The following is a 144,179-nucleotide window of genomic DNA, read 5'->3' as shown; positions in this document are numbered from 1 at the left end:
CACCACTGCGGAGACGGATCTGCGAATAGGTATCTCTGCAGGTACTGGAGGCGGAAAGTGTGTAACTGGGAGCGGACACACACCACTCCCTGTCCACCCTCCTCCAAAGGGAGACACGCAACTCCCGCAGAGACCCAATGCTTCCCCATCCAGAGGAAATCCATCAACCTCCTCTGGATCTTGTTGATAAATTCGGGAGTTGGACCCATGGCTATCAGCCGGTGCCAAAGCTGAATGGCCACCAGCTGGTTGATCACCAGGGTCCTTCCCCTAAGGGAAAGCATTCTCGACAGATACACCCATGACCCCAGACGAGCAATGACCCGTTCTTCAAGATCACTGAAGTTTTCTGGGGCCGGGTCCTCCGCAGCAGACAGGTAGACTCCCAGATACTTGAGAGTATCGCTCTCCCACGAGACATTCCGAAACGTGGGGGGCAAAGAGTCCACCTGTAAGGGACCCACCAATATGCCGGAGCACTTGGACCAGTTGATCCGAGCAGAAGAGGCCGCGGTGTAGACCTCTTGGCACGCTTGTGCCCGCTCTAGATCATCTAGGTCCTGGGCCACGAGGAGCACGTCATCGGCATAAGCCGACAGGACTACTCGCATGTCGGGCTCCCGCAGCACCAGCCCGGTGAGCCTCCTCCTCAGTAGGCAGAGGAAGGGCTCAATGGCCAGCGCGTACAGTTGCCCAGACAGGGGGCACCCTTGACGTACTCCCCGACCAAACACAAAAGGTGCCGTCAGGGACCAGTTGATCTTCACCAGACACTCTGCAGAGGCGTACAGCATCTGGAGAAAGCCCACAAATTGTGGGCCGAAGCCAAACACCCGCAGGGTCTCCATAAGGTAACGGTGATCCACTCTGTCAAACGCCTTCTCCTGATCTAGGGACAGGAAGGCGAGTGACAGACCAGTCCTCTGCGCGTAGTGCATCAGGTCCCGGACCAGAAAAATGTTGTCATGAATGCTCCGGCCTGGGACAGTATAGGACTGGTCGGGGTGAATCACCTCTGCCAGCACGGACTTGAGCCTCAGCGAAAGCGCTTTGGCTACGATCTTATAGTCCGTGCTGAGCAGTGAGACCGGTCGCCAATTAGAGATCTGACGGAGATCCCCCTTCTTCGGCAGCAAAGACAGTATTGCCCGCCGACACGAAAGTGGCATCTCACCGATCTCAAGGGCTTCAGCTAGGACCTCGGTGAAATCAGGTCCCAGCATCTCCCAGAAAAACTGGAAGAACTCCACAGTCAGCCCGTCTAGCCCCGGCGCTTTTCCGTGGGACATGAGACTGAGGGCTTCAGAGAGCTCGGCCAGAGTCAAAGGTAACTCAAGCGGCTCCTTTCCATCCTCACTGACCGTGGGAAGCCCCTCTAATAAGACCCTGCATTTATCTGGCTGGATGGACTCCGGAGAGAAAAGATCTACATAGAATCTCCGGGTTCTGTCCCGGATGCTCTCCGGGTCAGTCAGAGGGGTACCGTCCTCTGCCAACAGGCATGTGATATGTCTACGGTTTCCCCTCTTTTTCTCCAGCGCGTAGAAGAGGCGCGACCCGCGATCCATCTCTCGAAGGAAGTTAATGCGGGATCGCACATACGCCCCCCGAGCTCTCCGATCTTTCAAGTCCCGGAGAGTGCACTTCCTCTCCACGTACATACTCTGCAGGTACTGGTCTCCTGCCACAGACAGCCGCTTCTCGAGATCGAGCACCTCCTCCCTGAGGGCCTCGATCTCAGCATCGCGCCGCCTGCTGGCACCTTTTGTGTACTCCTGACACACGAGGCGCAGATGAACCTTGCCCACGTCCCACCACTGCTCTAACGTGGCAAAGTCTGACCTGCAACCTCTCCAGGCCATCCAAAAGTCTCGGACCGTCGTCGCAAACCCCTTGTCCTCCAACAACGTATTGTTGAAGTGCCAATATGCGGCCGAGGGTGCTGCAGGTAGCAGCGTCACCGTCACGGACGCACAATTGTGGTCTGAAAACGGCGCCAGCCTAATGGCACTGGACTGGGCTCGTGACAGGCTGTGGCTGGAAATATACAGCCTGTCGATCCGGGACCAGGACATCCGTTCACCCCTAAACACCCTAACATGGGTGAACTCAGTGGATGCCTCAGGATGTTGTTCTCGCCAGACGTCTACCAAGGAGTAGCGGGTGATGACCTCCCGCAAGGCCGACGCGGAACACGGGTGTGGCTCCGGACCATTCCGGTCTTTGCGAGCCTCGAGGGTACAGTTAAAATCACCCCCGAGCACCACGTATTCGTCTGCGTCGACTGTCTCCAGGTATTCAGACATTCTGACGAAGAACTGCCTTCTCAGGGGTCCGTTGGCAGGAGCATACACGTTCAGGAAATTAAACGTGTAGTCCTCGTGTCGGACCCTGATATGCAACAGGCGACCTGGAACAACAGCTTTGGCAAGCAGCAGCTCAGGTTGAAAGGATTCAGAGAACAGGGTCACCACCCCACAAGATGTCGAAGTGAGGTGGCTGAAAAAGACCTTGCCTCGCCACTCCAGATGCCAGCTGGCTTCAGCCTCTGGAGTGGTATGGGTTTCCTGCAGGAAACTCACAGAATACTTTCCCTTTTGTAAAAAGGAGAGTACCTGGAACCTGCGAAACCCGTCCTTACATCCATTTACGTTTAGCGTACCGATGCTCAAAGCCATTGGTAATCAAGAGTTTTGCTTCCCATAGGCGCTCAGGGTACTACACCCCGAGAAGCCTTTACGTGCTCTCGCAACACTTTGTTAAACTTTAGGACCCGAGTATGTTCGATAGTCCCGGAAAGTTTGGCCTTGTGGTTAGCCTTGATATATACTCTGAGAGAGTGGAGAATGACCGAAGCATCCTTCCACCTCTCAAGGGCCAACTGCACCTTCGTATGTCCGTGTCTGCAGAGGGTATCATCCAGGAAACTATCTAGCTCCCGGGCAGGGATAATGGTGATCGAGGAGTCCACCGACTCCATGGTGCCAGAGGACTCCCCTCTGAGCCCCAACTCCCCAGGCTCCTCTTGGCTGGAGAATTCAAGACCCCCTTCCTTCTCTGCGGGGGCCTCTCTCAGCCCTAAATTGGATCCCCTCCTCGGTGTTTCCACGAGGGGGTCCACTGTGCTCTCCACCTCCATCCCCAAGTCAGGATGTTCAGGGGCAGCTGGTGGCGACATGGCAGAGGCAGTGGTCTCCCGAGAGTCCTCGGGGGCCACAGAAGCACACGTGCCACGGGTGTTCGCATCACCCGCGGGAGGGCACTCGCCAACCGCGGGAGGGCCCTCACCATCCGCGGGAGGGCCCCCACCGTCCGCGGGAGGGCCCTCACCATCCGCGGGAGGGCCCCCACCATCTGCGAGAGGGCACCCACCATCCGCGGGAGGGCACCCACCATCCGCGGGAGGGCTCTCACCAACCATGGGGGGGCACTCCTTAGCAAGGGCTTCATTGGGAGGGTCTTTCCCAGCGTTCACTCCCAGCAAAGTGCCCGCCCAAAACTCTGCACCAAGAGGGTTCAGGTCAGACAACTCCCAGATGTAATCGGAAGTGCTCACCACAACACCCTCCAAACCCTCATCCACGGGGGTCAGCCCTAACCCATCTCCTTCCTCTGGTGACGCAAACCGGGGCTTTTTATCCCTATGTGCGTCACCCGAAGGCGGTACAGCCGAAGGGGGATCTTGGCTGGCTCTGAAGATAGGTGCACTCGGCATGTCAAATTTACCGAAGCACAATTCTCCAGGGGATGCTCTCCAACCGAGAGGGGCGCTGGGAGGCTCCCCAACGTCCCCAGAGGCGTCGGGTACCTCCAGCTGCATTCCCTCCAGAAATTCGAGGGGGGGGGGGCTGAACATTTGTGGGATCTGGCTTACACTGGTTAATCCCAACCAGTGGGCCAGGCAGGACCACCTTGTGCGGAACTGATTTTTCTTTCCGCTTCCGAGACTTCAGAGGGTAAACGTAATCTGGTTCACCCTCAACCTCCTCAATTACCCTCTTATTGGTTTTTGATTTGCTCTTCCTGGGGATTGATTTCCCAGGAGAGGGTGCCGCTGTCTCCATAGCAGGAGTTTCCTCCCGCTCCCCTTCCCCCTGTACGGTGCTTACAATGGGGTTAGGGGGTTCTTGGGGGGGGACAGCGACAGAGGGTGACTGTTTTGGGGTGACTTTGTTCTTCCCCCTCTTTTTTGAGAGGAGAGGTTCAGATGTCACTGTTTGAGTTGCGACAGTGACATCTTCTGTGGTCCCAGGGGGGACCTGGGCCCTCGAGCTCTTTTCCTTCTCCCTCTGTTCTTTGGGGAGAGGTTCAGATGTCACTGTTTGAGATGGGGCAGTGACATCTTCTGCGGTCCCAGAGGGGGCCTGGGCCTTCGAGGGCTTTTCCCTCTCTCTCCTTCTTTGGGGGAGAGATGTAGACGTCACTGTCCGAGATGGGGCATCAACATCTCCTGTGGTCCCAGCGGGGGCCTGGGCCCCCGAGGGTTCCGCTGCGGTGGGTGCAGCGGCACAGGGTGTTTCCTCCTGGGGGGAGACAGCGCTAACTGAGGCTGGCCGCTCCAGGGCGACCCCCTCTCCTTCCTTCCGCTCTCCAGGAAGAGGTGCAGAAGTCACTGTTCCGGATGGGACAGCGACATCTCCTGCGGTCTCAGGAGGGACCTGGGCCCTTGAAGGCCCCGCTGTGGTGGGCACAGCGGTACCGGGTGTCTTGGCCGAGGGAGGGGTGGGTGCAGGAGTTGGGATGGGTCCTCTGTTCCCTCTGAGGCAACTCCTACGAGTGTGCCCCAGCTCTTTGCACAGATAACATCTAACCCCCTCCGTGCCATAAAACACAGTGTATGCTATGCCCTCGTAGGGCACCCTAAACGAACCCTCCACAGATTCATTGCTCCCTGGCAGCAGCAGTTGTACCTGCCGCCTAAATGAGAGTACATGCCTCAGCGCCCTATCTCTGCAGCCCAAAGATAATTTTATTATGGGGGACTTAATGTCTCCCAGGGCTTGCAGGTACGGCTTCATGAGGCAATCTGGGATGAAGGGGGGCACATTTGACAGAATGACCTTTGTGCCTAACCCCTCCATGGGTTCCATAGGGATGTATTTCCCCCCTACACTGATGCCTTTCTGCACCAGGTAGTGAGTGGCAGCCAGCGTACGAAGGAAGAAAATGCCCCTCCCATACATTTTGCTGGCCGCCACCACAGCAGAGGGACCCACCACATCAGCCACAGCCCTCACATATATCTCCATGTTTAGGCCAGGTGACATTGGGCACCTCACCCCAAGCTTCCTGCTCAAACAGGGCGTGGCCCCAGCATTGTTGTTGCTGGGGTTAACGCCTGCAACTGCCACATGCGCCCATGTTGGAACTGGGACTGCAGGGGTTACGCTGCTAACAGGTGCTGGGGGAGGCATGGCCAGGGCACTGGAAGGACCAGGCCTAGGGCTGTCACTAAGAGTGTTGCTCCTAGGGGCCACAGTTTTTGGTGTTCTGTAACCGGGCGTCGCCCCCGTTGCCGCACTAGTCCTATTCCCCTTTCCAGGCATGATAACAAATAAGCCTCTAAGTCAGGGGAGGGTATTGCTTAGTGAGAGAGGTATTGAGAGAAAACTGTCCCTTTAAGAAGAGATCTCTCTGCAAGGGGAAAAAACAGCAGCTTTTAAAACCTGCTGCAGTTTTAAAACTTTTTCCCCTTATTGGTTACTCTCTCTCTGTTGTAATAAGCAAACACCACAATTTTACAAGTCTTTATAGAAAAGACACAGAGCTCTCAATAGCAAGTGAGAAAAGGAATCAGGCTTAAGAAAAACAAAAGAGTGAAATTGGAAGTTTAAACAACCAGTAAAAACCTCCAGTAGTGAGGGAGGAGAGAGGGGGGGAGACTGCAGTTTTCCAGCCAGCTAAACTGCAGCTATGCTGGGTTAAATCACTGCAGCCCCTGGGTGAAAACCAAAAACGGTTTTTAAACCTGAAAATGCACCCAAAACCCTCTATAAAACTCCCAGTATACTCACAGTATACTCCCCCACAGATCCAAGCCAAAATATAACAAATAAAGAAAGAATAAAGCTGATTCCTTACCAAATGCCTGGAGCTCTGTACATACACTTCTGAGTGATGCAGCAGCAGGTGATAGTGCTGAGGTGAGTGAAGCAGACGGACAGTGTGCGTTGTTTTAAATGTTCGATTGAGCAACCTAATTTCTCAATTTTTACATGGTGCTGCTATTTTCACTTCTCATTCGCCACACCTGTGGCTACATTGAAAAATAGTTTGCCCACCTCTGATATTGTGACGGTGCTCATCTCAAATCAGGAAGTGGGCCTGCACGGCTGAGGTAGGGATGCAAATAAACCGACCACAACCCAGGGACACAGTCCTGTAAGCGTATCCATAGTCGGTACGAAAGCAGGGGTCAGGGCTGGCGTAACAGCTGCAAAGTCCGGTGGAAAGGCAGAGGTCAGGGCTGGCAGCAGAGGTGCAAAGTCCAGGAGACAGGCGGAGGTCAGGGCAGACGGAAGGCAGCGAGGTCGGGGTCACGGTCCGGGGTCAGTAACAGGAATTCAAAACAAGCAAGAGGGTAAGGTGTCGGGAAAGACCGACAAGAGCTACAAACACACAGAACTTTGCTCAGCGACTCCCTATGGTAACTGCAGCCTTATAAAGCAGGCTGCCAGTACCCAAAATGGCCACAGAGAGCAGAAAGGGCAGGAGAGGCAGAAAACCCGAACCGCAGTGAAAACCCGGCACAGATCAAGCAGAATCCTTACAGATATAGATCATTTTTTATTTGAAACAGGTGAAGATAGAGGGTGTGGCAGCTGTGGCGGATATACCACAGCATCCAAAGCTCGTCAGCCCAGGCAATGGATCCGAGGCTCGGCGACCCAGGCACTGTATCTGAGGTTCGGCAGTACAGGCACTGGATCTGAGGCTCGGCAGTCCAGGCACTGGATCTGAGGCTCGGCAGCCCAGGCACTGGATCCGAGGCTCGGCAGCCCAGGCACTGGATCCGAGGCTCGGCAGCCCAGGCACTGGATCCGAGGCTCGACAGCCCAGGCACTGGATATGAGGCTCAGCAGCCCAGGCACTGGATCCGAGGCTCGGCAGCCCAGGCACTGGATATGAGGCTCAGCAGCCCAGGCACTGGATCCGAGGCTCGGCGACCCAGGCACTGTATCTGAGGTTCGGCAGTACAGGCACTGGATATGAGGCACGGCAGCCCAGGCACTGGATATGAGGCTCGGCAGCCCAGGCACTGGATCTGAGGCTCGGCAGCCCAGGCACTGGATATGAGGCTCGGCAGCCCAGGCACTGGATCTGAGGCTCGGCAGTCCAGGCACTGGATCCGAGGCCCGGCAGCCCAGGCAATGGATATGAGGCTCAGCAGCCCAGGCACTGGATATGGGGCTCAGCAGCCCTGGCACTGGATCCGAGGCTCGGCAGCCCAGGCACTGGATCTGAGGCTCGGCAGCCCAGGCACTGGATCCGAGGCTCGGCAGCCCAGGCACTGGATCCGAGGCTCGGCAGCCCAGGCACTGGATATGAGGCTCAGCAGCCCAGGCACTGGATCCGAGGCTCGGCAGCCCAGGCACTGGATATGAGGCTCAGCAGCCCAGGCACTGGATCCGAGGCTCGGCGACCCAGGCACTGTATCTGAGGTTCGGCAGTACAGGCACTGGATCTGAGGCTCGGCAGTCCAGGCACTGGATCTGAGGCTCGGCAGCCCAGGCACTGGATCCGAGGCTCGGCAGCCCAGGCACTGGATCCGAGGCTCGGCAGCCCAGGCACTGGATATGAGGCTCAGCAGCCCAGGCACTGGATCCGAGGCTCGGCAGCCCAGGCACTGGATATGAGGCTCAGCAGCCCAGGCACTGGATCCGAGGCTCGGCGACCCAGGCACTGTATCTGAGGTTCGGCAGTACAGGCACTGGATATGAGGCACGGCAGCCCAGGCACTGGATATGAGGCTCGGCAGCCCAGGCACTGGATCTGAGGCTCGGCAGCCCAGGCACTGGATATGAGGCTCGGCAGCCCAGGCACTGGATCTGAGGCTCGGCAGTCCAGGCACTGGATCCGAGGCCCGGCAGCCCAGGCAATGGATATGAGGCTCAGCAGCCCAGGCACTGGATATGGGGCTCAGCAGCCCTGGCACTGGATCCGAGGCTCGGCAGCCCAGGCACTGGATCTGAGGCTCGGCAGCCCAGGCACTGGATCCGAGGCTCGGCAGCCCACGCACTGGATCCGAGGCTCGGCAGCCCAGGCACTGGATATGAGGCTCAGCAGCCCAGGCACTGGATATGAGGCTCAGCAGCCCAGGCACTGGATATGAGGCTCAGCAGCCCAGGCACTAGATTCGGGGCTCGGCAGCCCAGGCACTGGATATGAGGCTCAGCAGCCCAGGCACTGGATCCGAGGCTCGGCAGCCCAGGCACTGTATCTGAGGATCGGCAGCCCAGGCACTGGATATGAGGCTCAGCAGCCCAGGCACTGGATATGAGGCTCATCAGCCCAGGCACTGGATTCGAGGCTCGGCAGCCCAGGCACTGGATATGAGGCTCAGCAGCCCAGGCACTGGACATCTCCTCAGTCCTACAGTAATTTCTCACGGAACCACCCCACCTCTGCTGTACCACCCTCATCCCTCTAAAATTTAACTGACGGCCCCTGACCTGGCCACGGGCCCCCAGTGTCTGAGCTCGCAAGTAGTCCTAGGACTTTCCTCCTATCCTGGAGCAGAATACCTCAGATTCACCTGTGCTGTAACAGTGTAACTTTGTAACCTGGTTATCTTGGTTCAATGCACCAATATTTAAAGGTATCACTGACTTTAGCTCGGAACTCTTGGACTCCCCCTTTTAATTATCCCCTTCCTTTGATCTCCGGCCCTCCCCCACCCCCTCGTAATCTCATTATTGTATGGCTATTGAATACTTGTAAAACCAATAAAATATGAGTAGTCAAACACAAATAAAAAACAGTGGACGATTATATTACTGTTAAAAGGTTAAACTAAGCAACAGTAAGGGGTAATAAAAGTTTATAGGCACATAAAACCGCAAACACGTAGAAACATTATAAATCAGATATTGAAAATATATGTAGGTTCCCATGATTACCTGAAACTCAAAAAACGTCTTTAATCTTTATCGGTGCTCTAATACTGGCCCAATAAAAGGCATCGCATATAGCTCATAGTGACACCTTCCTAATAATTAGTTTCACTGTAAATGCCGATATGAACAATAGAACAATCTGACATCTACAATACATTTTAGTAAGAGTAAGTTGCAGCAGAAAGTGAATTGAGTTGCATCTATATATCAAACAGTATACTTATAACTAAACTAGAAGAGACAAAAAACAAACTGCACTACTGTAGTTATAGTTACAGAGATATCCCGGAGTTTTCCATGCTGGAAGGACTTTACTCTTTCACCTCACTAGTAATCTTTGGCTCATGTATAATAATAATCATCTGATTTTAAGTACCTTAATAAAGTATATATATATATATATATATATATATGTGTTCGACAATCCTATACATCTGCACGCCCGGGGCGAGTGGATTTAACATCTAGGCGAGCTCCTATTGGCCCAAGCAGCACACGTGTTTGTTTTTTTTTAATTTTCCCTGCTCGCGCTGAATAAAAAAAAATCAGCAGCACACGTTTGGTACTAGGTGGAGAGTAGATTTTTTTTGTGTGGCGAGTAGATTTTTGGGTGATTTGTCAACCACTGTATATATATATATATATATATATATATATATATATATATATATATATATATATATATATATATATATATATATATATATATATATATATATATATATATATATATATATATATATATATATATATATATATATATATATATATATATATATATATATATATTACAGTGGTCGACAAATCACCCAAAAATCTACTCGCCAAACAAAAAATCTACTCGCCCCTAGCCCCGCCCCCAGCCCCTCGTCCCGCCCCCAGACCCGCTTTTAAAAAAAAAATTAATAAATTCCTAGTAAGAACAACATTCGTTTTTGACATTAGTTTATTTATTGTATTACATTATACTACAATAAGTCCTTGTTACGTGTGTGTGTGTGTGTGTGTGTGTGTGTGTGTGTGTGTGTGTGTGTGTGTGTGTGTGTGTGTGTGTGTGTGTGTGTGTAAATGTCGGATTTAGAAAAAAAAGCCAGATGTGAATGACTAGTTTCCTGAACCCCATAACTAGTGCCTGGACGCCCCCGCATCACAATATCTAAAGCAGCAATTCCGCCTGGGATCTTACCTGATCAGCAGTCCCTCAATGTCCAGGTATCTCATTCCTGCAATGTTATACATTGAAAGGGAGGTGTTCCCTACCTGTCTTCTTGTTTAGGGGGGATTCCGATGTCTCCCGTGTGAAGCTCGAGAGTTAGATCTGGAAGAAAGCAGTATAGGTAATTTCGGTGTAGGTACAGGGCAGTTAAGATATATAGGGTAAATAAGAGATCCAGAGTGTGGGAGAGAGAGTGTGGGTGAGAGAGAGACAGACAGAGAGAGAGAGGGTGAGAGACAGAGAGAGAGAGAGACAGAGAGAGAGAGACAGAGAGAGACACACACACAGAGAACAGCACACACACACAGAGAGAGAGACACACACACAGAGAGAGAGAGACACGAGAGAGAGATAGAGAGAGAGAGACACGCACACACAGAGAGAAAGATACACACACAGAGACACACACGCAGAGAGAGATACACGCAGAGAAAGAGAGAGAATGAGAGAGACACAGAGCGAGAGAACACACACAGAGAGAGAATGAGAGACAAAGACAGAGAGAGAGCAACAGAGAGAGAGCGACAGAGAGAGAGCAACAGAAAGAGAGCGACAGAGAGAAAGCAACAGAAAGAGAGTGACAGAGAGAGAGTGACAGAGAGAGAGTGACAGAGAGAGGGAGAGGGCGACAGAGAGAGGGAGAGGGCAACAGGAAAAGGGTGAGGGCGACAGGGAAAGGGTGAGGGCGACAGGGAAAGGGTGAGAGTGACAGGGAAAGGGTGAGGGCGACAGGGAAAGGGTGAGGGCGACAGGGAAAAGGTGAGGTCGACAGGGAAAGGGTGAAGGTGACACAGGGAGAGGGTGACACAGGGAGAGGGCGACACAGGGAGAAGGCGACACAGGGAGAGGGTGAGGTTGACACAGGGAGAGGGTGACAGGGAGAGGGTGACAGGGAGAGGGAGAGAGGGTGACACACACACAGACACACTCACAGACACACACACAGACACACACACAGACACACTCACAGACACACTCACAGACACACTCACAGACACACACACACAGACACTCACTCTCACAGACACTCACTCTCACAGACACTCACTCTCACAGACACTCACTCTCACAGACACTCACTCTCACAGACACTCACTCTCACAGACACTCACTCTCACAGACACTCACTCTCACAGACACTCACTCTCACAGACACTCACTCTCACAGACACTCACTCTCACAGACACTCACTCTCACAGACACTCACTCTCACAGACACTCACTCTCACAGACACTCACTCTCACAGACACTCACTCACAGACACTCACTCACAGACACACACTCACAGACACACACACTCACTCAAAGTCAGTCAGTCACACACACACACACACACAAACACACACACACACACACACACACACACACACACACACACACACACACACACACACACACACACACACACAGTCAGTCACACACACACACACAGTCACTCAGTCACACACAAACAGTCACTGTCTCACACTGTAACACACTCACACACTGTCACTCACACACACACACACTCACCCGCAAGGCGGGGGGTCGCACATGGCAGCAGTGGGGCCTTCGCACGGTAGTGGGCCCTTCACATGGCAGGAGGGCCTCTGCAAGGCAGGCCCCCCCCCCCTCCAGAGGCGCTCTCTCTCACACACACACACACTCCTCCCCCCCCCTCTCTGTCAATCTCCAGCCCCGCATGGGCAGCAGCCAAGGGAGCGCCGGGGACCGGGGGGGAAAGGAACACCCCCGCTACCACCTCCCATCCAGTGGGGGCAGCGAGGTGGGGGGACGGGGAAAAATTGCAGCCAGCCACAGGGGCCGGAGGAGAAACACCCCCGCTACCACCTCCCGTCCCGTGCGGGCAGCGGGGAGGATGGGGACATCGCTGCAGGCAGCAGAGGGAGTGCGATAGGCATGGGGAGGCAGCAGAGGGAGTGTGATAGGCATGGGGAGGCAGCAGAGGGAGTGTGATAGGCATGGGGAGGCAGCAGAGGGAGTGTGATAGGCATGAGGAGGCAGCAGAGGGAGTGCGAAAGGCATGGGGAGGCAGCAGAGGGAGTGCGATAGGCATGGGGAGGCAGCAGAGGGAGTGCGATAGGCATGGGGAGGCAGCAGAGGGAGTGCGATAGGCATGGGGAGGCAGCAGAGGGAGTGCGATAGGCATGGGGAGGCAGCAGAGGGAGTGCGATAGGCATGGGGAGGCAGCAGAGGGAGTGCGATAGGCATGGGGAGGCAGCAGAGGGAGTGCGATAGGCATGGGGAGGCAGCAGAGGGAGTGCGATAGGCATGGGGAGGCAGCAGAGGGAGTGCGATAGGCATGGGGAGGCAGCAGAGGGAGTGCGATAGGCATGGGGAGGCAGCAGAGGGAGTGCGATAGGCATGGGGAGGCAGCAGAGGGAGTGCGATAGGCATGGGGAGGCAGCAGAGGGAGTGCGATAGGCATGGGGAGGCAGCAGAGGGAGTGCGATAGGCATGGGGAGGCAGCAGAGGGAGTGCGATAGGCATGGGGAGGCAGCAGAGGGAGTGCGATAGGCATGGGGAGGCAGCAGAGGGGGTGCGATAGGCATGAGGAGGCAGCAGAGGGAGTGCGATAGGCATGGGGAGGCAGCAGAGGGGGTGCGATAGGCATGAGGAGGCAGCAGAGGGAGTGCGATAGGCATGAGGAGGCAACAGAGGGAGTGCGATAGGCATGAGGAGGCAGAAGAGGGAGTGCGATAGGCATGAGGAGGCAGCAGAGGGAGTGCGATAGGCATGAGGAGGCAACAGAGGGAGTGCGATAGGCATGGGGAGGCAGCAGAGGTAGTGTGATAGGCATGAGGAGGCAGCAGAGGGAGTGCGATAGGCATGAGGAGGCAGCAGAGGGAGTGTGATAGGCATGGGGAGGCAGCAGAGGGAGTGCGATAGGCATGGGGAGGCAGCAGAGGGAGTGCGATAGGCATGGGGAGGCAGCAGAGGGAGTGCGATAGGCATGGGGAGGCAGCAGAGGGAGTGTGATAGGCATGGGGAGGCAGCAGAGGGAGTGCGGGAGGCATGGGGAGGCAGCAGAGGGAGTGTGATAGGCATGGGGAGGCAGCAGAGGGAGTGTGATAGGCATGGGGAGGCAGCAGAGGGAGTGCGATAGGCATGGGGAGGCAGCAGAGGGAGTGCGGGAGGCATGGGGAGGCAGCAGAGGGAGTGTGATAGGCATGGGGAGGCAGCAGAGGGAGTGTGATAGGCATGGGGAGGCAGCAGAGGGAGTGCGATAGGCATGGGGAGGCAGCAGAGGGAGTGCGATAGGCATGGGGAGGCAGAAGAGGGAGTGCGATAGGCATGGGGAGGCAGCAGAGGGAGTGTGATTGGCATGGGGAGGCAGCAGAGGGAGTGCGGGAGGCATGGTCGAGCGTGATGCGCGAGCTCGTATAGAGCCTGGCCGCGCGCCCAGAAAGCCTGGGAGCACGTGCCAATCAGCAGTCAGGCAGGGGGAGGTTTTTTTTTTTATTCAGCGCGAGCAGGGAAAATTTAAAAAAAACAAACACGTGTGCTGCTTGGGCCAATAGGAGCTCGCCCAGATGTTAAATCCACTCGCCCCGGGCGTGCAGATGTATAGGATTGTCGAACACTATATATATATATATATATATATATATATATATATATATATATAATCAAAGGCTCCTTACCAGGCAGACCAGAGAATCCAGGGAATCCAAAGCAGGCACAGCAAGGAAGAGACAGCACACTTGTTAGCAAAAAGAATTGTATTAGTGAAGCAGGCACAAAACACCAACGTTTCGGTCCTAAAAACAGGACCTTTATCAAGGGAGTGCTTACCACAGATAGACCATAACCACCAATATATACCCATAACTAACTACCTTAATTAAAGACAAAATTGCACACACCTGTGTAACTGCAACCTCCTCCGGTGAGGAACAGATGACATCATCACCTGGCGTCTATCTCATGTGCTCACTGCAGTAAGGAGCATCATGGGTGATTAGGGAAACTATGGGAGACCCCCCTCAGTCACAGGAACGGGCTCTACTGTGCATGTGTAGTGCTCAAGTACTGGGTTGCCTAGCAATGACAGGCAACAGGAAGGAGGAAGGAATGAGCAGTGAAGGGAGGGGGGCGGGCCAGAGTGCTCCGTGACAGCAGCTGCAGAGCGCATGGAAGTAGAGGCTGCAGGCAGAAACACATGTATACAATAAAAATGCCACAAACACCACTAAAGTGTATACATACCAGCTGGGCAAAGGGACAGCAGGGAGAAGGGGAAAGGGGGGTGTGTGTAGGGAGGGGGGGGGGAAGGGGTGGGGATGGCAACAGGGGGAAAGGGGGAAGAGGGTGGTTGGAAGCAGGGATAGGAAGACATGGTTAGAAATAAGTAACATGTCAGAGATGCATCTAGGTCAAAGCCGTGTAGGTCCATAATGAGGACAGTGCCAAAAAGTCACAAGTCAGGGAAACTGAAATGAGCAAAAAGGCAGAAAGGAGGAGGGCTAATCATTCAGCATCATGATCATAACAGTGGGGGGAAGAGGGGGGGGGGGACACTGGAGATAGCATGTAGCAATAATGACATTATACAATACAGCCATTATTAAATAGAGCAATGAAAACATTATTAAATAAAGCATCCAAGTCTGAAGTCCTCGTTAAGACCAAACGGTGACATGGTTTTGAGGTCATGGATCGTCTTCGCCTCCAATTGCAGCAAAAGTTTATTGCGATCACCTCCTCGAGATGAAGTGTCGGCTTGTAAGATGGGCATACACCTTAATGTTGACAGACTGTGTTTTTCTTGTTTGAAATGTCTTGCGACCGGGAGCAGTTTGTAATCCTCCACTGTGCTCGTGTCCAACAGTGCTTTCCTGATAGTAGATCTATGAACAGCCATGCGTTCTTTCAACATACGGCTAGTCTTGCCTATGTAATAAAGCCCACACGGGCACCTGATGAAGTACACGACGAACCTTGTCTCACAGTTCATGGGTGTTTTGATGTGTATTGTTTTACCAGTGTGTGGATGGGCATAAGATTGGCCAATCTGTAAAAAGCCACAGTTAATGCATCCATGACATTTATATACACCAGGTTTTTTATGTAGCCATGTTGTAGTAGGTGCATATTTGTTAAAAGGATCAGCCTCCACTAGATAGTCCCTCAGGTTTCTACCCCGACGATAGCACATCCTAGGTGCTCCCTGACAAAAATCGCCTATTTTGGGGTCAGTGCTCAGGATGTTCCAATTTTTTCTAATACTCCGTTTGATCACATTAGAAGCGGTGGTAAAAGTACTGCTGATGTTGATGCGGCTGGTCTTAATTTCCGCAATGCATGGTGTGAGGAGAGAATTCCTATCCACGCCCCTAGCTTTAGTGAGGGCTATATCAATTTCAGATCTAGGATATCCCCTGTCAAGAAACCTATTTGCCATTTGGCATAAAGCACCCTCTACTAGATCTGGATCGCTAGTGATGCGCTTAACCCTCAGCAACTGTGAGTACGGTAGTCCCCGTTTGAGAGGCTCAGGGTGATGGCTCGTAGCACAGAGCAGGGTGTTTTTATCTGTAGGTTTCTGAAAGATTTTTGTTGCAGGTAATCCACCTTTTTTATAGACCACGGGATCCAGAAATGAAATACTGTCCAAGCTATGGTTCACCGTGAAGCGTATGGTAGATGGGATCGTGTTCAAGTATGAAATAAATTGTGCTAGTTCATCCTCATTGCCTCCCCATATCAAAAAGATATCGTCAATGTAGCGGGTATAATGGACAATGTTTACCGCAAACGGTGCATCATTTAGGATATGTAGTTGTTCATAACTGTCCATGAATAGGTTAGCATAAGCAGGTGCCATGTTGGAACCCATGGCTGTCCCTGTAAGTTGGAGGTAGAAGTCGCGTTCAAACCTAAAGAAGTTTTTATGAAGAATAACTTCAATCAACAGTAGGATGAATTCGGTAGGTGGACCATCATACTCCGAATAGTTGGAGAGATGTTCCCTTTTGTTGATATCTTTTTGATATGGGGAGGCAATGAGGATGAACTAGCACAATTTATTTCATACTTGAACACGATCCCATCTACCATACGCTTCACGGTGAACCATAGCTTGGACAGTATTTCATTTCTGGATACCGTGGTCTATAAAAAAGGTGGATTACCTGCAACAAAAATCTTTCAGAAACCTACAGATAAAAACACCCTGCTCTGTGCTACGAGCCATCACCCTGAGCCTCTCAAACGGGGACTACCGTACTCACAGTTGCTGAGGGTTAAGCGCATCACTAGCGATCCAGATCTAGTAGAGGGTGCTTTATGCCAAATGGCAAATAGGTTTCTTGACAGGGGATATCCTAGATCTGAAATTGATATAGCCCTCACTAAAGCTAGGGGCGTGGATAGGAATTCTCTCCTCACACCATGCATTGCGGAAATTAAGACCAGCCGCATCAACATCAGCAGTACTTTTACCACCGCTTCTAATGTGATCAAACGGAGTATTAGAAAAAATTGGAACATCCTGAGCACTGACCCCAAAATAGGCGATTTTTGTCAGGGAGCACCTAGGATGTGCTATCGTCGGGGTAGAAACCTGAGGGACTATCTAGTGGAGGCTGATCCTTTTAACAAATATGCACCTACTACAACATGGCTACATAAAAAACCTGGTGTATATAAATGTCATGGATGCATTAACTGTGGCTTTTTACAGATTGGCCAATCTTATGCCCATCCACACACTGGTAAAACAATACACATCAAAACACCCATGAACTGTGAGACAAGGTTCGTCGTGTACTTCATCAGGTGCCCGTGTGGGCTTTATTACATAGGCAAGACTAGCCGTATGTTGAAAGAACGCATGGCTGTTCATAAATCTACTATCAGGAAAGCACTGTTGGACACGAGCACAGTGGAGGATTACAAACTGCTCCCGGTCGCAAGACATTTCAAACAAGAAAAACACAGTCTGTCGACATTAAGGTGTATGCCCATCTTACAAGCCGACACTTCATCTCGAGGAGGTGATCGCAATAAACTTTTGCTGCAATTGGAGGCGAAGACGATCCATGACCTCAAAACCATGTCACCGTTTGGTCTTAACGAGGACTTCAGACTTGGATGCTTTATTTAATAATGTTTTCATTGCTCTATTTAATAATGGCTGTATTGTATAATGTCATTATTGCTACATGCTATCTCCAGTGTCCCCCCCCCCCCCCTCTTCCCCCACTGTTATGATCATGATGCTGGATGATTAGCCCTCCTCCTTTCTGCCTTTTTGCTCATTTCAGTTTCCCTGACTTGTGACTTTTTGGCACTGTCCTCATTATGGACCTACACGGCTTTGACCTAGATGCATCTCTGACATGTTACTTATTTCTAACCATGTCTTCCTATCCCTGCTTCCAACCACCCTCTTCCCCCTTTCCCCCTGTTGCCATCCCCACCCCTTCCCCCCCCCTCCCTACACACACCCCCCTTTCCCCTTCTCCCTGCTGTCCCTTTGCCCAGCTGGTATGTATACACTTTAGTGGTGTTTGTGGCATTTTTATTGTATACATGTGTTTCTGCCTGCAGCCTCTACTTCCATGCGCTCTGCAGCTGCTGTCACGGAGCACTCTGGCCCGCCCCCCTCCCTTCACTGCTCATTCCTTCCTCCTTCCTGTTGCCTGTCATTGCTAGGCAACCCAGTACTTGAGCACTACACATGCACAGTAGAGCCCGTTCCTGTGACTGAGGGGGGTCTCCCATAGTTTCCCTAATCACCCATGATGCTCCTTACTGCAGTGAGCACATGAGATAGACGCCAGGTGATGATGTCATCTGTTCCTCACCGGAGGAGGTTGCAGTTACACAGGTGTGTGCAATTTTGTCTTTAATTAAGGTAGTTAGTTATGGGTATATATTGGTGGTTATGGTCTATCTGTGGTAAGCACTCCCTTGATAAAGGTCCTGTTTTTAGGACCGAAACGTTGGTGTTTTGTGCCTGCTTCACTAATACAATTCTTTTTGCTAACAAGTGTGCTGTCTCTTCCTTGCTGTGCCTGCTTTGGATTCCCTGGATTCTCTGGTCTGCCTGGTAAGGAGCCTTTGATTGTATTCATCCATATGGGACTAAGCACCTGTCCTCATCTGTATTTGTGTGCCATCTGCTCTGTTACCTATATATATATATATATATATATATATATATATATATATATATATATATACAGTGTTCGACAAATCACCCAAAAATCTACTCGCCCAACCAAAAAATCTACTCGCCACCTAGTCCCGTCCCCAACTCCGCCCCTAGTCCCACCCCCAACTCCGCCCCTAGTCCCGCCCCCAACCCCGTTTTAAAATAAAATATATAAATAAAATACATTTAATAAATTCCTAGTCAGAACAACATTCGTTTTTGACATAAATGTATTTATTGTATTATATTATACTACAATTAGTCGTGTGTGTGTGTGTGTGTCAATGTCGGATCTAGAAATAAAAGCCAGATGTGAATGACTAGTTTCCTGAACCCCTTAACCAGTGTCTGGACGTCGGCGCTTCACAGAGAGAGACAGAGAGAGACAGACAGACAGACACCCACACACACACAGAGAGCGGCACACCCACAGAGAGAAAGAGAGACACACAGAGAAAGAGACACACAGAGAAAGAGAGAGAATGAGAGACACACACAGTGAGAGAATGAGAGACAAAGAGAGAGTACGACAGAGAGAGGGAGAAAGAGAGAGGGAGAGGGTGACAGAGAGAGGGAGAGGGTGACAGAGAGGGGGAGAGGGTGACAGAGAGAGGGTGACAGAGAGAGGGAGTGGGCGAGGGGAGAGGGAGGGTGACACAGGAAGAGGGAGGGTGACACAGGGAGAGGGAGACACAGGGAGGGAGGGAGAGGTTGACACAGGGAGAGGGAGGGTGACACAGGGAGAGGGAGGGTGACACGGAGAGGGTGACACGGAGAGGGTGACACAGGGAGAGGGTGACACAGGGAGAGGGAGAGGGTGGGTGACACAGGGAGAGGGAGGGTGACACAGGGAGAGGGAGGGTGACACAGGGAGAGGGAGGGTGACACAGGGAGAGGGAGGGTGACACAGGGAGAGGGAGGGTGACACAGGGAGAGGGAGGGTGACACAGGGAGAGGGAGGGTGACAGGGAGAGGGAGGGTGACAGGGAGGGTGACACGGAGAGGGAGAGGGGGACACAGAGACAGGGAGAGGGCGACACAAGGAGAGGGTGACACAGGGAGAGGGTGACACAGGGAGAGGGTGACACAGGGAGAGAGAGAGAGGGTGACACAGGGAGAGGGAGAGGGTGACACAGGGAGAGGGAGAGGGTGACACAGGGAGAGGGAGGGTGACACAGGGAGAGGGTGACACAGGGAGAGGGTGACACAGGGAGGGAGGGAGAGGGTGACACAGGGAGAGGGTGACACAGGGAGAGGGAGGGTGATACGGAGAGGGAGGGTGACACGGAGAGGGTGACACGGAGAGGGTGACACGGAGAGGGTGACACGGAGAGGGTGACACGGAGAGGGTGACACAGGGAGAGGGTGACACATGGAGAGGGTGACACATGGAGAGGGTGACACATGGAGAGGGTGACACAGGGAGAGGGAGGGAGAGAGAGGGTGACACAGGGAGAGGGAGACACAGGGAGAGGGTGACACAGGGAGAGGGAGAGGGTGACACAGGGTGAGGGTGACACAGGGAGAGGGTGACACAGGGAGAGGGTGACACAGGGAGAGGGAGAGAGGGTGACACACTCACAGACACAGACACCCACTCTCACTCAGACAAACTCACACACACACACACAGTCTGTCACTCACACACACAAACACTCACCCGCAAGGCAGGGGGTCGCACATGGCAGCGGGGGCCTCCGCACGGCAGGAGGGCCTCTGCAAGGGGCCGCGCCCCCTCCAGAGGGGGACGCCGACACCGCAGTATCCTGCTTAGACCGAGCAGGGTGAGGCTCCGGTGAGGGGATTTCCCCTGCTTAGAGCAGGCAGAGGCCCCGGTGAGGGGATTTCCCCTGCTTAGAGCAGGCAGAGGCCCCGGTGAGGGGATTTCCCCTGCTTAGAGCAGGGAGAGGCTCCGGTGAGGGGATTTCCCCTGCTTAGAGCAGGGAGAGGCACGCGTGGGGTGAGGGGGGGGGCACGGAGGCCGGGAGAGATTGGGGTGAGGGGGGGTGGATGGCCCGATGGGAGGGGGTGGTGGATGGCCCGATGGGAGGGGGTGGTGGATGGCCGATGCGAGGGGGGGGCGGATGGCCCGATGGGAGGGAGGGGGGGGGGCGGATGGCCCGATGGGAGGGAGGGGGGGGGCGGATGGCCCGATGGGAGGGAGGGGGGGTGACAGATGGCCCTGCAGGGGCCTGAGGGCAGACAGGCGTGGAAGGGGCTGGCTGGCGGAAGGGGGAGGAGTGGAAGAGCTGAGGAGGGAAAGTTGTTGAGAGGCGGGGGAGGAGCGAAGGCAGTGATCAGAGAGCTGGCTTTTTTTTTTTCCTCCAGCGCGAGCGCGGGAAAAACAGCAGCGCGAGCGCGGGAAATTTAAAAAAATACACGTGTGCTGCTTGTGCCAATATTTACTCGCCCGGGGGTTAAATCCACCCGCCCCGGGCGAGTAAATGTATACAATTGTCGAACACTGTATATATATACTGTATATATATGTATATATATATATACAGTGGTTGACAAATCACCAAAAAATCTACTCGCCACACAAAAAAATCTACTCGCCACCTAGTACCAAACGTGTGCTGCTTGGGCCAATATTTACTCGCCCGGGGGTTAAATCCACTTGCCCAGGGCGAGCAAATGTATAGGTTTGTCGAACACTGTATATATACATATTTACACATTGTGTGTGTGTGTGAATGTATATGTCCATACATATATATATATAAAATAATAATAATAATAGCATATTCTTGTATACAGAGACATTTTGCAGGCACTGGTCCCTGCTCGTGGAGCTTACAATCTATGTTTTTGGTGCCGGAGGCACAGAGAGATAAAGTGACTTGCCCAAGGTCAGAAGGAGCCGACACCAGGAATTGAACCAGGCTCCCCTGCTTCAAGCTCTCAGTGCCAGTCAGGGTCGTTACTTACTGAGCAGCTCATATATATATGTAACGGGTATTCCCCCCCCCAATCGCAGATCTGATGTGGGTGCAAGGAACATACGGTGTTACCATAGGTGTGGTGCTTTACCTGTTGGCTCGCAGGAGGGCTGAGCTTCCGCCACGGGGAACCTGGGGTTTATTCTAGGGGTGATCACTTACAACATCTTCTCGGTACAGCGCCTCCACCTGCGATGGCTCCCACCAGAGGGGGAGTGGTTCCTCGCAGGACAACCACAATAATAATCACGTAGACAGCATGTATATTAACTATATGACTTTACTAACATGCATGGAGAATATCATCACATTTACATAACATCATAACCTGTTAACCTTATCACCTCAGGCCCAATGTCTGGTATTCCCACCCAGTGTCCTGTACTCCTACGGAGGTCGTGGGTGACTGCGCAGTCACAGTTACACTAAGGGGCCCGTTGGTGCACTTACAGTATGACTGCCGAGCACTCCGGTACTCGGATCAGCAACTGGCTTCGCAAAGGGTCAGACGTGTGATGAATCCGTCTGATCCTCCAACCGAACTCCTTTGTACGCAGACCGCCAGGGCGGTCTCCCTCTGGAATAGTCTCTGCGGACCCCAACGTGGGTCCGAACCGCTTTACAGGAACCGCAGCGTCCGCTGAGTCCCTAACTAACACTTGGTACTAACGTGACAGGAACCCTAACCTAGGGCCTGTCCCTGTAGTACAGCAACCTGTAGTGGCTTGGGGAACTCCTATGGGCCTGCAGGGGTTATGGCCTGTCCCACTCCCCTAACTACCCAAGTCCCTTCAGCCTCACTACTTTCTGACTAGTCCCAGCGCCTACAGCAGCAAGCTGTAGCTCACTGGAGGCTGCAGCCAACGTGCTGCGCAACAAGGTGCCTGCCTGTCAGACCTCACAGCACTAACAGCCGTGACTCTGACAAGGCAGCACTCTACACTAAGGGCAGCGTCCCTATCTTGGGCCTCCCTAAGCACTTATCCACTAAACTAGTGGAGAGTTGGGGCCTACCTGGGGTGTAGGTACCTATATGGGGCAGGAGCTGCACTCGCTCCCCGCACCCTTCCTTCCCTACAGCTCCCTGACTCCAACTCTCTGTAACCTTACTTTCCCAGCTCCCACTAATGTAAGTGGCAGGGTCCCTAACCTGAGGGCTGTCCCTGGCAACACTCACCTTACTGGGGAGCTGAGCTATCTCGGGCCCTGGGGATACTGGCCTAGTACAGGGAGTCCCTGACTCCTGTACCCTACCTCCTTCACTGGGCTGCTCCGGTCTCTCACTGCCTAACGTGCTGCAACTGACAAAAACCCTGTCTGCACACAACATTGTTGCAACTCTGCAGCATGAGAATCTGCCAGCTCTATTGGCTTCAATGCTGCCTGTGACAAGGGTGAAAGTGCAGTCCCCAGAGGCTGCTGGGAATTGTAGTCCTTGGCAAAGCTCTTTTCTATGGGGACCGCGTGCGCGATCTTTACTGCGCATGGGCGAAGCTCGCGCCAAAACCAAGAGGGCGGTGCCCGCCGGGAGAAGTCGCCGTCCCCTTCCCCCACTGCCACAGGGGTAAGGCAGGGGGCAAAGGAAAATCAGGGGAACCGGGGGTGACCCCCTTACATATATATATGCACACACACACACAGTATATCTATATGTATATATATACTGTATATATATATATATATATATATATATATATATATATATATATATATATATATATATATATATATATACAGTGTTCGACAAACCTATACATTTGCTCGCCCCAGGCGAGTGGATTTAACCCCCGGGCGCGTAAATATTGGCCCAAGCAGCACACGTTTGGTACTAGGTGGCGAGTAGATTTTTTTGTGTGGCGAGTAGATTTTTTGGTGATTTGTCAACCACTGTATATATATATATATATATATATATATATTATACAATATAATACTATATAATATACTGTAATATAATACTATTCAATTGTGTCTGTGTGTGTATGAATTTGTGCTATTTTTACTATATGCACTGGTGGAAGTGTGATTGGTGTATGAAATATCACTGCCTTTCTATTTTTCCCACCGCCCATATTATCGCTAACTATTTTATTTACATAATCGGTGGTTTGGGGCATAAGTCCCAATCACAGTGCTCAATCCAAATCTGAACCTTTAGACAATAATAAGTATGAGTCCACATATCATGGTGACAGGAAACTGTATCAGCCAGCAGGTAGAGTAATGAGACCCAGTGCTATATGAATGCAGCAAAAGAGGACACTCAGTGTAATGGCAGTAGTCCATGTGTCATAATAAAATAAAGGTTAACATAACATTGTTGTATGGGACTCGGCCATACCAAACCCTTATGCTGCAGCACTATTCCAGATCATCCAGTATCCCTGTGAGGGAGAAATATACTCACAGCAGGCTTGTTCCAATACAGCGTGCAGCACGCTCAATATTCACATAGAAGTTGAAATCCAAAGATTCCTGCGGTGCACAGCAGAATAGGGTAGAGGACCAGCAAGGTGTAGTTTAAAAATATCCTTTATTGAAACAGCATGGTACAGGGGACACACACTCTGACGCGTTTCGGACTGGTATAGTCCTTAGTCATAGAGTCTATGACTAAGGACTATACCAGTCCGAAACGCGTCAGAGTGTGTGTCCCCTGTACCATGCTGTTTCAATAAAGGATATTTTTAAACTACACCTTGCTGGTCCTCTACCCTATTCTGCTGTGCACCGCAGGAATCTTTGGATTTCAACTTCTATTTTATTTACAAATGTCTAATTCCACTTTATTTTTTGAACGGGATTCATATTTAAAAGCTTATGCCGCTTTCTATTTCAGAGCATAAATATTACTTCATTCTTTCTGAGATTCAGGCCAATGTCGATAATTTTAAAATCAATTACAACATCGCTACTTTTTAAGCCACTTTGAGCACAGATTATAGAATATACTTCATGTCCTGGAACTAGATTCCATATTCCTCTGTCTCCCCTTTCAGTTTATGGTATTCATTTCTCCCTTGCTAAATTGCCTGTTATTTCCCCTGTTCCAGCAGCTTGCTGCATGTGAAAGGGCAACATTTTGCTACACTTGTTGTTTACTTAGACATTTCAGTGAGTTGCTATAGCAACCTCAGCCTTTCTGTCAGAATGGGTTAGTCTGCCTTCTCCCCCTCTGCCTTGCCTACAGATGGTCTGTCCCCAGGCTATCTTGCTACCCAGCATACCCTGGCACTTCCTTTTCCACCTTCACACTGGCTGAGTGAGTACCCTCCTGTAAATTGCTCTACTGGCAAGGACTTATCATTTTTCACCTTTCCCCACTATCAAGCGCACTCACCATAGAGACATTCTCTCCCAACACCATCATCCACAAGTGCCTTTGTAAATCCATGCTTTTTCTCAAGAAAGTAAAGAAAGATAAAGAACTTGTTGTGCTTGTAAAAGGAACATGTTGAACCTATCTGGGCTAATCATACTACACATGACCCTGGCCTCCAGAATACTTCATATTGCAAAATATGTTAGGTGACTGATACTGCTGGCCAGAGATACAGGCTAAGATTTTAAAGTTCCTTGCAGAGGGATTTGGAAGTAACCTGAGGGATCTTGCAATTAAAACTAATGTGCTTTGCAATAAAGGAAACTGTATCCAGCAGTCCAGTTACTTGTAAAAATAGAACATGTTATATATTTTTTCAGCTCCCAGGATGTGGCTGTTATAGTTAAAAAGATAAGTGGTGGGTCGTTGAGGAAATGAGTGGGTGAAAAATTAGAGCAATTTCATTCAAAGAGGGGGTTGGATAACCAAAAGTCAGACAGAGCGTGGGTATTCATGGAGGAAGAGGCAGAGAGAGTGGTGATGATGTCATTGAGGGGATTCTTAAAAAAATAATAATTTTAAAAAAGTCCATTCAAGCAAATATAGTAGATGAAACATGAGTAGCAAATGTCCCACATGTAGGCTGTGAATGTAGGCTTAATGTGTGTATGACTGGTAAATCTTTTGGACTTGAGTAAAGACTTGGAACGCATAATACACTTCACCACACACCAGAACAAAAATAGCCTAGTAACAGTACAGTACATGGTGCTTCATGCTTAAATGCTGATATCATATTTACTCTGCTGATGTGTGAGGGTATTTGTAAGCAGTTTTGTGTGTTTGTGTATAGATGTTTACATATGTGTATGCGTGTATACTGTACAAATGCGTGTGAATATTTATATATATATATATATATATGTGTGTGTGTGTGGGGTGATAATGGTGAAAGGCAGGGTTGCAGACTGCATACAGTAATATATCAATTTGCTATATATATATGCACGGCCCTGAGGAAGGTCTCCCTGAGAGACCGAAACGTTGGCTTTCGTGTATCTGTTCATTTCAATACAGATTATTTTGGATTACACCTCGCTGGTTGCTGTCTCTTTACTGGTCTTTGGGCTGGTTCGTATGATTTGTGGATTCCTATGGGACTAGCAACTGCCTTTTGCTTTACATTAGAGTGCTGACTGCTTTATTTATATATATATATATATAATATCTGGACTACAAAAAAATAGACTAGGTAGACCGGGAACTATATAAATGAAACCCATCTCTCAACAAAACTTCAAACCCCATTAAGAATAACTATCTCAGGGTCTGTCCTTCAGTCACGTAGTCACTTATATACAATAAATCATAGTTTCTGCTTAATGTTGAGCATTTTTTATACTCTATAGCCATTATATAGTATACAGTGGTTGATTTCTGGTGCTGGAGAAGATGGTAGCCCCATTTATGTGAATATAGCTAAACTTTTTTAGTAACACCTCTAAAATATCCTAATAACTGGAACATTCTGGGATGAATATCTATGGAGTTCTAACTGAAACAAAACAAAGCAAACCCCGTAATTACAAAAGCACAACCATACGACAATATACAGTAGCATTTCCATTTGAACATGTTGTGTTTGAACATTGCAGTTATATAAGTATTGGTTTTATTTGGGGACTGATAAAGCAGGCAGGTGTATAGTATATTATGGTGTTTAATTACTTTACGTTGATTTATATTGTTGCCTATGACGCTAGAAAGCTTAGGTATATTGAGATAATGATCATAAATCAGTCTGGCTCTGCCTATCTCTTCCTTTTTTCTTCACCCAATATTTGCTTTTCCAAACGATGTAACATTACTTGTAATAAACCGTAATCAGCGCGCTCCCCCACTCGGGAGTGTGAGAATGGGTCTCTCACATGCGTGATATTTGAGTTAGACCTCTCCCCACTTCAAGAGCAGAGAATGTCAGTGATATCAGTGATGTTTTTAAAGAGGAACAGAAAGCTATAGTAGGGAATGGCTATATTTGGAAGATACAGATCTAGTCTGCGGGAACCACCTGCAGGAAGGGGGGCATAAAACTTCAAAGTTCACCAACATTTTTTTGATATGTAAAATCCCCCGATGAACTCTTGTCTATGAATCTTTTTTTCCATTACCTGACAGGATAAGACCTTAGTGTTTTCAGACAGTGGGGTTCTCCTTTCATCCACTGTGCCCCTATGACAGCATCATTCACATGCTGGTTGGTTTCCATATTGCTTGATTACTATGTGCAGTTAAGTGCACACAGACCTTCCATTGTTGTAATAAAATATGTTTTGCTCATGATAAAAAGACAGTTTTTTTTTTTTTTACCATTGTATTCCCTAATCTTCTTTCTGTTTGGTGATATGTACTCATTAGTATACCATGTAAAGTTATGATAATCAAAAGATATTTGTTGCCCACTTTTTTGCTATGTTCAGGGGCCACATGATATTAAAAGTCATTTATTTGCTAAGAAATATTTTCCATTGTCATTAGATCTAAAGGCTTATGATACAAAGACATGTCTTAACGTGGCTAAGTAAAAGAAAAACAGATTTTAACAAATCAGCCGTTTTAAAGTGCCATGCCATGCAAAGAGTAATTTTTATTGATTTTATATGTTTCTTATTTTGAATAAACATAGTTGTAACAATGTGTGATTGTATACATTACAGAAGAAAACATACAGTATGGTAGAGTAGAGAGATTGATACACCTGTATTATAAAATAAATGGTGGCAAATTAATTACTGTAATAGCTAATGACACCAAAGCTAAAATAATTCAAAATAGCATTTTTGTATTTATTTCGTTTCAGCTCAAGATCCACCAACGTAAATCAATATAAAATAGTAAACATCATTTAGTCTACCAGTAACTTTAAATCAAGTATATGCAGCTCACCTTTGGTGGCTTTTTGGTTAATTTTAGGCTATTTCTTATATTACCTTCCTAAAAAATGTATCTCATAATCCAACTTTTTTTTATTATGTATTTCATGCATTCTATTAATAGAGAATCAATGTCTGGAGCCTTGGCAATTTTTTCAGTGTTTCTCTGTGTTTTTTTAACCACAGTTCCAGGTTAATTACATCTGGCTACATCTGTAATTCTTCTTCCACAAGGACCAGGGGAGCGTCGTAAGTACCATAAAAATAAAGAAACATCACATAGTGTAGTAATGTTAACAAAAATATATAAGCAATAAATGGGCTCACAAATGGCTACTCACAATAGAGTAGAGATATCAGGCAGTCATCCAACTTAAGGGGTGGCTGTTCCCATAGATGTGCAGCAATATTCAGCAGTCAGTCTCAAAAGAAAAAGAACAAACCAATTTGTAGAATGAAAAATCTATTAATACACGGTGAAATACAATTAACGGCTTACACTTAAGAAGATTTTCAAGCGCAGTATAGCATGTAGCAGGTGCACAGCGGGTCGCGATCTCCCCTGTGTACCGCACTGCTCTCCGAAATGCTTCCGCATCCACGCCGGGGGTCACACGTCACTTACTGTACGGTGTGGCTGGAACCTCCGGACTCGGTGGTGCAGATGGGCTCTTGGTGCTCTCTCTCACAGATCTCTTGCTGAAACACTCTACGCGTTTCGCCGTACGAAACACGTAGAGTGTTTCAGCAAGAGATCTGTGAGAGAGAGCACCAAGAGCGCATCTGCACCACCGAGTCTGGAGGTTCCAGCCACACCGGAAGTGACCTGTGACCCACCGGCGTGCATGCAGAAGCATTTCGGAGAGCAGTGCGGTACACAGGGGAGATCGCGACCCGCTGTGCACCTGCTACATGCTATACTGCGCGTGAAAATCTTAAGTGTAAGCCTTTAATTGTATTTCACCGTGTATTAATAGATTTTTCATTCTACACATTGGTTTGTTCTTTTTCTTTTGAGACTGACTGCTGAATATTGCTGCACATCTATGGGAACAGCCACCCCTTAAGTTTGATGACTGCCTGATACCTTTACTCTATTGTGAGTAGCCATTTGTGAGCCCATTTATTGCTTATGTATTTTTGTTAACATTACTACACTATGTGATGTTTCTTTATTTTTATGGCACTTACGACGCTCCCCTGGTCCTTGTGGAAGAAATTTGTGCAGAAGACTTTTGAAACAGTCTGCACTAAGGGTTGAGTGGGTTTTGTTCCTCTAAATCACTTATAGTTCACCATTAAGAGCTTAGTTTGTCACATTTGTGCACCATATATATTATTCATGCACTATTTATATATTTTTTAATGTACTATTAATTTTTATGTATTATTTTGTGCACTATTGTATGCACCATTATTATTTTGGGTTTGTGAGAGCGCTATTCAGCAATCGTGTGTTATATGATACATCTGTAATTCTATCTGGGGGGCCTTACAGGGCTGATCCAGTTGACAAGATACTTACAGGGTTAGTGGCTGGTGTTTCGGCTTCTACTCGGGAAATCAAAATGACTGCCAAATCCTACAGGTATTGCAGGCAAATGGGCTTTTTATTGCATGACTGTGGATGCCATATTTGAGAATCCAAGAAGTAAGGGTGGATTGGTCCTAAATATATCTGCTTTTGTTAGATTTTCGTGTTTTAGTTTTCGATTTTTTTTATTATTGAAAAAACTCAAAGATAATTTAAATTTTGTAATTTTATGAAACTTATTTTTTTTAAAAAAGGTTTGACCACTTCATCGTAAAAAGAGACACAAAAGGTTAAGCCTTTCTTGGGTTTTGGCTCGAATTACAGTCAGATAAAAAATTTAAATCTGAAGCTCAACACATAACATCAGAATTGATTGTCAAATTCTTGGAACTGCTTGATTTGTAATTCGAATGGAATGTTGAAACCACAAAGTTCAAATTTTGAGCAAACAAATGTGCTCATCCCTACCAGCAATCAACGAAACCAGTAAGTATCTAGGCAACCAGAGAATCCCCAGAGCTCAAAATACCATGGTTCAGCTCTGCAGGAGACCATTAGTTCAAATTCAATCATATTCAATCATTGAAAATTTTTAAAATAGACCAGATCCCAGATTTAAAAGTACAAAGGCATAGCTACTTTCAAATTTTTTAATTTCGCATATGCTAATTCACTGCAAACGGAGCCTGCGCAGCACTACACTCCAATTGCAAATGATTAAATTCACTGAAGAGAAAATAAAGGTGGGAGGGGGCAGCCTTGCCTAGTGCCTTCAAAACAAAGAAAATAGCCTGGATCTTATTTGTGTCAATCATAAAGATCAGTATTTAATAGTTTATTCAATAAATCATACTCTTGTCAAGCTAAAATCCTTGTTCCACAAAGATAAACCCATTTTTATTTTTAACTCAGCTTTTTATTCCACTTTTATTTTAATCTTCAACATTACTTTACTCTGATCTGGAAAAAAAGGAATGAAGGAATAATATTAGGATTGCCGTGGTCCTAGAGAATGTTAAGCAATGCCAACTACAGTATTTGACTTGTGCTATAAAGGGCTAATAGAGCAATCATGCCTGTCCCCAGAAGAAATTCCATTTACAGTGGAAAGAGCTCACAGAGTTGAGGCACAGAGAAGTAAAAGGGAACAGGCCAAAGCCAGTATTGGCAAGGATGCTACATTTTACTGACAAAACAAGACTTCCAAAAGCATTCAAAGTTTCATACACTTCGTACCTAGCTAGAGAGGAACTGGAAAATGCTTTTCAATGACTATTTAGTCTCCGTTACACAAAAACAAAAAGAGTTCAGCAAAATCTTTACATCATTGTGTAAGCAGAATAAAAGATTTGTGTTGGAATATCCAGCAAAGCTGAGGATATTCACAGACAAAAGAGTTGAACTCTTCACATTGCCGGAGCAGACAAAGAGGTTTCCTCAAGCATAAAATTCTGCCAGGGGTGATCATGATGCAGAGAGAGAATACAGATGCTGTAGAGCAGCACACCCCAAGTTCATCACCGGAGAACAGAAGATCCCTGCAGCGTTGAAATGCAGTCGCAAAATCCATATATATTTATTTATTTTATTATTATTTTGCTTCCTTGCAAAACTTTTTGCCAGGCCTCGAAGGGCTATTAATGTCACAAAATGTGTCTTAAATTGTACAATTTAGCCAGGCAGTGAGCCAAACGGCTTATGGGTCCTATTTACAGTCTCAGAATTAAGCAAATCTAATTAATTTTTGAGATGTTTGCAAATGTGCATATTAAACAAAACTGCAATTGCTTGGCAAATCGCTCGTGAACTCTGACAAGGTCATGATTTTTGTTATAGAAAATTTCTTGGCCAGCCCTTTATTATGTGTATTGTACAGTATGTAACCACTACCCGGCTGCAGGGATATACACTAAGGGAATAGGCCCCAGGAACTTAAAAAAAAAAATCAACTGACATTTATTTTAAAAAGTCGACAGAAAAAATAAAAAATACTTGACATCTTCAAACAGTAATATTGGTTGTTTCACTCACACAAAATGCGTCTGTGAAGAACAGGAGGTATACTGGCAAATTCCAAGAATATGTCTATATCTAAATAACAAGCAACAAAGACGTTCAATGTTACATCCAATATGACAAAAATACACAGTAATATACAGGCATACTCCGCATTAACGTACGCAATGGGACCGGAGCATGTATGTAAAGCGAAAATGTACTTAAAGTGAAGCACTACCTTTTTCCCACTTGTCGATGCATGTACTGCATTGCAATCGTCCTATATGTGCATAACTGATGTAAATAACACATGTGTAACAGGCTCTATAGTCTCCCCGCTTGCGCACAGCTTCGGTACAGGTAGGGAGCCGGTATTGCTGTTCAGGACGTGATGACGGGCGCATGCGCGAGCTGCCGTTTGCCTATTGGGCGATATGTACTTACTCGCGAGTGTACTTAAAGTGAGTGTACTTAAAGCGAGGTATGCCTGTACTTATATATTCTCTTGAAAAAGGGTCATTTAGTTTAACCCTTTAGCCACGACAAGGCAGACCCAGTTTTCTCTGTCGCTTGTTGTATACATTTGCCACGCTCAATAGCTCACCTTTTTGACACTTATATACATATATATTTTGTGGGGGCTCAGGGGTTCCTAAAATCAGCATGCTGGGGTTCTGTGTTGTTTATAGCTAAATTACTACATAAACATCTCTGTGGGGGTTGTTTGTACAGCTCAACCCTCTTATCACGCTGTGCTTGGGGTCCAAAGAATCACATCGCGCTATTAGCAGATCGCGTTAGAAATAATGTGCAATTGTATGCATTGTGCAATAAAGTATTTAACGATATTTTCTCAACCCAGGGGGAGCATGTAGGAGAAAACTCAACAGACAAAACACACACTAAGTGCAAATAATATGGTTCAGGTGTGAGATAATAATGATGCTTGGCCTCTGTGTGCTTGTCACTCACAGGATGTAGGTAGAATAAGTACAGTGGCGTGATCAGTGGATTCTGGGGGGTCACTCTAACCATACACGGGAAGCAGCCGGGACTGAGATATCAGTAGCAGGTGTACATGTAAAGATAAAGACAGACCTCCATGGTGCAGATCAATGGTATACAAATAAACTTTATGAAATAATATAAAATGTGCACTCACAATGTATAAAATCAAATTCAGCGGTTTTTCACTATAAAAGTGATAGGAAGGTAAGGGTGGTTGCCACAGCTCACCGCACCGCCGATATCCTGGACTGTTCACCTCCGCAGGCTCCCTGTGCTTCTCTCACAGCAGCATGACAGTATGGGGATCTGCTGCTGCAGTGTCTCCGGTGCGTCGCGTCACTTCCGGTGGGCACGATCAGCTCCGTCGCGTCACTTCCGGTTCGGTGGTTTGATTGACAGTTCACGGGCACCAATCCTCTCACCTCCTGGGCTGGTCCACTCTACGCGTTTCGCCAATAGAATGGCTGGCTTGTCAGGAGTATGGACCCTCCCCTTCTGGTGTTGACTTATATACCTTGTTCAATTACTGGTTTTGTTAACCCTTGCAGTGCTGGTCTGGGGTCTATGAGCATGATTGGATGTGTTCACAAATTCATTATAAAAAACAGGGTTAAGGTTGGGAGATATAAAGTACTTGTCCAATCAGATGTCTTGTTTATTTAATTTATTTAATTTAATTAGTTAGGCTATTTGAAGTCTGGGGAGAATACTATCTTTTTTCTCCCCATACTTCAAATAGCCTAACTAATTAAAGAGTGGACCAGCCCAGGAGGTGAGAGGATTGGTGCCCGTGAACTGTCAATCAAACCGCCGAACCGGAAGTGACGCGACGGAGCTGATCGTGCCCACCGGAAGTGACGCGACGCACCGGAGACACTGCAGCAGGAGATCCCCATACTGTCATGCTGCTGTGAGAGAAGCACAGGGAGCCTGCGGAGGTGAACAGTCCAGGATATCGGCGGTGCGGTGAGCTGTGGCAACCACCCTTACCTTCCTATCACTTTTATAGTGAAAAAACGCTGAATTTGATTTTATACATTGTGAGTGCACATTTTATATTATTTCATAAAGTTTATTTGTATACCATTGATCTGCACCATGGAGGTCTGTCTTTATCTTTACATGTACACCTGCTACTGATATCTCAGTCCCAGCTGCTTCCCGTGTATGGTTAGAGGGACCCACCAGAATCCACTGATCACGCCACTGTACTTATTCTACCTACATCCTGTGAGTGACAAGCACACAGAGGCCAAGTATCATTATTATCTCACACCTGAACCATATTATTTGCACTTAGTGTGTGTTTTGTCTGTTGTGTTTTCTCCTACATGCTCCCCCTGGGTTGAGAAAATATCGTTTGATCTTCTGGGACCAGCCAAGACAGTCCCTTCCAGAGGGTTTGAGCAGGGGGTTACAACATTTATTATATTTTTCACTATTACACTATTTTGAGTCACAATTCTATTTATATCACTATATATGTGTTACATTTATTCACTGTATTTTAAGTGATCACTAGCACTTAATTAGCGCCAGTTTCTTCACCAATCACATTGCTACAATAAAGTATTTAAGACACCAATAATCGTGTTGTAAAGTATTCATACATACGAAAATTGGGAGCCACGCTTGCATCGCGTTAAAAGCAGATTTGCGTTGTAGTGGATCGCGTTATAATGGGGTTGAGCTGTATTTACATCCCGGGGTATGATTTTGTCCAATATCATAATCAACAATCCCTGTGTGGGCTTATTATCTCCAAGTATACTTAAGCAATACCTCAGTGGTTCGCTACAAGGTACTGTATAATTAAAAATAAGGCCACAGTGGCTGGTATTCAATATACTTCTGTAGCTGGTTGTAGACACTCTTGGTCAGTTTCACTGTTACAGTTGAGCTCCTGCAGCATCTTGTATTTTGTCATATACTGTATGTAACGGGTGTTCCCTCTTGTCTGACCCACCCAATCTCACATTGGCCCGTGTGGTCTAACCGATCCCCATTACATGATAGTGTATGGTGGTGCACCTGCAGGTAACAGGACTCCTGAGTCTCCCGCTGGATGGTATTAGGGAATGTCATCAGGAACAGGTAGCTGAGGTAGTGGGTGTGAGTCCTACCTATATCATGTGCAGCGCCTCCACCTCAACAGGATCTATGATTCCGCAGGGAGATGGTCCTGGTGAGGAACTCCTTCTCGGTGGTGACTGCCACTGCAGAGTAATCTCACACAGTGGGGGTATCTTTGAACAGGGCATCTTTATTGATGTACTCGATGTAGTAGACTGCCCCATGCAGCTGTCAGCTCTAGCCGCACATTTCTCCATGCTGTCCCTTTGCCAGGTACTGCCCTCCTAATTGGAGTGGGATCCCCTCTCCCCGTGGGGAGATCACCCCTGTGCCAGGTCCCTGGACACAGTAGGGCCTTGACAGGCTTGATCTGGAAACCAGTGCCACTAGTTACAGCACTAGTGGGCACAAAGCTATCCTGCAATCCCTTTCACAGGAGCCAAACACTTTAGCAACAACCACTAACTTGACAGTGTTGTGCCTTATATACCTCAGGGGGCAGGCACATCTCTGATGTCACTAACCAGGGACTCAGAGCATGCATCCACTCCCATCCATACATAGGGCACCTCACCAGGGTGTGAGGGAAAACCTCCATAACTACTGCTGGCATTCCTGTACTTACCAGGGTTTACTGCCAACAGGGAAGATGTCTGCAGTCCATTATTATGCATGGCTACATACTCCCCCTGGTGAATCCCCACCGACCCGGCTCGGACCTAAATTTGGTGTACCTTGCGCCAGGAAACACTGCAAAAAAACACACAAATTACATTTTCAAAACATCATTGATTTTCATAATAATGCAATGTAGAGCACACTCTGACCAGCAGGGAACGCTAGATTAAACACAGACTCTATCTAGTTAGGCAACCTAATAATAGTGTCTAGGGTCTGGCTTCTTCACCTCCCTTCCCGCTGCATCAGTTACCGTAACGCTGTACTCTCGGGGCTGACCTCGCTCATTGCGGTACACTACTTTTTGCATGTAGATGCTGCGCCCGATCGTCCAAACCCTCATTAATTGAGAAACTCTCTGCTCAGCCTGAACTCCCGTAATGGCACCCCCCTTGTTGACAATATAATACTCAATGTCAGCCCGGAGCCACCTATCTCTATTCTCTTCGATCTCCTGCATAAGGGGTTCTGGGACATAAGGGCACTCAAGCCCATGAGACCTCTTATATTTAGCCGCAATAGCTCGCTCGGCACAGCAGGCCCGGGTCAATTTAGCATAGCCCGCCCTCCCCAGCAACACCCATGACAGGGGCTCGTCTGGTTCCACGGGATCCTCTAATCCCTCGGGACTCTTGGGTGTAATTACGCCTCGCTTAATTTTACTCCACCTTGCCTTCAGCTCCCTTAAGTAAGCCGCATCATCGAATTCACCTGTAGCCCACCAATGATCCACCACCCCATCTCTTTCCAGAATGAATCGGGTGCGGTCAAGCCACGCTACATACCCCTCATACAGGGGCGCCCACCATCTAGTCTCCCTGAGCTCTTCCTGACCTGACTCTAGGGATTCTTCCTCTTCGGGCCCCCCAGAACATACCCCCGAGGTACCCTAAGATGGTGCCGCAATTCCCCGGCGCTGTGACTTATTCCCAATTGTGACACTCATAGCACTAGGACAGTCACTAGACACCGACACTTGTCGGGAAATCCTCCCTCCTCCCACCGATCCATCATCGGACGTTCCCCAGTCCAGGCTTCCAGTCCGTTCCTCAGAAGTGACCCGGGAATCCCCTGACATCCCTAGACTAGAAGTTGACCCAAACGTGAAAACGACTGGGGCAGGAACTTTATCTAACTTTGGGAGTGGACGGGGTTTGGGGATAGGGCCGGACAGTAGGCATCGGCAAGGTTATGACCTGCTCCTCGGCAATGCCTGACTCCGCTCCACAACAAAGTCTCTCCTCTTCACCAGTGCTGGGGCTTTTTACTCTCCGGATCGATCGCCCATTCCTCCTCAACATAGGCGATCGGCTTCCGCTGCTTGACCGTAGAGGCGCGATCATTTCCCACTTGACCCCACTCTTGTCACCGGAAATCATCTCCGTGTACGCACGTGCCTCGCCGCCATCTTGGGTTGGGTCCCCAATCGAGACCTCTTCTTCCACCAGGACATCTGACAACGCCCTGCTCCGGCGCGATCCCATCTGGGCCTGGCTCCGCTCTTCCTTGACCACCACCACCCCCGGAGCCTGCGATAAACACTGCTTTGGCTTACTACTTCGTAGTGTTGGGGTGGATCGACCTCCTTCCGAACCACTAGTCACCACGCCAGTGGGACTCTGCTGCTTGGGTTGTCGCAGCACTGGTGACACTCGACTCCGTGTCTCCACACCACGAGGGATAGCATCTCGCCAAGGCATACCGATAGTATGGTACTCTGTCTTCAGATCCAGCGCATCCGACAGCCTTGCACACTCCTCGTCCGAGGACTCTCTTTTCGCATTTGGGCGGGGCATCCCGTTAGGTGATCGCCGGTGTGCCCCTCTCTTGTCACTCCACCGATGACTTGGTTTCTCTTTCTTGAGAACCGGGCCCGGTCCCTGTTCTTCGGGACCTGTGGTTTCTCGCCATAATGCACCCGGAAGCTCAGCGGCCAACACAGGGACATCCTCTTTTGCCTCCACAGCTTGCACCGGCACAAAGGTCGGCATGGGCCACAGATATTGCAGTCCACAATGAGAACATCGGGCAGCAGTGCCCACGGCTCCACCCGGCAGTCTGCACTGCAGGCAGAGACACGCCACAGTCTCTACACCCTCTACCCAGAGGATCAGGAAGCCTCCTGGAGCCGAGTAGGGATGTGTAGTAATCAAGGGACTCTGTTCAACTTGTTCAGAGACACCAGCCATGTTCACCAGTGGAGGTACTCGCTTTAAGGGTCTGTACTGCTCACTGGCTCTTCGCAACTGGAGTGCAGGGGCTTGTTTGGCAAACCCTCCTCCTACCTTCTCCATCTGCATCGGGTGGAACTGCAAACCACTCCCCCTGGTTGAAACTAGGGGGAGGTCTCGTAGACTTGTAGGCTGACCCAGCACAGGGGCGGAGTGAGTCATAGTCCATGAGGGCGCGGCTCCAGCTTTCGCACCATACTCCCCAACAGGGTGGGGTTTTATCGTTGGCGCCAATCCTGGCCAACAATCAGCAAACTGCAAAGTTGCAAGACTTTCTGCAGCTGGCCCACGCGGTGTCCCAGGAACGCGGGAACCGCCATCTTGGTTCGTACTATCTTTTTGCATCACATTTGAGGTAGCGTTTGGTTGTTTGTGTATCGAATGATAAGCAAGTCCATTTCGTTCCTCCCATCTGACAATAATGTCGTCCTCACTGTCGTCGGGGTTACTATCCCAAGAGCATAAGCAGGACAAACACGGCGCAGCCACGGCTCTCACGCCAGTCCACAACAGGCTCACAAGAGTCTCTTCTGTAGCTTGTTCTTCATACTCGCACAGAACAGGTGCGATCTCTTCCTCTGTCCGCCATTCTGGACCTTCTGCGCTTTGCAGATCCTTCATTCTTGCGGTTCTCTCTCGGTCACTGAATATAGGATCCCAGGTCGTCAGTGCGGTCTGCAGCTCCTGCAGCTCCCCGACTACCCCTGGCTCCGTCCCACACAGCACAAAGTGGCCGCAGACACTCTCCCTGTTTCCTAGTGTGTGCCTAGCAAAAGCCTGTCCTGTTGACAGGTCTCTCAGCAGCGCCTCCAAATGTAACGGGTGTTCCCTCCTGTCTGACCCACCCAATCTCACATTGGCCCATGTGGTCTAACCAATCCCCATTACATGATAGTGTATGGTGGTGCACCTGCAGGTAACAGGACTCCTGAGTCTCCCGCTGGATGGTATTAGGGAATGTCATCTGGAACAGGTAGCTGAGGTAGTGGGTGCGAGTCCTACCTATATCATGTGCAGCGACACCACCTCATCAGGATCTATGCTTCCGTAGGGAGATGGTCCTGGTGAGGAACTCCTTCTTGGTGGTGACTGCCACTGCAGAGTAATCTCACACTCACACAGTGGGGGTATCTTTGAACAGGGCATCTTTATTGATGTACTCGATTTAGTAGACTGCCCCATGCAGCTGTCAGCTCTAACCGCACATTTCTCCATGCTGTCCCTTTGCCAGGTACTGCCCTCCTAATTGGAGTGGGATCCCCTCTCCCCGTGGGGAGATCACCCCTGTGCCAGGTCCCTGGACAAAGTAGGGACTTGACAGGCTTGATCTGGAAACCAATGCCACTAGTTACAGCACTAGTTGGCACAAAGCTATCCTGCAATCCCTTTCACAGGAGCCAAACACTTTAGCAACAACCACTAACTTGACAGTGTTGTGCCTTATATACCTTAGGGGGCAGGCACATCTCTGATGTCACTAACCAGGGACTCAGAGCATGCAGCCACTCCCATCCATACATAGGGCACCTCACCAGGGTGTGAGGGAAAACCTCCATAACTACTGCTGGCATTCCTGTACTTACCAGGGTTTACTGCCAACAGGGAAGATGTCTGCAGTCCATTATTATGCATGGCTACATGTACAAGGCAGACACATCACTGCTGTAAAGAAAAAAAGACAGTGCACTACCTCTCATAGTGCAAAATAGTAAACATATAATTATGAATATTAAAGTGGCATGATATGCACATACAGCAAGGACAAATTAGTTGGACAGGGCATGTTCAGGGTACATGTTACCCCTCTGGTGGTAAAACGAATACGTCTGGTGAGTATCAGCTGTTCCCGCGGTTCTCCTGCTTCAGTCACTGCAAAGGTTCTTTAAACAGGCTGCACAGGGCTTCGGTGAGGACACTCGATCCAGGAACAAGTCTGCTTTCTTGAAGATTCACAAACGCACTGTCCGTTTAAAGCGGCAAACTGTGTACCAGTTCAGCGGTACACCGGAACAAATCAATGCCACCCCGATAGATTACCGTCTCTGGGGGAATCCCACAGTAAGAGCTCTGACTCCATGGCGCCACTTGCAGCACACTGACATCACAGGGTCGTCCTGTAATCACGAACGACCCGCGCTGGCTCAGTTTCAAAGTTGAAGGCTAACCGGATAAGTCACAGTAGTATGCAGGGGTATAATACTTGCCAATAAACTGTTCGTTTACACTCCTACGCGTTACGTTAGTATAACAGGGTATGTCCATCAGTACCTGTTTCTCTCCACATAGAGTATCTGCTATGTAAGTCCTGTTAAGTTCAAGGCATTAGCTGGTTAATCAATGGCTAGTGACCCCCCTTCTCCTTCTCTAGAAAGTGAAGGAAGGTAGGTGGTGCCTCATGGCCTGTGTACAGCCCTCTTGTAGGTGGGTACAGTCCATGAGCCCGCCCCTTCCAGACTTTTCTATGGGAGTAGCCAAAAGTTAGGAGAGAGTCTGCCTCTGCACCTCATGGTGTCAGGAGGTGTGAGTCTTGGCCCCCTGCTCCTTAGGGAGTGAGTCGGGAGAGATGGTCCTTGTCCTCTGCTCCCCAGTGAGAGAGGATGGAGCAGTAAGCCTTCCCCATGGCGGGGCAAGCTTGTTCACTTTAGGCCGGCTGCCCTAGAGACCAAAAGGATCAGAGCCCTATTGATGGTAATGCACCGTCTAGAAAGCCTGGGGCTAGTGGAGGATGTGATGTGCTGCAAAAGAAGAGCTGATGCAGAATGACCTGCAATAAAATCCGTTTAAAGATACCTCTGGTGTCAGTTCCTGGGTAGGAGGGATATGTTTGTGCAGTGATGGGGGCTAACACCTACACCCCGTGGGTTCCATCACCGTTGGAGGCGCTGACATCAACCCAGAAGAACCCAGAGACCTGTTCGAGCCTGGTCCTGTTCCTGTCTCCTTACCATCTGACAGACCACTCAGACCTCCTGCGAACCTACAGGTAGAGCACCATACACACGTGGTAATTCGCCTACTCCCAAACACTGGTCCTTAAGTGAGGTTCGGGGGGAGGAGGGGGACCGTGTTACATTAGTAAAACTAACTTCATCAGGAATAATTAATGCATGAATGTGAGGGCTATTTAAACCCTGCAGTCAGTTCCTGATTGGCTGTTCAGGGTGTCTCAATCAGCCAACCAGTACATCAACACGTATACTATACAGATGTATGCATAATTGAACTAGTACTACACAAATGCATGACTACTTTAACTAAAATTACATACAAGTTACTATGTTACCTTTAATTACATATAATATTTATTAAAACAAATACAACAGGATACAATGAATCTTCAAAAGATAAAAAACAGATATTAGCAGCACAAAATAGGCAATTTAAAAATACATTCATCTGACTGTGAGACAAGAATTAAGCAACTAAAAGTAAATGGAGCCACTTGGTTAAAAATATAAATAGTTACAAAATAGTAAAAACATTCAATAGTCGATCAATTTCAAGGACATAAAAATAAAATATTAAAAATAAATTATATATAAATGAACTCAAATTTGAGAAAAAACATATCTCTTTTTAATAAAGTGACCAAATGTCTATTTCCTCATTCAGACCCCTGGGGGCTAATTTTTTCATTTTGTATATCCAAAATGATTTCTGTTTGGAAAGGGACTTTAATCTATCCCCTCCTCGTCTAATGGGGTGTACCACCTGAATCTGCTTATGTCGTAACACTAGGGTCACTCTGATGATATAATTTAAAGTGACGTGGTACACTGTGTTTATCCAGTCCAATTTTAATATTCCTTACATGTTCCATTATTGTGTTTTTTAGGAAACGCTTTGTGCGTCCAAAATATTGGAGTCCACAAAGGCACTCCCACATATATACTGCGTAGGTGGTTTTACACGATATGCAGTCATCAACTGCAAATTGCTCTTAAGTGACATGAGATATAACATCCTTTCTGTCACTACAGTATGCAGATAACTTGCATTTGCCACAGCCAAAGTTGCCCACAGTTTTAGATGTTAACCATGACATTGCCACGGGTACATTTGGACCCATGGTGGTAGGTTACAGGTAGAAGAGTGCTCAAGTACAAGAGTAGAAGAGTAGTGCATGTCACAGGAGACCAGGACACATAACACCGGGATCGCATACACCAGACAGAGCAAGAGGTTAAATAAAACAAGTTAATCTCAACCGAGGTCGACAAGCACAACACTAAACACAGTTCGGTACAAATTCACCCAAAACAGGGAATATGGGAGAACCATAACTTAACCAGCTTCCATTCTCCATTCGTTTTGGTTACCACAGTAGTCGAGGGATGCTATTTGCACTATAGCAAGTTCAAATAGCCCACTCATTTCCACTACGAGCCTCACTTTGGTGTCTCCAGCACAAACCTTGGATGACACCTGCAACACTACGACCAGAATAGTCTGTGGAACTGAAGTCAGCAGTCACGGATAACGTGGTGCAACTTGATTGCCATTTACTGTAGTGGTAAGATTCTCTAAACCCCTCCCCCCCCCCACCAGGTCATGTGAGACATAATTGCTACATTTTCACTTGGTCCTTGACCATTATAACCATTATAACTATCTCACCAAGATAGGAATGAGACGGGCATGCCTTTTTTTTTAACCTCAACTGCTATGTTATTAAACAGTTGTATTTGAAACCTGTCTTTAACAAGGTACTGTACACTGACTGTAACAATCAGTTGGTTGTTTTACTTTCTCTAAAATTTCAGTGTCATATATTGACAGGGCCGCAGACAGATTTCCCTGGGCCCAGCACTAGAGTTATGACCGGCTCCCTCCCCCCCCACCGTGTCACCAGTCTAACACGCCTCGTTGCCCCCTCTATTTCCCCCCTCTTCCCATGTATTTATCTCCCCTCCATCTCACTCCCTCTCTTCCTCACTCACCGCCTCCATCAATTACCCACACTCATTCAATCCCTTCCACCCCACCTCACGTCACCCCCTCCCTTCTCTCTCTTACTCCCTCTTTTCCTTACTCACTCCCTACTCTCACTCTCCCCCCTCCTCCGTCAATTACCCCACTCTCACTTAATCCCCCTCCTCCCTCATTCCCCCCTCCAACAATGCCCCTCACAAAATACACACCAACAAAACCCACCACCCCCCCAAATACAAAAAACATCCCGCCCCCCAAATAGATATATATATATTTTTAAACCAAATACATATAAAACAAAAATCTCACCCTGCCCCCCCCCCCCAAATACATATAAAGTACAGACTTACCTTGGGGTTGGACTCAGGCCTCTGGCCGGATGGCTGCGGGGCGGCCGGCTCTCCCCTAGCTGTGGGCCTCTCTCCCTCACCGACTGTCCCACACCAGGCCTCCCTCATGCCAGTACGCCTAGAAGCTGAGCCCAGCTTGCTTTTAGTGCCTGCCAACGTCAGTGAAGCCCGGTGCGCACCCACGTCAGAGGCTCGGCGTAGGACAGTCAGTGAGGGAGAGAAATCCGCAGCTGGGGAAAAGCCAGTTCCGGCGGCAACACTGGCAGGCCCCGCCGCAGTCACCGGGCCTGGGACACTTGTCCCGGCTCTCCCCACCCTGCCGGCGGCCCTGTATATTGATATGATCTTGACATAGCTTTAGATACTGTATGTGTGCTGCTTTACTATGCTTGTCAGGTTCCCATGGGCTACAGTTACAGTACAACAACAAAAAAGAAAGAAACACATTACAGGCATACCCCGCTTTAAGGACACTCACTTTAAGTACACTCGCGAGTAAGTACATGTCGCCCAATAGGCAAACGGCAGCTCACGCATGCGCCTGTCAGCACGTCCTGAACAGCAATACCGGGTCCCTACCTGTACCGAAGCTGTGCGCAAGCGGGGAGACTATAGAGCCTGTTACACATGTGTTATTTACATCAGTTCTGCACATATATGACGATTGCAGTACAGTACATGCATCGATAAGTGGAAAAAGGTACTGCTTCACTTTAAGTACATTTTCGCTTTACATACATGCTCCGGTCCCATTGCGTATGTTAATACGGGGTATGCATGTACTTTCATATACCACTTGTCCTCAAAGTGTACCATTTGCATATTAAATAAGAAACACATAGTGCTGACAGTAAGATGAATTCATTTATGTACGAAGTACAGTTACCAAAACTACTTTGCATATTTCTGCCAAACTGAAAGTTTGTCACAAAGACAGGAAATTGAAATGATGTAAAAAAAAAAAAAAGGAATGCTTAATGTTCGATACCTCGTAGTCAGGTCAGAACTGTGCTTCAAAGGGAGACCGCAACCTGCATGGGTGAAAATGTCAGAGAAATCAACTTACAGCAATGAATATACAGGAATACCGGGAGTTTCCATTTAAAATAGTAAGCTAAAACATTTATCAGAGCCAAGTGAAACAAATGACATACAAATGTAGTGTGTAGTACACTTTAAATAAGTTATGGTGGATAAAAAAAGTGATACAAACCCTCCCCAACACAGCATACAGCAAATGAAAATATCACTGGTTAGCATATTCACATGTCGCATTATCTCCTAACATACAGTGCTTCTACTGCAGCAAGGGATCTGGGACAATTACATGCAAATGAGCACACAGTGTCACCTTTTGCTTCAAATCCATTTTGACATGGACCCCTATCAGCTTATGCCTGCAAAAGTGTGTACTACAAACACCATACAGTTGATCTTCGCCAAAATTCAGAGAAGCGTTGCATTGTATAGGGGGTAAAGTGTTTTTTTCAAGGTTGAGGTTATTTTTCATGGGAAATTTGGGGAGATCTTGCCTACATATGTAATTTTATCCACACTAGCCTGACTTTTTTGTTTTAATATATTCAGCATTTAATTACCTTTAAGGAATATTAGCTAAGCTGCCAATCAATTAGTTTTCCCATGATAAATCAGCAAAGATCCCGCTTCCTCCTGCGTTCACGTAATGGCTGCCTTTCCGTTTCAATCAATCATCCAGTCAGTGAAACTCAGCAGCTACAATGTATTGTCTATGTTATAGTTTGCAGCACAGTCTCCTGCTGGGAACCTTGCAACACTTTCCTGTTTGTCATAACTTGTTGCCAAAATTCTTGCACCGCTGGGGAGGTGTGCTAAAACCAAAGGATGCTCAGTATATGTAAACTCATTGAAAAAAGCATGGAGTTTTTTTTTAAATTTATTTTTTTATTATCTAATGCTACAGAACGGATTTATTTAAAACACACACACACACACACACACACACACACACACACACACACACACACACACACACACACACACACACACACACACACACACACACGAAGGATATTGAATGTTTTGATTGCTTGGCTTTCTCTGAACAGGATTTGTCTGGGAATCTGCACCATGGCAAACGACGGTCACAGAGAAGTCAGGCCGCATCTGTAAGTATGTGGTGTAGGACCTGCTAAGTTGGATCTGCCATGATGTGGTGGCAGACTTTATGCTTTTGGCCACAAATGCTAATTGACCCCGTTTTATCAGGAAAGCAGATGGAGGAAAACCGCAAACAACTTTATAATATACGTATTCAAATATGCTTATATTGCAGATGTGATAGGATATATAAATCGAGTTTTGATCATTGGCATGCTTTGCTATTCTCTATGCTCTTCTCACCTGTCCAATCCGTGTCTAGAAGGCTTTTTGTAGAAGCGGTATCACTCTGGCTCTGCCAATCCGATTGGTTTCTCAATAAACTGTGATTCTCATAGCTCCATTATGCAAACCGTTTCTAAAACCTGGTATTATTTTCATGCCACCTCAAGGGTGGCGAGATTGGTATTGCGAGTTACATCTAGACAGAATGAAGTTAGTTGTGGTGCACAGTAATCAGCCAAAGTTCCATTTACACAACATATGCAGCATAATGTCCTTGATAAAGTGCTGTTGCACGAAACGCGTAGGTGCGTTCATGTTGTCCATTTTTATTGTCTATTAGCCTGCAATAAATATGATCATTTGATTTACCTTTGGAGATTGCCTGGATATTTTTTCCTTCAGCAAATAGAGGTTGGATTCCCTTGGCTGTGCTCTATCGATATTGCTGCTTTCTGAGTTACATCGAGAGCCTGAAATATAGGTTTGGCCGAGAGAAAAACCCACATGTCAAACTGGGGATGAAGTTACAGTAGAACCACCTCAGGTCATTCCGCTTCTAAAGCAACTACAATCCGGGTGTTTGGGCTGTTAAACAATGCGGTTTGTAGCTTTTTATTGATGTGGTTTAGAAGATTGGATTTGCTATAGAGAATAGGGGTTTTTTCTGACATTTTATTCCGTGACTTGTGAACATGCTAAACCATGCGGTTTGTCACTGACATCTTTGGACCTACGAGAATAGGCCCCACAATCTCCTAAAATGAACGTCATTCTAACCACATTGGATTTTAAAGAGAATGAAAAACGTGCTAGAGAATTACAATCTTACTTAATGAACCAGCCCTCAAGGGAATTTCTTGTGGTTTACTCTTGGGAGCATAAGACTAAGACTTTGCAAGTGCTGTAATGTCCAAGATACATGTAAATGAAGCTGCAGACTAGGAAAGGGTAAACTGTTAAAACAAAAGGTTTTATTTACATAGGAGTGAGACATTTCTCAAGTTTCTGCGTGTTTTATGGAAAGGGGTTTTCCCAGACATTAGATATCCAGGCATTCATATGGATTTTCTATGGTTATAAAAATGAATTGATGTCCAATGTTAAAATTACCCAGTGACACTTTCCTGCTACTTGTCTTCAATTTGTGATATTTATGGGTATGTAGGATTAATTTAACAAAATCACTGTTGTGTCTGATCCCTGTACAGTATGTGCTAGGGTTATTTTACACAAATCTACAAATGTAAACTATGTAAATCTTCAGGGGATTTAAATTATATTCCCTTTCATTGACCCTTAGGGTGTCGTTATGAGCTTCCATGAATTTCCCACAAGCTAGCTCTCTAGGGACCCCTATGAACAGTGCACAGAAGAGCCACCACATTCATAAAGGGGGCGAATCATCTGATTTGTGAGAAGAGGCTAGCTAATTTAGATTTGTTTACATTAGAAAAGAGGCATAAAAGAGGGGATATGATAACTATATACAAAAATATTCTGGAGAATACAAGGAGTTTTCAAAAGAACTATTCATCCCACGGGCAGTACAAAGGACTCGGGGCCATCCCTTAAGGTTGGATGAAAGAATATTTTACCAGCAACAGCGAAAAAAGTTTTTTTTTTACAGTAAGGGAAATTCAAATATGGCATTCTTTACCCATGGAGACTGTGGTGGCAGATGCAATCAATATCTTCAAAAAAAGGTTGGACATCTTTATAGAAAGGAAAGGTATATAGGGATATACCAAATAAGTATACATGGGAAGGATGTTGATCCAGGGATTAATTCGATTGCCAATTATTGGAGTCAGGAAGGAATTTATTTTTCCCCTTATGAGATATCATTCGATGATATTTCACTGGGGTTTTTTTTCGGTGACTCAGCAAAGGCTAAGCTCCACCCATTTTCTGCCTGGAGATAGAGAATAGGATATAAATAGGAGGGTGGGAAAAGTCCACCCCCAGATCCCTGGAGGAGAGAAGTAGAGGGGTCTCACCTGTATATTTTAATGTAAATAGGTAGCACAGGGTAGGCAGCCCTTTCTTTCTTTTTATAGGTAGGCAAGTGCCCTTTGAAGTTGGGCTCTCTAGTTTGAGGGAAGCAGAGAAGCATAGGATCACAGAGGGGATGCCTGTGTCCCCTAGGGGTTACCCAAAGTCGCGTCCGGTGTGCAGGATCGTAGTAGTGGATAGCCGGGTCAGGGTAGAAGAATGTAGAATCGTAGGAGGCCGCCGAGGTCGAGGGTTGAAGAGCAGAATGGTCGAGAGTAAGCCGGGGTGCGGGATAAGAGATACTGTAACAGTGGTCTGATGCAAACGAAGCAAGGCAGGGTGCTTGCGACCAGAAAACGTCACAAGGTCTATGCTCAGCCAACTTCCTGGTCGAAGGGCTGAGCCTAAGTAGGAGGACCGACGAATCAGATGCCGGATTGCTGCTGCAGGCAGGAGAGAACCTGGAACCAATCAGGTGGCTAGACTTTGGCGGGGCAGAGTCTGTGATGGATCCTTACAAATAGTATCCTTGGGACCAGTCTAGAGAAGGTATAACTTGGAGCCCCTTGACTCATTGCTTTGGTGAGCACCCCCAAGAAATAATGAGTGGGGCACACTTAAGAGGATCCACCCCTTCCCACCCCAAGCACTGCATACAGTTATGTCAAGAAAGGAAAGCTCCTAATTTGATTTCAATATTGAGACCATAGGGAGTGAGAGTTTTTAATTTGTAAATCCAAAAAGTCTCCCTTTTGCTCAGTTAATATAATGCAAGGTGAATAAGTGAATTCCTCTTTATTTGCTGGTACTGTCCGAATGGGACATTGTCCATCCACCTTCTTCCCGTCTTCCCATTCCCCCATAAAGAGGTTGGTGTTGCTTGGCGCGAACTTGCACCCATGGCGGTACCACACTTTTCCAGGAAAAAATCTCCTCCAAACCAAAAGTAATTATGATCTAAAATAAACTTGATGTCGTTGATTATAAAGTCAATTTGAATATCAAGTAGGTCGTTACTTTTGAGTAGCACATACCGAACTGTTGCACAGCCCTGTTCGTGCTTTATTGAGGTGTCAAATGACGTTACATCGCATGTTGCCATGATATAGTCATCCTCCCAAATTACTTTTATGACTTTTGTGGTATCTCTAATGTGGGATTTTTATATAGTGGCTTATTTTTGGAGAAAAGAATCAATGTATTGAGACAGATTTGAAGTGAGTGAGTCAATCCCCAAAACAATAGGTCTGCCTGGGAGATTGACTATACTCTTATGAATATTCGGGAGGAAGTAGAATATTGGGAGTTTTTGTTGCTCCCTCGTCAAAAATGTGTATTCGTTCTCCTCCAGAATACCCTGATCTCTATCCTTATCCAATAGGTTCGTTAGTTCCACTGTGAACTCGTTGGTAGGGTTTTTGCCCAGTTTTGCATATGTATTTGTGTCACCCAGTAGCCAATAAGCTTCCTCATTGTATTTATCTCGGTCCATTATGACTGTTCCTCCCCCCTTATCTGCCTGTTTTATGACAATGTTTTAGTTGTCTATTAACTCTTTAAATGCTTCCTTTTCTTCTTTAATAAGGTTTTCTTTAGGTCTGTTTTTATTATTTGAAAGTTCCACAAATTCTTTTATAACATCTGGTAAAATACTTCCAGATGGTCCCCCTCGGTGTGTTGAGGGTAGAATGTAGATCTTGGTTTAAAGTCTGAATGGGCAATCATTTTTTCTTGTTGTACTGTGGATATTATGGGGGTAATTACTTCCACTCTAGGTTCTAAATTCCCACCTAGAAAAAACCCTTTTTACAGTAAGTTTCCTTAGGAATTTCTTTGCGTCCACGAAGAGGTCGAAATTGCTCAGTCCCCTCAACAGTCCCTTGGAGATAATCCTATTTTGGGGTTCACTGAGTGGTAATGAACTCAATTTAAATATGTTGTTAGTTACTTGGTTGACCTTTTTGTCCCTCGTTCTTTTCTTCTACCCTCTTTCCTCGGATGTTCTTTCCCCTTTTTGGTTTGTCTTTCTATATTGAGGTACTAACTACCGTTCTCTAAAATATAAGAACATACTCCCATGGTTTTGGATACACCCATATAATCCTAGCACACTGTGAGTAGGCAGCACATAAGAGCCAAGTTTTCTTGTAATTAACATTTTCAATACATCTACACTTAGATATTTCTTTGTGTTCTTTTTTGGATTGAATTTCTCCTATGCTCCCCTTGGATTTTGAAGAATACTTGCATTTTTCTGGGACCAGCAAAGACCGTCCCTACCAGAGGGTCAGAGCAGGGGGTTACTGTATATTTTCATTATAATGTTTTCTACACAACACGATGACTGTTCACTTATTCACCTTGCATTATATAAAGTCACGGATTTGTCACTTGATTCACTACACCTATCACATTGGTGTGTGAGAGCGCCTATTTTTTCACCTCATTGCTTGCACATTTTGTGTATCTAAAATGTTTCTAGTTAAAGTTAGTGTCGGCACTGACTCAGTTCTGGAAGATGTCAGAAGGTCACCTGCTATGGATTGACTTGATTATAATGTTTAGCCCACCTTTTCATCTGCCCAGCAACAGGGGTGGGTAGGTGGGTTATATAAGGCAGGGTTTACTCCCTTATTGCCATGGATTCCCAGGAGGCACCAGAAGAGTGGGGTTCCCTGGATCTCCTAGCCTGTAAGGAGGACATCATTAAATGTTTTTAGTATTAGGGCAGGGTTCCCAGTGTTAGGGCGGGGGGGGAGGGGGCTTAGACACTGGGATTCAAAGAAACTACACTACAGTAGAAAGTGGTTTCCTAACGCAGGGCTTAAAGAAGAAGTCCCGGAAGGCTCTGTCAGGAGTTTCAGGGAGGCAGGTTCCCTGATTTGTCCTGAGCAGGGCAAGAGGCTCTTAGGCCTCGGATATAGTGGGAGCGTGACTGAGCGTATGGCGTCACACGCGCCTGTCGGCCGAGCGATCTGTGGCCTGTGATCAACAGCGATGGGGAGGCGTGGCGAAGGTGTGGCCGTGACATCACGTGAGCGGTTCGCCCTCAGTGACTGAACCGCTCACGTGACCTGCCCGTCGCGTGACAAAATCAATTTTTTATTTGTTGGTTGAAAACGCAGTTGCACCGTCCCGCACACTATGGCCAGCCCCATAGATCCCCTGCATTTTGTTAGAGTCGCACACCATAGCTGTGGCCTCATAGAGAGATGAGCAGCTACAAGTCTCATAGTGGGAGGAATTGGATTCTAAAGTCTTCAAGTACTAAAAACCTGTCCTCTTGCTGCTACCAGTTTCTGTGTTCAATAAACAAATAAAAGTTCTTGGCGTCCTTTTTCTTTTATCCTACTCCTTGCCAAGAGCCAGCACAATCCTACCCAGCACCCTGAGAAGAACAAGGTAAGTGCGCAACACCCATACACCTTTAAGCAGAACTACTACTTAAAGAGACACTACTACAAGTTGGGACTGTTTATATGGTATATTTTTGCATGTTCACACTATATCCTTCATAGGGGGGGGGGGGGGGAGGGATAGATGTGTTACATATACTAACTCATTCAGTTTTGAAACGGATCTCCAATCAACAAAGAAAGGTACTGGAACACGGCAAACACATTAAATCCTGGAATATCAAGAACAAAAACATTATTTCCTTGTACAATAAGTTTTACATACTACACAATGAAATGCTAGGTATATATTTACAGATACTAGTTGTCACATTTATATTTCACAATACATATACTGTATTACCCAAGTATAGAATTGCTAATTCACTATGAAAGAATGTAAACCCTTTTGGGAAGGATAATCTCGTTTCTTTCAATGTTGCTTGAAATACATGGGATGGTTGGAGTATGAGACATAACTGGTTCTCTGACTCATATGGTGCCAATGGAGGGTAATTCCAATACAAAACTCTACCACAATTAGCACCAAATGTCTCGCCACGTGATAGACTCTAGTGAGGAAGTTGTGAGACAACTTCACTCACTGATGTTATACAGTACAAGCTGACAATATCAAAAGTCTGCTAAAGTGTACTCACAATGGCTCAAATATCAAGCTAAAGTTAATGTGGCTCAAAGGGAAATCAGGATGCTGGCAAAAATAATACTTAACCATTTCACTCCAGTTTTACTACACAACAACAGGGCCACCAAAAGAAATCATTGGGCCCAGGACAAATGAAAGGAGACCCCAATACATCTAAAAAAGAGAACAATCCATTAAAAAACAAACAAAAAAAACATATAAAAAAAACAACCCACCCCAATACATATAAAAAATACCCCAACCCATATAAAAATACCCCCAAGCCCCCCAATACATATAAAAAATACCCACAAGCCCCCCAATACATATAGAATTCCCTGAATACATATAAAAATACCCCCAAGCCCCTCAATACATATAAAAATACCCCACATATTCCCAGCATGCTTTAACTCCAACACCCCCCACATTATATATATATATAAATATATATATATATATAATGTAAAGTTTGGCAGCGCCTGTATGTGTACCAGCCTCCCAGCAGACTCTTAATAACACACAGATCGTCAAAAATGGTTAACACAGATGACCTGTATCAAATGTAATTATATATAATATATAGGGGCCTATTCAGTAAGCATTCATAAGCCACTTATCAAGCACTTATCACCCAAAATGCCAACTGCTATTCAGTAAGCGGTGATAAGTGGGTGATAAAAGACGGAATCGCTCAAAAAAAATTGGTCATAAAAAAAATCACAGAGGCAGCGGTGATAAGCCACTTATCACTACTTTTCGGCATGTTCATAAACTCGTGCAATTCTAGTAGCAGTGATCTGGCTATGAACGCCTATCACCGCTCTAGAATGGTGATTTTATCACAAAATCCTCACGCCAGAAAAAGTTGGCGTAAAGGTGTTGGAAATCTGCAGAGAAGCGGCATAGGATTGACACCGGGAATCTCTGGAGCTGATATCCATTAATATTAGCACCAGAGACCCCTGGCATGAACCCTATGCAATACAAATGCATTTACAGTAAACTTAATTACCATAACGGATAGCCTCAGGGACCCCCTTCTTCCCGAGATACAGGTCCCGTTATGGGGGACCAGTATCTCCTATGCATTTAAATGTCCGTGTCACGTGACCATGCGAATAAAATGCATAGGAGATACCGGCACCCCATAACGGGGCCTGTATCTCGGGAAGTAGGGGGTTCCTGAGGCTGAAACCAATGCGGTTCAGCTCAGTAGACCCCCTGCTCATCTAAACTATTAACAAAATTAAAATTTATACACATACATTTCGGGAGATATTTGCACAGGGAGAGACAGCTCTCTCAGAGCAGCTTTCTCTGCAGCAGATACAACTCACCGGGTAAGGCCTTTTCAGAGGGTCGTTCATCAGATCACCGGCTTATCACCCGTTTTGTGAATTTTGCTATGACAGCAAATGAAGGCTTTCTGAATACCGTGATAGCAACACCCAAAAAAACATAATTTTAAATGCCCTGGTGATAATTTTTATCAACCCTCTCTGAATGAGGCCCATAATGTGAACTCGGATGGTAGTTAAATATGGATGGTGAGTGTGAAAGTGTGAAAAAAATAAAGAAAAATATATAAAAAAAACATAAAAAATGATGAAAAAACACAAAAATGTATAAAAATCTATAAAAACCAAGACTATATGAAAAAATTATATATATAGAAAAATATAAAATTGTGTTCCTTCACTTGATGATGGATATTCTTTGTCAGGAAATTAAAACGTCCGGGCAGCTTCTTCTTTGGGGTCAACAACCTCCCAGCGAATTCTAGTAGAGAAAAAAAGAGAAGAAGCGCCCGATCCATGTGTAAAATCCAAATACAAAATTTTAATAAAAAATGACAAGACAAATGCACATTCACAATTTGTCAATGCAATATAAGCATTGTGTGGGTAAACCCATGCTCCAACATGTAGCCTGCTCGCCGACCGCTTGCTCCGTTATGTCAGACCTCACTGCTGCCGGTGTGTCACGATGAAATCCGTTACCGGAAGAAACACGTAGGCCACGTGGTTTCACGGAACTACGGTGGTGGACTAGCTCATACGTCTTTTGCCAGAAAGGGGAAGACTTACCCTGAGCCGCATGCAATACTCAACACAACCTGCCAGGAACCACAGGCTGTTCATCTGAGTTGCCGGAGGGACTGGGGATATATTAAGAGTTCCTGGTTACTCTGAAATAAAAGGAAGAATAGACAAAATATGGTGAAGTATGTTTTTGTAATGGTCAATGCGCAAAAGTAGATCACTACTTACAAAGTAGCAGATGTAAACAAGCATATAGGATATAAAATCCTCTCCGTCCTGCTGCCTGGAGCGATAATCCGCCTCCTCTCCACGTGGGACGCCGAGATTCTCTGTAGTGGATTTCCTCCGAATGCAGCTGCCCTCCTGAGCTTCCTGGTTCCTCCTCTGATGTCGCGAGACTGAACTGCTGACGTCACTCGGCCGGAATAACAGCCGCAACTTGAAGATAATGTCCAGGGGCGCTCAAATATGGGGGGATTATGATAGGTGTAGATATTGGATAGGGGATGCTGAGAGTTGTCTTAAAGCCTCCACCCTGAAGATGAAGTCCTAGTTACAGGACGAAATGCGTAGGGTGGAGGCTTTAAGACAACTCTCAGCATCCCCTATCCAATATCTACACCTATCATAATCCCCCCATATCCGAGCGCCTCTGGACATTATCTTCAAGTTGCGGCTGTTATTCCGGTCGAGTGACGTCAGCAGTGCAGTATCACGACATCAGAGGAGGATCCAGGAAGCTCAGGAGGGCAGCTGCAGTCGGAGGAAATCCACTACAGAGAATCTCGGCGTCCCACGTGGAGAGGAGGTGGATTATCACTCCAGGCAGCAGGACAGGGAGAGGATTTTATATCCTATATGCTTGTTTACATCTGCTATTTTGTAAGTAGTGATCTACTTTTGCGCATTGACCATTACAAAAACATACTTCACCATATTTTGTCTTTTCTTCATTTTATTTCAGAGCAACCAGGAACTCTTAATATATCCCCAGTCCATTCATGCTCATTTTTCATTGTTTAGTTAGCAGTGTGCGCCAATGTTCTCCCTTTCCCATATATATATATATATATATATATATATATATATATATATATATATATATGTGTGTATATATATATATATATATATATATATATATATATATAGATGTGTATATATATATATATATATATATATATATATATATATATATATATATATATATATATAAAAAAAACACAACGGAGCAAATATCATAAACAAAACGTCCTCAAACAAATAAAAATACTGAATTAAATAAAATGAAACAAATATACAAACTTGATAGTCCAAGGATATAATTAGTCCAATCTTCCAACAAAGGAGAACCTTCTAGCCAGAAATCCTAGCGGGGGGCAGCCGAATCCAAAAGGAAGAATCACTTCCATAGACTGAAATGAGATTAAAAAAAAAGAAAAAGTGCACCCCCTAGTGCATTATCTTCATGATAGAGAAGATAATAAATTTAATAAAATAGAAGTGGAAGACAATGCACACTTACAAAATATATAAAAACAACATTCACATAAAGGTTTCTTTAGGAGACTGAATTCACCAGCCGGTGATGGAATAAGGGGGCACACCCAACTCACTGCGACCTCATTCAGAAGATGGTATCTCCCACACAGTGTGGAGCTCGTGCTTGATTGTATAAGCACGGCCCAGGATACCAGCGGGGTCCTTCGCCTTCCGACAGGCAGTATATAGACACTCGTGTAGGGCTCGTGTTTGTTGGTAATAACACAGCTGGGTCAGCAGCGTGGTCCTTCACCAACTGGCAGGCATAAACCAGGCACCCAAAAGTAAAGTCTCTCAGGATTTGCGCGGAAATACCGCCAGAGTCTTTATATAATATATATATATGTATATAATGTGGTGGGTGTTGGAGTTAGAGCGTGCTGGGAATGTGTGTGTTAATTTAGTTCCTGACTGGCAACAGTTGTTTGGAGGTAAGTTTGCCCCTCCTCCCAGAGCTCACCCCTCCCCACCTTTTTAACTTGGGAGGTTCTAGCATTTTGCTGAATGGACAGGACTCACTGTGGTTGTTTCCCCTCATACAAAAGTAAATGGAAAGGTTCACAGTTTAGTGTTAGGACCTGCATTAATTTTGGTTATACCTTGATGTTGGTATGCAGGCTTATGAAGCTTTGGCCAAAGGGTTTAACTAAATAACCAAGTAAATATTATTATTATTGAAGTACTTACATTTTATACTTATTACTTTATGTTTTGTCAATTGGATGTAGCATTGGGCACCCCTGTCTTTTGTTTGTATATAAAAATACTCCCAAGCCCCTAATACATATAAAAATTCCCCCAGACCCCTTAATACATATAAAAATACCCCCAAGCCCCCCAATACATATAAAAATACCCTCAAGCCCCCCAATACATATCAATAATACCCCCAAACCCCCCAATACATATAAAAATACTCCCAGGCCCCTCAATACATATAAAAATACCCCAACCCCCTCAATACATATAAAAATACCCCCAGTCCCCTTAATGCATATACAAATACCCCCAAGCCCCCCAATACATATAAAAATACCCTCAAGCCACTCGATACATATAAAAATACCTCCAAGCCCCCCAATACATATAAAAATACCCTCAAGCCCCCCAATACATATAAATAATACCCCCAAACCCCCCAATACATATAAAAATACTCCCAGGCCCCTCAATACATATAAAAATACCCCAACCCCCTCAATACATATAAAAATACCCCCAGTCCCCTTAATGCATATACAAATACCCCCAAGCCCCCCAATACATATAAAAATACCCTCAAGCCACTCGATACATATAAAAATACCTCCAAACTCCCCAATACATATAAAAATACCCCAAGCCCCTCCATACATATACAAATACCCCCAAGCCCCTCAATACATATCAAAATACCCCCAAGCCCCCCAATACATATACAAATTCCTCCAAGCCCCCCAATCATATACAAATTCCCCCAAGCCCCTCAATACATATAAAAATACCTGCAAGCCCCCCACTACATATAAAAATACAGACTTATCTTGGGTCAGGCCATGCCCGGTGTCTGCGGGGTCCACTGGCTGGGGGGGCCCCGGCCGTCCGGCACTGCAAATTTCCCCCGACTTTTGGCCAGGCCGGGCCTCCCAGCCTGCGGGCCCGGGACAACAGCCCCGCCAGACCCCCCCTGTTGGTGGCCCTGCTTAACAATGTCTCATAGTGCATTCTAATGATCTTTTGCAACTATTACTGGCTAGCTATTGTAGTTATATTTGGAGACTGCATTTTAAAAGTGAAAACATATTCTCAATTGGCAGGTAAGCAAATACACCATTTAATTTAGGGTTGGGCACATGAATAAGATGAAGATAAGAATGGTACCCAATTGAATTACTATACAATAATATATACTACTATAATAGTTCACCGCTGTAACTTAAATACTAAAGCTTTTAGAGGTAATTAGTTGTAGGCAGAACACCACACAGTACAGATCTTTTTAGAATATAAATAGATGTAATTGTATCATGTTTATTGTGAGCTTTAACAAAAAATATACTGCACCGACACACTTTATTCGAGCAAATACCCGGTATGTACCTGGCAGATACCTGGAATGCGCCGCTCCTCACCTCTGACAAGCCCCGTTGCATTTGCCTTCCCAGCCTGGGTTCATGCCTGGCTGATGGGCGGCTGATCTGTTAAATGATAATGATTAGGATTTAATAGGCTGCAATGCTTCGCGTGTCTACCAGATGGCATAAATTCATGAATTGTAATGCAGTATATATATATGTACTGTGCAGTATTGCAGCCAACGGGAATAAAATGCTTCAATCCCTGCCGGAAAATAACTCAATGCACTCGGGCAGAAAACAGTCACAAACCTCAATACACCCGGGTATACCCGAATTCGTGGGACTAGCCGAGCTCGAATAAAGTGTGTCGCCAGTGTATGTGTTGAGTCAACTAAATTGTTAATTTTTCTTAATGTGTAGCCATGCTCCTTATTGACTATTTACTGTAGCATTAATGATGCCAAACAATAAAAACCCACCATAGTAGCCAAGAATATAAAACATGGAAAGCAGGGGAATTGTTTCTGTGTGCTGTGCTGTTATTTTGAGTATTTAATAACTACGACCTTTGTCCTAATGGAGTGTCAGGCAAAGTAATCTGGTTTCGGAACAGAATACTAGGGGTCATGTACCAGGACAAAACTGGTGCAAAAACACTACACCAGATTTATCATGCAAGAAAAACCTATTGGAATATTTTTTTTCTTGGTAAATTTAGTGTAGGTTTTTGCCCCAGGTTTTGCAGCCTTGCAACATTCATAAATGACCATCTAAATGGCATTCACGGAACAGGAAGTGAACCATACTGCATTTCAAGGAAATCCAAGGTGTTGTTTACTAAAGTCTCCCAATTTCAAACTGGGCTCAAACAGTACAAGAGAACAGCACCTAATTTAACAAAGGGGAAACCCAACTGCTTTCAGTAGGATTCCTTTCCTTGTATAAATATTGTGCTGTTTTTACATGTGTTTTGCTCCACTTTTTCAGCTCAGAGACTTTAGTAAATAAATCCTAATGTGATCTAATAGATTTCAAAGTCTTGCCTTTGGCAGATATTCCTATATGAGCCAAAATGATACTATATTAACACAATTTAAAATTCCTGTTTCCCTCCACTAAAATAAAGTATTTAAAGGCACCTGTGGGGAAATGGTCTATTAAGACCTTTCTCCCTCTATTACAGAGGTAAATGAGAAGTTTCACAGTTAGTAATAGGACCTGCAGAGAGGTCATGCCTTGGCGTGGCTTCAGGCTTATAACGCTTTGGCCAAAGAGTTTTACTAAATGACCCATGCTTATGAGAAGACAAACAGATACTGTAAGTATTTAACTATATACTGTGTCATTTGTATGTTGCATTGGGGCTTTTTGTTTTTTTTGCTGTATACTGTATATTTGGTCACACTCAATAGCACTCCTTTTGACATGTATATATATAGATACACAGAGGTATCTGTACCGTGTTAGCCTAGTTTAATAATCAAAAACATATAGTCGATACCGTTCTGTGGCTAACGAAATGCTTTTATTTGTGCGACCTTTCGAGATACACTGATCTCTTCTTCGGGCGATGTTACAATGGATAAAGCAAGAACATTTTTTACTTTCAAACAGGACAGCCTGCCAGCGATGTGATGCTTCTTTCACCGGAGTCATCGATACACCGCGGCTGAGCTCAGGGATGGAGTCATCTCTTAGCGCTTTGATCCACTCCTTCACATTGTGCGTTACGACGTGTTTTGTCACGTGAGTGACTTCCTCAGGGGTTGATTGGCTCACAGCAGTGATGGGCTTAAATAGTCAGTATTGCCGCGCAATAGAAAGCACAGAGTCTAAAAATCAGCTGTTGCCCATGATTGCTGTGAGTGAGCAAGGAAAACAGCACATAACACAGCGTTAGTGAGCTTTGCATCAGATATGAACAATCTAAATAGCTTTGGAAATTGCAAGAGGAGATCTGTTAAAATAATCTAAAATTGTAAATGCAAAAAAATGGGGATCAGCGTGGATTGCTGCATTAATATGCTGCTAAATGTCTTCTTCTTACTATTTATTATTTTTCTAAGTACTATAAATATTTTACGATTATTGTAGTTTATTATATTTATAGTGAATTACCTATGTTTAAAATAGTAAAAAAGAGGGGGGTATGACCCCAAAGAAGTACTGATGCTACCAATACTTGCTGTACAAGTTAAGCAGTCCTAAGTTTCCTGTGTGCAAAAACGGAGGTAACCAACACTAACAGCAGTAAATAAAGTCACAATAATGAACAGGAACGCACGTGTTAAAGACTAACCGGGGTGGGGGCTAATAAGCAGTGACTGATAGAAGTACAAGGTTACACATAGTGATTTATGCAGCAGAGTAAGTCACGAAGAAACAGAGACTGCTACCCTTACCAGACCCCGTGTCACACGGCGTGTGCCCGTCTCCACTGACTGGAATCCGTGAGTTCCTCCAAGAATGCTAGTGTAGGGCTCTCCTCCCTGCTGTAGTGCGGGCTGGGTGCTCCTGCCGATCCGGTAAGTAAATGAAGCAAAGAAGAATCAAGTATGAGTAATGAATTTGGATAATGTCATCAACCTTTCTGGAATTGAACTGTCCTTAGATCAATTGACGCTTCTTAATAAAGGTCTGGGGTTTGCCCCCTACACAGGACTTTCATCTGTTTCAGACTGTAATAGACCTGCAAAAATTTACCAGGAAGCTATCTTTGAAAAAATTATTTGGTTCTAAGAACTTATTTGAGGCTCCAGGAATTAACAATCCTTTATCTGATTTAGCATCTACGAGTTTAAGTGAAGATTTGCATACAGTATGACTAATGATAATGATATGTTTAGTTTCAAAGAATGTTGTGTACTATCTGATATGAATGCTTTACTGTACACACAGGGAGAACACACAAACACAGGTTCACAACCATTTTTTGGTAGCATAGACTCAGGCCTTCGTAAAAAATCTATCTTTTGTCCTAATTACAATAGAGGACCTGCTATAGTCACCTTTGAACGTCTAGTAGAGCGAGATCTACGTTTGTTGGCACGAGGATTTTCTTGTTCTCATATACAGTCCAATAATTTAACATATACAGAAATGTTACAATTAGATCAACTGAAAAAGAATCACAATATAATTTTGAAGAATGCTGATAAGGACGGGGCCCTGGTAATTTTGCCTCATGAGCAATATAAAAACGAAGCATTAAGACAACTGAGGGACCACCTCTTATCAGCATCTTAAAAGCGATCCTACTCCCAGGTTCATGAAAGAACTTGAGGAAGTTATTGAATTTGGTAGGATTTTGACCGTTTTTAATCAAAAAGAACGTGAGTACTTGACCTGTCCACATTCCGTGATACCGGTATTCCACCATCTCCCAAAGATCCATAAATCGCTAGTTGACCCTCCTGGTCGGCCAATAGTGGCGAGCATTGGATCTTTGGGAGATGGTTTATCGCGGTATGTGGAAAGCTTTCTACAACCATTTGTGTTTCAGTTGCCCTCTTTTGTTCAAGATTCAGCAGACCTCATTGTCAATCTGCAGAGTATCCAGTGGAAAAAAGAGTACAGGTGGGTCACACTTGATGTGATCTCACTGTACTCCATTATTAAACATTCACATGGTCTAACAACCATTAGTCATTATTTAGACTTGTCTGAATTATTACTTTCACATTGCACTTTTTTATTAGAATCTATTTTTTTCTACTTACTCACAATTATTTTTTAATCGATGCACAGTTTTATTTACAGTTATTAGGCACAGCTATGGGCACGAGTTTTGCACCATCATATGCAAATTTATTTATGGGTTATTGGGAAACACTTCATTTATCACATTAATAATCTTTTTAGGGATCATATTATTTTTTTATAAAAGATATATTGATGACCTTATTATGATTGGGGATGGTGATACACACACACTCACTTCTTTTATTCAACAATTGAACACTAATGATTTAAATATTCGGTTCACTTTTGAGCAGAATATGCACCATATTCATTATCTGGATATACTTTTGTACATTGACAATGACATGGTCATTCAAACTGAGATGTATAGAAAGCCTAATTCTCGGAATACGCTCCTATGTGCCCAAAGTAACCATCCACGCTCCTTAGTCAGGAGCATCCCTAAAGCACAGTTTTTGAGACTGAAGAAATTGTGTTCTGATAATGAGTCATTCCTTTCTCAGTCTAAAGATATGGCGGAAAGATTTATATCTAGAGGCTATAAGGAAATCGATGTTAAAATAGCATTTAATTATGTGGCCTCTATAGACAGAAACACACTTTTGATAAAAAAAGAGTCAAGAGTCAGGAAGAATTGGTCTCGGAAATTCTTTAATAATGAGAATAGGAGTCCTTACTTCATAGCGACTTATAGTCGCCAATCAAAAGCCATTCGTGACATTGTGTCAAAACACTGGCACCCTTTATTGTTAGATAAAGATATCTCACCTGTTATTCAAGGAGGACTTAAGTTCACTTATCGTAGAGCTAAAACATTAGCATCCCATTTATCCTCAAGTCTCTTTGACTCACGGTCTATTTTTCCCCAAGTAAGAGGTATATCTAAAAGGGTTTTTTACTTGTGGCAAATGCTCTTTTTGTAAATTTGCTGTACCTACTAAGGTAGTTCGTTATAACAATTCCAAAACATATTACATTCGGAATTTCTTGAATTGCAATACTATGTTTGTAATTTATGTTCTAAACTGTGGGTGCGGTTTAAAATACGTAGGCCGTACCATAAGACCTGTAAAAAATAGAATTGCCGAACATGTACGTCTCATTAGGAGGCGAGATTTGACCCACCCAGTGGCCAGACACTTTGCAGAATGTACTAGGCGTGGCATTGACAATTTCACTTTTTTTGCAATAGAACATATTCCTTGCCATCCTAGGGGTGGCAATAGGGAAAATACTCTTAATAATCAGGAAATGTACTGGATACATACTTTAAACACCTTGCACATCCATGGTATCAACTTGGACTGGGAACTCCAGCACTTTCTCACTGATTGATTTGTCTGGGGAACATGTTTTAAACAAATTGTTTATATGTTGCAATAATGTATATATTTATTTTGACATTTCTGCTACATTGTTCTGATTATGTTACCACCTTTGAACCATTGCTTATATATATGTAATTACACTGTCTTACTCTCCTTATCATTATGGTATATATTATTATTATTATAATAATTAATTTATCATTTAATAGTATTTCATATTATCTATATGAGTTTTTTTCTTATATCATTTATAAGAGGTTCTTAGTGATGAAAGTTGTTTTTATATTACTTTTACAGTATTTTTATACTTTATATACTTCATGTTTTTTCTTCCTTTTTTTCTTCTTTCCTCTGGTCATTTTTTCTTTTTTCTTTTTCTTTCCTTTTTCCTTTTTCTTTTCTCTCCCCCCCCCCCCCTCTTTTTTCTATCCTTCTTAGGTTTTTAATCATTGGTGTTTGTTATTTACTTACCGTGTTTTTATCTAGTATCTCTATTTAGATTAGTCTGGACCATGGTTTTGTGTTTACATTAATTAGTGCTATTATTCAGCATCTGCGCTAATTTAGTTTAGTCCAATAGGAGCATAGTACTATCTATACAGGTATACCTGTGAGTCTGGGAATCATCTCTTTGATAAAGTCCCTTCGCGGGACGAAACGCGTTAGAGGTTTTTTCCTGTTCACCATTTTGTACCAATAAAGTTTTTTCTATACTAACGCTTGGTTGAGCCCTATGGAGTTTTTACAGTGACCGTCGGAGTTTCTTCTTTGCTTCATTTATGTATAAAATATGCAACACATTTCAGACAATTCATTAAAGTGCAAGCAAATCTCTCTCAAATGGAAGACAATTTGACACAATGGCACAAATACCCGCATGGGGAACTGAGAGAAGGGAGACGCAGTGAGTGGCGCCAAGAAACACCAGGCAAAGAATGGAGAGGCGCCAGCTATTTGAGAGGCTCATATTGATCTTTACACGAGTGTAATGGCTTTATCTTTCTAGTAAATTAAGAAAGTTGTTGAATGCACTAGTGGAGGCCCTTTTTGCTCTCTCTTGTAGATAAGCTAGATACCAGTGCCGGATTAAGGGTTTCGTAGGGCCTAGGCACTAGGGCTTGTAAAGGCTTTTAACTACTAATATATATATATATATATATATATATATATTAGAAAGGGACAATTTTATAATATAAAAGACTAAAATCCTCAAAAAAAAGTGTAGTACAGTCAATAAACAATTATTTTATATATATATATATATATACATATATATATTTTATATATATATACATATATATATACATATATATACACACACATATATATATATATCTATATATATCTATATATATATATAGATATATATATATATATATACAGTGTTCGACAAACCTATACATTTGCTCGCCCCGGGCGAGTGGATTTAACATCGTGGCGAGCTCCTATTGGCTCAAGCAGCACACGTGTGGTACTAGGTGGCGAGTAGATTTTTTTGTCCGGCGAGTAGATTTTTGGGTGATTTGTCGACCACTGAATATATATATATATGCAAATATAGCTGTGTGCTCATCTGCATGACTTAGGCAGGTCTGCAACCCCGCCTTTCCCCATTATCACCCAGCATACAGCACTTCCACTGCAGCAAGGGATTCTGGGAAATGACATGCAAATGAGCACACAGTGTCACTTTTTGCCTCAATAACCATTTTTAACATGGTTCCCTATAGGCTTAAGCTTGCTGCATGGTCACAGCTTTTTATAATATATATATATATATACAAAACACAAAACCCCAGCAAGCTCTTTTTGGGAACCCCTGAGCCCCCACAAAATATATATATGTATATAAGTGTCAAAAAGGAGTGCTATTGAGCATGGCATATGTATACAACAGACGACAGAGAAGCCCAATGCTACATCCAACATGACAAAAATACACAGTAAAATACTTATATATTCTCTTGAAAAAGGGTAATTTACATTAACCCTTTGGCCAAAGCGTTGTAAGCTTGCGAGCCCCGACAAGGTAGACACCTGTTCGCAAGTCCTAATACTACCAGATAAAATACTAATATACCTCTATTAGGATTAAAATTCTCATTTACCTCTATTAGGAGGGAGAAAGACCAACATTGGATCTATATCCAGTAGAATGAAAGGACCTACTAACTTGGGAAGTGGGGAGGGACGGGCTTAAAACCTGGGAAGGATGAGCCACTAACCTCAGGAGTCCTGAGCACCGGACGTGGGGCAAAGGAAGACACTGCAGCGCGGCGCGGAAGTTTATTGCGTGTACCGGAGTGGTCTCTCATGTGAGTGTACTGCTGCTCACTTTTTACTTCAATAAATTACACCCGTATACATTGATGTGTGGTACATTTTGATACATTTGTGGTACAAATTACACCCTTGTATACGTATATACTACTGTGCGAGCCATGGAAGATTCTTATAAGGACGCAGATGAGTGTTTGGCGTCAGACTGTTGAGCGCCATAAAGGAAAGGTCTTTGATGACAGCTGGCATCTGTGAAAGATACCATCACCTCTGTCTAGTACCACACTTGGCCGTGTGAGTACACTGATATATATATATTTTTATTCCCTTCACTACTTCCTACATTGAGTGTTGTCAATTGTGTGACAGGGACATCTCTTGATTCCCTTTAACTTGCATTGCGCCCCCCTATTCTTCTTTTTACATATACATATACAGTGTTTGACAAATCACCCAAAAATCTACTCGCCCAACCAAAAAATCTACTCGCCACCTAGTCCCGCCCCCAACCCCGCCCCTAGTCCCGCCCCCAACCCCGCCCCTAGTCCCGCCCCCAACCCCACTTTAAAATAAAATATACAAATAAAATACATTTAATAAATTTCTAGTCAGAACAACATTCGTTTTTGACATAAATGTATTTATTGTATTACATTATACTACAGTGTGTGTGTGTGTGTGTGTGTGTGTGTGTGTGTGTGTGTGTGTGTGTGTGTGTGTGTGTGTGTGTGTGTGTGTGATCTAGAAATAAAAGCCAGGTGTGAATGACTAGTTTCCTGAACCCCTTAACCAGTGTCTGTACGTCCCCACTTCACAATATCTAAAGCAGCAATCCCGCCTGGGATCTTACCTGATCCGCAGTCCCTCAATGTCCAGGTACCCACATTCCCGCAATGTTATACATTGGAGGGGAGGTGTTCCCTACCTGTCTTCTGGGTTAGGGGGGATCCGATGTTTCCTGTGTGAAGCTTGAGTCAGATCTGGAAGAAAGCAGTATAGGTTATTTCGGTGTAGTATAGGACAGTTAAGATATACAGGGTAAATAAGATATCCAGATCCAGAGTGAGAGACAGACAGAGTGTGGGGGAGAGAGACAGAGAGAGTGTAGATGAGAGAGACAGGGAGAGTGTAGAGGAGAGAGACAGGGAGAGCGTAGAGGAGAGAGACAGGGAGAGTGTAGAGGAGAGAGACAGGGAGAGTGTAGAGGAGAGAGACAGGGAGAGTGTACACGAGAGAGACAGGGAGAGTGTAGAGGAGAGAGACAGGGAGAGTGTACAGGAGAGAGACAGGGAGAGTGTAGAGGAAAAAGACAGGGAGAATGTAGAGGAGAGAGACAGGGAGGGGAGAGAGACAGGGAGGGGAGAGAGACAGGGAGGGGAGAGACAGAGAGAGGAGAGAGAGAGAGAGAGAGAGAGGAGATAGGGGGGGGACTGACTGATGGGGGGGAACTGGGTGAGGAGATGGTGACTGACTGGGTGACTTTGACTGACTAGGTGGGGGGGGGTGACTGGGGGGTACCTCTGGTGTCACACACACACACACACACACACACACACACACACACACACACACACACACACACACACACACACACACACACACACACACTCCCATATAGACACACACACACACCCATATACACACACACACCCATATACACATATACACACACACACACACACACCCATATACACACACACACACACACACGCATATACACACACACGCATATACACACACACACACACATACACACACACACACCCATATACACACACACACACACACACCCATATACTGTACACACCCACACCCATATAATGTACACACACACCCACACCCATATACTGTACACACACACACACACCCATATACACACACACACACACACACACACACACACACACACACACACACACACACACACACACACACACTCCCAAATATACACACACACACACTCCCATATTCACACACACACTCCCATATACACACACACACACACACACACACACACTCCCATATACACACACACACACACACACTCCCTTATACACACACACACACACACACACACACACACACACACACACACACACACACTCCCATATATACACACACACACACACACACAAACACCCATATACACACAAACCCATATACACACACACCCATATACACACACACACACACACCCATATACACACACACTCCCCCATATACATACACACACACACACACTCTCTCTCACTCTCACTCTACACAGATGAGGGGGGGGTCGGAACAGAGGAAAGGCTGTGACCAGCACCACCACCTGCTCCCCCCCTCCTCCCACGCAGACAGCGGGAGCGCCGGGGACAGAGGTGGGGGGAAGAAACCCCCCGCTTCAACCTCCATGCAGGCAGCGGGAGCACCGGGCACGTGGGGGGGATAGGAGGGAAGCGGGAACCGGAGGGACATCCCCGCTCCCATCTCCTGCCCCGCGGGCTGTCACGCGGTGACAGGGGGAAGTGGGAACTGGAGGGACATCCCCGCTCCCATCTCCTGCCCCGCGGGCTGACATGCAGTGACAGGGGGAAGCGGGAACCGGAGGGACATCCCCGCTCCCATCTGCTGCCCCGCGGGCTGTCACGCGGTGACAGGGGGAAGCGGGAACCAGAGGGACATCCCCGCTCCCGTCTCCTGCCCCGCGGGCTGTCACGCGGTGACAGAGGGAAGCGGGAATCGGAGGGACATCCCCGCTCCCATCTCCTGCCCCGCGGGCTGTCACGCGGTGACAGGGGGAAGTGGGAACCGGAGGGACATCCCCGCTCCCATCTCCTGCCCCGCGGGCTGACATGCAGTGACAGGGGGAAGCGGGAACCGGAGGGACATCCACGCTCCCATCTGCTGCCCCGCGGGCTGTCACGCGGTGACAGGGGGAAGCGGGAACCAGAGGGACATCCCCGCTCCCGTCTCCTGCCCCGCGGGCTGTCACGCGGTGACTGAGGGAAGCGGGAATCGGAGGGACATCCCCGCTCCCATCTCCTGCCCCGCGGTGACAGGGGGAAGCGGGAACTGGAGGGACTGTGACGGGGGGAGCGCCGGGGACAGGAGAACACCCCCGCAACCACCTCCATAACTGCGGGCAGCGGGAGCGCCGGGGACAGGGGGTAAGGCACAGATTATACTTACTGTGTCCTCTATGGAAAAAAAAAAAAAGAATGGCCGCTTGTTGGGGGCGGGCTCATATAGAGCCTGGCCGTGCGCCCACAAAGCCTGGGAGCGCGCACCAATCAGCTGTCAGGTAGGGGGAGTTTTTTTTTTTTTTCACCGCGGGCAGGGAAATTTCAGTGCGAGCAGGGAACTTTAAAAAAACAAACACATGTGCTGCTTGGGCCAATATTTACTCGCCTGGAGGTTAAATCCACCCGCCCCGGGCGTGTAGATGTATAGGATTGTCGAACACTGTATATATATATTGTTACAAACGCCCCTCTTTTGTAGCGCTGAAGTCTGTCTGGGTTCTTCCCGACACAGTCTTCTAGGGTTATTTATACAAAAACAGGATAATGCAAATTATTACATTGCTTAACTCAGGCTTCTGCCTGCTTTATTTTCATCCAAATAAGGGACTGCAGCTTTAACATGTGTAGGTTAGAGGCACTCAGACATTTTCATTCAGCGGTTCACTTATATCAGTGTCATAGTATTTCCCACACTGTTATTTCAAGTAACAAGAAACCAAATTATATAAACAAAATCCTATCCCTTTCAGGGATCTAACTACACATCATAATCAGCCCCTAACTGCTGCTGGGCCAACTAACCTGGTTCCCCAGCTTAAAACAATGCCCTCTCATTTAGGGTCACTAGATACAGCATAGTCTTTTAGAAACAGCAATACATATTTGTTTGTCTTATATGTTCGTGGTGGGAACTCGGTCCCAATTGTCCAGGCAAATCCTCTAGTACCGTGATACTTGGAGGGGCCGTCCACCCCGAAACTGGATGCAGGGGAGCAGCGACACCCCCAGCCTCTAAGGAGAGAGACTGAAATGCAAACCTCTCTGCTCTAAATACCTGTGCAAGTGATTAGAAGAGCAGGTGAGGGAGAACTAGACCCATTGTAATCTGTGGTCTGGATTTTCCATCCAGCAGCCTGAGTTAATGTGAAGCTGTGGAATGGATCATTTTTAACTATTCCTGCACGTTCTGACCTAAAACCGGGCAGAAAGCTGCCTAACATCATTGGACTATGTCACAATATATATATATAATAGAAAAAAAGAAAGAGAAGCCCAAGCTCCAGAGCATGATACTGTATGAATAAATGTAATAAAACAAAATAGAAAAACTCTTTGACATCCACTCGCAAGAGAACAGATTAAAAGAGCATGTACGAGACACAATCTCTGTTGTTATGACGTTAACGGCAAGGGTATACAGCAGGTCAGGTAACCAGTAAAGCGGAAGTCCTCAGTTAAATGTGCTGTATAGTGAAAGATAGTTCTCACGCTGCCAGTGTCCCAATAGGCTTATAGGCACTCCGGAGCGCGACCCCAGGATGCCAGAAAATGCTGGCCGAATGCAAGATGGAGAGCGCCTGGCTTACAATGCGGGACAAACAGCCTGGAATTGCCGAGTAGTAGCAGGGGCTAGCGTGTATAGGCTTCCTCGTGGATATGCGACCGAACTCAGGTGACATCAGTACGTCCAATGTGGCGTCCCGACGCGTTTCGTCACGTGATGTGACTTTTATATATGTATAAACAAGAAAATGATCGGCGCTGAATCTATAGATAACTTTGTGTACCGTGTTGAAATAGATGTAATATATCCAAAGTGAAAATGGTGCAATCTATAAATGTGAAACTATAAAGGGAATTAATTAGAATCCTATTAAGGACTGAGACTCTATATGAATATATATGGCTATCAAAACGAAGACATAACCATAAACCGAGTCACAGCAGCTTCTAGTTGGATATAACCACAGCCAAAATTATTTATATAAGAAAAAACAAAGAAGCGCATGCTCAAAAAAAGCATTGAAATTTAGCAAACCGTATAAAAATGGAGAATGTTCTCCATTGAGAGTTAATGTCTCAATAGAATGGTGAATGTGTACATATTGAATTACCTAATACTTGTACAAGACAAAACATGTATTGTGCGCTGGACTGACCACAATTGCACAATAGTCCAATAATTAATGGCCAGTAGTGTCATGGAACAAGAACTACATTTCTGACTCACCCCCCTCTCTCCTTTGCAGCTTCTGCCTGTCAGATCTTATTCTCAGCTGCATTGAGTTTGCACACACATACAGGCATACCGCGGTTTAAGTACACTCACTTTAAGTACACTCGCGAGTAAGTACATTTAGCTCAATAGGCAAACAGCAGCTCACGCATGCGCCTGTCTGCACGTCCAGAACAGCAATACTGTCTCCCTACCTGTACCGAAGCTGTGCGCAAGCGGGGAGACTATAGAGTCTGTTACAAATGCGTTATTTACATCAGTTATGCATGTATATGACGATTGCAGTACAGTATATGCATCGATAAGTGTGAAAAAGGTAGTGCTTCACTTTAAGTACTTTTTCGCTTTACATACATGCTCCGGTCCCATTGCGTATGTTAATGCGGGGTATGCCTGTACTGTGCCTGTGTAACTTGCAACAATGTTGCATTTCTTGCCTCTGAGCATGAAAGCAGTGAGCTGCTACTGCAGCCCCTGTGATCCTCACCAGAATGGGCTAGTCTGCCCCCCCTCCTGTTTAGTATAGATAGTCTGTCCCAAGGCTATTCCCTTTACCCATACTGCACCTCACTTCCTTTTCCACCCTGGAGACAGTGAGTACAGGACCCTTCTCTGTTCATCTCCCATGGTGAGGCCATCTCTTTTTACCGGTTTCTAACTAATAATCACCACTACATACCATCCACAAGTATCTGTGTTCAGCTGCTTTTCCCAATAAAGTGGAGGAAATATTACAGGGCTTGGAGTGATTTAAAAGGGAACTGAGTTAATGCTATCGGGAGCCATTCACACATCAAACGTGACCCTGGCTTCAGAAAAGTAAAAAGAGGACCGTGTGCCTTGGGGACACACACAGAAGAGCTGCTACCCACAGCCCTTATGCTAAAGAAACAAGCAAGCAGCTTACACAGCAAATAAACAGCAGTCTCTCACCACACTGTACAAGCATACTGCTCCACGTTGCTACACAGAGCCACCAGCCTCTACACAGCAAACAACTACAGCTTTATGCAAAGACAAGTGAGCAGCCTTACTTTGCTAATAAGAACACAGAGCAGTCTCTGCAGACTGAAAAAGCAGCAAGTAGCTCCACCTGCACACAGTCTGCAGCCTTACAGACAAGCAGCAGCTTTACACTGGACACAGCCAGCAGCCTTGCAAAATAAGCAAGCAGATTCACACTGGGCACAGCCAGCTTCAACCTTGCACACAAGGCAACAGCTTTGCAAACTGACAGTACAGCTTACACACAAACCTAATTGCCTTTCTCTGTCTGAGTTCACCCCCTGCACAGCCCCATAGTGAGGAGCCACCATCTCACCTACCCCTGCGCACGTCCCCACGGCAAGCGCCATCAAGGGCCACGCTACTGGACACCTGCCAGGACACGGGTCAGAGCCACCGGACACTTGTGAGTACAGCTACCTCTACGCTGCACACTGCAGGACACCCCTCGGCATCATCTGAGGCAGACGCCCACCGCTGACACAGGTAAAAGACCGCACGCAACACGCACTAGCTAAAGGCCTACACACACCTACAGCATGGCAGAACTCAGAGCCTCACCAGACATTACGCAGGAAAGCGATCACTCAGACACAGAGACCGCTGCGCAACTGCAACAGGCGCAGGCAGAGGCAAGGCCCAAACGGACAGTCACACTGACACAAAAGGCCCGTGAAAAATACGTGTCTGACATTGAAGCGCACCGCGCTAAATTAGAGTTGGCCTGGAACACTACCACACTTGGGATACGCAATGTCACCGCCACCGGCAATTCTGTACAACAGCTCGAGCAGGCAATAACTCAATTAAAGATAGACCACTTATGCTACCAAGGGATGTCAGAGGCATACGTCACTTACCTGGCATGGGCTAATACTGGCGAAAGCCTGTATGAAAGGGACTTACAGCATAACCTTGACTTGACACGTGACAGCCGCGTGCGAACCTCTATCACGGAAGCTGAAAGTAAGAAGAAAGACCTTTTGCTGGAAACTGCATCGCAGCGCTCAAGCACATCCAGACACTCATCAAGGTCAGCAAGATCAGCGCAATCAAACGCGTCCAGCGCAAGCGCAAATGCTACCAAGGCGCAAGCCACCGCAGAGGTCGCACGTGCCAGGGCCGAATATGGTCAAAGAGAGGCAGCCGTAAGGGCAGAAAGAGCGCGCATAGAAGAGGAGGAGCAGAACGCCGCCGCTGCCAATGCCGCCGCCGCTGCTACTGCCGCCGCTGCCAATGCCGCAGCCGCTGCTACTGCCGCCACTGCCAATGCCGCCATCGCTGCTACTGCCGCCGCTGCCAATGCTACCGCCGCCGCCGCTGCGCTCAGAAAGGCCGAATTAGACGCGGATCTAGAAGCTCTAAGCAAAGAAGAGGACGCCGCTGCCGCCATGGCCCAAGCCAAAGTCCTAGAAGCAGCCGCGCAACAGGATGGCGGGGAGCAACCGTACAGACGGATTGCCTCAGAGGATCCAGTCCAACGCACTGAAGACTACGTAAGGAGCCTCTTCAGTGTAAATACCTGCGCACCATCTCAACACGGAGGGAGTGACTTTACAGAAACCCAAGACTTGCTAGGTCCACGAGGAGAAGACGCTGCTCCTTCAATGGTACGTGCTGCCTGGGATAGCCACGGCCGCAACAGTGATCCATACGCCAGCGCGCACACAGATGCACTAAAACAGGCTCGCCATCCAGATACACCCACATGGGAGAACACAGCCCCTCACACCGACCAGCAGTCATCACGCGCCCACATCAAAGAAGCGGCGAACGCACAAACCCTCCCAGCAACTACCTCAGAACGGGACAAACACGCCGATGCCTCAGGCCTGACAGACATAGTCAAGTACATGATCCGGCGTGACCTGGTACAAGCAGGACTCACCAGCTTCGACGACCGCCCTGAGAACTACCGGACGTGGAAGTTCACGTTCAAAGACGCAATCAACAGCGTGGACTTCTCAGCAAGGGAAGAGCTCAACCTGCTATTCAAGTTCCTGGGGAACGAATCCAGAGAGCACGCGAATAGACTGCGGGCGGAAAACGCGCACCAACCCCAAGTAGGTCTTGACCTAGTGTGGGAAAGGCTAGAAGAGTCCTACGGCAGCCCCGAAGCAGTCAAGGATTCGCTCTTCAAAAGAGTCGAAAGCTTCCCCAAGATCACAACCAAAGACTACTCGAAGTTACGAGAGCTCGGGGACCTGCTGCAAGAACTGGAGTTCGCAAGGAAAGACCATTCCTTAATAGGTCTCAACGTCCTAGACTCAGCTCGTGGAGTGAGACCCATCCTGGAGAAGCTACCCTTCAACCTCCAAGAAAAATGGATCTCACAAGGCTCCAAATACAAAAGGGAGAAGCAAGTCATCTACCCCCCATTCTCAGGACGAGGAACGACCCCAGTTTCATCTTGGGTGTGCAAACCACATACAGTGCAAGCAGCCTGAGGAACGAGAGACCAGCGACGAGATATGGTAACACCCAAATACCCATCTCGGCCCGCAGGACGGACGTGCCTCCCACGACCCAAACTACTCCCGATCAGTCGGTCGCCGGAGGCAAGGAACCAAGGGACCCAAACAGGGAAAGTCCCATACACAAGAAGCCACACCCACTCAACAAGTGCTTTGGGTTCAGGATGAAGTCCCTAGAGGAACGCAAGAGGTTACTTGGAGAATTCAGAGTTTGCTTCAGGTGCTGCGGTAAAGAAGAGATCAAATGCACAGTGTGCGAAAGTGACAAGCACGTGACATCGTTACACCCAGAGGCGCTGACACTCCACCAACTCAAGAACCCATCCTCCGTAGCGGAGCATGGTGGGGAGGAAGGAGAAGGAGAGCCAACATCCGTCACATCTCAGCGCACTGAGGTTTGCGGAAAAGGAGGTGACAAAATGTCCTGCTCCAAAATATGCCTTGTCGCAGTGCACCCCCAGGGACAACCTGAGAAGGCTATTCGGATGTATGCAATCCTCGACGACCAAAGCAACAGATCATTGGCGAAGACGGAGTTCTTCAACCTATTCAACTTACAGGACAATGCCTCACCCTACACCCTCAGAACCTGTGCAGGGTCAACTGAGTCAACAGGGAGAAGAGCAAGCGGTTACGTCATACGTTCGGTGGATAACAGAGTGAAGATAGCTCTCCCCACACTCATTGAGTGCAGCCACATGGCCACAAACAGGGACGAGATTCCCACACCGGACATGGCACGCCATTACCTGCACCTCAAGGGAATAGCCAACTACATCCTGCCGGTAGAACAAGGCGCCAAGATCTTGCTGCTGCTCGGCAGGGACATCATGAGGGTGCACAAAGTCCGCAAACAGCATAACGGACCCCACAACGCGCCATACGCCCAAAGACTTGACCTAGGATGGGTGATAGTGGGCAACGCGTGCACTGACAAAGAGCACGGACAAGACTATGTTGACGCCCGCAGAATGGTGGTAACAGAATGTGGACACACATCTCTCTCTGAACCATGTCTTGGCCATCTCCAAGTGATAGAAGGGCCAAGTGAAGAGAAAAGACAAGGTCATACCCCTGAGATCAACAAAAACATCATCACATCGGGGAGATGTGACAATGGCCTAGAATGCTTAGCGGTTCAGATAACCAAGGATGACGAGTCGACTCCACTGAAGGAAGAAAGTAACCTCCCAAAGGTGACCAACAAAGGGATCGTCCAAAGACAATAAACAATTGAGCGAGCAATGGCACAGCTAGGACGTTCAGTCATTCCTCTCCACAGAGTATCCAGCGATAAAGCAGCCAGCTGTCACGGCTGGCATAACCGCAAAAGATTGCGCCCTGCAGGTGAAGCCACAGTGTCAAAAAGACTGTCCTCTAACACGTCAAAAAAGAGACAGTCGCAGAGACATTTCCCAAAGGGATTTACAAGGACAAAAGAGACTATTTTTCATCATGTCCAAGGAGAGAACAACCTCCTGAGGGCAGTTACAAAGAGATACAAAGGCGTATCACCAAAATACGTGGAAACGTTCTCTTGCAAGAGAAATGCACCAATGACTTAGGTGTACAGCGTTCCAGACCACAAAGGACGACGACAAGCAAACACCATTGATGGGAGATAGAGAATTCCTGATGTCAACAGTCAAGGAGCTCGCCAGAAACGGACCTGGCAGTTGGGCGAACCTGCTACCATTCCGTTCACCAAGAAGGCGCTTCCCAAACAATGGAGAACATGCCATCTCTAGGTTCACTTCGCACCTCTGCGACCTACAAAGGGAACCAGAGACCAAAAACAACTTTGTGCCTTCATCCAGAAGATATTCTTTACCGGCCACACAAAGCAAGCACCTCTAATGAAGGAAGGTGAAGAATGCTGGTACCTCCAATCATCTGGGGCCTACCACCTTCAGGAACCCGATCAAATCCGGGTAGTGTTCAGCCCCAGCGCTCAGCTTCAGGGAGTCTCCCTGAACGACGCCCTCTTTACTGGACTAGATTCAACAACCAGTCTTCCGGGAGTGTTGTTCCGCTTCCGCAAGGAGCCAAAAGCCATCTCCTTCTGCCAAACGCCAGGTGATAGAGCGACAGGCTACCACGACTGGCATACCTACAAGGGGATGCATTCTGTGGGTAAAACTACAGAGACAAAAGACTGTTCTCTCACAAGGCTAAAAGGAAACAGTGCCAGAGACTTTTAACACAAAGACATTGTGGTGCAACCAGCAAACCTGGAGCTGTGTATCCACCCTGCAGCCTTTGCCAAAGAACCTTGACCAAGGGACCTTGATACCAGTGATACCAGCCGGTGTCACATCGCTATGTGGACATGGACTCTTGCATTGTTTGAGAATGTGATGTTATCTTTGTTAAGCATTGCACATATGTTCCACATAGTCTGTTATATAGTGGTATCTCCAGATACCAGACGGGGAGTGTCATAGAACAAGAACTACATTTCTGACTCACCCCCCTCTCTCCTTTGCAGCTTCTGCCTGTCAGATCTTATTCTCAGCTGCATGGAGTTTGCACACACATACTGTGCCTGTGTAACTTGCAACAATGTTGCATTTCTTGCCTCTGAGCATGAAAGCAGTGAGCTGCTACTGCAGCCCCTGTGATCCTCACCAGAATGGGCTTGTCTGCCCCCCTCCTGTTTGGTATAGATAGTCTGTCCCAAGGCTATTCCCTTTACCCATACTGCCCCTCACTTCCTTTTCCACCCTGGAGACAGTGAGTACAGGACCCTTCTCTGTTCATCCTCCATGGTGAGGCCATCTCTTTTTACCGGTTTCTAACTAATAATCACCACTACATACCATCCACAAGTATCTGTGTTCTGCTGCTTTTCCCAATAAAGTGGAGGAAATATTACAGGGCTTGGAGTGATTTAAAAGGGAACTGAGTTAATGCTATCAGGAGCCATTCACACATCAACCGTGACCTGGCTTCAGAAAATGTAGTGAAATGTCCATAGTTCACTATCGGAGAGATGTGTAGGGGAGTGTCTACAATCTACAAATGGCAGCACAACAGTTTTTGGTATAGGTACAAAACACGAGTTTGTCCTATAGTACATAGCACAACGAGGTAGTAGTCCAGTATCCAATGATGGATGTCCACAGTATGCTGCCAGGGGGAGATATTTAGGGAGTTTACCATGCATACTGCTGGTTTCTGTCCCAGTGTGGTCCTCTGGTGTGACCCGCGTTGATTCAGCGTCTTCTGGGTAAAAGGAGGAGGTAATCCCCAGATGTGTAGTCTCTTCTTGCTGGGTGAAATGTAAAGGGGTTTTCCCCTATGTTCTGATCAACTCATTCCGAGCATGCTGATTAAGCATCTTTCCGGTAGGAGAATGATGCCCGGATTGACTGGGCTACTGATTGAGCCACATGTGTTTAAGCAGTGATAGCCTGAAAACCTGACTTGTCGCTGGCCCTTGAGGACTGGTGGCCCTTGAGGAATGTTGGCCACCCCTGCTCTACAGCTATTTTCTCTACCTGTTTTGATGAATGGGACACACTTAGCAAGCTGCTAACCGCTAGTTCAGCTACCCATAGAAGCAGCAAAGGTATAATAATAACAACCTTATTTCATAGAAAACTTTTTTTCAAAGCAATTCACAATTACATTATAGTGCTCAGTACAGTCCTTGCCCTGATGAGCTTAAAAGCTATGTTAAGGTGCCTTAGGCACAGGAAGAAAGTGACTTGCCTAAGGTCAGGAGCTGCCACTGGGATTTATACAAGGCTCGTCCCTGCTTCAAGGTCAGTGTCATCGTTTTCAAAGTCAGTGCCTTTACCCGCTCGCCACTCCAGTAATTCAGCAAGTCAAACATACCTTTTAATGGTCAGTACGCAACCTGAAAAAGTACAATTCACCTTATAGTACAAACTGCATTTCTGGAATCCCAATGTCAAAGGGGATACACCAGAATAATTCAAGCACATTCTTAAACCTATTTTGTCAGGTTATTTTTTTTATTTGTGTAATGAAAAAAGACCCTGAACAAGGTTTTATACATTCTGACACAGAACCTCAAACGAGATCTTTGTTTCATTTTGTGACTCAAAATGTCTAAAGAATCTAGCCTTCTGAAACATAGGTTTTGAATATTTTGTGACAGTATTTATTTATATCTCAGGGACCAGCCATGTCCACTTCCATTTGCCTGACTTCCAAAAGAGAACTTCTGGTCACTATTTCTCATTTTTCGTCCCGTTCTGAAGTGTCAGTATGAGTATTGGACAGCCTCCTGACAGATATTTATTTTCGCTTATCAATTATTTTTTTTGGTGACATACTGTAGTTCCATTTCCCATTGAAATTAATGTCTTTTTAGTCACTTCTGGAGGCGTCAGTATGAGTCTCCAATGACCTCCTGACAGGTATTTTCCTCTAGAGAATTTGTGAGTTTTCCTTAAAATAAAAGAGAATTTAGTAACTTTTTTAAGTTTCTCTATGACCGTCCAATGACGTTGGCGGGGATGTTCATTTTCCTTTGTGAGGAGGGAATTGTTTGTATCCTCACAGAAGAAAAGAAGGAATCCACACTGAAGAGAGATTTACTTGTGTGCGGTATTCTCTGGGAGGCTCGCTACCATCCCCGCAGCTGTTGCTAGGTAGCAATCTTCCTGAATAACAAAATACAGTCTCAGTGGTAAAGGGGAACCCAGAACAACTGTTACCTTTACTTCAATGCTTCCCAACTTAGGCGGCTGCCCAGCTTATGGAGGCCTAGAATACTTACAAGGGGAACACAGTGGGATAGAGTGGACATACAGATGTAGGAGACATTATGAACCCTGTTAATGTGAAATAGCGCATGCGTTATCTCCTTAACCATTGTTTTCAACAGCGTTACTGTTAACTAACACGCCAGGGCTCACACATTGCATCACGTTAACAGGAGTGGTAGCATCTGCTACATCTTTAAAAACATCAGGATACCAAGAGTGGCAAAGAAAAAGGAGATTATAGAGTGACAAACAGATAGAGAAACATGGCCACAGTGATGGACAGAGAATGACAAGGAGAAAAAATACTGTGTACTGATGTAGCTAGACTTACTGTTTTCGGCACTGTTTTCGGCACTGTTCTGTGCACGCGCGTTCTAAGTCAAACTTCTTTGCATTTTGTCACTGAAATTGTATTTTGATTATGATTTACATTGAATGAAAGACTTTTGAGAGTAACGACATTTAGATACTTTACAATCCAAAACATATGCATCTTACTTTAGTTATCACTAGCTGAGAGACCCGGCGTTGCCCGGGATGTAATGTTCCCGTTCCTCTCTCTCCTCCCCCCTCTCTCTGTTTGTCCCCCATTCACATCAATCCAGTCCCCCCCCTCCCTCCCTCCCTCCCTCCTTTACAGCTTCATGTAGCGTGTGTGCGTCAGTCACTGTGTGTTTGCTCGCGCGTCAGTGAGTCTGAGGCAGAAACACAAACACACACAGACTGACTGACGCGCACACAGTCAGTGTGTGCCTCAGTCAGTGTGTGCGTGCGTCAGTCAGGCTTTGTGTGCGCGTCAGTCAGTGTGTGCGTGCGTGCGGCAGTCAGTCAGTGTGTGCGCGCGGGGCATCAAAGCCAGGGGGGGGCGTCAAAGGGAGGGGGGGGCGTCAAAGGGAGGGGGGGGCGTCAAAGGGAGGGGGGGGCGTCAAAGGGAGGGGGGGGGGGCGTCAAAGGGAGGGGGGGGGCGTCAAAGGGAGGGGGGGGGCGTCAAAGGGAGGGGGGGGGCGTCAAAGGGAGGGGGGGGGGGCGTCAAAGGGAGGGGGGGGGGCGTCAAAGGGAGGGGGGGGCATCAAAGGGAGGGGGGGGCGTCAAAGGGAGGGGGGGGCGTCAAAGGGAGGGGGGGGGGGCGTCAAAGGGAGGGGGGGGGCGTCAAAGGGAGGGGGGGGGCGTCAAAGGGAGGGGGGGGGCGTCAAAGGGAGGGGGGGGGCGTCAAAGGGAGGGGGGGGCGTCAAAGGGAGGGGGGGGCGTCAAAGGGAGGGGGGGGGCGTCAAAGGGAGAGGGGGGGGCGTCAAAGGGAGAGGGGGGGGGCGTCAAAGGGAGAGGGGGGGGGCGTCAAAGGGAGAGGGGGGGGGCGTCAAAGGGAGAGGGGGGGGGGGCGTCAAAGGGAGGGGGGGGGCGTCAAAGGGAGGGGGGGCGTCAAAGGGAGGGGGGGGGCGTCAAAGGGAGGGGGGGGGCGCCTCAAAGGCATGGATTCCTCCCCCTGCATTTCCTGCAGTGGACAGGAGGGGGGGGGGGCAGTGGACAGGAGGGGGGGGGGCAGTGGACAGGAGGGGGGGGGCAGTGGACAGGAGGGGGGGGCAGTGGACAGGAGGGGGGGGCAGTGGACAGGAGGGGGGGGCAGTGGACAGGAGGGGGGGGCAGTGGACAGGAGGGGGGGGGGCAGTGGACAGGAGGGGGGGGCAGTGGACAGGAGGGAGGGGGCAGTGGACAGGAGGGGGGGGGCAGTGGACAGGAGGGGGGGGCAGTGGACAGGAGGGGGGACAGGAGTGGGGACGCAGTGGACAGGAGGGGGGACGCAGTGGACAGGAGGGGGGGGCAGTGGACAGGAGGGGGGGCAGTGGACAGGAGGGGGGGGCAGTGGACAGGAGGGGGGGGCAGTGGACAGGAGGGGGGGGCAGTGGACAGGAGGGGGGGGCAGTGGACAGGAGGGGGGGCAGTGGACAGGAGGGGGGGGGGGCAGTGGACAGGAGGGGGGGGGGCAGTGGACAGGAGGGGGGGGCAGTGGACAGGAGGGGGGACAGGAGGGGGGACGCAGTGGACAGGAGGGGGGGGCAGTGGACAGGAGGGGGGGGGCAGTGGATAGGAGGGGGGGGCAGTGGGCAGTGGACAGTGACACACACACACACACACACACACACACACACACACACACACACACACACACACCTCAGTTGATGCGCCCTTTCTTTAGTTCCGTTTGGCGCCGGAGGTGGGGAGCGACACCTACCTGTACTTCCGGGCGCCGCCACCGTCTGACTCGGCGCCGCGAGGGAGGAAGGGGGTCCGCCATCTTACGCGCCGCGTGGCAGCTGCGGGAAGCGAGGTGATTTGGAGCGGGGAGGGGGGAGAGGTGATTTGGAGCGGGGAGGGGGGAGAGGTGATTTGGAGCGGGGAGAGGTGATTTGGAGCGGGGAGAGGTGATTTGGAGCGGGGAGAGGTGATGCCGCTGGGGAGGGGGGAGAGGTGATGCCGCTGGGGAGGGGGGAGAGGTGATGCCGCTGGGGAGGGGGGAGAGGTGATGCCGCTGGGGAGGGGGAAGAGGTGATGCCGCTGGGGAGGGGGAAGAGGTGATGCCGCTGGGGAGGGGGAAGAGGTGATGCCGCTGGGGAGGGGGAAGAGGTGATGCCGCTGGGGAGGGGGAAGAGGTGATGCCGCTGGGGAGGGGGAAGAGGTGATGCCGCTGGGGAGGGGGAAGAGGTGATGCCGCTGGGGAGGGGGAAGAGGTGATGCCGCTGGGGAGGGGGAAGAGGTGATTTGGAGAGGGGAGAGGTGTGTGTGTGTGTGTGTGTGTGTGTGTGTGTGTGTGTGTGTGTGTGTGTGTGTGATTTATTTTTTTGGACCTTTGGCCCGTCACTCCACCTCAGGCCAATGAGAGGTGTGGGGGGCGGGCCAAGGGGGTGGTGTGAGTGTGTGAGGCCAATGAGAGGTGTGCGGGGGCGGGCGGGCCAAGGGACCAATGAGATTGCCGCTAGGGACACCGGACATCCAGCAGGCAGGCATGCATGCATGCATGCAGGCAGGCAGGCAAACATACAGTGCTTTCACTAATATAGTATAAGATAAGTCAATTGTATCATGTATTCCAACTGATACTATGGAAATTTCCGCCGGAATGTAAAAAAAAAAAAAAATGATACTCTCAAAAGTCTTTCATTCAATCAAAATCATACAAATCAAAATACAATTTCAGTGACAAACCGCAAAGATGTTTCACTTAGAACGCGCATGCTCGACACACACCCTCTTTTTTTTTTGCTTAGGTTTTCTGCGTTGTTTTACGCACCTCCTTGAAGGTGATTTTTGCGCAATCATAGAGCAAAAATGCACCAAATTCTAGAACAGTGTAAATACCCTTCATACATATGGCATGAATCACACAAATAAAATATAATGCTTCTGAGCGGACCCACTTCTACATACAAGGGCCTACTGTATGTATTAAGCATTGCTAACAGCTTTTTTAGTGCAAAATGAGCACACTGAAATCTCATTTTAAATTGTGTTTGTGTGCGCCTATGTACTAACTAGAAATGTTAGTCTGTGCCGTCAGAAAATAGTTTAGTGTAGAGATGTTAATGGTATGTACTAAAAAATGATGTCTGTTCTGTCTGTCAAATTCTGTCTGTAAAGCAGGGGTGAGCTGCATGAAAAATTTCAAGGGTCGCATGTGTGATTCTTGAACCCTCAAAAGGGCAGCACATAACCTTATTCTCAGTAACAAGTGTCTGCAGGGGGCCCGGTGGCATGGTATGTATTTTGTGGGGAGGATTGTGTGAGGGGGGAGGGAATGAGTGTGAAGAGGGGGGATTGAGAAAGTGGGGGGATTGACGGGTGGGAGAGTGAGAGGAGCGAGGGAGGGAGTAAGAGTGAGACGCAGGGGAGAGAAATACAAGGCGGGGGGCAGGGATTGAGTGAGAGTGGGGCAATTGATGGTGGGGGGAGAGCGAGAGGTGAGAACGAGGAGAGAAAAAAAACATGCGAAGAGGGGGGGAAATAGAAAGGGCTTGTGAGGTGTGAAATGGGGGGGGGGGGCACAGAAGACCTCCGACATGGGGGGGCAGTCGTAACTCTAGTCCTGGGCCCTAGGAAATCTGTCTGCGGCCCTGGTGGCGTCTAGGACAATTAGCAATGTGACCATTTACTCTAAAAACTGTAACTCTAACCCCTTACCCTAAAGGGGGTGATGAGAGTACAGGGTAGCTTAATTGCCCCTCTCACTCAAACACACGCACACACACACACACGTCCTCCCAATACCCCTACAATTCTCCCCTCCAAACTAACTACACAACCCCCCACCCAATAATTAACACACACACACACACACACCTCCTAATACAAAATAACACTATCCCAGAAATACAGGCATCACTACTCCCCCCCCCTGCCCTCCAAATACAGACGCCACTACAGCCCCCCAGATACAATTACCACATCCCCCTCCCCCCGCAGATACAATTACAACTACACCACAGATATAACTGTATTTTTTCTTTCTATAGCAACTGTAGCCAGGCCTCCCTTAGGTGTCAGCACCCCCCTCACCTCGAGCGCGATCGCGGGTACCGCCGAGTCCCAGGGCGGCCCCGCGCGCCGATCGCAGGGGTGAGGGCGGTCAGACTCCGGCTCGGGGGTTGCCGGGGACGCGTGCGGCCGGTTGCCAAGGCCGCGATCGCGTCACCGGGCTCCCGGCGCCGGGCGTTGAGGGCGCCGCCATTGCATAGTGCCTCGCGCATGCGCAGTGATCGCGCATGCGCCGGTAGGGCCCCAGAGCCACGGAGAAGTCGCGCGACCGTGAGACTAGGCAGGGAAAGGTTGAGGCAGCCCCAGATAGCTTGCACAGGCGCAGGACAAGGGAGAGAAAGCCCGCGAAGCCCTAGCCTACCAGGGAAGGCTCTAGGTAGGGACTACGAGCCCCAGGAGCCTTTGCGCGGCCCACGTGATGCCAGGGAGCCAATAGGGCTTAGGATCTCCAGGCAGGCAAGTAGATACATTTTCGCGGGCTTGCAGCGTGATAGTGAGTTGGAGCCGGGGAGCTGTGAGGGAAGGAAGGGTGCGGGGAGCGAGTGCAGCTCCTGTGCCCAGATAGGTACCCACAACCCAGGTAGGCCCCAACTCCCCTAAAATACGTGAATGAGACCGCATTCACTATTGTAGATATATGCACAGGAGTGAATGACAGGTGCTAAAAGGGTATATATACAGTAGTAACAGTGTTGATCAAAAGATTGATCAGAAAGAATCCCCTTATATGGACCACTCAAATGTCATACATATTATTGAGAGTGGACATAAATGGTCCTGCAATAAAATACTGTAAGTCTGACAGGTTGCCCAGAATTGTAGATGTAGAATTAATAAAATTTTATTCTTTTTGATATCCGCGGTGATTCTGGGCAACCTGGCAGACTTACAGTATTTTACTGCAGGACCATTTATGTCCACTCTCAATAATATGTATGACATTTGAGTGCTCCATATAAGGGGATTCTTTCTGATCAATCTTTTGATCAACACTGTTACTACAGGCCCCAACTCCCCACCAGGTTAGTGGGTAATTGATCAGGGACGGCCCAAGAATAGGGACGCTGCCCTTAGTGTTAGGGTGCTGTCTTGTCAGGATCATGGCTGTCAGTGCCGTGAGGTCTGACTGGCAGGCACAGTGTTAGTGCAGTACGTTAGCTGCAGGTAGCGAGTAGGTTGTAGCGAGTTACTGTAAGTGCTGCGAGTGCTAGTAGTTAGTTAGTCAGGACCGGGAAGGGCTAGGGGGACGGGATAGGCCAGTTAACCCCTTAGGTCCCAGGTAGGTCCTCATTCCCCAGCTTGTGGTTCTACAGGGACAGGCCCTAGGTTAGGGACCGTGTCACGTAGTGCCAGTGATAGACAGGGACACAGCGGAAGCTGCACTCCACGAGAGACGACTTGGGCTCAAGTCGGTACCCAGATACCAGAGACTATCTCCAGGGTGGGATCGCCCCTGGGGGACCCCAAGCAAGGATGCACCGGACCGAATCAGACGGGATCCCAGAACGACTGATCCTTTGCGAAGCTGTTGCTGCTCTGAGCACCGGAGTGCTCGGCAGGTACTATACATATACAAGTGCACCAACGGGCCCTTAGTATAATAGTGACTGCGCAGTCACCCATTGCCTCTCTCTGCAAGAGTGCGGGACATTGAGTGGGGTTTCTATGGACACTGGATGGGATCACCTGGTGTTGGGAAAGCGTCCTGCGCGACGCAGTAGTTAGTGTCTCCTCTAGAGAGGGACACCGGTTATTGTGGTATTGATGTTACATGTTTGCTTTGCATGTTAGTAAAAGACATTGGTTAGTATACATACAGTGTATGTGATTATTGTATTTGTCCTGCGAGGAACTACTCCCCCTCTGGTGGGAGCCATCGCAGGTGGAGGCGCTGCATCGAATAAGTGGTTACTCATAGTATCATAATTGCCCCAGGTTCCCCGTGGCAGAAGCTCATCCCTCCTGCGAGCCAACAGGTAAAGCACCACATCTGGTAACATTGTATGTTCTCCGCACCCACACCAGATCTGCGATTGGGGGGGGGGGGGGAGAATACCCGTTAAACAACCATTTACAAAGTCACAGATACTGAGTCACTACTCCTCTGCAGACATTTAGTGACTCCCCCCCCCCCCCAGCCTAATCTTCACCGATCGATCACAGGAGAACAGATCCATCAGCAACTTAGCTAATTATTTATCATTTCGTAGATTGTATTGATGGACATATTAAAGGGGAGGGGGGGGGGAGAAATAAAATAGCAAACCAGAAGCTTGGACTGCTGCTTTAAATAAAGAAAAACACAATTCTGTTTTATCAATTTCAAACTACGTGTCATACTGTATGTATGAGTATTTGTCAAATGATTTGAAAAGGCGCCACAAATACCATAGATGAATAAAATAAACCGAATAATTAAACAGTATATGTAAAACACAAAAATGTAACCTGAAAAGATACTTCTCAACCTTTCCTGGAAATATGCGAGGATTTCCAACAGATGCAGTCTTGTTGTTGGGGTGGGAAGGGAGCGATCAAATCAGGTACAATACATGTGAATAAAGAAAATATAAAAAAATATATAAAAAAACAATAATTGTGCAGTATATTGGTACAATGCTGGCTAGATGAAAATCTTGGCTCTTGAGGATTTTCTACTTACAACAAAGTAGAAATAATCATGCAGTGTTCTGACAAATTGCAGAAAGTGTGGTGATGGGTTCCTTCTCTTAAGGTATTAATGGCCCCAGTAGATTATCTTGCAGTAGAATTGAATCAGCAGAAGTAGTGCTCACATCATACATGCAAAGAGACAAAAACAGCCCAATGGTGTAGATTGTAACTTAGCTTGTTTATGTCATATAAAGAAATGGTAGATGTACTCACAAAAGTACAAACGGATTGTACACATAAAAGTATCTTTCGACGGTCTGTGCCTGCAAATGTTCCCACACTCCTTTAGAATCTCCTGCCTCGCCGGCTGACAGTGGCGTCTGACGCATGCTCCTGAGGAAGCTGTATGAGTAAGCAGCGAAACGCGTAGAGCCTTCTTTGTGCTGCAGCCAACCAAGAGAGGAAGACGCCGGACGCCAGAGTTCCTTCACAGCCCCTCTCCTAGCGCATCGCTATCCCGATACCAGCGGATGCGGTCATCCGCGAGCAGGAAGTGACGTCAGACGCCACTGTCAGCCGGCGAGGCAGGAGATTCTAAAGGAGTGTGGGAACATTTGCAGGCACAGACCGTCGAAAGATACTTTTATGTGTACAATCCGTTTGTACTTTTGTGAGTACATCTACCATTTCTTTATATGACATAAACAAGCTAAGTTACAATCTACACCATTGGGCTGTTTTTGTCTCTTTGCATGTATGATGTGAGCACTACTTCTGCTGATTCAATTCTACTGCAAGATAATCTACTGGGGCCATTAATACCTTAAGAGAAGGAACCCATCACCACACTTTCTGCAATTTGTCAGAACACTGCATGATTATTTCTACTTTGTTGTAAGTAGAAAATCCTCAAGATACTGTATGTATGAGACATTCATACAACACACATTTTATAAAGGTTTACACTACTTTGAGGAACTATCATTGTGATGCACAAACAAAAAAATACATGTGATCTTTGTGCAGTGACCAGCGTTACAGGCTGTAGTTTGGTTGTGCTCCCCCTGGTGGCCGCCCGTGATGAGCTGCGAGCTTTGCCTCCTCCCTGTTATTGCTTGTGTGGCTGGGAAGTCCCCGTCTCGGAAATCCCCAAAGCGATTCAGCACAGAGACGGGGGGGAGGAGGAGGAGTGAGACCGATTAGATTTGAACCAAACAGGGTTAGTGCAGACTGATCCCCCTCCGGCAAAGCTTTGGAAGGTTGTGGTGAAGGGGGAGATCTGGACTTGCACCACCTACAGCAGCAGCAGTCCCTTCCATGGAGCCCAGTGCACTGACAACAGCTGCACAACCCCCCGCACAGCAGTAACACAAGTACAGCGCAGTGTCCCCCGCACAGCAGCAACACCAGCTCAGCGTGCACTGATACAACCTGGGATTTACCATTTACAGCACCTCCACTCTCCTTAAAGGTAAGAGAAATCCCTGTGGGCAATAGTGCGGGAAGTATTTTGGGGTGGGGGTGCTGTACATAGAAAACCAGCAACATACATTACCATAATGTATAAATATATAACCCATGTGTGTTTGGCATAGCTAGCGACCCTATACATACATGCATGGGGGTAACTGTATGACTGGCTATGTGACAGAGTGTAGTGAGTGTGCTCTGCAGACTGTGACCTCACAGAGGAGTACGGGGGCAATTACTGCGTCAGGAGGATGAGTATACATTACATTTCTTTATTATGCGGGTGAATCAAGGGCCATTCTCTCGCGTTATATATAAATGCCTAAATATTGGGGGGAGGGGGGTGTTTCCAACGTGAATCATGTTTTGTCTGGGCGCCAAAATCTGCCAGTTCCCCCGCTCTCTGCCTCTTGGTATGATCCGGTGCTAAGTGCTGCTGGGAGTTTCCTGTCACACTGTCAGGTCAAATCAGATATAACCTGAGTATCAGGCAGAGTTGAATATATGCATTGAAATACGGCAGCAAGTGTTTCATGTACACAGTATTACACATTAGGAGCATTGTGGTTTTTAACTGCTGTTCACTGAAATTAATAAATATAAATAAAAGAATGATACACTAATATAAGAAAAGCCAACAGGCAGATGTAGCTGCCGTTATTAACCCCATAAACGCCACGTCTGTTATCTCTTTAACCATGGTTTTCAATAGCACTACTTTTACGTAACGCGCCAGTGTTAACGCAACGCGTCAACGGATGACATAACGTCTGCTACATGATCAGCATGACTGGGTATTTTATGCTGTATTTTATCTCATTACTTGTCCCTAGTAATTACAGCGTTTGGTTACAGTATCATAGTATAGGGTGTATGTGACGAGCCTGCCTATAGTTTTACTGGTAATTCCTTGTGACAGACCATTTGTTATTAAAGGCTTACCATAGCATTGTAATTACATGTGACCAGTACCAAATACATCTGGTTCAAATCATAAACACAATATCAAAGTGAACACATTGAAAATGTGTCTACCCAACTGCTGCAAAGTGTGTGATCTTTATTTCACTACTTTAGCGATGTAACAATTCCAGACAGTCTCTCTGAGGCAATGTTTTCTCAGCTTTGTTTGACCTCCATTTTGCATCAGCCTTTGACCTTTAGCAAGAATGTTTCCATCCTGTTAGGCTGAGTCCCCGCTGGCGCCGAGGGGGGGGCATTGAGTGCCGTGCGCCGGTGAGCGTGTGTGCACGCGAGCGCACCGCGTGAGTGGGGACTTACATATATCTATATATGTAAGTAACCGCGGTAAGCGCTCAGCACTATCGGGGACGCAGCCTTACTTGTTTAACATATTTACATTCCTATTACTGTGAAAATATCTTGGGGGTCATTTAGCAATTTCTTCCATGGATGATAGGAAGTTTTGTGTATTATTTTTGCTGTGAGCAGACTTTAGTAAATAGGCTTTTTCACCCTGTTCCACCTTTATCCTTTTCTCACTTCTACATCCCAGAGTTTAAATGAAGTCTTGCATACTGTGAGCTGCAGCATCCTTACTTATCCTCCGCACATACCATAATCACCTGAATGGCCCACAATTGTAAATATGTAGTGAGACAAACTATTCCTTTAGGACAGGAGTGGCCAACTCCAGTCCTCAAGGGTCACCAACAGGTCAGGTTTTACGGATATCTCTGCTTCAGCGCAGGTGACTCAAACCAGAGGCTCAGTCATTGACTCAGCCACCTATGCTGAAGCAGGGATATCCTTAACACCTGACCTGTTGGTGGCCTTGAGGACTGGAGTTGGCCACTCCTGCTTTATAAGGCCCGGGCCATAGAGGGGGGGGAGCCGTGCTGAGGCGAGCGGACGCTGAGGCTCGCCTGCAGAAGCTGGGCGATTTCATGCCCATACAGGCGAGCCAGCGTCCGCGATCGGAGGTGGGGGGAGACTGTAGGGAGGCGCGGCAGTGACGTCGCTGGGCCAATCGCCCGCGACGCACTGACGTCGACGTCACGGCGCCGTGACGTTGACGCAGCCCCACTCTCATTGGAGGGTTTCAGCCGACAGCGCGCTGAAAAACAGCTTGGCGCTCGGCTGAAACCTCCAACTCTTCCGCACGCCTGCGGACGCTCGCGTGAGCCCCCTCTCAAGGCATCCTCATTGAGGATGCAGGGGCTCAGCGCGGAGCGTCCGCACGCCTCAGCACGGCCTGTCCATCTATGGACACGGCCTAAGGCAGGGGGGGGGGGGGGGGCGGCCAAGACGTCACAGAGCTGGTTCGCCCTCATTGGGCGTATCGCTCACGTGATGAGCGAGTGGCAGATTCTAATTAGCTTGCTTGGTAAGCGCCGCGCTTGCTCACGCTGGCCACACACATTGCCGCAATGTGTGTCATCGCGGCCAGCTGGACAAGGCCTTAGACTGACACTAGGCTCGACTTGCAATTGGAAATACTCAAGACATCTCATAACAATCCAGTCCACCTCATAACATACTGTACATTACAGTTGCAGAAATCAGAAATTCCATCTTATCTATAATTTGAATTGTTGTTTTTGATATGTATAATCTTGCAAACTACAAGTCTAGCTACAAAAAACACATTAACAGTGACTGCAGAATATAACAAATATACTGCTTTTCCCAGGACAGCATTGGGAGGTTACATCTGACTTGAGAAAGATGACTGCAGTGAATCGGAAAAAAGTAGTTCTTGCAATATTAAGAGACCAGCTAAGAAATGCTTTTACATTAAAAAAAAAAAAAAAACTGCCAGGAAGCATTTGTGAAAGTAAAGGAACGTTGTACCAATGAAAAGAACTGTATATTTGGGCCTCTTTAATGTTGGGGAATACAAGCTTTGAAGGTAAAATGCTATCCAGATTGAAATGTAAACACATCAAGTGCTACCCTGACTGTTTCATAAAATAAAATATCAGATCTGCTGATTTAAAATGAAAAAAATAACATTATCAATTTTTGTCCCAGAATCCTCTTGTGTTGTCCTAACTGTTCATTGGATGTCCTTCCTGTGTGAGAGCAGTGAGACCATCAGGCTGGAATTTCAGCTTCATCTGATTCAGCCTGACATGTTTTATCCCAGGCCGCAGGATTTTTCAGGGGGGAACTTTTTTTTTCTCCCAATTTACAATGGTTCAAGGACATTTTTGATAGGCCTGCAAGAAGGATTAGAGGGGAGAGAGTTGCAACTGCTCGCTGTGGAATATTTACCTTTTTCCTTTCTGTATCCTACCCTGGAAAGGATTATTGTATATATACATCTAAATAAAGCACGTAAATTCTAAAATTCAAAACTGATGCATCTGAGCACGTTTTCCATCGGAATCTGCACATGTACATGAGATGCAAATACACCCAAGCCATCTTTCACCTAGTTTTGGTTTTAGTTTACCTTGAACCGTTTTGTCAGCAGAGATCTAGTAGTCCCTGCAGAGTGTACTGATCAAGATTATGCATCCCTCCCACAGCTAACTGCCATAACAGCACAGCGGGGACATTTAAAGGCGCATTGTCACTCGCCCGCATATATAAAGTGTAAGCAGTAATTTACTTAACACCTGCTATATAACAGTTATGTATTTCCTATGTATTTCCTATCAAGATTAAAAGCAGCAACCTTTATGGTTCATGAGTGTCACCTATAGGGGAACCACGTTTCATTTTTGCAATCCCACCGCCCCCAATTCATCAAATATTACAAAAATCTAATATATCTGAAAAAAATGAAAAATCAGAACTGTCATGTGAGCCAATAAATAATGGCACCATCCTTATGACATGCCAAGGGGACACGCGTCATTACATAACATGTTTTTAGCTCAAACGTTCTCCAAAACAGGAAGCTGTTACATGATTTCAGTGATTACCACGATTGGTACATTTTTGTATTGACCGCACTATTGTAGAGAGCAGTTCCACATGTTTTTGTAGAGGTAAAGCTCATTAAGTGCATTTTTTGGCAAAAACTCACTAAATGCACTTCCGATTGAAAAAGTAATTAAAGACACCTAATCTTCTTCTAATCTTCAGAACGTGTTCTATCCAAATATCTTCCTTTTTAAATACAGAATTTTTCCTGTCAAAAAGAACATTTATTCGGCGTTTCCTCAGTACTCAAAGAATGTAGTTAATGACTTTTACCTCTACAACGACAATATAAACTTGAGTATGATTCGTAAATGCCTTAAAAGGGCCAATCCCTCCTAGCAGTTCTAAAAATGTTAATTATTTACCAGTGTAATTGGCTTCCTTACAAAGGATTTAATCAGCCTTACAGTGATTGGTTTACTTATTTACATCTTGTTAAAAATGAATATATTTTGGATTTGGTTAGGGATTGGATTGAAGCCTATCATGTTCAAGATTATCACCAAAAATACACTTTAGAAGAAGATTATAAAAACTCTGGCATTTTTAAAAGGTTAAAAAAAATGTTTAAACATACACGTGTAGATTATTTTTTTTAACTGAAATTTTTTATTGGGGTTTCATATAACATTACAGACAATATTCACATTTCATCACATGAGCTCCAAGGCCTTTAAGCTTCAAGTTGTTAATTACATACCCCACATGGATAAAAAACATATAACATATAACATCAGGTGGGGTGGGGGGGGTGTAGAGATCCTATCAAAGTCCACGGATGGACTTCTGAACTTCTCAATCCTGACCAGCTTCCTTCCAGAGTTCTGGCTGAGGTTCTCCTATGTCCTTTGCTTCCCCAGCTCTCTTCCCTAATCTGTCTCCCATGCCTGCTGGGCTCTTCCGCCCATCAAAGGAGAACGCACCCAACTCTCTCCCAGCCAAGTGGTAGCATTGGTTACCATACAGGTGTAGTTTTAATATAAAAAGCTATCCTTCAGCTCGTTAACCTATTAAAAATGCCACTCATTTGTACTAAGAGACACTACCCCTTTAAGTTATTGAGAGTATTCATTAAAGTTTGGTACATGTGATAGAGAGGCTGATGATGTGAGCAAATAACAATTATAACAACAATTGGGCATAAATAACATACATGTATGTTGATGTTTTTTGTTTGGAATGTTATTTATGCCCAATTGTTGTTATAATTGTTATTTGCTCATATCATTCATAGCATAGTGCAACAATGAGACAAAAGACCCGTATATTACATTATAAGGAAAAACTAGCAGTCATTAAAATGATTGTAACATCAGCATTCAATCTATTTTATTACTTCTGTTATTGGGATATCACATGGATGACCACTGCAACTACTATGTGGTTCATTGATGGAAATATTCAACAACATTTGGGTCTGGTAGTTCATCAAAAAGGCCAGGGATAGAATTGGAAGACTTTGTGATGTCATAGTAGTGGTTGCAGATTCTGCAACAAACATTTATTCACTGACCCTCAGCACTATAGATGGGGCAAATGTCCCTCTGATCCCCTGCTGAAAATACAGTGCTGGTTAGAGCAGCGCTTCCGACTCATCAGTGAGGGACTTGATATTTATCCTCCTAGTCCACCTGCTATTTTGCATCAAGGATAGAGATCACATATATAATATGTAGTATACTATAATAACCCTCAGATTTAAAGATTGGAATCATGTCTACAGATGATAAACAGTTCTTATCATGATGATCTCAGCAAAACTGCACAATTACATAACCAAAGTAACAGTTATCATATATTGCAATGTACTGTACAAGTACATCTTGTTGTGTACTGTAGATAAATAATTTGATTGGCCTCTGTACCAGCTGTAAATATTCAAGGTAACACAGCTGCGTGAGACACAAATATTGTTAATATAATCTCATTTTACTTCTGCTAAATTTGGTTTATGTTCTGTAACCCAGTCTGCGTAGACAAGTTAATATGTTTACACATGGGCGTATGTATAAGCAGGAATGCAAAAATGTTACTTACCTGCACGGGGCTACTGTGGGAGGCCTTTTTGTCCACAGCAGCTGCTGCAGAACCTCTTTGGAAGCAGAGCTGTCAAACACCGCCCTACTGCCCAAAGTCGCACCCCTTAATGCCTTGCATAGCACTATGTGATGCATTGTGGGACACGATTTTGGGAAGCAGAGTGGTTAGTGATAGCTCTGTTTCTGAAGCGCTTCACCTGTCACCCACAATTTTACACTCGTCCAAGCGAGTGAATGCGTTTTTTGGGAGGGATGGGGGGGAAGGTTAGACCTGTGTATTCATTGAATTAGTGTTCCTTTACCTCCCCATGAATACCTGTTTTCCCCTGTTGTATGTACCTATACAGGGTGTCCGTAATAGAAGTAAAGACTCGTCACACTGTAAGAAGTAGTTTGTTTGTGATGCTCCTTGTTCATGTGGAGAAATATACTTTTCCTTCTCACCCTACATCCACGTTTTTAGAAAGTTGGCTCAGTACAAATATTTGGGAGATTGGATAAAAAATAGTTATGCCCCTTTATTTCTCAATGATTATACTGTACTGTACATTCGAGCACAGCAACATTAGTTTTTGATCAATGACTAAACCCAAATACTCTCTGTATTATAATGTATGTTTTTTTCATCTCCATTCAATTAGATCCTGTTATACTAATTTAAATGCTCTGCTTCGTGGCATCTTTTATTGGTCCCAGTTAATACTTTAATGGTTGAGTATGTGCTTTTATGTCCAAATGTGACAGCAGAGTGTTTTGGATGACAGAGAAAGTAAAATAAGGAGGACGCTAAAAACCCTTAACCCTTGGTGTGGCTACAGCTAGCATCTTGCACATATATATATTGCAAGGGTTAAGTATCTCTACACAAATAGTGAATTGTGTAAAAGTGCTAGAGGTGGGAGGTTTTGAAATTGTAACCACATCATTTTGAGGATTTTGCTATTAATTATATTAAAGTTAATTTGCATTTCCATATTTGGGAGAAGGGCTGGTCTTATGGTATTGTCACGATCCTTTGAAATGAGTGATCCAATGTTTAATCCCAGTTACAGCTCCACGTGCCTTGTGAACCATACCGGGCAAAAACTCTTTGCATAGTGTGGTGTATAAATCAGAGCTATATATCAAAGAAAAGCTATTTCTCTCTTCAGTGCCAGGATATTGGGTTGTTAAGAAAGGGATTAATACCATAGGATAGTAATAGAAACCCAACACCCAGACTGTCTTGTTGAAATTGCATAATGAATAGCCCACAATTGTACACAATAGTATTCAAAGATGACTCTACATGCAGTTAGTCACTGGGGAATTAATATTCTTCCTGATGATTCCCATATTGACATCACTGCAGCATCTCTTTTGTTTTGAGACGTGTATTTTTCCATGTACTCAACATTTCTTGGAGTGTGCTGTCTAAATGGCATTAACAGTATGTATATTTTGATACAGTAAAAACTGAGTGACAGACATTCTCCTTTTGTTCTTTGGTCTTTTAGTACTGCTCTATTTCAGTATGTTTAATATTCGGAAGTTAACTCGAAAAGGTTAAGTTGTCCTTTCCATAAAAGAGGCGTATTCTATATCGGCAGAAGTGCAATTCGAGCCGTTTTTCAACAAAATTCTCGATTGAAGTTAATGGGAAATTTCATCCGAAAATGACCGGATCGAACTCTTTGATGTAGAATAAGCCCTTAAGTGTATTAATGTTGTAGTCCAGTTACAGGATTTTTCGCTACAGCATTTGCCCTAATGTATCGTTTTTAAAATTGGACTAACTTCCACATAGAAAATAACCTGTTGGTTAATTCTTTTTGTCTGACCTTAGATTTTGCAAGTGGGTAGAGAAGTAATTCCCTCACAGCCATGTAGGTTGAAATAATCACGAGGTATCCTGTGAACACGTGCATGTATATTTTTATACATATTGTGCAAATCATGCACACAGAGGACATGTACCATTTCATTACCAATGTCTGCTTTACTGTTAGGAACACTTAAAAGATGATGGCGTAATTTCACATTGTCCAGTGTGACTATTGCTACAGTACACTGTACCATTCTCTATGATGGCATTAGTGGCCAACGCCAGTCCTCAAGGGCCACCAACAGGTGTGGTTTTAAGGATATCCCTGTCTCAGTACTGGTGGCTTAGTCTTTGACTGAGCCACTGATTGAGCCACCTGTGCTGATGCAGGGATATTCTTAAAACCTGACCTGTTGATGGCCAGTTGAGAACCCCTTGTTTAGAGGTTCAGTAAGTCAGGGGGAAAAAAGAAAATAATAAATACACTGACGTTTTAACCTTGTTCAAATATTGTTTTGGGGAAATATTTAATGTTCGTCGGTACGGAATATTTAAATTGTGCTTCTAAAAATGTACAGTAAGTAATAGATGACATTATGTATAGGAAGCTGGCTAGCATAGCATCCTGGTGAATTTCATGTGCAAATTTATGCAGTATTTCCCCTCTACATTTATTTCTTATCTTGAAGACATAAATTACATCAGACCTGAATGACTAATTGTTTTCTTTTTTTTTTTTTTTTTTTTAAATTTGTGAAATCTCGGAAACTTGTATTAGCCATTTTGTAATTGTAGGGGATTTCTTGGCTCTACTTTATGAAGTTTACAGCCTTTAGACAGATGATCATGGTACAAATATCAATTGACTTTTTTTTTCCCCCCTTCACTCTTTTATAGCAAGATGACAAGCGAGCAAGTTCTTCCTCAGGCTCTGTACATGAGCAACATGCTAAAGGCAGTGAAAATAAGAGAGAGAACGCCACAGGATATTGTCAGACCCAGCAATGGGATCATTCACCATTTTAAAACAATGCACAAACACACTCTTGAAATGTTCAGGATTTTCCACTTTTGCTTACAATTTCGGGAGATACTACAGAAGGCTCTGATTGATAGAGCCATGCAGGTTGCATTGGAATGCCCGAAGAAACTGAACTGGTGCAGAGAAGTTAGGAAACTGGTTCCTCTAAAGACCAATGGTAAGTGAAGTTTTATTTTGGGGTTACTTTCCTTTCATCTGAACAGCATTTTAAACCCTTTTTGTTTCTTATTATTTCTGGAGGGTTTATGTAACACATTTGTGATGCTACATACAGTACCTCTCATTCGACCTCTACTTTCTTATCTAAGATACTTGGGACCAATTTCTATGCTATTTTATACACTAAAAATAGTGCAAATTGCCATGGCACTATACCCATAGAGAAGCATTAATGCTGATATATAACAAGTTTGCTTTTGTAAGTAAAATGTGTGATTATCTCAAAAATATGACAAAACGTTTAAGCTCGAGTTCCAATATGCAACTTACCGGGGACACTGCAAATTGTTCTTGGAGTGTAAAACATTGTTGATTTGTGTCTTTCTTTTACAATATGGAAACGTATGAAAGGATAAACTTGATACTGTAATAACTAGTGATAACTGAATGTTCGTGGCAGCGGGAGAAAGCGCGATAAAGGTCCAGACCCATAGAGGGCAAGAGTGAGTTAATGACAGTGATATGTTTAGTGGTTTATATCTTGGTGGTTAATGCCTTTCTTAAAACAAATGTGTTTATACGTTTTTTGAAACCAATAATGTTTATAACACTCGAGAAACATTTTTGAAAAGAGCAGGAGATGCTCGGGGGGGGTGAAGATAGGAAGATTATATGACTTAAATTCATGTAGGCTTCTGGAGAGGATTTCTGCCTTAAGCTATTCAACTTGTCATTAGTTCATGTATAATAGTATAGTATAAATATAGTATAATTCATGCTATAGTGATTCTATGGAACCTACTTTGGGAGTAGGGGAATGTGTCAGTTCTGTGCCATCAAACAGATTGAATACCAATTTACTTACTGTATTAGTCCTGATTGACAAGGATCTACCTGTCACATTTCCTTAATAACCCCCTCCATTGCATTAGGGTATTGCAACACATTGCCGTAGAGCAAAAGGGTTATTAACAGCCGATTGTGTGATTGAATAGCTTTGTAGAAAAGTTTTTTTTTTTTGTTTTTTTTTGAGTGATTCACCCCACATGCGATTGAGGATATGAGAATGAAGGAAATGAGGAAGACAATTGGTAATATAAAAATTGAAACTTCATATGAGAGAGAGAAAAAAAAAATTCCGGCTTCTATTGGCTGCAGGGATTTCACGTGCCTGACGAATAAATACATTCCAGCCAGGCCTCGCCCCGCCCTTGTTGGAAAGTCCAGTGTGTGCTTCAGTGTTGAAAGAACAGAGAGCGAGAGAGAGAGAGAAAAAAACTACAATAGATCTTAGCAAATGGCTAGTCACATACCTAAGCACTGGGAAATTCCAAATGTCAGGGAATTTCATAGCGATCATTCTCTGTGAGCACACGAAATGCGGAGGCACAACAAATCTCATCTTTGTTCTAGATTTTACAATAGGTGTGGAGGGGGGAATTTACCTGCCTGCTTTGTGAATTGCATGAAAGGGTGGTGCTGCGTTCCTGAGCCTCCACAGCGTTAAAAGTGAAAGGGTCACGAGATAAGTGTGTGTGTTTTTTATTTATTTATTTATTTATTTTTATCATCATCGACTCTAATATAAGTTGCAAACGTGATGACTATCTCCATAAGCTTAACTACTTGGTTGCCAAAGCTCTGGCAGCCATGGGGTTCACAGGCCCTGGAGCAGACAGGGGTGGCCAACTCCAGTTCTCAAGGGCCAGGTTTTCAGGATAGCCCTGCTTCAGCACAGGCGGCTCAGTCTTTTGACTGAACTGCCCGTGCTAATGCAGGGGTATCCTTAAAGCCTGACCTGTCGGTGGACTGGAGTTGGCCACCCATGCACTAGCGGAGTTAAGAAAAGACCCTGCACACCCTGCACACCCTGCACACGTACAGAACGTGGTTAAAGTGATTACAATGTCATATTTTTTTTTTGAAGTGAAACTTCTTTAGTGGCACCTCTGATGGGATAAAACTGGATAGATGGGGGGCGAAATGTGAAACGGAAGTGACGTCACGTAATGGACGCCGCTCCTCTCACACGCCCCCTGTCACATGTCCCTCCTAATCGCCGCCGGCGCCGCTCCTAGTCGCCGCCGCACCCCTCACCCTCCCACACACCCACACCCAGTTGCTCACATGCGGCGGCGATAGCCGCCGCTCCTAACTGCCACGGCGCCGCTGTTCCGCCGCCCGCTGCCATGCCGCGCGCCACGCATGCGCAGAAGCGGCTGGCAGCGGCGCCGTTCCCCGCCCACTGCCATGCCACGCATGCGCACAAGCGGCTGGCAGCGGCGCCGTTCCCCGCCCGCTGCCATGCCGATGGACAGGAGGAGGGAGGCCGGCGCCGCTCCTAACAGCCTGGGAATAGGGTGGTTTGAGAGCGCCGCCGGGGGGTGGGGAAGGGGGGAGCTTGAGCGCGCCGCCGGGGGGTGGGGGGGGGTATCTGCTCAGAAGACTCAGACTGAGCCCCCCGGGTCCGCAGCTCCGTTGGGGGTGGGGAGAGTCAGGAGAGAGGGGGCAGAACACAGACAGAGAGACATACGGTACACACAGAGAGATACACATACACTGACAGACACACACACACTGACAGACACGCACACACTGACATACACACGTTGACTGACACATACACACATTGACTGACACATACACACAATGACACACACACACTTACTCTGACGCACACACACACTCTGACGCACGCGCACACACTCTGACGCACGCGCACCCACTCTGACGCACGCGCACACACTGACGCACGCGCACACACTGACGCACGCATGCGCACACTCTGACACACACTGACACACGCACGCACGCACACCCCAGTGATGTACCGAACACTGCCCCTGAATGATGTGCCTATTCCTTCCCCCCCACTGTGAGCTCCCCCACCCGCTCAACATTCATGATGCTGGTACCACTGCCAATAAACACATACACACACACACTGACGCATGCACACTTTGACGCACGCACACTTTGACGCACGCGCACGCACACTGACTGTCACACATACGCACGCACACTGACTGACACACATACGCACGCACACTGACTGACACCCATACACTCACTGACCGACACAGAGAGACATTCACACAACACAGAGAGAGAGAGACATACACTGACACACACACACAATGACTGACACAAATACACACACTGACCGGTACAGATACATACACTGACCGGCACAGATACATACACTGACTGACACACACACAAACAAACACATACATACTCACTGACTGACACACTGACACATGTGTGCCGAGCACGCGCGTTATAAGTCAATTTCTGTGACAAAAGTCAAAGAAGTTTCACTTACTATGCGCGTGCACAGCACACACAGCTTTTTTTTTTTTAGCACGTACGTTGCATTGTGGTTAGTTTACTACTTGTGTTTGTGCGGGTGCCATAGAGACAGCCGGAGGGTAATTATTGTACACGCACTATGACTATCATCTGTTAAATCTCCAGCACACTCCTTTCATGCCACACGCTATCTCTATTCTGTGCTATAGGAACATTTCACAGCAAGTCAAACCAACAAATGTTTTGTTGTTGTTGTTGCAGAAGTGGGCAAGTAATTAGTGCTGCCTGCGGTGTCCAGGGTTTCCAAACTTATCAAACTGGGACCTTCCGGGCATGGTGTGTGTAACGGGTATTCCCTGTGAATACAGACGCTACTACAATGCTGTGTAACCTGTGTGGCTCTCAGGAGCCTAAGCCTCCGCTTGGGGAGCCTGGGGTACATACATATAATACAATCTCGTGGTGCAACGCCTCCACCTGAGAGGGATCCCAACGGAGTGGGAGGAGGCCCTCACAGGAAACAATCACATTAAGCAAACAGTGGTGAAACAGAACTGACTTTACTGCATAGCATGTACTTATTCATATATCAACAGGTGTCCCTCTCTAGAGGAGACACTGACTACAGCGTCTCGCAGGACGCCCCCACCTACACCGGGTGATCCCACCCCGTGTCCAATAACCCCACAAAACATGTCCCGCACCCTCAAAGGGAGAGGATTTGTGTGACTGCGCAGCCACTAGTCCCGTAATAATATTATGTGTATGAACGTTGGTGCACTTGTTGATGGTTACCTGCCGAGCACTCCAGTGCCCGGGCCTGCCAAGGAGCTTCGCAAAGGATCCGATGACGGAGGAACACAGGAACTACCGTCCGGGGCGATCCCACCCGGATGGCCTCTGCAGCGGTTGCGGAGGTATGAGCCCAAACCTCTGGATGGACGCGCAGCGTCCGCTGTGTCCCTAACTGACTCTGGGTAGTAAGGGGCAGGGTCCCTAACCTGGGGCCTGTCCCTACAACACTCAACTACTGGTGACTCGGGGCTATCTGGGGCCTAGGGGCTGCTGGCCTAGTGCAGGGAGTCACTGACTCCTGCACCCTACCTCCTTCCCCTAGCTGCTCCTGGCGCCGACTGCCTAGCGTGCTCAGAGCCCGCGAAATGTATCAATCCCTCTGTGCAGGGATATACTCTAGCCCTATTGGCTCCCTGGCGTCACGTGGGGCGCTCAGAGGCTCATGGGACTTGTAGTCCCTTCCAAGAGCCTTCCCTGGTAGGCTAGCGTTCGCGCGCTTATCACTGCGCATGCGCAACGCAATTGCCATGACGGCGTCCTGCACCGCGAGCCGCCGGGACCCTCGCAACGCGACCGCAGCCTTAGCAACGGCCCGCACGCGTCCCCGGCAACCGGCCGCATCCCTGCGATAGCGCGCTGCTCGCTCACATGCCCCCACACCACTCCGCGAACGGCGGTGAGTACAAGGAGGGGGTGGGTCCGCAACGGAAGGGGGGAACCTGGCTAAATGTGAAAAATGACCAAATATTTCAGACCTGGCAACAAGAGGCTGCAAAGCTCCCGTCTCACCACCAGCCTGCAGATATTTAAACTGGGGTTAGGCAGATAGTCCCCTCGAACATCAGTCCCCTCGAACACTTATCTCAGAATGGATAAGTGACACTGCCACTTAAATTCTGAGAATTTTTGAGAGTTTAACTTGTAATCCTTTAAATTTATAGTTTATAAAACAAATTTTTAGTTACTATTGCTTTTACAGTTATATTATACGGTTATAGTTAAATATTTTAGCGTTTTACAAATAAATGATCATAATAATAAAACTGTAATTATATCTATCTATATATAGGGAGAGGGAGTGGCTAAGTGAGTAAAAGACACTGATTGGCACTGAGAGTTTGAAGCAGGGGGGCCTGGTTCAATTCCCGGTCTCCTTGTGACCTTGGGCAAGTCACTTTATCTCCCTGTGCCTCAGGCACCATAACATAGATTGTAAGCTCCACGGGGCAGGGACCTGTGCCTGCAAAATGTCTCTTAAAGCGCTATGTAAAACTAGCAGCGCTATACAAGAACATGCTATTATTATTATCTATTTATGGGACAAGCACCAGACCTTTTGCCCAATTCTATCGGAGTGACGGCTACCCGCTTCACTATATATATATACACACACACACACACACAGGATACTGCATAAATCCGGAAATCAAGAGATAGCACGCAACGTGTTGAAGTATAAAAGGTATATTAGGCTGCGCTTATAGTGTCGGCAACAGCGAAACCGCGTCAAAACAAATGCATTGCCGCCGTCGCGTGCGCTTATAGTAGACGCGACGGCTTGGTCGCGATCGCCAGAAGTCATCTCAATTTGATTTTTCCAGCGACAGCAGCCTGGCGTCACCATCACCAGGACTATAAGCATAGCCCTAGTGAAAATAGTACATCAAAAAGACCAACGTTTCTCCTGCTGGTGTGGGTGAGAGGCCTTTAGCTTTGAGAGCCGTAAAAATACCAACCTGACCATCACCACAACAGATCAGCAAACAAGATAGGAACGGGCTGATCATATGAAATGCAAGCAGCAGAGATATACACAGAGGCTCAAGTTATTTTTTATTCACCTTATTTTCTTGGTGTCAGAAGTGAAAGTGGGGTTAGTGTTGGAGTCTGCAAGGGAATGCAGGGAGAGTTAATCTTTAGTGATTGTGAGTGTGTGTGTCCATTAGCAATAAAGCATTGCATTGAGGGGGGGGGGGGGGAAGCCATTTGCAAAGGTGTATATATATATATATATTATATATTTAGCCAAATATTATATATTTAGCCAAATATATTATATATTTAGCCAAAATATTTAACTGCACGGTACAGTGGGTGTACAGAGTGATATCCATTACATAAATAGAATGACATGGAGATAAAGAAGCGCGACAGATTGACTGCTTATTGAGGGTCAGAGTATACCTCCGGATGTAGTATTGTCCAGCGGCACAGCTGGTCCATTAAGGTTTGGGAGTCGGGGGTGTTGGATAACGTGGAGTTTGGTCCAGCCACACAGCTGGTACAATAGGGTTGCAAGTGAGGAGGGAGTTGAATGTTAGAGGTGTGCCAGATAGGCTTATTTAAAAAGGAGAGTTTTCAGATGTCTGAAAGCTGGGGAAGAGTCTGATGGTGCATGGTAGGGAATTCTAGAGAGGGAGCAGCGTAGGAGATGTCTTGTAGGCGGGAGTGAGAGGAGGTAATGAGAAGGGGCAGTAGGACTGGCCTGGCCAAACAATTGTGCACATTTGTCAGCACGTCTGAAAAAAAGGTTGGCCACCGCATGTCTAACTTTTTCTTCTTTCTGCGCTATCATTACATTGCTGATCAGAATGCTGTTTTATTTTCATGACTCCTTTTTACCATCTGATAATAAAACTAATTGTTGGTGAAGTGGAAGTTTGAGTAATTGAACCATAATGTACTGTATTTCCTTTTGGTCCTATGACTGTGACTCAATGGCATCTTTATTAAGTGAGTTAAGTTTTAATATTGCATTCTTCTTTACAATGACATCAAAATAACTGTCACAGATATTGATAGAAATAACATTTAAAGTTTTCCATTACCTAATTGGCTATATTACCTATTTTGTCCTATGTGCCACTTTTTTTCTTTTTTTGCCCTGCACTTTTGTGGGGTTTTGTTTTTTGGTTTGCAACGCACACAATATTCGGAACACCTTCTGTGCATGAGCAAAAAAATGCATTGCAAAGAACACCGTCTTATAACAGGCAAACTGGTAAATATTATGTGCTGTAGAGAATCAGAAGTGTTAGAGTGAACAGGAAAAAAATGGTCTGCTATGTGGGTAAATATTCCTTAACCAATGTGTTCATCAGGTTCAATATTTCTGTATATATCCTCTGCTTAGGTGATGGGAACTGCCTGCTGCACGCCACATCCATGTACATGTGGGGTGTTCAAGACACTGACCTGGTGCTGAGAAAGACCTTGTTCGGCGCACTGAGGGAAACAGATACCCGCAACTTCATGTTCCGCTGGCAGCTGGAATCTGTCAAGTCTGTGGAGTTTATCGAAACAGGACTTCGTTTCAACACAAGGGTAAGACACCAGACAAACCAGTGTTTCACCATCTATGAAGTTAGCTACTTAAAATTAACTGGTGCTTGGCATGAGAAGAAGAGCCCGAAACCTTCCGTAGAGTGCCAAAAGGAATCCCAAAAGCGGCCATATCCATATAAAATATGTATGTGTGTGTGTGTATGTATATATATATATATATACATATATATATATATATATGTGTGTGTGTATATATATATATATGTGTATATATATATATATATGTGTGTGTATATATATATATATATATATGTGTGTATATATACACATACACATATACATATACATGCACATACACAGATATAGCAGGCATTGTTACAGCTGCTGGCAATAATGTGTGAGCCTTGTCCCTTTTTCGCACGCGACTAATTGTTTCACAATGGTATCTGCTACCGCTTGCACATTATGTGTATCCCGTTACAATGCGCCAGCAGGAGCAATAACGGCTGCTATATTGTGTGTGTGTGTGTGTGTGTGTGTGTTTTTAATAATTCATTTTTACACAGTCTTGCCAGCATGTGGTAACACTTAAACGTACTCAACCTTAAAAAAAAAAAAAACACTTGGATTTTGTGGTAATTACAGATGTAGCCGGACTTACTATGCGCACGAGCACGTATGGCCCGGAAGGATGAATGCTGTGGGAGGTCCCATTGAAAAGAGAGGACACCCGCGGCACCATCGCGGCAGCCACCTCCCCCAGCCCCTCGGCTTTTTAGCATTTCACCCATTGCCATGAGAACCGTAAATGTGGCTACATCTGTAAATGGCCTACACAAATCCACTCAGAGCTGCCACTATATCTAGAACAAGGGTGTACCATGTGCTTCCTTAGCATAATATTGACTGTTACACATCTATGACCTCTTTCTGTCTTTCTTTGCTGTATTTCTGTGAAGAAGCCCTAACAGAAATTATCGTTGCCTAATGGCTTCAATTCAAGACGGAATGCCAGGAATCATGGCTTCCGTGACAATGCCCACATGGAAATTTCTTTAGAACTATAGCTATTCGCTCTTTAAAGTTAATGTAATCTTTATGTCGTAGTCATCAGCTGCGTTGTAACACCATTGTACTTTGCAATGTAGTTCGTGTCGGACACAAAATGGATTTACAGTACGTTAATTAACTTTGGTTTTATCCACAGAACTGGGATGACGAATGGGAACATCTTGTCAAAATGGCATCCACTGAAACATTAGTGGGCCAAAGTGGGCTCCAATATAATTGCCTGGAGGAAATACATATATTTGTCCTAGCTAACATCCTTCGGAGGCCAGTTATCATTCTTGCAGGTAAATATGTTAGATGCTGAAGAGACTGCTAAATAACAAGTACATAGTGTGAAGGGATATGCTATTCTGTTAATAGACAAATGCCATACCGTACCATTGTGCCCACACCTTCAAAAGCTATGCACATGCCCGTAATTCAGTCACATCATTAAAATACTCTTATTTCCTATATTATTGCATGTGGGTGATTTTTCTTTTTTTGTTGTTGTTTTATAATCAGATCAGAAAGTGCACCCATTAGAAGTCCAGCTGATTTGCATAGTATTTTTAATTTTCTTACATTTCATAGTTCATCTTTGGTTTATTGTCATTCAAAATGACCAGTACAATAGCAGTAAGCACTGTACTTATGCAGCATATTGGGAACATTTGCTTCCTTTGTTACCAAAAATGTATATTGAGTAATACGTTGTGTTTTTTTCTCTTAACAGATAAAGTTGTGCGAAGCTTACAATCTGGCTCCAGTTTTTCACCGCTCAGCGTTGGTGGAATTTACCTGCCTCTTCATTGGCCTGCACAAGAATGCTACAAATACCCCATAGTTCTTGGCTACGACAGTCAGCACTTTGCACCTCTCGTCACGCTAAAAGACAGCGGTCCAGGTGCGAAAAACATTTTGTTGTAAGAGCCGTACAATGCTGCAGCTGTATTGTATGTTTGGGCAAGTTACTTAAAAATACAGGGTCATGATTACTAAGAAGTGTTGCTACATAAGACATCTTTTGTGCTGGAAGACACCTTACAACCTATTTGAGACTGGGCGATAACGTGCCATATTTACGAAGGAATGTTTCTCCATAAAACCCCTTCATGGCCAGAAGACATCTTACACCCCGTTCACATGAATGGGCTGCAAAGGACCATAAGATGTGCTGCAGGCGTCTTGTGGAGTAGCACTCCTGAATAAATATAGCCCACAGTCCACCCTACGTTTGTCTCTGTAAAGGCCTGAGTTGGGATATACTGTATAACTTTGGGACAACATTACCTTACAGTATACATATACTGTATTCGGTATTTGCTTTATATTTACTCTTTGAAGAAGAAAAAAAATTCTCGGTTCTGTTTTGAAGAGCACAAAAGCATTTCTGTTTTTGGTGGGGATATAACTGGTGAAAGATACCAAAAATATTCCTCTTCGTTTTCTAGTTCGATATTGCAGATATTTATTCATATAATATTAATAGAATTGAAGCGGCAGACATATATTGTATAAAAATACACAGCATGTCAATCCTTAGCACCTTTTTGAGAATGTTTATTTCTGTTGACTTCTTACCACTGATTGTCCAGACGGGAAACGAATGAAATGTTCTGTTGTTTTGGCAATCTGACCAAATAACTGATGTCATGTCTTCTTTCGGAAACAGAAATTCGGGCTATTCCACTGGTCATCGGTGAGAGAGAAAAGTTTGAAGATCTGAAAGTTCATTTTTTGACTGAAGTTGAAGAGAAAGTAAAAGAGAAGCTGCTAAAAGAGTATTTAACTGTGATGGAAATCCCCATACAAGGCTGGGACCGTGGAACAACACACATAATAAATGCAGCCAAGTAAGTCTCACAGATATAAATATATGTAGAGTCCCAGCAATTGCCAGGCTTACAAGGTAGAACACTGAGCTACGATTCGGAAATACACTGCTGGACTTTTTCCAAGTCTCTTAATTTTCATATAGTTCTGTGAATTCACTTTCTTACGAATAAAACAGCACAATAAAGGCCCAGTGAACGCAGGGCTTACACTTGAACTGATGTCCTCTTAGGACACGAGGAGATAAAGTAGGTGGCCAAAATCTCTTGGAGTTAGTACTGGCCCTTGAATTAGGATAATTCATGACATACTGTCTAATCACTCCCTACCACTTTTAATGTAACTACATAACAACAAATAATGTAATTATTTATCTTAAAAAATTGAGATTTTTGAACATACTTTTTCTTAATAAATAGATTTTCCAAAGGTGTGTTTATTTTTATTTTTTTTGCATTTGTTTTTTTGTAAATCACAGATTTTGAAACCTTCCTATAACTTCTGATGGGGTGAATTGCTGTCTCCTTGAGCAAAAATTAAACACTTCCTGATTTAGTATTATACTATGTAAAAACTGTATTGAGTACAGTAGTGATTTGATGGATAATCAAACTAAACTATATAAATACTTTGTGTGTGTAAATGGATTATTAATGCATTTATAAATACTATAGAAACGATACAACAATCTCTGCTTTATTCTTCACAGGTTGGGTGAAGGCAATTTACCAAAAGAAATAAATTTGGTGGAAGATTACTTTCAGCTAGTACAACATGAGTACAAGAGGTGGCAAAAAGATAATTCAGAGCAAACCAATAGGGGAACTGGTATTAGAAGCAGACTTGAGATGTCCCTGTCTCAGCTCTCTCTTGTTGAGGTGAAATGTGAAACCCCCAACTGCCCTTTCTACATGTCTGTAAGCACCCAGCCTTTCTGCCATGAATGTTTCGAACAGAGACAACGGGAAACCAGGCCTAAGAAGCAAACACAAAAGACCGAATCTGTTGCATGCAAAGCTGAATATCTTGAACCTTCAGGACAAATGGAGTCGGTTGCAGGTGCTCTGTCTATACTTCCCAGTGCACCCAGTGGCTTCCTTTACAGTGAAACTACTGCAATGAAATGTAAAACACCTGACTGTCCGTTTACATTAAATGTGGAGCTCAATGGACTGTGTGAACACTGTCACAATGCTAAAAAACCTCCTCCCTACAATGATGTGGAGAGGGTGAGGAATGCAGACATTATAAGGTGTAATGTCTGTTTTCAGGATACCACCAGGACTTTTAATGGCACTTGCAGTTCTTGCTTCAAAAGGACTACAGAACGTTCAATCAGCTCAAGTTTCCCACCTATGATCCTTCAGAGGTCCATCTCTGATCCTGATCATTTATCAAGGAGTTTAGTTATATTGTCAGGCCTTGAGGAATCCAACAGTGAGACCCAGGAGTCACCTGCTGTTTCACAATCCATGGTTGTTTACAATGTGAAGGCGAGAACAGCTAACCAACAGTGTAGAAAATCTGGTTGCACATTTTTTGGGACTCCGCAGAATGAAGGATTTTGCACATTATGCTTTTTTGAGTTTCGGGAGAACAATAGTAAGTTGTTTTATACCAATAAATGTATTGGAAAGTTTATTATGGTATAGATGAAAAATGGAGACATATCACGAGTTTTCATTATATATTTTTGATGCCCTTTCAGTCTCCATAAACTAGATCCCTGAATGCGGTGCTTTGGCTTAAAATTTCGGGTTCAGTATGTAATTATACATATTATTAGGGTGTTTTTATGTGTCTCATTGCTGTCACTAAAAAGATTGTACATCTCTGCAGTACACAACCTTGATACCTTTATATTGTTTACTCATTAGATATAGAATATTTAGGTCAACACATTGGTAACTTGATGTTGCAACAGATTCGAGTCATGTATATTCCAATGGGTGGCTTGCTTACAACTCCATGCAATGCAAGATGGATGTGTAATGACATGTACAGTATTTTATAATTAAAGAAGAAAATGCTTTTCTGTCCAGTAGTTGCAGCTGTTTGTTGCTTATTGAGATAGTAACGTCCCATTAACATATTCACACTTTCTGTTTGCAGTTATTGCTTTGCAAAGCGGTTCAAGACGATCCCAGAAGACTTCTCAAGGCCAAGGCAATATAAGTGTTGCTACCTTTAGGAATATGACTCGTTGCTTAGGACGGGAGTGCAGCACCCTCGGGAGTAGACTGTTTGAAGGTTACTGTCAAAAATGCTTCATTGAAGCACAGAACCACAGATATCAAGAAGCAAGACAGACAGAAGAGCAGCTACTCGGACAAACTGAGGTATGTGTGAAGTCTTGCAGATTATAGAATCGACTTTTCGGTGTACCACATACGCATTCTATATAAGCCCTTGTTCGTGTTCCGTTAAGCAGCAGTAAACAAGCAGATATTCAGGCACTCCAGGATTCTGATTTAAATAAACACATTTTATATTTCACTTAGGCCGCTGGAGTGCCTGGATGTCTTCTCGCTTACTGTACAGGAGTTCTCTCTGACTTACTGGATTCATGAGCACCTGTGGCAGCTCAACAGTACTGTTTGTGCAGCTTTTCTAGTACTTGACTGTTAAGCAGCAGCCCATGTTCTAAAAGGAAACAATATATTTTTTTTCTTCCAGAGAGCAGGACCACATAGGACTACGAAGCAAAGTAACTCTGACTCTCAGCTGAAGACATGCGCCAGGAATCTCTGCAGCAACACGGTAGCATGCAGAAACGATGAACTGTGTGAACAGTGCAAGCACAGAGCCGGCGGGCATCACAAACCAGCTGGAGAAGACGCTCCCAAGCAGTATTGCCGGGCAACAGGCTGTGATCACTACGGCAACAACAGATGCAATGGGTTTTGCAACGAGTGCTACCAGTTCAAACAACTGTATGGGTAGTAGAGCACAAAAGACTGCTAAAAGATTGAGGATTATAAAAGCAAGTTCACAGAAAATGGTGCTACCTTCAAAACACTTTATTCCTTCCCTTGGAAGATGTCAATGGAAATTGCTCTGTAAATGGTGAATGTGCTTTTATTTGATATAGGTTGGAATGATTGAATATTTATCTAATATATATATTTATATATATATATATTAGTAAACGTGCTGAAAAGTGATTTATATTTTGCTTGAAAAGACAAAATGTATATGTATACCATGTTGTGCTGTACAAATTTTTTTTTTTTTTAGATTTAAAAATACTTGGATCTTATGTGGCTATGTTATCTGATTTGTATGTGGTTTTTAGTTGCTATTTTACGCTGCTAATGTAACCCTTTCCCTGCCAGCACGACTGCACAATGACAGCAGGAGTGTTTAAATAGGGAATTGCCCAGCAGAATTGTTACGAAACTGAAAGCTAAGAAGAACATGTTCCAGCCACATGCGTGATAACCTGCCGATGTCCCATCTTGGTACATGACCATATGTTAATATTAGGGCAGCACATCCAGACAGAGAAATAATCCAAGTCCAGAAGTGTCAGGAATGTGTTTTTAGAGCCATCTTTTTGAAACCACTATGAAAATCTATAACCGTGATGATTGAAGGTGTCTTTAATCAACCAGATAATCTCTGGTACAATCTTTGCATTTTTAACATGAAAGTCCTGTCCTAATTGATGGTCTCATCGTATCGCTTTACAATACTTTGTTCAAAGTCCTAGAAGCCACGTTGGTCTGTACATTTGGTTGTGATATATTTCTTGCTACCAACAAGAGAGCTCTTGAAGGACACTACTATAATGTAGAGAGCTTTTAAAACCTCATAGGTCTCCATCATTTGTACTGTAACAAAACTGTACTGTTGAAGAGACCTGTAAGGTTTTCTCTGTACTATTAAACATTGCTAGAACGTGTTTCTTTTGTTCAAATATCTGCCTGTGACCTTGAGACACTTCTTATCTGGAAAAATAAGCAGGATGGTAGTTTGAAAACAGAACACGAATAGTCTTGCTCTGTTGACTGTCTCGGTCTGATCACTACTTGGCCACAAGGATAATAAAGTCTCCGTACAAGTCAGATCTACAATTGTTTTTATTAAGTTGGTTTCATATGACTTCTTGGAATGCAGCTTTTACAATGTTTCTTTCGGATAGGGGGTGTGCTCATCAGCACCCGGTGCATGATTCTATATTAAGGGACGGACGGGCGGGCTGGTCAGGGGGGAAATTGTCATCCGGGCCAGTCAGAGTGCAAATATTTGGGCCGCTAGCAGAGCGGAGCAGAGGAGCAGGGTCTGTGTTCAGCTCACCGACTCAAGTCATTATGGGCTGGCTCCTCTCTGCGGTCTGCTGGTAATGGTGTGTGTGTATATGGTGCATGTATTGTGTGTGTGCAATGTATTACTTGGAGTGTTAACACTGGGAGGCGCGAGATTATCTGCAGGGGGCGCAGCGGTTACAGAGGCTCCGCGCTCTTCCCGGGGGAGCGGCGAAGGCCTCTGTAACTTCACCTACCTTGGCTCAGATGGCTTCTGGCAACGTGGCATCAAATGATGCCGCGGGATAACGTGACGCCGCGTTGCCATGGCAACGTAATGTCAGAACGCCAGAGCGAAGGTAAGGAGGGGGGCGCGAGGAGGGAGAGCCGGCAGGGGGAAAAGATTGTTAATGTATAATCGCACTCGTTGTAATGCACGAGCTGGTGCAAAAAAGTGTTACATCGGTATATGTACGGGGCAGGTGTGTGTATGTGTATAAAATGCTTGCATAGTATGTTTGGTGCACGTGTGATTGGGAAATATACATAACGTGTTTGCTTTATGCTGCGTGCATCTGGTGTGTGGTATGTGTGTCTGTTTATGGTGTGTGTATCTGGTGAGTGTGATTAGTGTGCATTTTGTATGTATATAGAGCTTGCTTATTGTATGATGTGTGTATCTGTATGGTGCATGTGGGCCGCCTGAACCTTGTCCTTCTACCTTCACCCCCCCCCCCCATCCCCCCGGATTGTTGCTAATTTTCTACCCATACATGTCATACCTAATGTGAAAAACAAATGTCCTCTTAAAATTATTTATCTGTCCAGAACACATATTGTAATTTTATATTTGCACATTGTAATATTCTAACAATAAGGCAACAATGATTAAATAATAAATTATTTAAGAACATTGGTAATCTGGAAGTTATTCACATTGAGATTTTTTTTTTGAAGTGAAACTTCTTTAGTGGCACATATTCTGATGGGGCAAAACTGGAGAGATGGAGACGAAATGTGAAACGGAAGTGACGTGACGTCACGGCTCCCCCTCCCCCCCCCCCACACGCTGCTGCCGCCGCCGCCGTTACCCCCACACGTCCGCTGCCATGGGTATACCAAGATGGCTGGCGCAGAGCTTCCGGTGCTGCGGGTGTGGGTGTAGTAAGATGGCGGAAGCCCCGCAAGTCCTCCGGTTGTGAGAGGAGGGGCCACTGCTCAGCCTCTCTCCTCCCTCTTCTCTACCTCCGCTTTCCCTTCCCTGTGTCCCGCTGATTATGGAGGGTAACCGGGACGATATCGCCGCTGGCGCCGGTCCTAGCAGCCGTCAATTCCCCCCACGCCCGCTGCGCTGTCAGCATATGCCAGCAACGTGCCCTGTCGCCTCTCACGGCTCCTGCTACCGTAACGCGGGAAGCGGGGGGTTTAAGCGTGCCGCTTCCCACGCAGCACTGCCGGAGGGGGGGCCCTCTTAAGCACAGTATCTGCCCCTCACATACACCCGGCCTGTACAAAATGAATGCCCCTTATACATTAGTAACTACTATACACGTGTCAGCTAATTACAACCATTGCCCATTCACCCGCATTACTTCCCTACCAGCATCCTCAATTTGCCCCTTTATAGTTTCTGACCCCTCAACATGCACCTCACACACAATAATTGCCCCCCTAATTAATGATTCTCAGTAATATGCCGCATTTGCCTTCTCTCCTCCCCTCGTATTCTGTATCTGCCCCTTCACACACAGCAATTGCCCCCTTCCCATTACACTGCCTTGCATGCACCCATCTATTGCCCTATGCCATTGATATCAGGTTTCCTTTACACAACAATTTCCCCCTGACACGCATTAATCACCCCCTGACAAACATTAATTACCCCCTGGCACTCATTAATTGCCCGGGTACTCACAGTTCCTGATATCCGATATGAAAACGGCCAGGCCCCGCATCCCGTCCCCATTGGACACGGCCGACACCTTCCTCACACCCGAGGACAACCTGTACAGCCCAGCAGCAGCCGCCGAGTCCGGGGTCCTGCGTGCACGCAACCCAGGCGTTTGTCTCCCCGGCTGTGTGTATGTGTGTAACGTATCAATGTGTGTGTCTCCGGGCCCGGTGCGGCCGCGTCTCCCGAGGGGGGGCGGGAGGGAGTCATGGAGAGAGGGGGCAGGACACAGAAAAAGAGACACATACACACACACACTGACTGACACAAATACACACACTGACTGACACACATACACACACACACTGACTTACACACATACACACACACTGACTGACACACATACACACACACACTGACTGACACACACTGACTGACACACATACACACTGACTGACACACACACACACACACACACACACTGACTGACACACACACACACACTGACTGACACACACACACTGACTGACACACATACACACACACTGACTGACACACACCGACTGACACACATACACACTGACTGACACACACACACACACACACACACTGACTGACACACATACACACACACACTGACTGACACACATACACTTACTGACACACATACACACACTGACTGACACACATACACGCACACTGACACACATACACGCACACTGACACACACACGCATGCACACTGACTGACGCACGCACGCACTGACTGACACACACACACACTGACTGACACACACACACACACACACACTGACTGATACATACACACACACACACTGACACACGCACGCACACACACTGACTGACACACACACCCCAGTGATGCGCCGAACACCGCCCAATAAACATTACCCCGCCAATCAAATTTACTCATGCTCTAAGCAGTAATAATATTATTGTTACTTTATATGTTGCTGACAACACACAAATAAGTTTCACTTACTATGCGCGTGCACAGCACACACAGCTTTTTTTTTTTTTTTTTGGAGAGCAAGAAAGGAAAAAATAAATGGGAACACAATGAGCAGGAAATAAAATAAAAAACGTTGAAACCAAAATGCTTCATTCAACATGGCTTTTAAGTAGTCACGGTGGACCATATTTACTAAAAATGTCTACTTTGTAAGGTGTCTTCCAGAACAGAAGGTGTCTTACAATCTATTCAAATGACTATAAAGGACCATATTTGCCATCTCGGCTGCATTTGATCACTGTTCTTAATATGCTAAACTCCCTTGGTATTTGCAACAACGCTGCATACTGGGTCTCATCTTACCTCTCCCATCGCACATTTTTTGGTCTCTGTTGCTAACATGTCTTCATCTCCTGTTGATCTGACTATTGGTGTACCTCAGGGCTCTTTTCTGGGACCTCTCCTTTTCTCTACACTTGGTGAGCTCATCAACTCTTTTGGCGTTAGATATCATGTCTATACAGATGATACTAGATATCTATCCACCCCTACCTTGACACCTGCAATTCTGTCCCTAGTCTCTGATTTGCCTCCTGGCTATATCCTCATGGATGGCTACTCCACAGCCTTAAACTTAATATGGCTAAAACTAAGCTCCGCATATTTCCCCTTAAACCTGGCTCAATATCCCTTTTTTCCTATTACCGTAAATGGTTGTACCATCTAGTCTGTAGCCAAAGCACGCTGCCTAGGAGTGACATTTGACTCCTCCTTTTCCATCTCTATTCACATTCACTGCATGGCTAAAACTTGTCGCTTCTTCCTCCGTAATATTGCCAAGATCCACTCCCTTTCCTCTGTCACGACACTGCTAAAACTTTAATGCATGCTCTTATCGACTCCCGTCTGGATTAATGTAACATACTGCTAACAGGCCTCCCTGTGTCACAACTTTCTCCTTTGCAATCTATCTGAAATTATTCTAGCAACAGAATTTTGCTTTCTCCCAAAACAGTCTCTCCTGGTTTCGGATCATTCACAAAGTTGTCTTCCTTACCTTCAAGGCTCTACACTCATCTGCTCCTCCCTACATATCGGCTGTGCCCCTGCTCGTCTCCTGCTTTCTACCCATAACTCTCCTTTCCACCACTGCTCTCTCACCTTAAACCTTTTTCTGCCCCTTATCTGTGGTACTCCCGCACGCTCAGCCAGTGCCGGACTTTGACCTTCTGAGGCCCTAACATAAGCTAGAAATATACAGTATGTATTAGTCTGACTGAAGGGACCATTGAAAATATAAACATGATACTGAAATGAATGATAATAAAAAATGCACAAATGCGCACCAGGGATTAGTGGAAGGTAATTTATTAAAAATACACAAAAACTGAGGGAATCCAACCCCACCTCAGAACAGCTGTGCAGCTGGACGGCTAAGTACTACCAAGGAGAACACCTGATGGTGACTAAACCCTAAGCTGCACAGTATACAAATACAGTAACATTTATATAAAAAACATGAAAGAAAAAAACAAACATGAAAACAACCTATCAACAGATTTGTATAGAAACCGCCATAGGGTTGGGCACTGGCAAGGGGAAACGGACACTCACACTGAGACAGTCAGCAGACTCGCGGTGGCTGCACAGGATCCTGACGAAGTACTTGGTACGAAACGCGTAGAGGTCACGACAGGTCATCCTGCGCGTGTATGCTGGTAAGCTGAGACGGAGCCTGCAGGAGACAGCAGCGGTTTTATCCATCTCCGCGGTGCCGAGATCCGGATCCTGTGCAGCCACCGCGAGTCTGCTGACTGTCTCAGTGTGAGTGTCCGTTTCCCCTTGCCAGTGCCCAACCCTATGGCGGTTTCTATACAAATCTGTTGATAGGTTGTTTTCATGTTTGTTTTTTTCTTTCATGTTTTTTATATAAATGTAACGGGTATTCCACCCCACCCAATCTCATATATAGTGTGGGTGAGTAGAACCTGTGGTATTACCGGTGTGGTGCGTATACCTGCAGGCTCACAGGAGGTCTGAGCCTCCGCTAGTGAGAGCCTGGGGTGAATCCTCTGGAACGTTTCTTGGTTCAGCGCCTCCACCTATGTAGGATTCTATGGACGTGTAGAATGACCCTAACATAGGAACCCAATCAGAAACCACACACACAGTGATTATAATAACTAAGGGCTTTACTTATGAACATCGATCATCACATTTTACATAACCTCATAACCTGTGTCCCTCTCACGAGGAGACACTACCCGTGACGTCTCGCAGGACGTTTCCCCAACACTAGGTGATCCCACCCAGTGTCCAGTGAAACCCCCACACCCAATGTCCCGTACTCCTACGGAGATAGTCAATGGGTGACTGCGCAGTCACTAAAACCTCTAGGCCTGTTGGTGCAGATGTGTTGGTATAATACCTGCCGAGCACTCCGGTGCTCGGGTCCGCAACAGTCTTCTCAAAGGGTCAATCGGCGATGACTCCTCCAACCGAACTCCTGCACTTGTGGACCGCTAGGACGGTCCCCTCGGGAACACAGTCTCTGTGGACCCCAACGTGGGTCCAACCGCTTTCCGGGAATAGCAACCGCCGCTCTTTCCCTAGTTATCTAACGGGCAGTAGCGTGACAGGAACCCTAACCTAGGGCCTGTCCCTGATGTACCGCAACCTGAGGTGACTTGGGGAAAACTCCTAGGGCCTGCGGGGTAATAACCTGCCCCACTCTCCTAGCTACCCAAGTCCCTAATCCTCCCTATAACTAGCTACTCGCTACTCCTAACAGCCTGCAGCAGACACACAGCTCTCACCGTCCACCTGCAGACATTCACACACGCTGCACACACTGCGCCCAGCACATGCAACGTCAACACTCAACACCCTGGAACCCGCAGTAAATACCCACTGCTCACACTGTGCCTATTTGCCAGTGCGCACAGCACTACCCGCTGTGGCACTGCCAAACCTGCACCTTACACACACTAAGGGTGACCTCCCTATCTAGGGCCGTCCCTTATCAGTTACCCACTAATCTGGTGGGGAGTTGGGGCCTACCTGGAGGGTGAGGGTACCTATCGGGATGCAGGAGCTGCACTCACTCCCTGCATCCTTCCTTCCCCTTCAGCTCCGCTGCTCCAACTGACGTGACCAAAGCCCGGGAAATGTATCTATTCTCCCGGGCTGAGAATCCTCCAGCCCTATTGGCCGCTATGAGGCACCTGGTGCCTGTCTCCCTATGCCTCCTGGGAGTTGTAGTTCCCAGGAGGCTGCTACAGCATTGGGGCCGCGTGCGCACTTGCCCTGCGCATGCGCGAACTCTCAATGGCCGCCGCACTGTTTCCTACTCCTTCTCTACCCTCGCGCGACTCTTCCCTGCCTCTCGCAGCCTCCCTGCGCATGCGCGAGCTAACTGGGCCGCCGGGGACCTACTGCGCATGCGCGAGTCTCTCCGCAATGGCGGCGCCCTGCTCTGCGGCCGCCGGGACCTTAGAGATGCGATCGCGGCCTTAGCAACGGCCCGATCGCGTCCCCGGCAACCGGCCGCAAGCAGGAGAAGCCGCGCTGCTCCCTGCTCCAGCCCCCACCCTTGGAAGCAGCCGTCGGGTCGTTCGGCACCCCCGCTCGAGCTGCTCCAGGGGAATGGGGTCTCAAGGAGCTGCTGGAGACCAGGGTTAAACTCTCCCCCTGGTGGAACTCCAACGTCCTCGCTTGGATAGCAAGTATAATCAGGCACAAAAATTATGTAACGAAAATGCAGTACACAGAATATACAACACATGTCGAATTTACATCTCAGGTTACATTGCACTTCAGACCAATTAACCGAAGCGTGCTGAGACCATTTGTGGGGTGCCCCTAATTGAACATGTGGGGGTACCTCACTTTTGCGTCCGTGAGCCTCCCTGGGGTGAATCTCTCGGAGAGCACACACTAAGGCGACAGTTTCTGGCTCTTCGCTACTTCCTCCCCCTGGTGGAAGGAGTAGCACAGCGTCTCTGAAGCAGACCTTTACCCGGTCATCCGCGGCAGGGATGCGGTAGACCAGGAGGCCAGGACTTTTCCCGCGGTCCACCACCTGGCGAATGGCACGCTCGTTTTTGGGCTTAAAGGAGGCCAGTCTCCCTGGATCTTCCTTTACACAGTCCTTGTCCCTACGGACTTGCGAGGCTTCCACTGAGAAGCGAGCACTGGACAATGTCTCGGTTTCACCTGGCAGGGGGGAAAGAGTAGACACCTTACCCCTGCGGTGATTCACGGTGGCCAACAGGTCCTCGGGGACGCTGTCAGTTCCCACCTTGGTGGTATCGGGACCTGTCCCCAACTTTTCTGGGACAGTCCACTCACTGACTCGAACTTCGGGAGCGTTGGATCCCAGTCCTGGGACCACTTGCGTCGGAGCACACGGGCTCACACTCCGCTCAGGAACCGTAGCTTTGGCCTTCTTCACGGCCACCTCCATCGGAGTCTGTGGGGAACAAGGGGGTTCCTTACCACTCGGCTCGCTGACGAGGGGCGTCTCTTCTTCCTGAAGGATCGGCGGTAGACACTGGTCCACTCTCTTCTCTGGACAGCTACCTTCTAATGAGGACACCTCCACCAGGACGCGATGCAGAGGGGAGCCCTTCACCCTGGTGACCAGACTTAAGGAGCCATCGTGCTCCGCGGTCACCTGGAGGCTCACCCCCAACACCCCTGGGGCAGTCGACTCACCCTTGTCGTCTGTAGGTACTGGTCCCAAGCCTAGGACCGATGGTACCTCTGCAGTAGGTCTGACTGACCATCGTAGGGCACACGGGCCCACAGCAGGGTCCGCAACATCGGAATACACCTCTTCCAGGGTACACGGACCCTCAGCAGACTCTGTATCCTCTGCATCACCGCTGGGGTGGTTCGCCGGTAGGCGCATCGCCACCGATGGGACTTCCACCTTTTCCCCGGAAGATATCATGATCGAATCCTCCGCAAGGTAGTCACCAGATTCTCCTGAAATGCAGCCAGTGGTTGTGGGTACGAAGCTGGCGTGCTCCGGTACCTCCACTGCAGTCGCGTTCTTCTCCGCCAAGGGTTCACTTGGCTCCTTAGCCGGCTCTGTAGGCTGGGGTACAATAGGCATCAAGAAAATTGCACCGCAGCAATCACATTTAGGCTCCCACGCCAGTGCTCCCTTAGAACAGTCACAGGTGGGGCTAAAGCATTGTGTACACGGCTCCCCATCTACCTCGGTGATCCTGAAGTCTAGTGGCACTTGGGACATGACGGCTCCCTCGTCATAGGCTTCTTGCAAGCAGGGGCACAGTAGCATAAGGAGATCTATTCCTGGCGCTCGCCAGGGCACATACACATTAGGGTGTATCCCCTGACAGTCTATCTCATCCTCATGCATCATCTCATCCTCAGAGATCAGAGTGTCTATCACAGCGTCCACGTATGGTTGAAGATAACCGTGCTTGCTCCCCCTGGTAGAATCTAAAGGAAGGGCACTTTTCACAAGGGATTGGTTTTCGCTCTGCCCTGAGTCACTCACATCACAGGGGAGGGGCTCTGATTTTCGCGCCAAACCCGGACAGAATGTTGCGACATCTTTCTGTGCAGGCTTGCAGTCAGCAGCACGTGCGCTCTCTTGATTTGGCGGGAGACGCCATTTTGCTGGGTCGGCATAGACTAGGGGGTACCCTTCTGAGGGGCCCCCGGGCATGAACAGTGCGGACGGTGCCTCTGCCAGGCATATATCCTCAGTGTGAGTTACAACAAAAAGTATGGTTTTCCATGTGGACGTGGGATCTTGTTCTTCCTCTAAGACACATGCCCACGGCCACCCAGGAATATTACACATATACTCCCGGACTTTAACCGCGGGTATAAGAGCGGGAACGCCTCCTACCGCCACTACCTGGCCAGGTTCCATATACTGCCTCAAAGCCCAGGCAAGAACCTCGTCTCCGGACTTTACAAACATAGCAACAAAAATAGGAACGGGACAATTTAGAAAAAAAATGGACAGGGCACCCCAGGTGTATCTCAGCAGCGCCTCCAAATGTAACGGGTATTCCACCCCACCCAATCTCATATATAGTGTGGGTGAGTAGAACCTGTGGTGTTACCGGTGTGGTGCGTATACCTGCAGGCTCACAGGAGGTCTGAGCCTCCGCTAGTGAGAGCCTGGGGTGAATCCTCTGGAACGTTTCTTGGTTCAGCGCCTCCACCTATGTAGGATTCTATGGACGTGTAGAATGACCCTAACATAGGAACCCAATCAGAAACCACACACACAGTGATTATAATAACTAAGGGCTTTACTTATGAACATCGATCATCACATTTTACATAACCTCATAACCTGTGTCCCTCTCACGAGGAGACACTACCCGTGACGTCTCGCAGGACGTTTCCCCAACACTAGGTGATCCCACCCAGTGTCCAGTGAAACCCCCACACCCAATGTCCCGTACTCCTACGGAGATAGTCAATGGGTGACTGCGCAGTCACTAAAACCTCTAGGCCTGTTGGTGCAGATGTGTTGGTATAATACCTGCCGAGCACTCCGGTGCTCGGGTCCGCAACAGTCTTCTCAAAGGGTCAATCGGCGATGACTCCTCCAACCGAACTCCTGCACTTGTGGACCGCTAGGACGGTCCCCTCGGGAACACAGTCTCTGTGGACCCCAACGTGGGTCCAACCGCTTTCCGGGAACAGCAACCGCCGCTCTTTCCCTAGTTATCTAACGGGCAGTAGCGTGACAGGAACCCTAACCTAGGGCCTGTCCCTGATGTACCGCAACCTGAGGTGACTTGGGGAAAACTCCTAGGGCCTGCGGGGTAATAACCTGCCCCACTCTCCTAGCTACCCAAGTCCCTAATCCTCCCTATAACTAGCTACTCGCTACTCCTAACAGCCTGCAGCAGACACACAGCTCTCACCGTCCGCCTGCAGACATTCACACACGCTGCACACACTGCGCCCAGCACATGCAACGTCAACACTCAACACCCTGGAACCCGCAGTAAATACCCACTGCTCACACTGTGCCTATTTGCCAGTGCGCACAGCACTACCCGCTGTGGCACTGCCAAACCTGGCAGGCCTACCTGGAGGGTGAGGGTACCTATCGGGATGCAGGAGCTGCACTCACTCCCTGCATCCTTCCTTCCCCTTCAGCTCCGCTGCTCCAACTGACGTGACCAAAGCCCGGGAAATGTATCTATTCTCCCGGGCTGAGAATCCTCCAGCCCTATTGGCCGCTATGAGGCACCTGGTGCCTGTCTCCCTATGCCTCCTGGGAGTTGTAGTTCCCAGGAGGCTGCTACAGCATTGGGGCCGCGTGCGCACTTGCCCTGCGCATGCGCGAACTCTCAATGGCCGCCGCACTGTTTCCTGCTCCTTCTCTACCCTCGCGCGACTCTTCCCTGCCTCTCGCAGCCTCCCTGCGCATGCGCGAGCTAACTGGGTCGCCGGGGACCTACTGCGCATGCGCGAGTCTCTCCGCAATGGCGGCGCCCTGCTCTGCGGCCGCCGGTACCTTAGAGATGCGATCGCTGCCTTAGCAACGGCCCGATCGCGTCCCCGGCAACCGGCCGCAAGCAGGAGAAGCCGCGCTGCTCCCTGCTCCAGCCCCCACCCTTGGAAGCAGCCGTCGGGTCGTTCGGCACCCGCGCTCGAGCTGCTCCAGGGGAGGGGGGTCTCAAGGAGCTGCTGGAGACCAGGGTTACATAAATTTTACTGTATTTGTATACTGTGCAGCTTAGGGTTTAGTCACCATCAGGTGTTCTCCTTGGTAGTACTTAGCTGTCCAGCTGCACAGCTGTTCTGAGGTGGGGTTGGATCCCCTCAGTTTTTGTGTATTTTTAATAAATTACCTTCCACTAATCCCTGGTGCGCATTTGTGCATTTTTTATTATCTTGTATTTCAGGGTGCCTTCCCCCCTTTTTAAGGGGGGTTCACCTAGATTTGAGAGTTTCTGGGGAGACGCTTTATGTACATGCTGCAAAGGGATCATCCACACCATCACACAGCACGAGCGCTGAATATCCTGTTTTTTCTACCTTCATGATACTGAAATGAATTAAAGCATTATACTAGCACTGTGATATACCAAGATGATGATGTAAAGCTAAAATGAACAGCGTTTGCACATCACATTCATTTAAATATTAAAAACATTTCTTTCGTAATTTTTGGTGAGCAAAGTCATTGATGTCTTCAAATGATAAGTTATGAAGTTTGTCACTTTCGAGGCACATGATAGTCACATTTGAACGAAAAATTCCATATGTATAGAGAATCTTCTTTTTCCCATATCTTCTTAATCATCCGATTTTAAAACTTGAAATGCATGTATTTTTTTTCTATTTTTGAGGCCCCTCATATGTGTAATTCTGGCACTGCCCTCCGCATACGCCAAGCACCTTCCTTCCCTCACCTTTTAAAGCAAACCTTAAAACTCCCCCTTAAATGAAGCGCTCCAATAGCCTAGACCCAGGGTGGGCAACCCTGTCGCCATTCGCCACATGTGGCGAATTGGCAGTGAAACTGTGGCGAATAGAGCCGCTGGGACTCTCTGTACGGCCCCCTCAATCCCCCTCCCTCCCTCTTCCCTTGGTAGGGAAGGAGCGCTCTCCAGAGGTGTGACACTCTCCCCCTCCCTCCTTACTGCACCGGCAGCCACAGGGAAGGAGAAGCAGCAGCCGTAGCACGGAGAGGAAGCTCTCTCTCCTCCTCTCAACACCCCCTCCTTCTTACTGCACGGGCAGACTCAGACACAGACACAGGAGAAGCAGCACAGAAAGGAAGCTCTCCTCCTCTTCCCCCCACCCCCACCCCCCCTGCTTAAAGCACCGGCAGACAGACACAGGAGAAGCAGCTCTCCTCCTCTTCCCCCCACCCCCCCTGCTTCAAGCACCACTCTCCTCCTCTTCCCCCCACCCCCACCCCCCCTGCTTAAAGCACCGGCAGACAGACACAGGAGAAGCAGCTCTCCTTCTCTTCCCCCCACCCCCCTGCTTAAAGCACCGGCAGACAGACACAGGAGAAGCAGCTCTCCTTCTCTTCCCCCCACCCCCCCTGCTTAAAGCACCGGCAGACAGACACAGGAGAAGCAGCACTGAGAGGAAGCTCTCTCTCCTCTCTCCCCCCCTGCTTCTTACTGCATTGGCAGCCACAGGGACAGAAGAAGCAGCACTGAGAAGCATGCTCCCAGACAACCCCTCACAGGATGCCCAGATCCCCCCCACCCCCAGGCTGCCCTGACCCTCCGTTCTCGCGCTGCCCTGACCCTCCCTTCTCGCGCTGCCCTGACCCTCCCTCCTCGCTCTGCCCTGACCCTCCCTTCTCGCTCTGCCCTGACCCTCCCTCCTCGCTCTGCCCTGACCCTCCCTTCTCGCTCTGCCCTGACCCTCCCTTCTCGCTCTGCCCTGACCCTCCCTTCTCGCTCTGCCCTGACCCACCCCTCTCGCTCTGCCCTGACCCTCCATTCGCGCTCTGCCCTGACCCTCCCTTCTCGTTCTGCCCTGACCCTCCCTTCTCGCTCTGCCCTGACCCTCCCTTCTCGCTCTGCCCTGACCCTCCCTTCTCGCTCTGCCCTGACCCTCCCTCCTCGCTCTGCCCTGACCCTCCCTTCTCGTGCTGCCCTGACCCTCCCTTCTCGCTCTGCCCTGACCCTCCCTTCTCGCTCTGCCCTGACCCTCCCTTCTCGCTCTGCCCTGACCCTCCCTTCTCGCTCTGCCCTGACCCTCCCTTCTCGCGCTGCCCTGACCCTCCCTTCTCGCGCTGCCCTGATCCTCCCTTCTCGCGCTGCCCTGACCCTCCCTTCTCGCGCTGCCCTGACCCTCCCTTCTCGCGCTGCCCTGACCCACCCCTCTCGCGCTGCCCGGACCCTGTCTTCTCGCGCTGCCCTGACCCACCCCTCTCGCGCTGCCCTGACCCTCCCTTCTCGCGCTGCCCTGACCCACCCCTCTCGCGCTGCCCTGACCCTCCCTTCTCGCGCTGCCCTGACCCTCCCTTCTCGCGCTGCCCTGACCCTCCCTTCTCGCTCTGCCCTGCCACCCCCCCCCCACAGCTGCACCAAGCCTGCCGACACCGGCACCCACCCTGCCCCCCACTGCTGCTGCAGAGTTACCCCCTCCCGTCGCCACAGTTCCCCTGCCCAAGCCCTGCGTTACGCACCCTCCTATGCGCCCTAGGCATAGGACGGGGGGGGAGGGTGCTTGATGATGAGGGGGACTGCTGAAAGGGACTGAGGGAGATCAAGGGTGCTGGGGGGGAGATGATGATGATGATGGGGGGTTAAATGAGATGGTGATGAGGGGGGGTAAATGAGATGATGATGGGGTGAGGTGATGATGATTAGGGTAGTGGTGGTGTCATGAGAGGAGGATGAAGAGGGGGGTGAGTGGAGGAGGGGGACAAGGGGGGTGAGAGGATGAGCGGGGTTGCGGTCGGAGAATTTATAAACTTGTTCAAACAGTGTGTGGTTTTTAAAATTTTCGCATGTGCAACATAATACCTCAATTTCTACATGGTGTTGCTATTTTCACTTCTAATTCGCCACACCTGTGGCTACATTGAAAAATAGGTTGCCCACCCCTGGCCTAGACTCATGGCTACTGTCCCATACCCACAGTCACTCCTATCAACCATTGTGGTCAAACACTGCCATCTACTGCACTTATTCCCTCACCTGCTGTCTCTAATCCCTTCATACCCCTTAGTGTAAGTTCTCCAGGGCAGGGATTTCCTTTCCTGTTGTCTGATCTTATTTGTTGCACTTATTATCCTATAATTCCCTGTACTGTATTGTCTCTCTTGTAAACCACCAAGTACAGCTGTGATGGCTATATATATGAAGATATACATACATACATGCATACAGTACAGTACATACAAGGGGAGTTAAGCCCATAAGACCCCTGTGTCCGAATGTACCTTACATCTCTTTCACCCACATACTGTATGTTGGAAAGTGTTTTATGAAGTAGCTCTGCCTAAATATGGGCCAGAATCCCATATCCAAAAGTATTGATGACAACATTGGACTAATAAAAATGTACTCTTGGGTGCTTGGGATGTGTATACAAAAGACGAAAACACAGCGCACAAGTCATAGTGAAATCAATATATTAAAAAACTGATTAAGTGAAGGTGGTAAAATATGCACGTACAAAAAATCAATATAGTCAGGCAATACATGAATTTTGGCACATGTTACCAGCACGAATCCACATCTGGCCAAACTGCAAAGATATGGAGAGTTCACCGACAGCTTGGGTGATGTATTATAATCCCAGGTGTCCTCTATCTTGTTCATGAAGCATGGAAAAAGCAGGCACTGATTCTCAGGAAAACCAAAAAGAGGGGGTTAAATGAAATCCAGGAGAGCGTGTGCCCATGAAAAGAATGATTTAATGGAAACCAGCAAAAAATATAGCTACATTACGGGGTACACAGACCCCCACCAACGCGTTTCGAGCGTGAGCTTTTTCTCAAGGTGACTAACTAAAGTACTCACCAGTCTGCTTAAGTACCCCTGAGAAGCGCTGTCATCCATTCGTTGTTCACTTCCTGAAACTCTCAGGAGTGACGCATACGTAATGACGTCAGCACGTGTCGTGGGCAATACAAAACAATCACAACTTTATTGACAAAAAACATTTATGAGTTAAAACACTATCTATATGAAAACAAACATGCAAATACTGGGTATAACTCCCAACGCTGAAGAAACATTAGAAAAAATGTATACAAACTTAAAAAGAAATATCATGATTATATGAAAATCTCTGTTAAAAGAAAGAAAATACCTATCAAGTGGATAGACTAATAGCAATATATATAAACATGTATCAGTATGTTTTTGATGATGATGATTAACATATATACATATAAAGCGTCAGCATCCACTTGAAAAAAAGGGAGAATTGTATAATAAGTCAGGAATGAAAACTGGAATTGATTGATCCATATAGAATAATAGGAACAAATAAATAAATATAATAGTAATTAATATAAGTTGATAATACAATGATATAAATCAATCAATACATTTTTGAAAAAACCCTAAGCAAAAGAATAATTTTAAGCAAAAGAATAATTTAAACATTAATAAATTAAATGAAAAAAACTGATGAATGAAAAAATGATAAATAATGATAACACACCTAAATTAAATGAAAATAGGGACGATGTACAAGATAGGGAATATAAGTATAGAATTTAGATAAAATCTAAACATCCATAAAATATGGATATAAGTATGTTGATACCATAAAAAAATATATATAATCCATGATCATAAACCATCCCTCTCAGGATACCACCTGCATAATGCAGGACATTTCCCGGAAGCATAAGGAATTAGGGCAATAGTATAAATCAATTTGACCAATACAAAAAGAATAAAAATAACTATAAACTAACACAGTTCAATATAATTCAATTTCATTCATTTTGAGATATTGGCTAACGTAGATAAGGTGCCAGAACCCAGTCAGAGTTAAGGCCATGTGGTATTTTGGTTTTAAGTGTGAAAATCCAGTAAAGTTCTCGTTTATCTAGAAGTTCCATCCTATTGCCCTCTCTGACTGGATCCGGCACCTGCTCTATCCCCATATATGAAAACGTATCAATACTTCCTAATCTGCAGTTAGTGAAGTGTTGTGCTACTGGGTGAGATCTCCATTTTTTATGAGTCTCATATGTTCCCTAATACGTGCCTTCAGGGCACGGGTGGTACGGCCCACATACTGTTTACCACATCTTGTTCAGTCACTGATCTTACGATTTGCCAGCCGTCTGAAGCACCGTGGCTATCCCTGCTCCGAATCCCTCATAGACTCACTTCCTGGTGTGACGTCACTCGAGTCGCGTCATCGGGGTTCTACAGAGGCACCAAGGTTCAAACCGGCATAAAGAAGTATTGCCTGACTATATTGATTTTTTGTACGTGCATATTTTACCACCTTCACTTAATCAGTTTTTTAATATATTGATTTCACTATGAGTTGTGCGCTGTGTTTTCTGCTTTTTGTATACTAGTTCCAGAGGGTGCTGAGCCATCCGACTATACACAGCAGCAGACTCTTTTTGGTTAAAGGTTTTTTTATATTATTGATATTCACTAAATTTATCACTTGATTGCCATTAGCAATCTTTTTCACTTTTTGGTGGGTTGTAGGTTACATATACACATAAAAACATATTGTATTCACTTAACAATTGGTAGCGCGAATTATCACTCCTTTTTCACGCTTGGGATGTGTGTAAGAAACTCTTAGGCCCCTGTTCAGTACAGTATATTGTGAAGAAATGTTCCTGTTCTGGAGAACATTTTCGTCCCATTCATGTGAATAGAGCTGAACTCTTCACTATGGAGAAGCGTCTTCACCGCACATTGGATAGGGACCATAGACACTCTGTGGAGGAGGGGTTACATTGATTAGTTTAGCCAGACCATACTTACCAGATGCCGTTACCACCCAGCATATACCCCTCATATTATTTACAGATGCACATATATAGCAAGATCCAAGGAAGATTAAAAAAAAAATATATATATATATATATATATATATATATATACAGTTGTGTGAAAAAGAAAGTACACCCTCTTTTAATTCTATGGTTTTACATATCAGGACATAATAATAATTCCTTAGCAGGTCTTAAAATTAGGTAAATACAACCTCAGATGAAGAACAACACATGACATATTACACCGTGTCATGATTTATTTAACAAAAATAAAGCCAAAATGGAGAAGCTATGTGTGAAAAACCAAGTACACCCTTACTGCTTCCATAGGAATTAAGATGCTAAGTAGCAGACAGGTGCTGCTAATCAAATGCCCTTTATTAATTGATCATCAGCAAGTGTGACGACCTCTATAAAAGCCGAAGTTTTAGCAGTTTGCTGGTCTGGAGCATTCAAGTGTGTTAACACAATGCCAAGGAGGAAAGACATCAGCAATGATCTTAGAGAAGCAATTGTTGCTGCCCATCAATCTGGGAAGGGTTATAAATCAATTTCCAAACAATTTAAAATCCATCATTCTACAGTGAGAAAGATTATTCTAAAGTGGAAAACATTCAAGACAGTTGCCAATCTTCCCAGGAGTGGACGTCCCAGCAAATTCACCCCAAGGTCGTGCAATGCTCAGAGAAATTGCAAAAAAAAACAAGAGTTACATTTCAGACACTACAAGCCTCAGTTAGCATGTTAAATGTTAAAGTTCATGACAGTACAATTAGAAAAGCCTTCTGGAGGCCAGGTTACGACAGATCCAATGTGATAATTCTTTCTGTAATTATACAGGTAAATAAGAATTTTAACCCAGGTTAGTGTTAGGACCTGCTACGGTCATGCCTTCATACAGTAAAACTGATTTGAGTCTACAGAAACCCATTCTTCAAATAAAACATAATAATAGTGAGACACAAAATGTCATTCTATCCAGGTCAGGCGTAAAATGCAAGTGTTGTTTCATAGTACGGGGTCTTTGCAATATGAGACTTGATGTGCTGCACATTTGCAGCTCCTTTGATAAGTCCTTATAGGATCATGATAAATTCAGTAATATTTGAGTTTCTTGTTGCAAAGTTACATGGACAAAATCTGTATATTTTAAAGTCAAGAAGGGATTTTTTTTTTAGATTTCTCAATCTACGTAGATAATATTTCGGTGCATCATTGATCTGGTTCCGACGATGTGAAGAAGAAACATAATTTTTTGGGAAGTTGCATTTATAGACTATCCATAGCTCTTCTGGATGCGCGATTGTTCTTTTCATCTTCTAATGATCTAATAGTTAACTTACACAGACCCCCATCAACAGCATTGGGAATGCCAAAATGTGGGTGTTTCCTGGAGGTGGCCACCCTAACTGCCCTACAGAAAATGTGTATACAGGTAGTCCTCATTATCCAACGTTTCACTTTACAACGAATGGCATATCCAACGCTTTACAATGCAACCCTAGGGTCCGTTTTTCGACGCCGGAATGCGTTATCCGACGCTCACCGCCACCGATTAACATGGGACTCACTTTACAACGGTTTCATTATCCAACGCTACTTCCAGAACGGACTCCGTTGGATAACCGAGGACTGCCGGTATTGCTTTTCCTAGTTTTAGCACTAACACCAAGAACAGACAGCTGCTTGTATTTCTTAGCGCTTTAGGGCTGGGGAGCGCAAACTTTTTAATCTGCGCCCCCCTGCCAGGCGTCCCCCGGTCTCGCGCCCCCTCTCCTACCTTCTAGATGCGTCAAATGGTGCGCCGGGGTCGCGTGATGTCACATGACCCACAGCGTCATTTGACGCTGGCGATATCACGTCACATGACGCCGCGTTGTCATTTGACGCTGTGTTGCCATGGAGACACATCTGATTCCAGGTAAGTTTCCTGTTGCAGGGGCCTCGTGCGGTCCCCCGGCATTAAATTAAATGCCTGGGGGAAGAGCGCGGGGCATCTGCAACGGCCCGCGCCCCCCCCCAGACAAATCTCCCACCCCCCTGGAGGGCGCGCGCCCCCAGTTTGCGCACCGTTGCTTTAGGGCACGATGCTTAATGATCCATAAATGTGCATAACATTCATTCTAAGAATAATATTACTTGAGGATATGTTTCAACATAACATAATAAGCTCCATACTGCGGTACAAATGTTTATGGAACTTTTTGTGTTTCTTTCACTAGATCTGAGACTGATTACAAAGTCTCGGATTTGACAAAATGAAATGATGCAAAGAGAAATGAATATGGTACCATGTACAGATACAATGTTTAATACATCCCATTATAGCAGGGGTGGGGAACGTCCGGCCCGCGGGCCGTATAAGGCCCGCAAAATCATTTGGTCAGGGGGCCCGGCCGTGTCCCTCGATAAATCCCGTCACCTGGTTACCGCTGGGTGACAGGATTTCGCGCGCTCGCGCTGCGCCTGCAAGAAAGTAGGGGGGGGGGGGAAACCTCCCCCTTTCCTGATTGGCTGCCGCGTGTTGGCATGCAAGATTTATTTATTTTTTGCCTCCCACCCAAACCCCCTTCCCCCTCCTCCGCGCATGTCCACAGAAGAGCCAGTCTGCGGAGGAGAGACATTTCTCCCCCCCCCCCCCTGTGCGCTTACACTGTCCGCCTCCCCACACGAGCAGCAGTTGCGGAGGGCACCTGCTCCGATCCCCCCCTGCACAGATTTCCCGCCCCCCGCACACTTACACGGTCCTTCACCCCACACCGAGCAGCAGTTGCAGAGGGCACCTGCTCCGATCCCCCACCTGCTCCAATCCCCCCCGCTCAGATTCCCCCCCCCCCACTGTGTGTGTCTGAGAGAGTGTGTGTGTGTGTCTGAGAGAGTGTGTGTGTGTGTCTGAGAGAGTGTGTGTGTGTGTCTGAGAGAGAGTGTGTGTGTGTGTCTGAGAGAGTGTGTGTGTGTGTCTGAGAGAGAGAAAGTGTGTGTGTGTGTGTGTGTGTGTGTGTGTGTGTGTGTGTGTGTGTGTGTGTGTGTGTGTGTGTGTGTGTCTGAGAGAGAGTGTGTGTGTGTGTGTCTGAGAGAGAGTGTGTGTGTGTCTGAGAGAGTGTTTGTTTGTCTGAGAGTGTGAGTGTGTGTGTCTGAGAGAGTGTGTGTGTCTGACAGAGTGTGTGTGTCTGACAGAGAGAGAGAGAGTGTGTCTGATAGAGAGAGTGTGTCTGATAGAGAGTGTGTGTCTGACAGAGAGAGAGTGTGTGTCTGACAGAGAGAGAGTGTGTGTCTGACAGAAAGAGAGAGAGAGTGTGTCTGACAGAGAGTGTGTGTCTGACAGAGAGAGAGTGTGTGTCTGACAGAAAGAGAGAGAGAGTGTGTCTGACAGAGAGTGTGTGTCTGACAGAGAGAGTGTGTGTCTGACAGAAAGAGAGTGTGTCTGAGAGAGAGTGTGTCAGAGAGAGTGTGTGTGTCTGAGAGAGAGTGTGTGTCTGAGAGAGAGAGAGTGTGTCTGAGAGAGACAGTGTGTCTGAGAGAGAGAGAGAGTGTGTCTGAGAGAGAGAGAGTCAGAGTGGGTCTGAGTGTGGGAGTGAGTCTGAGAGTGAGAGTGGGTCAGAGTGGGTCTGAGAGTGAGAGTGGGTCAGAGTGGGTCTGAGAGTGAGAGTGGGTCTGAGAGTGAAAGTGGGTCTGAGAGTCTGAGAGTGGGTCTGAGAGTGGGTCTGAGAGTGGGTCCGAGAGTGAGAGTAGGTCTGAGAGTGAGAGTGGGTCTGAGAGTCTGAGAGTGGGTCTGAGAGTGAGAGTGGGTCTGAGGGTCTGATTTCCCTCCCCCCTGCCCGATTTCTCCGTGTGTGTGTGTGCCTGTGTGTGTGTGTGTGTGTGTGTATACAGACACCAACCCGCTGTCAGTCATAGTCACCTACCACCCAAGACTCAGCCATTCACCCAAAGAGAAGCAGTTCCAGCCATCACATTAGTGGTGAGTTAATTAAATGTTTGACCAAATATAGCAGGCTAATTTTTAAGTTGATAATTTTGTATGGCCCTCGAATGATTTTATAAATATCAAAATGGCCCTTGGCAGAAAAAACGTTCCCCACCCCTGCATTATAGTATAGTGCTAAACAATGCCTTCCCAAACTGTTTCAGATCTTTCACTAATATAAGTGATGCAAATATACAGCAAAGCAGATTATTAGGCATGCTCTGCATCAGTTAAATGTCACAATTCCCATTCATTTTAGTGCTTTCATTTCCTGTAGCTTTCTCTAAAACAATATTTGTGGGGAGCGTACAGTACTTAAAGTTCATTTGAACAGAGCAATATACAGCAGCATGGACTTTGTTTGTTGTTTGTAATAACTCCAGTCCCTTGATAAATATGACCTTCCACTAATATACAGTACTGATCTTTCTACTCAAAAACTCCAGATCTCTACTAATATTGAAAGCCAACCTACAGTACAATACAAGAAAATTCACAGACTACCCCCTCCTTCATCTCTGCCCAAAGAACTGAATCATACGGGGTAAAGGAAAGTATTACCACTCCAATAAATAGATTCTCTGATTCTTTCTAAACATGAGGGAGGGGATATTTATGGTGGGTGGACAGGAAATGTGATATTTAACCAATTAATTAGCATGAACAAAAACTATACTTAAAGAAAGAACAAAGGGATAGGGAGTGATCACAGAACCATACTAATTGAATGAAGTAGTCAAATACATAAATGCGGTAATCGAGTAATGGGTGCAAACTGTGAACTGAAAAGTGAATCAGAAAAGGTGAAGGGAAACACAAAATGGATGTGCCCCCTAAAAGAATTCACTTAAATGCACACCATAACAGTGTAAAAATTAACTTTTAATAAATTTACTTAAAACATATATTACCAAAGTAATGTGTAATGTGAATTAAAAATATATTAAATCAACGCTATCAGGCAACCTTGTCGTCAGTTATAAGTTCATACTATCCCAGTTAACCACTTAATAATGGTGGGATATGGAGGACACAGGTTGCTAGGAGTCAGGGTATTAACCCCTCTGGAGCAACGGTGAGACCCAATAATGGAAGTTTATAGATGTACACAAGTGAGTGGCCAATGGGTTAATTGTCCAGCTACCTTGCTAGATCAGCCAGCACTGCGCACTATAATGGAGACTTTAGTGTGTTAAAGTAAGCTAAGAGTGCTAAGCACTCTTATTTTAACACACTAAAGTCTCCATTATAGTGCGCAGTGCTGGCTGATCTAGCAAGGTAGCTGGACAATTAACCCATTGGCCACTCACTTGTGTACATCTATACACTTCCATTATTGGGTCTCACCGTTGCTTAAGGAGGGGTTAATACCCTGACTCCTAGCAACCTGTGTCCTCCATATCCCACCATTATTAAATTACTCATTGTCTTCTCTATGAGACTAGGTAGCTGTGTTTAAATGTTATTAGAATGTAGGTGGTAGCTAAACTATCAAACAGAGGGGACCGTACAGTTTGGGACAATTATGCACAACATCATAAATCAAGTAGGGGGTGATGTTTTACAGTTAATTAGGGTACCATAAAGACAGAAAATACTCAGCAGTGCATCTACATACACGCCTCATCAGTCTCTTAAACAACAGAGAAAACAATTGCACTAGATATTCAGGTTCTGAGCGTCAACAAGCATATGAGCACATGGAGGGTGATTATATATATATATATATATATATAATACTGTATATATATTTTATGTTATTATTATTACCAAAGTACTTTTAAATGGGAATCTCCTTAATGCTTGAACCTGCTGGATTATAAATCCTGTACAGCCAAGCCTTTGTTAAGAAAGATAGAGCACCGGGCACCGGCACACCTGCTAGTGTGCTCACACTTTAAATAATTAGGAGTGGCAAGTCACTCGAGTAAGCGTTTAATTCTAAGTGGTTGATGCCTTGTTTAAGGGTCTCAATCTGCATATTTACAAAAATCCAACACTTATAATATTAGATATTATTTTAAAGTTATTATGGAAACATTATGAGCTGAGTCTTGGGAGGTTTGATTTTCTTTTGGCTGATGTCACTGTGTTCAATGAGCGTTTGCACATCCACAGCAGGTTGTCTGTCCAACCCCCTGGATGACATAGAGAGGCCAGAATATGGATCTCTAGACCCCCCTCATGATGTAGAGACCCTTGTTCTAGCATCTACCCCATCCAGGGTCACCATCCTGCGTTTTACCTTCCAAGCTGCAGGGGGCGGCATACAGAGACAGCTGCGCTGCTCCCCCACAAGGTTAGTGTCGGTTTCTCTTTTGATGGCCCAATAGGATTAACGCTAATCCTGTCTGGCCGCTAATGTTTCCGGGTGGCAATCGGTGCAGCCACGTGCGCACAATCGGGGGACCGAGAACAGTAAGTCTTATTACATCTGTATAATGATAATGAATGTAGTGAGAGCACAAAACATATTACTAAATAGGTTATGTTGTGAATGTTAGTAGATGAAACAGAATATATATATATATACAGTAGGTGTGTGTGTTCTTTTCTTTAAACAATTTACCATCAACAACATTAAATTTACTTATAATACCACAAATAGTTAGGGAATAGTGATTAAGGAAATTATAATATATATATATATATATATATATATATATATATATATATTTCCCATTACTTTGACCTAATACTATTCAAATACAGCTGGTACAATATTTAGCAGTGCACTCAAATTAAGCTCGTTACATATATGGAGCTGCACATATCAAATCCCGTTGTGAGCTCCTTGTGACCTTGGGCAAGTCACTTTTATCTCCCTGTGCCTCAGGCACCAAACACATAGATTGTAAGCTCCACAGGGCAGGGACTGTGTAAAAATCCTATATAAAGTACTGCTTACCTTGTACTATATTGTAATTGTAAAGCGCTTTGAGTCCCACTGGGAGAAAAGTGTTATATATATACGTTATTATTACTAAAATTATTTCAGAGATGGCGGGGCAAAATAAAAGTGTAGGGGAATAGGGAACAATCCCCTAACTGGTGCCACAAACGTCACTATGTGGTATAGGAATATGTTAAACAATCCAGAATCCATGTAGCATGAAATGACAAATCAATCCAGGTGCACAATGAAGTGTGTAAATGAAGGCAATCTCACTCCTATTAAAGCCCCATAAGGTAAGACCAGTAGGGGGGTCTGAGTGTGCTAACAAGGGCAAGTGAGTGTGCTAACAAGGGCAAGTGAAGAAAAATCAACACTTACCCTGTGTGAAAGCATATGCCTCTGCCCAGCGGTCTGGACGGCAGGAGGGATGCGAGAAGCACACTGGCAACCGAAGGAAGTTCCGTGTAAATAAATAAATAAACTCACGAAGTCAGCTGGATACCAGTGAGGCGTGCTTCAGTCCAGGTAAGTGCAGCAAAAGTTAAAAGAGGGGACTGATCACAGCAAGTGATAGGGCTGGAGGCAGATACCAATAAAAAAGTATTTATTTAATTAAACAGCATAACAGCAGACAGATACAGGGTCCTCTGACGCGTGATGGGAAAGAAACGCGTCAGAGGACCCTGTATCTGTCTGCTGTTATGCTGTTTAATTAAATAAATACTTTTTGTATTGGTATTTGCCTCCAGCCCTATCACTTGTTGTGATCAGTCCCCTCTTTGAACTTTTGCCAAAATAAAAGTGTGAAGCTTTAAAGTAATTAAGGATTTATAATTCTGCATTTTTAATTGCTGCAGCAGGGTTAAAAACACAGATTTTCCTTTAGTAAATCACCTAATGGTTCAATTAGCCTTAGCTCGGGCAACATGGGCAAACAGGGAAGAAAGCTCATCAAACAAGCTTTATAAATGCTCATCGGCAGAAACACAAGGTAAGCTAGGAAATTGCTTTGGTTTTCAAGGATTTTGCACAATTTTCACAATTATATAGCCCCCGTTGTGTCAGTGTGACTTTATTACATTGTGTCGATACATCAAGATGCTTAGGCCTCGTCCCCACTGCACGTGGCAGCGCGTGCTATGGCGTGCGCCACGAGAACTAGATGCGTCCCTCTAATGGGCCGGACCCAGTAGGTACCTGCGCGCGCCTTTAGAAAGCGCAATGCGCGACCGCATTTTGAAAAGACAAGGATTTTGTCTTCATGCGGCGACGGCGTCACGTGGTTTCCTGTAAACCAATGATAGTGCAGATCGGTTTGACCAATGCCAAGGAAGCATTTCAAACCAATGAGTGAAGTCTGGTGATATGTGACGCCCCCCGTGACCACTGATCGTGGCCGAAAGTGGTGCACGTGCCGTCAGGCACTCCGACGCGCACGTGCACACACTGACTGGGGCGTTGCCTTAGAGGGATTCTTGCGCCAGTAACAATTAGCAGTTTGTTTATAGGAGGAGTTTGGGGCGGAGTTAGTCAGGGAAGTATTATAATAAAATACTAAGTATTGAAGTTTGTGTCTACTACAGGTGGTTTTCCTTTCAGTTAAATCAGGTGGCTCAGTGTTCGGTTAGCGCGACCGGCAAGCGCCCTCCATGCATGAATGGCTGGAAGTGCCCATCTCGCACACGCGTGGTCGACACGCACGACGGGCGCTTGTCGGCCGTGCATGCTCAATCGGCACTTGCCAGCCGCTTGTGCGCTTGCCGGCAACGCACGTGAATGCGTATCAAGCAAGCGCCGATTGTGCGTGTGCGGCCGGCGCTTGCGCCAACATCCCAAAAAACAGGACATTTAAGAAAAAAGTCCAGAAAAAGGAACATGGGGTCACCCTACTCAGTGTTCAACTCAGTCACTAATTGGGCAACCTGTACTGAAGCAGGGATATCCTGAAAACCTGGCCTGTTGATAGCTGTTGAGGACTGAAGTTGGCTACCCCTGCTGTATCTTATTCCGACACCGTGTTTTTTTCTTTGCATTATTAATTTGACCCCCCCTCCCACCCCATATAGGAGCGCAGAAGGAATAACCGAAAAAATATAGAAAACACAATAGTGCAATACGTCCAGTACCAAATAATGAATGAGCGTAAATTCTATGGAGATATATTCACATATTCCCCATTATTATAAGCGTGTCCCAAATCAGTTGCAAGGTGTTGGTCGTATGACCCGTTAGCAGTCAATTACAAATAAAAGGTGAAAGGGACCAATAGTGCAGACTGCAAAATAGATTTTATCAATATAAAACAAGTAAAATTCAACATTCACCTGGTGTCAATCGTATAAAAGCATGAAACAACACCTTTTGGGCAGAGATCCGAGGTGGCTAGCGCTCCCATCGCTCCTCTCCTCCGTGATCTTTGCATCTCGTGGTGAGGCTCCCGTACTTCCGGGTTGGATTCCCGGATAACGAGAAACACTGCAGCGGTGTCCTTGCTTCTCGGGTGCTCAGAAAACTCTGCTCTATTTTACGCTACTTGTTCGATATTGATAAAATCAATTTTTTTAGTCTGCGCTACTATAGATCTATGGGGATTAAGGCTGCAAGAATATGATTGAAAGATTGTTCCCAGACTAGGAAAGGAACATAATCTGGCGGACTACATATCGCGAAGCCTACTACTCAGTTATAAATTACCTCAATTAATTTCATAATGGAGAACGCCACCCCACAACCAGTAATGGTAGCTCAGATAGAAGCTGCATCCAGAGATGATGAAACATTACAAAAGGTGATCCAAAACAGGAGCAGAGGTGGAGGCACATTGACAATGTACATCCAACGAAGGGACGTATAAGCATGCAAGAACTCAAGGAATACAAGCAAATATACACAGAGCTGTGCATCTCCATCAACAGAATTGTCAGAGGAACCAGAATCGTCATCCCACAGACACCACGACAGGGAATCATTGATGCCACGCACGATGATGGCATGATGGCCACCAATAAAAACATCAGACAAAAAGTCTGGTTCCCGTCCATAGACAGAATGTATGAGGACACACTCTGGTCGTGCCACGTGTCAGATCACAAACACCATCCCACGACCTGAGCCCACACTCATGTCACCACTACCAGAGAATGTCTTGGCAAGAAACTTGCTCCACTTACCTCCAGAAAATATATTATGGTTGTGGTTGTGACTACTCAAGATATCCAGAAATAGAGATCATACCAACAACAGCGGCAACGGCAGTCATACCAGCCCTGGACAAAATATTTACAGCATATGGAATACCACATACAGTACAGTCAAATCTGAAAACGGCCCCCAATTCAATGGGACAGAGTTAGTCAAATTTGCTGGCTATATTTTATTTTTGCTGGCTATATATTCAAATATATTATTTTTGCTGGCTAAATATATACATATACATACATACATACATATATATTTGCTGGCTATTATATTCAGACATATGCACAAAAGGGAGCGCAAAAAAGAGAAAACCACCAGTCAAAATTGAAAAACTTTATGAATTGACTCAATATTACATAAAAATCACACAAATATATTACATGATATAATAAAAAGATCATGATAGATCTAAGACCCACACAGTCTACGCACTAAAGGAGTATTCAGACACAGGAAAATAACTCCGTTGTGGCCTTTTTGGGTAATTTGTCAAGCCCTGGTCATGACGTCACATAGCGTCCTGTTGCCATGGCAAATGACGCCGCGCTGCCATGTTCACGGCAGTTGGAAGGGGAGTTGCAGCAGGATGCCGGGAGACGCCGCAGCAGGATGCCGGGAGACGCCGCAGCAGGATGCCGGGAGACGCCGCAGCAGGATGCCGGAAGACGCCGCAGCAGGATGCCGGGAGACGCCGCAGCAGGATGCCGGGAGACGCCGCAGCAGGATGCCGGGAGACGCCGCAGCAGGATGCCGGGAGACGCCGCAGCACGCCGCCAACTAAGGGAATTTTTTTTTTCATTTTCTCTGGGTTTGCCATCAGTTAAAGGTGGCAACCCTGGCGACATTACATTGTATGACTGTACTGAAGTAAACAAAGTAGATAGTTACTGCTGTGTACCTCAGCATTACACACAAACACAGCAGCAGAACAGTTCAGCCCTCCCACCGCCAGTGAATGGGGCTATATTATAATCCATCTTTAAAAATTACAGAGAAGTCATTACATGGCTTATTATTTTTTTTATTACTGAAACTACGTTTACGACTTGGGAATGTACCTGTGAAGGCTCTAAGTTTCATACCAGGCTTTTATCTTTCCAATACGGCGCCGGTCTGAGGGAAACTGCAACTTTTTCCCTTTTGCTTAAAGAGACAAACGCAATACACAGTGTTTTAGGATTTAACCAAATACACAGTGTTTCTTTGTGCAATATTGCAGAACACATGCTGTACATCAGAACACCTGCCTCATGCTGTTAGATGGGAATGTGTTTCTATCCCCTGTAGCGACAGAGAAGTTATTTAAAAACTAATAATAAAAAATCCTGCTTTGTGGCACGCAGCCTATAAAAAGAAAACTGAAAGGAAGCTAAGAGCTGGCAGGGGAATTCCTACACGCTTTCACAAGCAGTTCGTTCCCTGTCAGGGCGTTTGAAGAATGTGTCCTTCCAGTTTTTTGTTATTGCTTCAGTCATATTCTTTGCACACCAACATAAGAAGTAAATAGCACTCGGATTGGAGCATTACGTTAATAGCTAGAGATGGGCGGATTTTGGGGGCCAATTTGAATCCGCAGCGGATCGGCCGGTTCCTAGGGTCTGCGGATTTCAGCGGCTCAATCACAAAGGGGCGATTCCCGTATTGCGAATTCTTTTTATTATCACCACCAATACACTCCGTGGATTCCGCAATCATTGATGGATTTGTAGAAACCAATCCGTGGCGGATTCTTAAGAATCCACCACGGATTGCTGAATCCGCGGATTACTCCAATGGCGGATTTTGATGAAGCCGCGCGGATTAAAACCGCCCAAATCCGTTTGCGGATTTTGAACAGCGAAACGGATTTTGGGGGGGGGACATGCGAGAAAATCCCGGGCACAGATTTGGGTGGATTGGCCCATCTCTATTAATAGCAGCATAAAGACAGACATTTTTCTCTACTATATTTAACCCTCCCCAAGATGAAACTATTCAGAGGTGTTCTGGAACTGTGCAGGACTAGACTAATGACATGGATCAGATCATGGACATGTTGAAAACGTAGTGCACCTTCATCCTACAGTAGTTTGTTTAATCAGTTTTCCAATGGATAGGTTATCTGAGTGCTACAATCTTAATCTTTATTTATACAGTAATTATTATAAAAGGAATATTTTCCATGTTGGATCAGATCGTGCTTTCAGTATCTCAAGCAACATCTCCTAGCTAGGTGGTGGTAATTTCACATAGCCCTAGGTCAACACGTGCTTTAATTGTGTCATTCTGCTTCACTTTTGGCACTTGGTATTGGCATCCAGTTTTTGCTGGAAGGTGTGAGGGTGAAGGCTGATAGAATCTGTGACTGTCTTATTTTATGCTGTCTTCAACACATTTGAACTAAAGCATTCATCCACTAGCACCACCTCTCATCCGTGGTGTAGCATGGGTAATGTTGATGGATCCAGGTCATGCTGTGTAAACATTGACTCATTACGCCTGAAGTCCAAGCCACAGACATGAAGCTACATGCCAACACATAAGTAGCTGTAGAAAAGTTATGCCACCCTTTTAAGTGGTTAACCTTCTTAGTGCCCTTATGAAATACTTGGTACGGTATAGGCCCCGGTATGTCTGTGGCCCTAGTGAGGTACATCATGGGCAATTACTAATTTTCTAGGGGGTGATGGAGAGCCCAAACAAAACAGAAGTGGATACTCCTCCCAGGGCCGCCACCAGGGGAGGGGGGGGCAGCTGGGGGGGGGGCAGCTGGGCCCGCTGCTCTCTTTCCCCTCTCTCTTCCCCCTCTTCTCTCTCTCCCCCCCCACCCCCCATTTCTCTCTCTCTCTCCCCCCCCCCACTTTCCCCTCTCTCTCCAACCTTTCTCCTCCCTTAGGTCCATAACTACCCCTTCCAGGCCCTTATCTCCTTCTCCTCCTCCCCCCCCCCCCCTCAGGGACCCCAAGTGCGCCAGGGGGAAGTGTTTATAGGTGGGATTAAAGGGGGAGGGGCTGCTCCTTCAATTTGTCTTGGGACACAACATTTGTTTTGGTGGGGCTACCCACTTCACTTCCAATTCTTGTGTCTGGGGTATGCTACAGGAGGGATCACATGATGCAGAAGTCCCGGAGATCAGTGCCGCCAGACCCCGACACTGAAAAGGTAAAGAATTAAGATTAAGGGGTTTTTTTTCAAGTTGAAAAACAGCATCATATTAATAAATGAATACAATTATTTTGCACTGGTTTTGCCCCAATGTTGCAGCTGGAAAACTTTCAAGAACCAAAAAATCCATTGCTGACTAATTCAAATCAGAACCGTGTTATGCTATATTACTATTATGTGAAATAAAGATTGTGCAATGCTGAGGTATCTTAATACAGCACGTCTTTGTGGTGAATATCTCGTCTTTTGTGCAGATGTAGCAACTTCATTTAATCTGAAATGAGACCTATAATGTCTGGAAATTCTGTGGCCATCTACAGTATGTCTACTTCAACATTAAGTTATTGGTAATGCCAATGCCAACATGTTTATATCCTTCTCTTTGTGATACTCTGTGTGAGGTTCACTTACCATTTTATACAACTCACTAGCCCTTATAGTCAAATTAGCTACACCCACCTGCAGTACAGTGTGGTGGCACCGTAAATGGTCACCTGAACCTTGGCTTCCAGTCGTCACATATTACAGTGCCAGAGGAAGCAGGATGCAGAGGGAAAACTGGACAATGGTCCAAATACCTAGAAGAAGCTTCTCAATCATCTGTAATTGAACCAAGAACACTGTTTTATTTTCTCTGTGGTCAAGTCATTTACTCAATGAATATGCCCTAACTACTGTATATGTAGTCGTATAGTTCCAAACAATTTTGCTAGTAGAGCCATTGGATTTTATAAAGACCTATATCTGAAAATTACCTCCTCTTCTACATTCATTCTTAATTACTTTTCTACTGATTTTATTCAGCTTTTATAAATAATGGATCTGGGTCAAAATAAAGTGATTTATGTGGGCAGGAACACAAATTAATATGTGTTTATACAGGGGCGTGGTGGGGAAAAATAAAGTCTCACAATTTCTTCAAAGAATTAACTTGTGAGTAGAGCTCTACTTTGTATATCTGACTTAGAGGAGACCTGCGCTTTGAAGAAATTGTTTGTCTATGTTGTGTTGGCTGCACAAGCAGGAGTCTCCTCGCCTGAAACTGTTTCACTGCACTTTGGAGTTGTACTGAATATCAGAGCCTACAACTTTATTATTAACTTAATTAAACATTCACCAGAAATCTGCTTGTTGCTACTATGCTTCGTTAGGAACCAACTTTTGTAAATTTGTATACTTGTCACTTAGTATAACCTCAAATCATTCCCCACTAGTTTTTAGATTAAACCTTTGTCACTTTGCTATAATGATTCAGTTTTTGTAAGCTACATGTAGTTCTTTGCACTTTCGACCTTGCTTAGTGTACATTAACTATTAGTTTATTTTAGTTGAAAAGCCCCATTTAAAATCTATTACGTTCCTGTGCTGAGACTGAAGTACCAGGGAATTTCCAATCCTGCTACAAGTATACCTCCTTTGTATTTTGTGGGATTTTTTTTTTTAACTACAGCACTTCTATCAGACAAAGTTTAGATTCATCCCTAGAATCAAAAGTGAATTAGCTAATATCAAAGGTCACCAACACATATAAAGTAGACAGAAAATATTTGATATATTATTGGCAATTTTCCTATAGTAATTTACACACTTGACTTGTATAGTACTTTTTTGTAAGAATTTGTGATAAAAGTGGTGATTATCTGATTATCAATTTCTTGTATGTGTAATGGTGTTTCCCTCACCCGGATGGACATGTGGCCATTACGGATCGTGTGGTGCATGATACCTGCGGGTAACAGGAGGGCTGAGTCGTCCGCCGGTGGTAGTGGGGACACAGGACTAGGCTTCCCTACATATCTCTTTAGCAGTGCAGCGCCTCCATCTGCCGTAGGCTCCAGGAACTGGAGGTGATCTCCCACGGTGGAACTATTACCTCTCCTGTAAGTTCACAAACCAGGCAGGAGGTATAACAACAGGAACGGTTTATTATCTCTTCTGTACAGCACAGTAACAAGCAGGCTTCTGCCCGATGCAGTACTTCTCAGCTACCACTGAAGGATGGTCCCTGGACCGTCACTACAGGCCAAGGGCACCCGCAGCCGTCCAAGCTCTTCCCTGCCTCTCTAGCAGAGACAGAGGTATGGTCCACACTCACTCTCACCCGAAGGGAAGAGGACTGGAGAAGGCCCAATAATCAGCCTCTCCACTGTGTGACCCGCCTTCCTCAAGTGGGGAAAGGCACTGCTAAATTTGGGCGGAGCCTGCCCTTTAGTACATTCAGGAGGAGGGCACCAGGTCTGTCTCATGATTGGTCATGACCAGGCCAGATGTCATCGCCTCCCGCTGTGACTCGAGTGCAGTACCCAACTACTACTGGCAAGGCCTGCTTGTACCAGGGCCTACTGCCAGGAGGGAAGCAAAATAGTAGCCACAGATGGCATGGCTACATATGTTAATGTCACAACAAGGCCATTTGTATGACTTTAGTTGACATTGCACCCATTCTTTGATCATAATAACACTTTCCATCTGTACATACCATGTTAATATGAGCATAGTCTAGTTTCATATGTCACACTAAACAGAAGCAACATTTCTTGTGTTGCAAAACAATGAGAAACGTATAAGCTCCACCCACAGTGACTGCATTGCACAGAATACTAAGAGCTTGGGCATTACAGTGTTTTAAAGACAGGCTTTATTAGTGACACTGGGGCTGAGCATTACTGTTGTCCATTAATATAGCACCCGCTTCCGCTGAGAATACAAACTACCCTCTTTCTCACATGAGAACAAAGAGCAAGTATAAGCAGACATTTACAAGTACACTATTTTCATTGTAAGGGCTTCACCAAGGTTGTGCCAAATATTATCCGGAGGATGAAGGATAAGGAATTGTGACTGTTGCAATTCATTAGAAAAAGAATAAAGACGACTATGATAGAAAGTGGGAGTTTTTGTCATTATGCTTTTGATTTGTGCTGACATATAATATGGCTTCTAGCCATGAAGGGGAAAACCCAACACATACATTTTAAAACTAATATTGTGTATAGACCGTTAACATTCACTGGAAGACAATTGCACACTTGTCCCTGCAACCCACCATGGATAGCTGTGAGATAATGGAATATGAGACACACAGCAGATACAGCTTGACAGTGTCCATGTGTGCGTGCCTACATATCTCCTATTTCCTAAAGAACTCAGCCCCCCACCTCAGCACCAGGCTTCAGATTGGGGTATAAAAGTAAGAGGGGGTTACATATGCATATGTACTAAGCTAGGGGTGGCCAACAGGTTTTAAGGCTATCCCTGCTTCAGCATAGGTTGCTCACGCAGTGGCTCAGCCAAGGACTGAGCCACCTGTGGTGAAGAAGAGAGATCCTTAAAAGCTGACCGGTTGTTGTCCCCTGAGGACTGGAGTTGGCCACCCCTGCACTAAGCCACGCTATTAAGAGAAAATGCCACTTTGCCCAGTCAGGTATAGTTTAATATCTACTGTAGGAATAATACAAGGTAATTCCCATGTAAAAAGGTGATCCAAGTTTCGTCCTCAGGGGTCACACACAAGGCAGGTTTTCAGGACAAAATATACCTGAGTAAATTGCTTTAGTGATAATTAGTGCTAAGGTAATTGCTTAATTAACTTGTTGGCAATAATACACATTCATTATTGTTATTGGCTCGCACACAGGCTAAATAAATAGCACATGAAACTTGTGCATTCAATTTCCGTGAATACATGTACAATTTAGCTACTATTTAAGATATACGGTATATAGTGAACAAACCCTATTCTCATGACACTCTAAGCTTATATTAAAGGACCTATGCCTTAAAATATATACACAGTATATTTCCCCCCTAAGTGGGAAGCAGGGGAAGTCCTGAGCCAAGTTCAGCTCTGGGGACCCTCTGCTCCCTCCCGAGATGCTTACCTCTAATGGGGCTACCAGTATCGCTTCTGTTTAAAGTCCCACATCACGCAGGCCAGTAGGAAGCCACAAGGGATGATGTCGCGGCTTCCTATTGGCCCCCGAAAACTTTAAATAGATCTTTTCCTGATCACCCTGGCAGTGGGCACCATTGGGTTAATCCCTTCTCACTCTAGGTAGGACAGGAAGTAGACTTTTGCAGGTAGGCCATATAAGGCCCCTCCCTCTACCTGCACCTTAGTCTTTTTCCTGTCCTCACAGCTAGGAGTAGGATTTTTTATTTTCTAACAGGGCTCACCTACTGCACCTTGTGCAGATAGCCAGGGTCTCAGCCTCTCTGCCCTGAAGCTCCGCGATGCGCCCTACGGGTGGCGAGACGGAGACCCCTTAGAGTCGGGGGAGCCCCTGTTGGGGGGGAACAGCTGCAGCCGCGGGCGGGGAAGCTTAGGTGCAAAGCCCGGGACCGATCGAAGGCGCACAGCAGCTGCAGCTGGGAGCCGTGGAGGCCCAGACTCACTGCATAAGCGTATGGTACGCTGCGGTAAAGTACCCAGCAGCCCGCTACAGGCGGAGGGGGGAGCAGCCATAGCTACGAGCAGAGGAGGCTCAATTGACCGTACTAGCGTATGGAACGCGGCGGTGAACTACCCCAGTAATTCTGCTGCGCACCGAAGGAGGTTCATATTGACCGCGTGTGTATCTGAGATACTGCGGTAAAAGGGTACAGTGCAGGCGGCCGCTCGGGAGCGTGCGCGTCACGGCACGCCGGCAAATGCGTGCACAGACACACGAGCCGTGCACGAGCACTTGATGACGTCAGAGAAGCGACGACCACACGGTGTGTGTGTGTGTGTGTGAGTGAAAGCTGCAGCATGGAACGCTCAGCAGGGAGAAGCCAAGTGCTGGATATGGATTCAAATGGAAACACCCAAACTTCAGTTCCCAAGACTAGGTGAGTCCTTAGTTTTAGTTCTGCATGGGAAAGAGAGATGGTATATATACATTAGGGTGTATGTTTAGTATTTATTTTGTTTTTATAAATTAGTTCGGTGGTTACCCTCCCAGAAGCAGGATCTTCAAAGGGACGGGGGAATCCCTGCAACATAAATGAAAGGTTGCGAAGAAAACTAAATGGTGTTCAGCTTGTGAGAAACCAGCCCTAATAGGGAAGTAATTATGTGAAGATTGTCTTAAGACACCGGCAGGTGATACCAATGAACAAATGAGCATTTTCTTTATTGATGAAGGAGGCTGTTAAACAGAGAGTTGATGCGGCAGTACAGCAAGCTGTTAACCCTGCGCAGGAAAGATCTAGATCCCAGACCAGTCTGGATAAGGGGAAAAGTTTTTCATCATATGGGTCTGAAATTGATTGTTTTCATGTGTCTG

The 144,179-nt window shown here is 46.3% G+C and overlaps 1 protein-coding gene and 1 long non-coding RNA gene across 2 annotated transcripts; one reads left to right on the top strand and one right to left on the bottom strand.

Moving 5' to 3' along the window:
* Nucleotides 1-29,963: 29,963 nt before the first annotated feature.
* On the bottom strand, nucleotides 29,964-51,091 carry LOC142492110 (uncharacterized). The gene is made up of 7 exons (XR_012800747.1): nucleotides 50,981-51,091; nucleotides 50,412-50,480; nucleotides 45,230-45,330; nucleotides 44,879-45,056; nucleotides 43,485-43,527; nucleotides 31,258-31,317; nucleotides 29,964-30,186 (listed from the first exon to the last, which is right to left on the bottom strand). It is a non-coding gene; the product is annotated as an uncharacterized LOC142492110 (long non-coding RNA).
* A 34,447-nt stretch (nucleotides 51,092-85,538) lies between these two features.
* On the top strand, nucleotides 85,539-109,196 carry TNFAIP3 (TNF alpha induced protein 3). The gene is made up of 9 exons (XM_075597830.1): nucleotides 85,539-85,914; nucleotides 94,548-94,849; nucleotides 102,092-102,282; nucleotides 103,451-103,598; nucleotides 104,030-104,200; nucleotides 104,969-105,149; nucleotides 105,839-106,731; nucleotides 107,242-107,468; nucleotides 107,806-109,196. Exons 2-9 carry the CDS (start codon nucleotides 94,552-94,554, stop codon nucleotides 108,070-108,072), a joined length of 2,376 nt encoding a protein of 791 aa, XP_075453945.1. The 5' UTR covers nucleotides 85,539-85,914; nucleotides 94,548-94,551; the 3' UTR covers nucleotides 108,073-109,196.
* Nucleotides 109,197-144,179: the final 34,983 nt, after the last annotated feature.

The sequence above is a fragment of the Ascaphus truei genome, chromosome 4, assembly GCF_040206685.1.
Source record: "Ascaphus truei isolate aAscTru1 chromosome 4, aAscTru1.hap1, whole genome shotgun sequence".
Lineage (NCBI taxonomy): Eukaryota > Metazoa > Chordata > Amphibia > Anura > Ascaphidae > Ascaphus > Ascaphus truei.
This window is presented reverse-complemented; position numbering and strand designations above follow the sequence as displayed.

What these genes read in the sequence shown, in the direction of transcription:
- TNFAIP3 (XM_075597830.1), top strand. Translation starts at nt 94,552, where the DNA reads ATGACAAGCGAGCAAGTTCTTCCTCAGGCTCTGTACATGAGCAACATG. An exon ending in CACATAATAAATGCAGCCAA is followed by an intron (nt 105,150 to 105,838) that starts GTAAGTCTCACA and finishes TATTCTTCACAG; the next exon opens with GTTGGGTGAAGGCAATTTAC. An exon ending in TGAGTTTCGGGAGAACAATA is followed by an intron (nt 106,732 to 107,241) that starts GTAAGTTGTTTT and finishes TTCTGTTTGCAG; the next exon opens with TTATTGCTTTGCAAAGCGGT.